A 124,455-nucleotide genomic window follows, 5' to 3' on the forward strand; every position below is an offset into this window, starting at 1 on the left:
AACGATTAGAGGGTAAAAACCTAGTTTTTGAAGGAAAAGACCTGAGCCATGTCGTTACTAATAAAACAAAGACTTTCTTTGAATTGTTTGGGATCCACGACGTGACAGAATACTGCAGTGATTCTCTAAGAAGCCATATGAATGCTCTTAAGGTGGTCAATGATACCGCAGAAAGAGAAATTGCTCTGATAAAAAAGTTTAACGAATCGGTCAGGGACAAACAACAAAAACAATTCTTGTTGGGGGTCGAGCATCACAGAAAAGTCATCACCAAGATAACAAAGGAAGGGATTGCATCGTTCAAAGTTGATTAACACATGTTTTGCCTATCATACTACCTATTAATCTTAGTATCTAGTTTTAATATTATTTTAAGTTTGTGATTTCTAGTTTTCCCAATAAAAGTAATTAACATTGAAAAATCATATTTTTTGCCTACTTTTACAACACTGATCAAAGCGTGCAACCTCTAAATATTATCCAATCTTCTTGAAATTTGGCATATATATCTTTTACATCACTGAAACTCGGGGTGTAAGCAAAGTCTGCAAAAATTTTAAATTTAATTTTTTTTCCATTACAAAATTAAACACCCTAATGTCCACCCTAATGTCCGGACAGACAAGCGAATTGCTGGGGTAGATAACTTATTGAACACCCTTTATATAACAATATCTAGTGTAAAAAAAACAGCAGTGTCATTGACAAATCTTCTAAGTCCGCCAACCCAGCAGCCACCCCACATAAGAACAGAGTCCGATGCTCCTCCTTGTCAACGGCTTGAGTATGAATTAAATTGTTATACTACAGTTGCAAGATCTTATAAGTAACTCGCATTTGCAAAACTAAATAATGGCTAAGATTGGTGCTCATCCATATCCCCCAGACCTGAGATAACGGAGGTCCTACAATGAAGCTTCACATCTGTCACATCTCCTACAATCTAAACATTAAAATAGCTTCTCCCTTGAGTGAGTTCTCTCATGTTTAGCAAGTCTTGATTTCAGACTAAAGCACTTACCACATTCAAGACATGAAAATGGCTTATCCACTGAGTGCGTTCCCTGATGTTGAGCAAGGCTTGCTTTCTGACTAAAACATTTCCCACATTGAAGACATGGAAATGGCTTCTCCCCTGTGTGAGTTCTCTGATGTGTAACTAGATGTGATTTCAGTCTAAAATATTTCCCACATTCTGCACATGGAAATGGCTTCTCCCCTGTGTGAATTCTCAAATGATCTCTAAGCCCTGATTTCATACCAAAATACTTCCCACACTCTGGACACATAAATGCCTCCTCCCCTGTGTGAGTTCTCTGATGTTTAACAAGATGTGATTTCAGTCTAAAACACTTCCCACATTCTGAGCATGAAAACGGCTTCTCTCCAGTGTGACTACTCTGATGTATAACAAGTTCTGATTTCAGTCTAAAACATTTCCCACATTCTGAACATGAAAATGGCTTCTCTCCTGTGTGAATTCTTAAATGGTTTATAAGCCCTGATTTTACACCAAAATACTTCCCACACTCAGGACACATAAATGCCTGCTCCCCTGTGTGAGTTCTCTGATGTATAACAAGATATGATTTCAGTCTAAAACATTTTCCACATTCTGAACATGAAAATGGCTTCTCCCCTGTGTGAATTTTTAGATGTTTTATAAGCATTGCTTTCACACCAAAATACTTCCCACATTCAGAACACATAAATGGCTTCTCCCCTATGTGAGTTTTCTGATGTGTAACAAGATGTGATTTCATTTTAAAACATTTCCCACATTCTGGGCATGAAAATGGCTTTTCCCTTTTGTGACTTTTTAGGTGGCTATTAAGCAGTGATTTATTACCAAAACACTTACCACAATCTGGACACATAAATGGCTTCTCTCCTGTGTGAGTTCTCTGATGTGTAACAAGATGTGATTTTAATCTAAAACATTTCCCACATTCTGAGCATGAATATGGTCTCTCCCCTGTGTGAAGTCTCTGATGTCCATCTAGAATGAATTTTTTGGTAAATGACTTTTCACATTCAGAGCATGAAAATGATTTTTTTTCTCTGTGATTTCTCTTATGCAAAGAAAGATTAGAATCATTTTTTAATGGTTTCTTACGTGGAAATATTTTTCCACGTTTTTGTTTAGCTCTTGTTTTGCCAGTCCGTGATTGACTAGATGAAGATTTCTTGTGACCAGAGGTATCGCAGGATAGATCTCCACTGTGGAGGACTGAGGGTACATTAGGAGATATAGAATAATCTTGCATGGTATTGTTATCTTCTGCTTCATGATAGGGAGATAAATGAAGATGCTTATGATAGACTCTCGTTCCGTCTTCACCTGGAAAATGAAATAAAATGTTCTTACTTTCCGAAAGCAATTGTATATATATTTTAGTAATCAATCAACCTTTATTGAGACAATAGGAAGCAAGGAAACAAAGTAAATAGAAAACACCCACTGTATGGCCCTATCTCCTCTTTTGTTTACACCACAGTCGTGCTCTATTTGTGCTTTACATATGGCGACCACTACTTTTTTCTTTTCTTATTTATACCTATTCTTTTTCCATTCTCAGCCCTGTATCCCCCTTAATTTGATGACTGGCCTAATGTTTTTTACATATATATATATATATATATATATATATATATACACAGTACAGACCAAAAGTTTGGACACACCTTCTCATTCAAAGAGTTTTCTTTATTTTCATGACTATGAAGGCATCAAAACTATGAATTAACACATGTGGAATTATATACATAACAAACAAGTGTGAAACAACTGAAAATATGTCATATTCTAGGTTCTAAGTAGCCACCTTTTGCTTTGATTACTGCTTTGCACACTCTTGGCATTCTCTTGATGAGCTTCAAGAGGTAGTCCCCTGAAATGGTCTTCCAACAGTCTTGAAGGAGTTCCCAGAGATGCTTAGCACTTGTTGGCCCTTTTGCCTTTACCCCAAACCATCTCGATTGGTTTCAGGTCCGGTGACTGTGGAGGCCAGGTCATCTGGCGCAGCACCCCATCACTCTCCTTCATGGTCAAATAGCCCTTACTTTCAAAGTTTTTTCCAATTTTTCGGCTGACTGACTGACCTTCATTTCTTAAAGTAATGATGGCCACTCGTTTTTCTTTACTTAGCTGCTTTTTTCTTGCCATAATACAAATTCTAACAGTTTATTCAGTAGGACTATCAGCTGTGTATCCACCTGACTTCTCCTCAACGCAACTGATGGTCCCAACCCCATTTATAAGGCAAGAAATCCCACTTATTAAACCTGACAAGGCACACCTGTGAAGTGAAAACTATTTCAGGGGACTACCTCTTGAAGCTCATGAAGAGAATGCCAAGAGTGTGCAAAGCAGTAATCAAAGCAAAAGGTGGCTACTTTGAAGAACCTAGAATATGACATATTTTCAGTTGTTTCACACTTGTTTGCTATGTGTATAATTCCACATGTGTTAATTCATAGTTTTGATGCCTTTAGTGTGAATCTACAATTTTCATAGTCATGAAAATAAAGAAAACTCTTTGACTGAGAAGGTGTGTCCAAACTTTTGGTCTGTACTGTATATGTATATATATATATAAATATATATATATATATATACACTGAACAAAAATATAAACGCAACACTTTCTCAAAGATCTGAAACATTTTCTATATACACAAAAGACCCATTACTCTCAAATATTGTTCACAAATCTGTCTAAATCTGTGTTAGTGAGCACTTCTCCTTTGCCGAGATAATCCAATCCACCTCACAGGTGTGGCATAACAAGGTGCTGATTAGACAGCATGAATATTGAACAGGTGTGCCTTAGACTTCCTACAATAAAAGATCACTCTGAAATGTGCAGTTTGATCACATAGCACAATGCCACAGATGGCACAACGTTTGAGGGAGCATGCAATTGGCATACTGACTGCAGGAATGTTCATTTCTCTACCATAAGCCGTCTCCAAAGGTGTTTCAGAGAATTTGGCCGTACATCCAACCGGCCTCACAATCGCAGACCACGTGTAACCACACCAGCCCAGGACCTCCACATCCAGCATGTTCACCTCCATGATCATCTGAGACCAGCCACCCGGACACCTGCAGCAACAATCGGTTTGCATAACCAAAGAATTTCTGCACAAACTATCAGAAACTGTCTCAGGGAAGCTCATCTGCATGCTCGTCGTCCTCATCGGGGTCTGGACCTGACTGCAGTTCATCGTTGTAGCCGACTTGAGTGGGCAAATGCTCACATTCGATGGCGTCTGGCACGTTGGAGAGGATTTCTGTTCACGGATGAGTCCCGATTTTCACTGTTCAGGGCAGATGGCAGATAGCATGTGTGGCTTCATGTAGGAGAGTGGTTTGCTGACGTCAACGTTGTGGATCGAGTGGCCCATGGTGGCGGTGGGGTTATGGTATGGGCAGGCACATGTTATGGACAACGAACACAGGTGCATTTTATTGATGGCATTTTGAATGCACAGAGATACCGTGACGAGATCGTGAGGCCCATTGTTGTGCCATTCATCCACGACCATCACCTCATGTTGCAGCATGATAATGCACGGCCCCATATTGCAAGGATCTTTACACAATTCCTGGAAGCTGAAAACATCCCAGTTCTTGCATGGCCAGCATACTCACCTGACATGTCACCCATTGAGCATGTTTGGGATGCTCTGGATCGGCATATAAGACAGCGTGTTCTAGTTCCTGACAATATTCTGCAAATTTGCACAGCTATTGAAGAGGAGTGGACCAACATCAACTCTATGCAACGGAGATGTGTTGTACTGCGTGAGGCAAATGGTGGCCACTCCAGATACTAACTGGTTTTATGACCCCCCCAGTAAGGTAAAACTGTGCACATTTCAGAGTGGACTTTTATTGTGGGCAATCTAAGGCACACTGTGCAATATTCATGCTGTCTAATCAGCACCTTGATATGCCACACCTGTGAGGTTAGATGGATTATCTCGGCAAAGGAGAAGTACTCACTAACACAGATTTAGACAGATTTGTGAACAATATTTGAGAGTAATGGGTCTTTTGTGTATGTAGAAATTTTTTCAGATGTTTGAATTCAGCTCATGCAAAATGGGAGCAAAACCGAAAGTGTTGTGTTTATATTTTTGTTCAGTGTATATATACACTGCTCATCTCCAGGGGTTATGGCCACCACTGCAGTACATAAGCAGTGGCTGTGCTTGTGCTCTAAAAGGAAACTAAGCCGGACGTTTTGGTGGCCCAGGATAGCAGGAGTGAGCACACACAGTCTTCTGCGCATGCACATTAGCTCCAGGGTTAATGTATATTCGTTGTGAACTCCTTAAAGGCTATGTACACCTTCAGAGACAATTTTTTTTAGGATTGCTGTCACGGTGCGGTTCACTGTGACAGTTGTGGCTGTGCAGGCTGGCTGCATGCCCTCTCGCGTACTGGCTGCAGGCTGACTCCTGTGTATGCTGGTTGCTTGGGACTGCGTGCTGGCTGCGGCCTTGTGTGTGAACTGTAGCTTGTATCGTTTGTTCAGTGCTCGTTGTTAATCCTGGTTCTGATGGGGTTAACGTTCCCTGGTCTGTTCCTGGGTGTGGCTTATCAGGTGCCCTCCTTATCACAGCTATATCTATCTGTGAGCTGTGGGGCTTGTGGTCAGTCTGTCTTGGGCCTTGCTGGGTGTAGTACCTTGCTGCTCATCCAGGGGGGTCAGTTTTGTCCTGGCCTTGCAGGGTGTAGCCCCTTGGTGCTCACCCAGGAGGTCAGTTTTGTCCTGGCCTTGCAGGGTGTAGCCCCTTGGTGCTGACCCAGGTTTTTTTTCCATCTGCCCTTTTGTGTGGTGTCAACTGGTAATGCATTGATGTTGGTGTTGTTGATGTCCATGACTTGTCTGATCTTCTGTACCTGTTCTGGTTTTGTTTTGTTGATGTTGTTATCCTTGGCCTTGCCTGATCTTCTGTACCTGTTTTGTGTCTGATACACTCTGTTCCATGTCTTGCCTAGAAGTGCTCTAACTGCGTCTGATACCTTGGCAGTGCTAAACTGCTTCTGATCCTGCCTGTTCCATGTCCAGCCTGGCAGTGCCACACTACTTCCGAGCCTGTCTGTTCCATGTCTGGCTTGCAGTGCTTTACTGCTTCTGTTCCTGTCCTGTGTATGTCCTGCCTTCGTGAGAGGGCTCCTGGGTTTTCTGGAGGGAGGATCTCTAGTCTGTGTGCAGCTCTGTCTGAGACCGCCATGCTTCTGTTCTGCATGGAGTCCAGGCATCTGCTTCTGTGCTGGTTCTGGTTTGTCTTGTTGTCTGATCCATGTCCTGAATTTGTTTGGGTTCCAGTCCTGTTGTCTGCGGTTTCCTGCAGGTAGTGGCCAAGTGTACCGGGACCTTCCTGGAGGTGTGACTAGTGAGCCCTCAGTCCATTACATCCCCACCACCACGGTTCTCTGTGAAGAACAGGCTCACTGGCTCTCCGCCCTCTGGTCTGCCAGTGCACTTGGTTCTGTGGTAGTTCTACCACTATTGCCTAACCTGCATATTGTTAATGTCATGTTCTTTTATTACATGTGTAATAAAGTACTCTGTTGATTCCTGGTCTGAATCTTGCCTGTGTCCTGTTTGCAAGATGTCCCGGAAGTCTGCCCTGGGCCTTCGGAACGTGACAATTGCATTTTACTCATTTTGGGCTAAAAGTCATTTTTTTCAATTGGTCTTTATTAAAAATATTGAGCCGTTCTGCCACAAAGATTTAACTGTTTTTCGAGCTGTGTGAATGGTACTCTCTCTTTGTGCTGGTCATCTAGTAAACCTTAGTTCTAAATTACTAAAAGGTCATAAACACTTATTTAAGCCACAGTAAGAACCGAGCTATAATGAGTGTTTATGTCAGAGAGTAGAGATAAGGAGCCCCTCAGCTGAGCTGCCTGATGGAGCGCAGAGAAAATACAGATCCTGCTAGTAGATAAACTCAAAGCTGTGCAAGAAAAACGGCTCAATAAAGACCAATTGAAAAAATTATTTTTACCTCAAAATGAGTAAAATGCAATAATAAAACAAAATTGCCACCAAAGGTGACCCTCTAGTTCAAGAAAAAAAAAAAAAAATTACATTTACTGGCATGGTGCCCTCCTTTTCATATTTTTTGTTGCAAATCCAATAAATCCAAGGCGCCTCTTCTGCCATTCAAGATGGCTGATCCACCTCACTTCCTACTTGTCTCCCTTGATGACATGCGCCATACATGTATGGCGTATGTTGTTTCTTTAAAGAGACACCCCGGGGTAATTGTAGACCTTTAAGCCCTTAGATGCCACAGTCAGTTGTAACCATGGCATCTGAGGCAGCTTTACCCAGGAGCACTACGCTCTAAAGGCCCATACTGCTTCCTCGCTCTGAGATCAGGAAAGCCGTTCATTTTGTCTAATAACCTGGATTTCTCTAAAGAGGTCCAGGCTACTACATCTGTAATTCTTATGGAGGCCTTCAGGTGGCAGGGCTTCATAAGAAAATAGAAAAACTGCCGTACAGTGCAATGTTAATTCACTGCATATTCCAGGCCCCAAGATAGCAGTTGGATGAATGGTTTCAGTATACTCTATGAATAAAAGTTCAGCATGTAGAACACATGGTATCCAAATTTCAGCCTTTCAGTGGCACCGGAATTCCCTTAACTCCTTCCTCAGTATGATACATATGTGGCCGGATATCCCAGATATTCTCACAAGGCTAACTCTAACCTGTACTGGATCATGTTGATAAATTGCAGTAGTGTAAATTAGGAATAAATTGGAAATTGTAAATAACATATACATGGAAATGCATTGGTTGATCGGAATCTGTACCAAAATAATAATCTGTATCAAAATAATGATTTTATTTCCACCTCTCAACAATAGGGTTTCTGTATATAGACTGGATGACAATAAACACAAAAGAATAACAGAGGTGGACTCTGGTGGGACATTTTGTGCTGCTGGTGACCGCAACATTCACTATGCAGCAGGAAGAAAACAACTCACCTCCTTGACTTGTAAAATGCTTATAGAAAACCAAAAAATCTCCAGGGTAAGGGCTCATGCACACGGCTGTTGCGTGGCTGTGGCCGTATTGTGGCCCACATACAGCGGGTTCGCAATACCTGGGCACAGTCCATGTGCACCTCGCATCACGGATGCGGACCCATTTACTCGGAGTGCTTCCATACTGTTTCTGTCCGTGCCTCCGCCCCGCAAAAAAATAGAGCATGTTCTATTTTTTTACTGTGCGGACAGATCATGGACCCATTCAAGTGGAATGGGTCTCGATCCGCCCCGGCCGCCGCACGGATGTTGCCCGTGCATTGGGGACCGCAAATTGCGGTCCCCAATGCACGGAACGGCCTTGTGCATGAGGCCTAAGGATAAGTGAACTGGTTCTACAAGTTCGGATTCAGAGAAATCCAAGCGAAACAGCAGGAGCTATAATTATACCTACTTGCTGCTGCACAGAAAGTAGGTTAACAGCAGCGAATGAGCGCTGCATTATTTTCACACAGAAGATTGGCAGAGATGTCTTTCTGCCTTTTAAACATGCATATGAAGCGGAGCTAAAAAATAAATAAAAAATATCTAAGCCAGCCTCACACCTGCAACTATTTCTTTCATGAAAAAAGACTGTTATCAGAGAAAAGAAGAGAACAATGTTTCTAGTTGCAAGGCCTTAGGGGGGAACCTCTGAGTGGGTACTATTTCTATTATGGAGACCGGTTTATATACGTGATGACTATTGTAGGCTAGACAATGATCCTCTGGATTTCTTGATAAAATATATGCAAATTATCATGTCTAACATCTGCCGGCATCAGATAGGATTAGGAAAACTAATTTGAATATCTTTCCCAGAAACCCAGAGGGGCATCTCCTCGCCTACAATACTGCTCACACGTACTTTCAATACTAAGAGCATCGCCTGGCCTACAATACTGCGCACATACCAGGGGCTCTCCATAATGAGAAAGAGTACCCCTTAGACAATGTATATATATTGTTGGGAAACACACATCTATGTTCTCTCACTCTCTCTCGGGACAAATTGATTTGTGTCCTAGCCGAATTTTTCAAAAAATTCCACGAACTTCCAACTGACTGAATCTTGCCTGGTTCGTTTATCTCTACCCCAGGGTAAATTCATACATTTTCCGTAACTCTTCGTGACTCCTCCCAAGCCATGCTTGCTATATAATCCCCCTCCGGTCTTTGAGAATTGAGTGTAATGCCATGAAAACCAAATCTTTGGTACAATTAGCTTGACAGTGTTTGAAATGAAAAGACATGGACACTGAACTAAATAAATTACCCCCGGCTATTACATGTTAACAGCTCATTAATAACCCAGTTAAAGTTATTGGCAGTTGATGATATTGTGCTCAAATTTTCATCCCGTGTGATGAGATCTCTTAGATACAGAGCACACAGTAAGCGCTGATCATGATGTACAAAGCATTTGGAAAGCCTTCAGATCTTTTCACACATTTCATTATGTTGCAAACTTCATGCATGATGTTGCACTTAATACCCCATAATGACAAGTATAAGTCATAGGAGGCACATATGTGTGATCTGTACCCAGCTACCCCCCTCCCTTCCACACCTTCTGCAGAGAATTAAGCCTGTGAGAGGGATACCACAGCTCCGTCGCCCATTTATACACTGTAGGACGCCTCTTACAATCCTGGTATCTAGAGAGAAAGGAGGCTTAGAGGTTAAAGGGGTTCTCCAGAATATATTTTTTATCCGGCCTTCTTATATTTTGAAAAATAATAGGGCTTTGCAGTACAATGTCTAAAAAAAATTGCTGCCAAAGGAAAATTACAGAGAGACTTGCCCTAAATAACACCAGACCCCAGAACGAACCTAATCAATTAAATGCACCAGACCTCAGACCGGACCAATACATCATTCAGACCTCAGACTAGGCAGTCTAAATAATTTCAGCCCCAAGACCAAAATAAATACCCAGAAACAGACGAATGAGGAGAAATATCTCATGTTTCAGTATTCATGTTCGTAACAACAGAAAATAATTGACTACTAAAAATAAAATTTAGGAGAACCTGTCTACTGGATAATGTACCAAAAATACCAGGAGTTAATGGGTGGTAACCTCCATCAGACAGGTTTCCCTTCAATAAAATATTATATAAAATACTGTCATAGACTATAAAAAGGAAATGAAGCAAACTGTACACAAGTAAAATAAAAGTTACTGCAACGTTTAGGTAATAACCAGGTCCTGACCAAGAAGGAGATTTTGCCAAGTCACCCTGAAGCAGCTGAATACTATCATAGTTCACGACCAGAGCATCCTTACAGATGATGGGAAATTTACATGGAACTGGGCATTTACCCTTCATCTTTATGACTAGGCCCTAATAGTGAAGGTTACAGGAGAAGTGGTAGATGAGACAGTCAAATTGACCTTCTTCGGGCACAGAAGACCACCTGTGCACTTTTTACCTTGTTTCTTGAACCCTCTAGGAGAGGTATTACTGGTCGTGAAACCCTTGATGAGACCTTGCTGATACTCTTGCTCTTTAACTATTGGATCCTCATGTTGTCTTCTGTGCCTGAAGGATGTCTGTCTGTGGAATGTGACTGAATGCTTATATCCTGTACTACTGATCTCCCCTGTGAGGTGGCACCTATCTGTGAGGACATATGGACAACGGCGGCACTCTGACCCGAGAAAGACTTTTGTTGTATACAATAACCTTGTGCCTATAGCAGCGCAATTCCCAAAGCTGAGCCTCTTTATTTTTCTGTTGCATTTTTGTGTATTGAACGTAATAACCCCGTGATGCATCTCTCCTGTTCTCCTGATAGCCCTGATTCTACTGCTAATAGGGAAGGCTGAATATTACTTGTATTTAGGACTTAACCATTGGGGAAGGGGGGCGATAAGTGGCTCCCAGTAATGAGAAATAAAATATCCAGCTGCTGTACCGTTAGGTGTTTTACTACCTGCCCATTCCTGCACTGTATTCTCCGAACAGGTCACAGAGTTATCGGGGATGAGAATTTCTACAGACACTTATCCATGATAATTGGCCCAATAATCAGTCCATATAATAAGACCATTCCTATCGCTTATCTCATTGATGAAGAAATTTACAGTCAAACAAGATTTAGGAAAGGCTCTCACCATTCGCGGACACGGATACGGGTTTTCCAGGTCCACTCGTTGTTCTACCAGAACTTTCCTGTAGGATTAAAGACATGATAAAAAGAAAAAGGAACCAGAGTTTCTATTATCCAGGTGAAGGCAAAAACCATTAGACATGAACCTAAGGGCTCATGCACACGAACGTATATTCTTTCCGTATCCGTTCTGTTTATTTTTTGCGGAGCGTATGCGGAACCATTAATTTCGATGGGTCCGCCAAAAAAACGGAAGTTACTCCATGTCCGTTCCACAAAAAAGTAGAACGTGTCCTATTATTGTCCGCATTACGGACAAGGATAGTACTGTTCTATTAGGGCCAACTGTTCCGTTTCCGCAAAATACGGAATGCACACGTACGTCATCTGTATTTTTTTTAAGATCCGTTTTTTGCGGACCGCAAAATACATACAGTCGTGTGCATGAGCCTTAAAGAGAAGAATCTCCTCAAGTGGTGATCAGACAGGATTAACATTCAGCCAAGTATTTTACACACGTCACATCTATCTAAACTCTAGACTGGGTCTCCCGGCAGTTATACGCACAGAAGTTAGTCTACTGGGCCTCGTTAATTACATTATTCCTACAAAGTACAATAGAATTCTCTTTATATTATTACTGTTTTTTGCTAGGAAGTCCATTATTTTGAATTGGAAGCCTCTGAAGAGTCCTTCCATACCCCACTGGATTCAGCTTATTAACGCGGCATTACCTATGTACAAAATAACCAGTGCAGCCAGGGGTACACCGTATCGATTTAACATGATTTGGGGTCTCTGGTTGAGTGCCAACTCAATGTCGGGGTAGTTAATAATAATGACTCAGACGTCTGTGAGTCGCTGCCCGTACGTGTGCTGTGTGTGAATGTTAGACAGTCGCAGATAAATGGTCTTCATAATTAGAAAGGCTAGGGTTATGGGCTGAAAATGGAGGTGCGTTGCTCCGAATTGATACGCAATTGACGTGTAACCCTACATTTGACTGTCATTTGTATCTCTCTTTTATGTTGTTTTTTATTGTCTTTAAACTCTAAAAATAAAGCCTATTAAAAAAAAGTATTTTACACATCAAGTACGGCATGAAATGACCTGATCTTATCCTGGAGAGGACGCTGTGCTCATCGCCTTCAGTTCTTACATTATTCAGCAACGCCACCGCTTTTACAGTGAAGAAGCCTTTAATCACTCCTGGAGACTAAACCTTATTTTCTTTTTTATTCTTGTCCTTTGTGGTGGCCGGCATCAAGATTCTATACCTGACAAGTGAGTCAATGAGGGCCATTTACTAAACTCCAGCATTTCACATGCCAATCTCAGTAAAATGGCCGCTGGGGTAAGAGAACCGCGCCTCAGTACATTTGTCACATCTGTGCTGTCTGCACCAGAAACTGAAATCTACACAAGCTCCGAACTGATATCATTTTTGGTGTTTTCTAGCATAAATTATTGTAATGCATTGGGCCTTGGTTACCTTTTCGAAAATTGACTGTATGAGCCGGAAATTATAAAATTACCACATTTTTGCGCAAAATGCCCTTTGAGAAATATTTTGCAACTTTTTTTTAGACAAAAAACGGACGTAAAGTCTTTTGTAAAATGACCTCCAATGACTCTGGATTGGTTGTATTCTTCCTAAGATGCAGCTGACTGGCATTGTGCAGTTAGTCTATTATTTACATCTCTACAGCACAAGTTTCATTTATCCACATTGAATCTCAACTGTCAAGTAGATGTCCAAAAAGGTGGAAATGTAACAATCTTTGATGATACCAGAAACCAAGTGTGGTCAACAATAATAAGAAGAAATAGATCGTACAGTATACTCCACTGCTGCTGGGGGAGGTCAGTAGAAAGCTTCATTACATCAGTCTATAGAGGATTTGTAGAAACCTCAGCTTCACCTACCTGATGATCCAGTGGGATATTTGGTTTCTCCCCTGCACAGTCCTGGGAATACTGAGGACTGGGACATCTCTCTGGTGGATTTCTCTGACTGGATCCATCTATAGGAAAAACACACAGTAACTGAATACATTGTGTATATGTGATGATCAGATGGTGGGGGAGTAATGGGAGTCATTTCCTATAGGTAGAGAACAATGTTGAGATAAAATTTAACTTAATATATACTAAAATGTGTCCACCATTGCCTAACAGCAGATGTGACAAGTAAAAAAATCAGTGCATGTATAGATGAAAGGGATGTTCTTACCAAGTCCTGTAGATCCGAACCACACATGAACCATTTCGGTGTATGCAGAGTGGGTCAGGGCTGGATTACCTCGATTTCTCGATTTGCACATATTTGGCCTCATCTATCCTTTACATCCAAGGGAGGTGGAGCACCCTTCCTGAGAAGAGCGATCCCTCTGAACTATCCCTAACAACTGGATAGGATGCTGTAGATACTGATGTACTGGGAAGACTCTAGGGCAAAGAAGCTAGTGAACCAAAAGTGTGTTTTCTTACATGTTTCAATTGGACCACAACGTCTAATCTCTTCAGGGGACTAAACTATAGAAACACCTATGACTGGCTATGTCCTAACAAATAACGTCTTATATGTGATGAGCAGATGACAGGGAATCTGACTCTCGAAACTGTTCTCATCTCTACAGTCATGGAAGGTCTCCTCTTACCCGGTGATGTGATGAACTGGTGATTCTCCATCAGGACGTCCTTGTACAGATCCTTGTGTCCCTCTAAATACTTCCACTCCTCCATGGAGAAATAGACAGCGACATCCTGACACCTTATAGGAACCTGACAACACAAGGATACAGTCATTACCAGACCCCTCCCTTGGCGTTATTGCATAATGTCCCAGCATTCCCAGCAGCGCTCACCTCTCCGCTCAGCAGCTCAGTGATCCTGGTGGTAAGTTCTAGGATCTTCTGCTCATGTATCAGGGAATGAGGTGGAGGCTCGGTGATGGGGCTCTGGGTCCTGCTCCATCCTCCTGACACACGGGGTGTCACACACTCACCAGACGACTTCCTCACTACTGTGTAATCCTGTGTATGGGGAGACGCCGATCACTACAGAGATTCTAAGAATCCTTCACCTTTCCAGTCATTTCCCTGGTTTGTTACTAGAGGTAAGAGTGATGTCACGTGAGACTCTCACCTCTCCAGTTATCAAGGAGATGATCTCCAGGGTGAGGTCTAATATCCTTGCAGCCATGTGGTCTCTGTCCTTCTCCATCCTTGGAGGGTCATTGAAGGAAAGGACCATTTTTTTTTTCTTCACCTAAGAAACCTGAGGGAAACGTGTAACATCTGGAAGAAAATCTGCAATCATTTAGCGCCATTACATCTCTATGGATACACAGGTATATAGATGCTTACTGCTGTATTAGACCGGCAGATTATGCAGGGAAGGAAGCGTTTCTTCCCAACAATCGCCTGCTCATCAGCGGAGTAGACTGCTGCTATTACATGCAGTAATCTCTTCTACTGTATGGGGAGGAGAGATAGCCAATGCCGTCACCGCCGTCACCTGTCCTCACGATTTTTAAACCTGTTGGACTGCCCGATGAACGAGGTTCGTTCATTGGGTAATCTGTGGCAGCATTACACTGCCAGATCATCGCTAACGAGCGTTACTACGAATATCTCCAGTCTAAGAACACTTTCACATGAGTGAGTTCCATGCATCGGACTCGCACTGTGCGTCAGGGAGAGCACCAATCCTGACCTCCCAGCACTGCCGGGGTCGCATAGCATTATGTAACCCTTACAGATCTGGAATATACTGAATAACACACAGCATTATGTCAGTGTTATCCAATACATTCCAGACCTCTAAGGGTTACATAGCATCATAAATCAATATAATGCTATGCGACCCCGGCAGTGCTGGGAGGTCTGGACAGGAGCTGCTGCATACTCACGCTGCGAGTGGAACTCGCTTGTCTGAAAGGGGCCTAACACAGGCTTTACACTGTAGCGGTCTACACACCTGTCTTGTTTAACCCCTTCCCGACCTTTGACGTACTGTTACGTCATGGGAACCACTGAGTTCCCGCAATTTGACGTAATAGTACGTCATAGTGATCGCGCGGGCAACGGAGCGGTGCGCGCTCACTGCAGGGGCCCGTCCGTGGTAGCCGGGCCCCTGCTGTATCCGCCGGCATCGCTGTAAAAGCCGATGCCGGCGGATTAACCCCTTCTATGCCGCGGTCCGCGCTGACCACGACATAGAAGATGTTTGTGTTGGGTGAGTGATCGCATCGAGTCCGCGCGCTGCTGTGGCGGGGACCCGATGCGACACAAGGCAGCCCAATGCCATGCAGAGGCTGCCCAATGCCTTGCACGGCATCGGGAACTGCCTTCTACGGGTGCAGAGGAGATCCAGCCTCAGGCCCGTCTCCTAGGCAACCTGTTAGTGTATGACTCAGTGTCATACACTAACAGGCAATGTATTACAATACAGATGTATTGTAATGCATTGCAGAGGGGATCAGACCACCAAAAGTGAATGTCATAAATAAAGTAAAGTAAAAAAAAAGTAAAAAATACATGTTTTTAATAAAATTAATAAAGTAATAAAATTAATAAAGTAAAAAAGTTAAAAAACGCCCCTTAAAAACTGAAAAACAAAACAAAACCCACACATATTAGGTATTGACGCGTCCGTAATGACTCTATAAATATATCACATGATCCACCCTGTCCGATAAATACCATAAAAAATAAAATAAAAAAACTGTTAAAAAAAAAGCCATTTTTGTCACATTACATCACAAAAATTGCAACAGCAAGTGATTAAAAAGGCATAAGTCCCCCAAAATAGTACCAATCAGACCTTCACCTCATCCCGCAAAAAATGAGACCCTACCTGAGAGAATCGGTCAAAAAATAAAAAAGCTATGGCTCTCAGACTATGAGACACTAAAATATGATTATTTTTTGTTTCAAAACTGCTATTATTGTGCTAAAGTGAAAGAAATTAAAAAAGTATACATATTAGGTATTGCCACGTGCGTAACGATATGATCTATAAAAAAGTCACATGATCTAATCCCTCAGTTAAACGCTGTAAAAATAAAAAATTAAAACGGTGCCAAAACATCCATTTTATTGTTACCTTGCCTCACAAAAAACGTAATATAGAGCAATAAAAAATCATATGTACCCCAAAATAGTACCAATAAAACTGTCACCTTATCCCGTAGTTTCCAAAATGTGGTCACTTTTTTGAGTTTCTACTGTAGGGGTGCATCAGGGGGGCTTCAAATGGGACATGGCATCTAAAAACCAGTTCAGCTAAATTTGCCTTCCAAAAACCATATGGCGTTCCTTTCCTTCTGCGCCCTGCCGTGTACCCGTACAGCAGTTTACGATCACATGTGGGGTATTTCTGTAAACCGCAGAATCAGAGTAATAAATATTGAGTTTTATTTGGCTGTTAACCCTTGCTTTGCTACTGGAAAAAATTGATTAAAATGTAAAATCTGCCAAAAAAGTGAAATTCTGAAATTTCATCTCCATTTTCCATCAATTCTTGTGGAACACCTAAAGGGTTAAGAAAGTTTGTAAAATCAGTTTTGTATACCTTGAGGGGTGTAGTTTCTAAAATTGTGTCATTTTTGGGTGGTTTCTATTATGTAAGCCTCACAAGGTGATTTCAGACCTGAACTGGTCTTTGAAAAGTGGGTTTTGGAAATTTTCCGAAAAATTTCAAGATTTGCTTCCATACTTCTAAGCCTTCTAACGTCCCAAAAAAAGAAAATGTATTTTTCAAAATGATCCAAACATGAAGTAGACATATGGGGAATGTAGAGTAATTACTATTTTTGAAGGTATTACTATCTATTATAAAAGTAGAGAAATTGAAATTAGGAAATTTGCTAATTTTACGATTTTTTTTGTAAATTTGGTATTTTTTTATGAATAAAAATGTTTTTTTTGTTTACTTATTTTTACCACTGTCATGAACTGTGAGGAGAAAACAAACTGTGAGGAGAAAACAATCTCAGAATGGCCTGTAAAAGTAAAAGCGTTTTAAAGTTGTCACCACATAAAGTGACACATGTCAGATTTGCAAAAAATGGCCAGGTCAGGAAGGTGAAAACAGGCCCGGGGTTGAAGGGGTTAACTAGCATTGCCAGCGCTGTAAATAGTCATCTATGGGGGAAATAACCGGTGGGTTCTGATTAACCCCTTAATGATCTGACAATTTTGGCCTTTCACCGGTCAGTTTTGTTCATCCTCACATTGCAAACACCATAAGGTTTTTGTTTGCTTAATGTGTTTCAATGGAAAAAGAAACCCTCTAAAACGTAACTTCTAATAATCTACTACTAAAATCCACAGCGTGAGGTCGAAATATATTTTTATAAAAACAAAATGATGCAATAGGGACCTTTAATGAAACAGGAAATAAGATGGAGGGGCCATGCGGTAATAATATTCAAATGCCAGGGAAAACGTTCTGGTCGTGGTAACTCGCGGTCAGATGACCCAGATCACCAGACGCCATCAGTCCACCTTGCCACCTCCCATGCTTTGTGGGACCTCCAGGACTCTTATCCTGTGGAAACATTCATGGAAGGAGTTAATCTTTTTGTGCAATTCATATACACTCACCTAAAGAATTATTAGGAACACCATACTAATACAGTGTTGGACCCCCTTTTGCCTTCAGAACTGCCTTAATTCTACGTGGCATTGATTCAACAAGGTGCTGATAGCATTCTTTAGAAATGTTGGCCCATATTGATAGGATAGCATCTTGCAGTTGATGGAGATTTGAGGGATGCACATCCAGGGCACGAAGCTCCCGTTCCACCACATCCCAAAGATGCTCTATTGGGTTGAGATCTGGTGACTGTGGGGGCCATTTTAGTACAGTGAACTCATTGTCATGTTCAAGAAACCAATTTGAAATGATTCGAGCTTTGTGACATGGTGCATTATCCTGCTGGAAGTAGCCATCAGAGGATGGATACATGTTCTCATTCTGTTTACGCCAAATTCGGACTCTACCATTTGAATGTCTCAACAGAAATCGAGACTCATCAGACCAGGCAACATAGTTCCAGTCTTCAACAGTCCAATTTTGGTGAGCTCATGCAAATTGTAGCCTCTTTTTCCTATTTGTAGTGGAGATGAGTGGTACCCGGTTGGGTCTTCTGCTGTTGTAGCCCATCCGCCTCAAGGTTGTGCGTGTTGTGGCTTCACAAATGCTTTGCTGCATACCTCGGTTGTAACGAATGGTTATTTCAGTCAACGTTGCTCTTCTATCAGCTTGAATCAGTCGGCCCATTCTCCTCTGACCTCTAGCATCCACAAGGCATTTTTGCCCACAGGACTGCCGCATACTGGATGTTTTTCCCTTTTCACACCATTCTTTGTAAACCCTAGAAATGGTTGTGCGTGAAAATCCCAGTAACTGAGCAGATTGTGAAATACTCAGACCGGCCCGTCTGGCACCAACAACCATGCCACGCTCAAAATTGCTTAAATCACCTTTCTTTCCCATTCTGACATTCAGTTTGGAGTTCAGGAGATTGTCTTGACCAGGACCACCCCCCTAAATGCATTGAAGCAACTGCCATGTGATTGGTTGACTAGATAATTACATTAATGAGAAATAGAACAGGTGTTCCTAATAATTCTTAAGGTGAGTGTATGTCTCTTTAAAGGGCGCCCGTCTTCTATTTTACTCATGTAACACAGTTCACAAATGGTACCTTTCATTGCCTAGCCTGCTCCTCTGATGGTCCAAAAACAAACTATGAAGCCATATGCAAATAAGCTCGCAAAGTGCCAAGGGGTGTTGTCTATTGCTGCAAGTTCTGGGGCCCCCAGGCGTTACTCTGCTATCACTCCTCCCATGTCTGTCTGTAAGCCGGCCTAGTATCCCCTGACGTCACTGTCCTCTGCTCATGAAATCCAGCGCCTGTGCACAAAACCGCCAGGCCGGGGCAAGCGCCATACAATACTGACTGTGGGCAGCGGCATCGATGAAGGGACTGCATCCAGGAGCAGAGGACGGTGACGTCCATCATTAAAACAAATGGGGATGAAAAATTTTCTGTTTTCAGGTCACAGGAAACAAAAACGGGATGTGAACGAGCCCTTAACCCCTCAAGTCCCAGAGGATTTTTTGTTTTCATCTTTCCTCCCTGCCTTCCCGGAACCATCATATTTTTTTTTTCATTTTTCCATTCACGTAGCCGAGTGAAGGCCTGTGTTTTGCTGGATGTAGTGGGAAGTAGTGATGAGCGGCAGGGGCAATATTCTAATTCGCAATATTTTGTGATATATTTGTCATATATTTGCAAATTCGAGATTATATTCCTGATTGCGAAAATCGGCTATGTATTATTCGCGTAATGCGCGTGAAATACAGGCGTAGGTCACTTATGCTACATTTTTCAAGCTGCTAGAAGTTTCCTGAGACGGAAGAAAATGGTTGGCACGGCAGAACATTAGAATAGCTTTATATGCAGATAGAGTGCTCCAATATATTCGCGCTTGCGAATTTTCGGCAATAGTAAGGGGTAGGCAACTTTTCTACTGGTTGCTAGGGATGTTGCTAAGCCAAGACTTCTCATTGGCCCACAAGCTAGAAGAAGGGAGGGATGATCACCTGATGTGTACTGTGTAAAAAAAAAAAAAAAAAAAGAATATTTGATTTTTCCAAATATTCCAATTTGGAATTTTTTTCCTCTTCCCACTAGTGTTGAGCGGGAATATTCGAATAGCGAATTTTAATCGCGACTATCGGCACTTCGAGAATTCTCGAATATTTAGAATATCGCGCTCAACACTAGTGGGAAGAGGAAAAAAAATCCAAATTGGGATAATTGGAAAAATTGTCTATATTCTAAATATTCGAGAATTCTCAAAGTGCCGATAGTCGCGATTAAAATTCGCTATTCGAATATTCGCGCTCAACACTAGTGGGAAGAGGGGAAAAAAATCCAAATTGGGATAATTGGAAAAAAATGCAATTGGAATTGGAAAGAAATGTCTCTACGGCGTTCCCTATCCGTTAAAACTGACCTGTTGTCTTCATTCTATGGGTCAGTACGATTACAGGGATACCACTGTACTGAAAAAAAAAAGAAAAAGTTTTAAAGAAGACGATTGTTTCTTTTGATCTCCATAGATTTTTTTTAAATATTGTAATATTTTAATAGTTCAGGCATTTTGGGAGGCGGCGATGCCCATGATCTTTATGTATTTTATTATTTAGAAAAAATGTGGGTGATTCAGTCAGCACAACCCTGTATGCAGGTGCACATCGCTATGGCGAAATACATATACAAACGCAAAATACAAATGCAATAGCACTCTGCAACCAGCATTCTGCCCTGCCTCTATGCTGGATGAGGCACCGGCGCACACCCCGGCCAAAGCGCAATAAGCCACTCACCGCGTCAAGGTCGCCTCTATTGAGTGGTCCCTAACACTAGTTCCTACCTGTTTATGGGCCATGACAGCCACACAAAGTCCAGGGAATGCAGGTGCAGCATGCACGCCAAGCACACTCTGCTTTTAACGCTGGTTGCAGAGTGCTATTGCATTTGTATTTTGCGTTTCTATATGTATTTCGCCATAGCGATGTGCACCTGCATACAGGGTTGTGCTGACTGAACCCCCCACGTTTTTTCTTTGTAGTATATATTGGAGGCGTGGCGATCTCCATGCAGTCATGCACACCTGACCTGTCAATCTGTCCTGCAGGCTGGTTTTAAAGTCAGTATAAAACGGAGTCTGCTTATATAGCACCTACCAGTAGCCATTTAGCTCCAGGAGAAGTATATGGTGGGCTCAGCGTGCATGTTGGTACTTGCATCCCTGGATCCGATGAAAGCTGTAATGGCACCGGACGGGGTTAAAAGCAGAGTGTGCTTGGCGTGCACGCTGACCTGCATTCCCTGGACTTTGTGTGGCTGTCATGGCCCATGAACAGGTGGGAACTAGTGTAGGGACCACTTTGTATTTCTATTGCATTTGAATTTTGTATTTTATTATTTCTTTTTATTTTAATTCTGGGGAAAGGGAGGGACCTAAATGATTATAGGAGGCAAGAATATGTGATCGTCAGATTAATAGAAGTAGAATCTAAGGTGGATTCACACGTCCAGATAATGGGGCAGATTACTGAGAACGGACGTTCCTGTGATTGCTCGTTCTCGACAATCTGCTCGTCTCAAGGTGCCACAGATCTCCTGATGAACAGTTCGTTCTTCGGGTTATATGATCAATAGTGCAGGGACAGAACTTATTGTTTCTGGGCAGCAGATTGTGCCGTCTAAACAGCGATCAGCTCTATGAGGAGGAGTGACCCCTCGTCCTCACACTGTGGAGGTGATCGCCATATGTAAATACTACGCTTCGCCCCCACTGAACGAGCAGCTTCTTCCCGACACTCGGCTTTAGCTCTGCGCGTGTAAATGCAACTTAAAGGGGTCTTCTGAGATCTTTTTACTGATGACCTATCCTCTGGAAAGGTTATCAGTATCCAATTTGCGGGGGTCCGACCCCCGGGAGCCGCACTGAGAGGGCCGGCTCCACATTTATGTGGGCCCCTGGGGCGATAAATCTCAGTTGGCCTGCTTGTGGCATTTTTTTACATTTACATGTCCCCCTGTGGCTCCCACTCCGTATAATGATCCCCAGAAAGTACAGGTGAAACTCGAAAAATTTGAATATCGCGCAAAGTTCATTTATTTCAGTAATTAAACTTAAAAGGTAAAACTAACATATGAGACTCATTACAGGCAAAGCGAGATATCTCAAGCCTTTATTTGTTATAATTTGGATGATTATGGCTTATAGCTTGTGAAACCCCAAAGTCACAATCTCAGGTCCCCTTTGCTCAGGGGGTACGGATTAATTAGCTGACTAGAATGTGACACTTTGAGCCAAGAATATTGAACCTTTTCACAAAATTAAAATTTTAAGTTGCATTACTGAAATAAAAGAATTTTTGCACAATATTCAAATTTTTAGAGTTTTACCTGTATAGTGACCCCCATACAGTATAATGACCACTAGTTGCTCTTCACACAGTATAATCACTCCCCCAATGCCCCTGCACACAGTATAATGACCCCCCCCGGCCCTCTATTCAGAATAATGACCCCCAGTGGCCCCCACACTGTATAATGACGTCCTGTGCCCCCCCCCCCCCATACAGAATAATGACCCTAGTGCCCCCTTAATGGGGGTCATACTGTATGGAGGGGGCACTGGGGTCATTATACTGTGTGGGGGTGCACTATACTGTGTAAGGGGCCCTCACACAGTATATTGTCCCCCCCAGTGGCCCCCTTCCACAGTATTATAACCCTGGCCCCTTCACAGTGTAATGACCCCCCCCCAGTGGCCCCCTTACCTATCATTGCTAGAGCACAGGGGAGCCGGCAGTCCTTTCATTCACTAACTGCAGCTGACCTCCCTGCGCTCCTTCTCTCCTCCGGCCCGTTATGACATCACCGCTGGGCCGGGCCTGGAGGACAGAAGGAGCTCAGGGAGATGAGCTGCGGTTAGTGAATGAAAGGACCGCCGGCTCCCCTGCACTCCAGCAATGAGCGCTTCTATCTGTATTTAAAAAAAAGCGCTCATAGCAGCCGGCCTGGGGCACCTCCTGAGAACTGGCACGGGGAGGACTGACCCCCCCCCCCCCCCGTCACTACGCAGTGGGCCCCCCCAGGAGCAGCGGGCCCAGGTATGCTGGGTGCTGACGCTGGCCCTGCCCGTCGATCAGCTGTTTGAGAAGGCAGTGGCGCTCCTGTTAGCGCCGCGGCCTTCTCTCTGCATTTCCTAGGCCAGTGACATGTTCATTAATCACGTGAATGGGGCTGAGCGCGATACCAAGCACGGCCACTATCCAATGCTCACTCACTGGAAAACCACTGCCTTCTCAAAACACCTGATTGGCAGGGGTCCCAAATATCACACCACCTCCGATCAGATACTGATGATCAATCCAGACCAATAACTGACCTGCAGATCTCACCTCCTGGGACTGAAGGACCTGCGATGATGTCACAGTCATGTGATCAGTTACGTACACAGGAGAGACGTGGCTGCAGGACCTTCGATGACCTCACATTGGTCATGTGGCAGGAAGTACTAAACAATGGAGAAACCTCCACTGCTCTGCTCCTCCCCTCATGTGACTGATCACATGACCATGACATCATCAATGGTCCTGAAGTCACTAGGATATATAGCCAGTATTGTCTAAACTCCATGAGCCCTAGGGAGGTTGTGACGTCAGTGAAGTAACGTGGGTTTGAAGAAGCGTGGGCTGTAGCAGAAGGTGATATACATAGAAGTTATTGTGTTCCTCCCTGCAGCCCATACATTTTAGCCAGGGGATACATAAAATCATGGGGCTCCATAGCAAAACTCAGAATCCCCCCCCCCCCCATAAAAAGTACATGCAGATGTCATTAGTGGTATGTGTGTATATATATAATTATATACACACACACAATAATTAGGGATAAGTGAACTTGTGTCTTGAAGTTTGGCATATAAGGTTTGGGTTATCTAAGAACTCTGTTATGGTTCCGCTACCACAAACCATAACTTATCGTCCGTGGTAGCGGAATCCATAACTGAATTCTTAGATAACCCAAACTTTGTACGCCAAACTTCAAAACACGAGTCCGCTCAACACTAATAATAATACATAGACATATACTTCAAATTCTGAGGGCAATCCAGTCCCTGCCCCTCATTGCCTTATTAGAAATAGTAATAAGTAGTGTTGGGCGAGCATGCTCCGTTGAACACCATTTTGACTCGAGCATCGCAACGCTCGGCACATCGCGGTGTTCATCAAGTCTCCTCCCTGCACGTTTGTTGGCTGCACTCACTGTAATGCCTTAGCCATGTTGGTTACTGGCATTACAGTGATTGGCTGGCCGGAACGCGTCATTGGGTGCTATATAGCACCCAATGACACGTGGTTTGGCTCAGTCTTAGTCAGGGCGAGCCGCAGCAGAAGGGACAGATAGTGTAGGGACAGGAATAGTTTTTCGTTTTTTTTTAGGCAGGGTTTAGTGTTGAAAGGTGTTAGAGACCCAAAAGTCCTTTTAAGGACTATTGTTTTAACTGGCTGTAATATATATTATTAGCGCAACCTGCGTGCAATTGTTTGGCCGCTGCTGACAGTGACACAACCTTTGCCACATCTGTTGTGTTACATTTGCGCATCCTAAATATCTGTGACATTCAGCGCAATTGTTTGGCCGCTGGTGACAGCGACATTACCTGCGCTACATCTCCTGTATAACGTTTGCGCGTCCTAAATATCTGTGACATTCAGTGTAATTTATTTGCGCATACACTTACAAAACCTGCGCTACGGTACGTGTGACAGACTTGCAAACATATATACCATTTAATATGCTCAAGGCGAGCAGTAAGGGACGGGGAAGTGGGCGTGCTGCTGATGGTGCACGCAGAGGCCGTGGCCCTGGGCGCGGAGAAACTGTGCCTGCTGCCAGAGCACAAGAAACTCACTCATCCACGATACCTAGCTTCATGCCCCAGTTTGCAGGGCGGCGCAGGACACCACTCTCGACGTCAGACCAGTGCGACCAGGTGGTCCATTGGATTGAGGCAGATAATGCTTCCAGTCGGTTAAGCACCACCCTGTCTTCCAAAAAGTCCAGTCTCAGTAGCCAAGAGTCTGGTCAACAGAATCCTCACCCTGATCCTCCTTCCACCCTCCATGGAGAGTCTTGGCAAACAAGTGATCCCACACTCGGATATTCCGAGGAGCTCTTTTCATCGTCATTCCTTGATTTGGGCCTCTCGCCAAGCCTGCTTGAAGAGGGACATGAGGAGATCTTGTGCACCGAAACCCAAACTCTTGAGCATCCACAGACAGAAGAAGATGACGGTGGGAAACGGCAATTAGTGTTTCACGAGGTGGATGATGATGATGAGACACAGTTTCCAATAAGTCAATGGCAATTAGTGTCTCAAGAGGTTGAGGATGAGACACAGCTGTCAATAACGGAGGTTCTTGTTAGGTCAACAAGTCAGGAGGATGACCAGAGTGGGGAAGTGGAAGAGGAGGTGTTGGACGATGAAATCAATGACCCAACCTGGGAAGGTGGCAAGCTGGGCGAGGAAGGCAGTACAGAGTTGGAGGGATCCGTAGCACTGCAACAGGCTGGAAGAGGCGGTGACTTGGCAAAAGTGGGAAGGCGGGCCAGACCAAACAGGCCCGCAACTGTACCCCGGAGCACCCCCTTGCGGAAATCTCCCTTGCCAAGGGGTAGGTGTTCTGCAGTCTGGCGCTTTTTTGAGGAAAGTGCGGACGATAAAAGAATTGTCATTTGCAACCTGTGCCATATAAAAATGACCAGGGCCGTGAACATTAGCAACCTCACCACCATGCATGATCCACCACATGGCATCAAAGCACACTAATAGGTGGGCCAAACGCCTGGGTCCACAATCAGTGTCTGCGGGTCACACCACTGCCTCCTCTTCCCCTGTGTTACGTCAGCCCAGCAGCAGACCCTCACCCCTAATGTTTTAGAGAGTCAACAGCAGGCCCTCGCTCATAATGTTTTAGATGGTCAGATCAGCAGCAGGCCCTCGCCCCTAATGTTTTAGATGTCAGATCAGCAGCAGGCCCTTGCTACTAATGTTTTTGAGGGTCACCAGCAGGCCATCAATCATAATTTTTCAGGGGTGTGTATGATGCCCTCCTTTATGTGTAATAAAGGGTGTTTTTGGAGTGCTGGTTCCTTGTAATTTTTGGGAGCCCTTTCACTTAGTGCATAGGCTTTATGAGTGTAGGAGTCCCACTACCTGAACTATTGTACCACAATGTGAATGAGGCCCTCCTTTATGTGGTATTCAGGTTGTATGGGAGTGCCTCTTCCTTGTAATTTTGCACTTTACAGGGAGTGCAGAATTATTAGGCAAGTTGTATTTTTGAGGATTAATTTTATTATTGAACAACAACCATGTTCTCAATGAACCCAAAAAACTCATTAATATCAAAGCTGAATATTTTTGGAAGTAGTTTTCAGTTTGTTTTTAGTTTTAGCTATTTTAGGGGGATATCTGTGTGTGCAGGTGACTATTACTGTGCATAATTATTAGGCAACTTAACAAAAAACAAATATATACCCATTTCAATTATTTATTTTTACCAGTGAAACCAATATAACATCTCAACATTCACAAATATACATTTCTGACATTCAAAAAACAAAAACAAATCAGTGACCAATATAGCCACCTTTCTTTGCAAGGACACTCAAAAGCCTGCCATCCATGGATTCTGTCAGTGTTTTGATCTGTTCACCATCAACATTGCGTGCAGCAGCAACCACAGCCTCCCAGACACTGTTCAGAGAGGTGTACTGTTTTCCCTCCTTGTAAATCTCACATTTGATGATGGACCACAGGTTCTCAATGGGGTTCAGATCAGGTGAACAAGGAGGCCATGTCATTAGATTTTCTTCTTTTATACCCTTTCTTGCCAGCCACGCTGTGGAGTACTTGGACGCGTGTGATGGAGCATTGTCCTGCATGAAAATCATGTTTTTCTTGAAGGATGCAGACTTCTTCCTGTACCACTGCTTGAAGAAGGTGTCTTCCAGAAACTGGCAGTAGGACTGGGAGTTGAGCTTGACTCCATCCTCAACCCGAAAAGGCCCCACAAGCTCATCTTTGATGATACCAGCCCAAACCAGTACTCCACCTCCACCTTGCTGGCGTCTGAGTCGGACTGGAGCTCTCTGCCCTTTACCAATCCAGCCACGGGCCCATCCATCTGGCCCATCAAGACTCACTCTCATTTCATCAGTCCATAAAACCTTAGAAAAATCAGTCTTGAGATATTTCTTGGCCCAGTCTTGACGTTTCAGCTTGTGTGTCTTGTTCAGTGGTGGTCGTCTTTCAGCCTTTCTTACCTTGGCCATGTCTCTGAGTATTGCACACCTTGTGCTTTTGGGCACTCCAGTGATGTTGCAGCTCTGAAATATGGCCAAATTGGTGGCAAGTGGCATCTTGGCAGCTGCACGCTTGACTTTTCTCAGTTCATGGGCAGTTATTTTGCGCCTTGGTTTTTCCACACGCTTCTTGCGACCCTGTTGACTATTTTGAATGAAACGCTTGATTGTTCGATGATCACGCTTCAGAAGCTTTGCAATTTTAAGAGTGCTGCATCCCTCTGCAAGATATCTCACTATTTTTGACTTTTCTGAGCCTGTCAAGTTCTTCTTTTGACCCATTTTGCCAAAGGAAAGGAAGTTGCCTAATAATTATGCACACCTAATATAGGGTGTTGATGTCATTAGACCACACCCCTTCTCATTACAGAGATGCACATCACCTAATATGCTTAATTGGTAGTAGGCTTTCGAGCCTATACAGCTTGGAGTAAGACAACATGCATAAAGAGGATGATGTGGTCAAAATACTAATTTGCCTAATAATTCTGCACGCAGTGTATATACAAGTAAATATTCAGGAAAGAATGTTTCCTAACAATTTTGTCAGTCTGTAAAAGTGACGTACTACTCGGACAACATCTTTCCCAGCAGTGACCTGGGAGGTGCTGTTCCAAACTCTGGGGAGGGACTGCCACTCTGTTCAATCAGCCTTAATGACACCCCTACAACTTATGGACTCGGGGAGCCTGGTCACACTCCTAATGGCCCGTATCCCTCATAGTTTGGTCCATGGGAAAACCTTGGGGTCACCTATATTCATGGCGATACCAAGGTTTACCCAGTGGCCCAGGTCACCTTAAAAAAAGAGGAGGGTACGGTGTCTTACCAGGTAGGGGTGGTGCAGGGGCTGATGCATAAGATAATCATTGGTCGGGATTGTCCTTTGTTCTGGGATCTTTGGGCCAGGGGGCGGTACCGCAACAACGCCCTGAATGCAAGGACATCCCTGTGCTCATTGACCCTGAGGTGGTCCCTGAATTTCTGTTCTCGGCCATGGTAGGTGATAATGAGGAGGAATCTGCCCTTGAGGAGACAGTCCCTGACTTAGAAGTATCTCGGGGAAACTTTGGGACAGCCCAACTCCGAGATGAGACTTTAAAAGGGGCCTCAAATAATGTAGGGGTAGTCAATGGTACACCTCAAGAGCCAGGGGCAGACAAAAGGTACCCTCACTTTGCCATGAATGGAAACTTGTTGTACAGTGTGAATAAAATCTGTGACAAATTAGTGGAACAGCTCGTGGTTCCCAAGCCATATAGACATATGGTAATGGACCTGGCACATGACTATGTCTTAGGAGGACACTTGGGGGCAGATAAGACCCTTGAAAGCGTTTTACAAAGGTTTTATTGGCCAGGGTGTTATAGAGAAATTAGGGATCATTGCCAGTCCTGCCCTATGTGTCAAGTAGCCTCCCCAGTTGCAAACTTCCGCAGCCCTCTAATACCATTGCCTATTATCGAGGTCCCATTTGAGACAATAGCGATGAATTTGGTAGGGCCTTTGGTGAAGTCCGCTGGCGGCACCAATATATATTAGTTGTAATGGATTATGCCACCCGATACCCTGAGGGAGTGCCCTTGAGAAAGGCCTCCTCCAAGGTTATCGCCAGAGAGCTGTTTCAGATTTTTTCCAGAACAGGGCTGCCCAGGGAGATCCTTACCGACCAGGGGACCCCGTTCATGTCAAGGGTAAATGCAGGATCTCTGTAAAGTACTGAAAGTTACCCAGTTACGCACCTCGGTTTACCGCCCACAGCTGTGAATGGCTGATCTGGGACGGCTCTTACTGGGATTAGTCATAGTGCTGGGTGGGTGATTACTCCCCAATTTCCAGGCGAGGTTTTGACTGGCCTACAAAAAACAGCCAGCAGTGTCAGGTGGGGGTGATTACATCTCTGACTGGGAGCTCTGTGGAGGGCTATGTGGGATCAGAGTCTGAGCTGGAGTTGCAGTGCCTGAAAGACTGAGGACAAAGCGAGGTCCACATACACCTCGTGGGGTTACGGTACTGTGCAAAACCATACCTGTGTTGTGCTATAGATACGGGACTTTATTGTTTCTTCAATGCTGGCTGGAGCAAGCCGGTAACTACCAATTACTGCCTTATTGTTTTGTCAAGAATAAAAGACAACCGTTGCTTTGCTTTCACCGCTAAAAGGCTGCTGTGTTCCTATCTAAAGGCTACTATTGGGGTAGACCCCTACTATATATATACAGTACAGACCAAAAGTTTGGACACACCTTCTCATTCAAAGAGTTTTCTTTATTTTCATGACTATGAAAATTGTACATTCACACTGAAGGCATCAAAACTATGAATTAACACATGTGGAATTATATTCATAACAAACAAGTGTGAAACAACTGAAAATATGTCATATTCTAGGTTCTTCAAAGTAGCCACCTTTTGCTTTGATTACTGCTTTGCACACTCTTGGCATTCTCTTGATGAGCTTTAAGAGGTAGTCCCCTGAAATGGTTTTCACTTCACAGGTGTGACTTGTCAGGTTTAATAAGTGGGATTTCTTGCCTTATAAATGGGGTTGGGACCATCAGATGCGTTGAGGAGAAGTCAGGTGGATACACAGCTGATAGTCCTACTGAATAGACTGTTAGAATTTGTATTATGGCAAGAAAAAAGCAGCTAAGTAAAGAAAAACGAGTGGCCATCATTACTTTAAGAAATAAAGGTCAGTCAGTCAGTCGAAAAATTGGGAAAACTTTGAAAGTAAGGGCTATTTGACCATGAAGGAGAGTGATGGGGTGCTGCGCCCGATAACCTGGCCTCAACAGTCACCGGACCTGAACCCAATCTAGATGGTTTGGGGTGAGCTGGACCGCAGAGTGAAGGCAAAAGGGCCAACAAGTGCTAAGCATCTCTGGGAACTCCTTCAAGACTGTTGGAAGACCATTTCAGGGGACTACCTCTTGAAGCTCATCAAGAGAATGCCAAGAGTGTGCAAAGCAGTAATCAAAGCAAAAGGTGGCTACTTTTAAGAACCTAGAATATGACATATTTTCAGTTGTTTCACACTTGTTTGTTATGTATAGATTTCCACATGTGTTAATTCATAGTTTTGATGCCTTCATAGTCATGAAAATAAAGAAAACTCTTTGTATCAGAAGGTGTGTCCAAACTTTTGGTCTGTACTGTATATATATATATATATATATATATATATCTCCCCCCTATTCTAGTGAGATCCTGAGAAGAATCCTGGGTTTTAATGCCAATTTTCCTAACTCTTTTGTATTTATGGTGGGTGATTTTAAAATGTATCTTGATAGATCCCTTGATAAATTGCATACTGGCGTACCTGCTAATGCTACTCTGCCCACATTGTTGGCCCAGCTGTTGACAGAGGTAGGATTGTGTGATCTCTGGAGACACAAACATCCTGTGGAATGACGATGCTCTTGTTACTCCTCTTTACATAACTCTCTCTCCAGAATTGACTTACCTATTTGATTCTCTTCACTGTTGTCTATAGTAAAATAAGTTACTTACCTTCCTTGTAGTATCTCTGACCATTTGCCTGTATTTCTACAAGAAGGAATAGGTGTGGCTCTTGAACCCCTTCTGGTTAAGGTTGGTGGATAAGGGTGATGGGATCTTTAGTGCTCTTAAACATTTTCTTTTATTTTTTTTATTATTAAGCAATAGTAATTCCATACAAAATAATACATCAAGATTATAGTTTCTATACCCTTAAAGGCCCCCCAAAGTCCCACCCCTTTGCGATGCGTCTCCCATCCCCGCTATAGAAAAGGAACGAAACGGGGATAGTGAAAAAATTGAAGTAGGAAGGATTAAACTTAAAGAGTTTTTCAACCACAAGATAGGTTCTGCATCCATGCCTGGATGCCATAGAAGCTTATGTGAGGGGCTTGTATATTAAGAACATCAGTATGCATAAATCTAAAAGCAGTTGACCACTGAAATGTCTATGATGAAGCCGATCGCAATTGGGAGCCGGGTGACAGAGGCTTCATCATCAGGAAAAGAGGGAGGCAGCTTGCACGTGAGGCAGCGGTGGAGCCAGCAAGTCGGTAGCGTGGCTGGGAGTCGGCAAGGTGGCAGCAGTGGGAGGTCAGGAACCAAATGTGCAGGGGTAGACCACCCACTTCACAGGAGCCTACCAGCCCGGAATGTAGCGGTGCAGGGGTGGCCATAGTAGTCAGTCAGTATGAAGTGTTGGGGGTAAAATCACCTACTCAGTGGTGTGACAGTTTTTTGTTAAGCCGCCGGGGGAGGTGAACATGGCCATTTGCGAATCTGTGGGCAGATGGTGAAGAGTGGCCAGGGTGCCAATATTGGCACCACGGCCCTGCGTCAACAAATGCAGCATCACCATAAAGTGGCCTGGGAGAACTGTGGCTCCAATGTGGTGGTCCAGCCTGCCGCAGCAACCTGCTGCATCACCCAGTGCCACACACCCGATTTCAAGCAGTCAAGGCTCCACCACCTCAGTCAAAGGAAGCTGTCTGTCCTTCCCATCATCTGCTGGTCCTGATGCTCCAGCTTCTCCTCCTCCTAGTCAGTTATTCCTTCAGCAATTGATCACCGAAGCGATTGCCAAGAGACAACACTATGCGTACACTCATCCAGCGGTGAAGAAGCTGAACGTGCTCCTGGCCAAGTTGCTGGTACTGCAGTCCCTCCCTTTCCAAGTGGTGGACTCTGCACCTTTTAGAGAACTGATGGCTTGTACCGAGCCGAGCCGAGGTGGATAGTCCTAAGCCGTCATTTCTTTGCCAAAAAGGCAGTACCAGCCCTGCACACATATGTAGAACAGAAGGTGGGCCCGTCCTTGAGCCTGTCTGTGTCTGCCAAAGTGCATGGCGGCGCTGACGTGTGGAGCTGTAACTACAGTCAAGGACAATATTTGTCCTTTACGGCCTACTGGGTAAATGTGGTTCCTGCCCAGCCAAACCAGCAACTTGGCCAGGTAACGCCGCTTCGGCTTCCATGTTCTTATTCCATTGGTCCGACAATGTCCGCCTCTGCCTCCTCATCCTCCACCTTGTCCTCAGCCTCCACTGCAGGGACAATTCACAGTACCCCACCGGTATACCACATGTGCAGGGCACGGCAGTGTCACACTGTTCTGCACCTAGTTTGCCTGGGCGAACGGAGTCACACATGGGAGGAACTGCTCCGCGTCCTTTATCAACAAATCGAATCCTGGCTTTCTTTGCGACAACTCAAAATTTGGAACCATCGTGACCGACAACGGGAAGAACATGGTGTAATTGCTGCGTCAAGGAGGGCTGAGCAATGCGTCCCTTTGCCACTCTGTGGCCTCCTCATGCTGCTGCTGCCACCTTTACACTATGTCACCTTGCCACTCTGTGGTCTCCTGATGCTGCTTCCACCTCCACACTATGTCACCTTGCCACTCTGTGGTCTCCTGATGCTGCTGCTACCTCAACACTATGTCACCTTGGCACTCAGTGGCCTCCTCATGCTGCTGCTGCCACCTCCACACTCTGTCATTGTTCCACTCTGTGGTCTCCTGATGTTGCTGCTACCTACACACTATGTAACTTTGCCACTCTATAAAACACATCAGGATATTCTCCTACCACATCTTTTAAATGTATACCAGGAATCTTTCACTGCTGACACTCTCTCCTCCTCTATGAGGCTATTGTGGTTATACTTCCTAAGCTGGGAAAATACCCAGCCTTCGAGGATTCTTATAGACCTATCTCATTGCTGATGGCGATATTAAAATCCTGGCAAAAGTCTTGGCTAATAGGATGTTGAGAATGAGTTTCCATGTAATTCATGAAGATCAAGCCTGGTAAATCAACATCCTAGTGGATGGGGTGCGGTACTCTCACTTGATGCGGTACTCTCACTTGATGCGGCTAAAGCATGATGTGATGGTAAAAATGGGGTTTGGCCCTGTATTCTTGCAATGGATGCGTCTGCCATACAATGGCCCAAGAGCTAGGATATGAGTTAATGGAGAGTTGTCCCATAGTCATAAATCTGGAAAGAGGTACTCGGCAGGGGTGCCCCCCCCCCCCCCCTTCTCTTCTCAATTGCTATACTTAAAACAAATATCATCACAAATTATTGACTTCAGGAGGGGGATGGAGGAGAGCATCTTCTTGTACGCTGAGGCTCTATGTTGGGAATCTTGCTTGTTCCATAGACCCAATTATATCTATGATATCAGTGTATATTTCACCCAGGTTCCTCAGCTGGGTGAGATAGTAGAAATCCAGAAAGATGCATTTGCTTCAGCAGAGCATAGTCTGCTGGGGCTCTTTAAGTTTTACATGGGCTGGATTTCTTTGGACTAGGAGAAAGGTTTGGTAGTGGGATTTCTCAGTCCACACCCCTCCATTACAGGTTTTTCTCCTAGCCCGAGGTGATCCCAGGTTAGGCCTGTAGGGATCATCACTGGTGAAATAAATCAGAGCTCAGAATGCCAGTCTGGGGGGATGAAGCCTGGAGAGCTGAGCTGTGTGTTTAGAGCTTGGTGACTGGCTGACCGTGAGGCTGAGTAAAGCCCAATCTTCCCTGGTATGAACAAGACTCTATAGGTGAAACAGGAACCGCCTGTGTTTTAAATAGAGACCAGATGACCTGTTATTTATTTTGTTTTATGTTATGTCATGCTGGTGCTATAAACTTCACCGCACCAAGTGACGCTATAACTTGGATGCTACTCTGTTATGCTGAAGTGACCAAATAAGGCCTCATGCACACGACCGTTTTTTTTTGCGGTCCGCAAAACGGATTTCCGTTGTTCCGTGAACGTTTTTTCTTCCGTGGGTCTTCCTTGATTTTTGGAGGATCCACGGACATGAAAAGTGAAAAAAAAAACTAAGTCAAGTTTGCATTGAAAATGATAGGAAAAACAGACACGGATCACGGACGCGGATGACTATCTTGTGTGCATCCGTGATTTTTCACGGACCCATTGACTTGAATGGGTCCGTGAACCGTTGTCCGTGAAAAAAATAGGACAGGTCATATTTTTTTCATGGACTGGAAAAACGGATCACGGACGCGGAAGCCAAACGGTGCATTTTCCGATTTTTCCACGGACCCATTGAAAGTCAATGGGTCCGCGAGAAAAAACGGAAACGGAACAACGGCCGCGGATGCACACAACGGTCGTGTGCATGAGGCCTAAAGCACAGTTTGGACTTTGAAACCTATGTCTCTGTGAAAATCTGTCATTGCCAACCCTACTGCGAGTTATGATCCCTAAAGTAGTAACCTGGAGTCATTATCGGTAGTGGGAAGAGATAATTTGATTCAGTTTTTATATGTGATACATAACTCACCGGTATGGATTCCCCTTTGTTACATCTATACGTTTCAACAGATCTTTTGTGCTATATTATCGAAGAAGCAGATTGGTAGGATTAAATATGAAACTCTACAGAGAGATAAGTCTTCAGGAGGACTGGTGCTCCCGAATCCTTTTCTATACTTTTTGCACAAGCATCTTAAAGTATGGCGCAAGATGGGTGCGGAGGGAATTAATGGTCTGGCTCGTTACTTGGGTAACAGGATATACTCCACCTATTGCTGCTTAAAGGGGTTGTCCGAGTTATGAAAAAAAAAATATAGCACTGTAAATCTGATGTAACATATATAACTAAGCTAAGCAAGTTTTAGGCAAAAAAAAATAAATCTATATTTCCTAATTTCCCCGGTTCTCTTCTGGACCTTTGTTTACCTGCAACAACAACAATCTCTGCCCCTCCCCCTGCTCTGCAAAGGGAGTGAATACAAGTGCTGCCCTGAGTAACATGTCTGCCTGCTGGGAGACTCAGCAGCATGTTCCATGTGTAGGACTACAAGTCCCAGCTGTACAATGACACTGCTGATACACACAGGATCTTCCCCCTACCTGTTTTTGTGCAATGCTCTGCAGATCTCCTCTGTCAGCACCTGTGCCCAGCATTTGTCTCCTCACTGTCTGCAGCTACTCAGTAAAGCCTTTAGCCCTGAGTCTGTGCAGCTGAAGGGGTTAATGTTTTTCCTCAAGAATCCAGGGAGAGAGCAATAAGCAGCAGCCAGCAGTGCAGGGGGGCGTGGCCAGCAAAGTGACGTCTCATGTACAGGCACATATCTGTTCTCTCAGGCTTCTGCACGAAACATCATCAGAGCAGGGAGAGAGGCTGACATCACAGGTCATGTGACCCTCAGTGAAATCTGAGAAAGCAGCAACTGGAGATAAAGTAAGTGAATTGTAAAGTCCTTTCATTTGCCTAGTAAGAAACATACAAAGAACAAACAAATAACTCAGACAACCCTTTAAGGCTTAAGTGGTGCAGTGGGCTCTCTTCCCACTCTGCAGTTTCAGGAAGGTGTGGAGGTGAACCAAATTCACACTGGGAATTTTTAAGGGCTTACAAATTTTACTCCCAAATGGAAGAATCCAGACTTGCCAGAGATGTTTAGGTTTGAGGGATTCTCGCCCTGGGAGCAGAGAGGTTTCTGACGTTTAGAACAAATATATTCTAATGGTACCCTAAAACAGTTCCAATAGTTGTAGACTGAGTTTGATTTATCATCTAGTCATTTTTAGAAGTATCTGTAATTAAGGCATGCCTTAGAGGCTCAATCCAAACTCCTAACGGTCACTTACAAATCCCACTCACTGTTGGATTTCATAGTGGTGCCCGGGGCATCTAGGGAGCTGTTTCAAAAATATATACATTTTTGCACAGTGATTTCCTAAAAGCCTTTCCCTTAAAGGTTCATGCGCAGTGGGAGAAAGATCTAGTTACCATTACTGAGGCACGGTGGGAAGAGGCCCTAGCTATAACGCCTGATCTATCAATGAGCAAAGAGGCCTGATTGTCTCAGCTATTTATTATTCATAGAGTTTATAAAACCGCAATGTTTCTTAGCAAGGGGGGGATTAGGGGGGGGGGGGACACGACTCCTGTTTTCCTAAGTGTGGAGAGGTAGAGGCGGATCTAATCCACATACTCTGGAACTGTTCTGCTCTTCAGGACTACTGGAAAGAAGTGGTGAGCCAGGTCAACTGAGTTTTTACATCTAATTTCACACATAATCCCAAAATTTGTCTGTTAGGTATTTTTGACAATAGAACGAGGAATATATCTGAAACATAATTGTCTATCAAAATTTGAGGCTATATGGGGGACCTTGGATTGACTGTCCAGGACTATCCAGTCTTTGTTTTTCTTCAGAGGGAGTCCGGATTAGTTTTATCTCTGCAAGTCCACGATGCAATGTACAACCAATTGTCGGGAAGGAAGCGTTCCTTTCCGACAGTCGGCTGTACGTTCAGTAAAGGAGACCGCTGCATTTACAAGCAGAGATCTCCTTTGCAGTATGAGGATGAGGGATGGCTATTGCGAAAGCTCGTCCTCATACAGGTGCACTGTTTCTGGGCAGCAGATTTCTGTTTAGACAGCATCATCTGCTGCCCAGAATCGATAACTGGTGTGCCTGCATGACAGGATCACCCAATGAACTAGCGTTTAGATGGGCAGATTGTAGGGAATGATCATTCACAGGAACGTTCGTTCTCGATAATCTGCCCTCATCCACCTTAAGACAGAATGATAGAGAGAGTTCTTAGTAGTACCTTTGGTATTGGCTGACCTGTCGGATCTTTGCGGTCCTGTAAAGGAATATATTGTGATAATTGCCGCCGCTCTGAGAGGGTTTATTGTTACATACATGGGTACTCTAACTTTAGTATATGGCTTATGTCTCACGGGAGAGGGGTTGTATGTTTTTTTAAGACAATTTTGTGGTACACTGATATCTTGTACCTTCTTGATTTTTCTTTGCACTTGTACAAATTTTCTATGTTTAAAAAAAACCTTGATAAAAATCTGATTGAAAAAAAGGTAAATTATAAACTTCTAAAAGAAATGTAATTAAAAAATTACACATTCAGACAGGTAAAACATGGATGCTTTTTTTATGCAGATTGTTTATAGTGAAAATATCTTTTCTGACTGATCAGTCTGTCTGAAATAGTAGATTGTCCTCCCTCGTGATCATTCTTTTTTTTTCTTTTAAACTGAGTTTATTGAGAACCTAAAATAAAATACAATCAGTTGTGATAGGCAATTCCAAGTACTATAAATCAGGACATCTTGTACAATATCTTCCATTAATACAGGATTAACTTGCAGATTTACAAACTAAATATAACCTACCCTCCTCCTCCAATTATCACTACAACCAAATAGCACATTTCTGCCATTCATGCCTCCGGATCAATAATCCCCCTCACCTCTTTTGAGAAATTGTGCGTCCGTGGCCCATCATTTAGAGGTCTCATCTCGGATATATATGATCTGCTTCTCACCCAGACTTACTTACTGGGGGGAAAGCACTTATATATGCTAAAATGGGAGAAATTGCTAGATAGGGAAATCCCGATAAACCTCTGGCAGGTGATATGGTCCAGAGCTTTTACTAGCTCATCTTGCATAACTTATAAAGAAACTCAAATAAAATTACTGATGCACCGGTATATCACACACCGGAGGTGCTGCATGCCTTAAATAGGAATATCCCTAATGTTTGCTGGAGATGCTCAGCCAACGGGGCTTCCATATATCACATATTCTGGACGTGTCCCCTGGTAATACCCTTTTTGGAGGATGGTAGCTTCTGTACTGCAGGACGTTTTAGGGCATTCAGTGAGGTTGGATCCCCTTTCATACTTGTTGAAAGTTCCACCTAGGGATATGAGGGGTCGCAACTCCGGGCTGCTCCTGCATCTTCTCACTGCAGAGAAGGGTTTGATAGCTCTCTTTTGGAAAAGAACCACTCCCCCGTCTAAGGTGGATTATTACTCCCGTATCCAGGATATTATACAGCTTTGTCGCGGGGAACTGTGGACAAGTTCCTACAGACTTGGTCCTGTTGGGATCTCCACCACGAAGAGCTCCGCTTATAACGAGGGAGAGAACTACTAGCTTCTTATTTCCTCCCCCTCTCCCCTTCCCTTCTTTGGTCTCCCCCTTATCTACAGGGTGGGCCATTTATATGGATACACCTTAAAATGGGAATGGTTGGTGATATTAACTTCCTGTTTGTGGCACATTAGTATATGTGAGGGGGGGGGGGGAGAAACTTTTCAAGATGGGTGGTGACCATGGTGGCCATTTTGAATCCAACTTTTGTTTTTTCAATAGGAAGATGGTCATGTGACACATCAAACTTATTGGGAATTTCACAAGACAAACAATGGTGTGCTTGGTTTTAACATAACTTTATTCTTTCATGAGTTATTTACAAGTTTCTGACCATTTATAAAATGTGTTCAATGTGCTGCCCATTGTGTTGGATTGTCAATGCAACCCTCTTCTCCCACTCTTCACACACTGATAGCAACACTGCATATTCTAATGTGCCACAAACAGGAAGTTAATATCACCAACCAGTCCCATTTTATTAAGGTGTATCCATATAAATGGCCCACCCTGTATACCCGTATCCAGAATAAAAAAACTGCTAAGACCAACAACCCAGCAGCCACCCCATATAAGAACAGAGCACGGAGATCCTCCTTGTTGACATGAGCATGAATTTAATTTTTTTACTAGAATTGTTAGATCTTATAAGTAGTGATGAGCGGCAGGGCCAATATTCGAATTCGCGATCAACACTACTTATAAATAACTGTCACATTTGCAAGATTGAATAGTGGGTAAGATTAGAGCTCAGCCATATCCCCCAGACCTGAGAGAACTTCTCTGGACATTGCCCATCTTTGAATATTACTGCTTCGAATGTGATAACTTGATTATCTTGTGACTTGCACATCACTAGGGAAGGAGCTACAGGATTGTACCATTTAAGGGCTATACATTTCCTAGATAAAAATAATTCTCTAAGAAATAACTTCTCATGATACGACCACTGTTTCACATAGGATACCCAGAAGACATCCTAAAAGGTTTACCCACAAGAGACCTGGCTGGAAAGGCCAACTGGAAACCAACCACCTCAAATACAGAAGCGAGAAATCGGGGAGTATTAATCATTATTGCAGCGTGTACCAGGTTCAGTTATACAGTACATCAGAAGTCATCATTAGGCACCAAGTCCTAAAATGAAGCTTAACATCTGCTACAATCGAAACATTAAACTGGCTTCTCCCCTAGGTGAGTTTTCTGATGTTTAGCAAGACTTGATACTTCACTAAAACACTTTCCACATTCAAGACATGAATATGGCTTCTCCCCTGTGTGAGTTCTCTGATGTGAAACAAGATGTGATTTCATTCTAAAACATTTCCCACATTCTGAACATGGATATGGTTTCTCTCCTGTGTGAGTTCTTAGATGTTCTTTAAGCATTGATTTCCCACCAAAACATTTTCCACATTCAGGACACATAAATGGCTTCTCCCCCACATGAGCCCTCTGATGTGTAACAAGATGTGATTTCAGTGTAAAACATTTCCCACATTCTGAGCATGAAAATGGCTTCTCCCCTGTGTGAGCTCGATGATGTCTAACAAGATTTGATTTCTGACTAAAACTTCTCCCACATTCTGAGCATGAAAATGGCTTTTCCCCTGTGTGAGTTTTCTGATGTATAACAAGATTTGATTTCAGTCTAAAACATTTCCCGCAGTCTGAGCATGAAAATGGCTTCTCTCCTGTGTGAGTTCTCTGATGTCCAACTAGAATGAATTTCTTGATAAAAGATTTTCCACATTCTGAGCACGAAAATGACCTTTTCGCTTTACGATTTTTCTCCTGCAAAGAAAGATTAGATTCCTTTTTTAACTGTTCCTCACATGGAAATATTTTGCCAATTGGTGATTGACTAGTGTGACCAGTAATATCCATGAATAGATCTCCGGTGTAAAGGACTGAGGTCACATCAGTACTTATTGAATTAGCTTGTGTGGTATTGTTGTTATCTTCTGCTTCATGATAGGGAGATAAATGGAGATGCTTATGGTATACTTTCATCCAGTCTTCACCTGGAAAATGAAAGAAAATTGTCTTACTTTCCCAAAGCAAATGTATATATTTTTTTAGTAATGAAATCAAGCTTTATTGAGACAATAGCAAGCCAGGAAACAAAGTAAATAGGAGATGTAAGGAAATGGTAATGTACAATTTTAGTACATAAATCGCATGGATTTTTATGAAAGCAATGGAAGAAATCATCATAGTTTTCAGAAGTTCTTCATCTGCAAAGCTCCCAGAATATAATCCCTTGAAGTGATGGCGACAGGTGTTTCTATCCAGAAGATACAGTACAATATGTCCCAATGTCAGGCAACAGACGTTCATGAAATTCAACAGATACCCCCCTAAGTATATATATGATAGATATAACGAGTGGAAGCAAATTCAGCATGAGCCTGTTTATACACCCACTGTATAGCCCTATAATATATTCTACAATAGTGTATAATACCTATATGCTGAATTATATTTTTACAAAATGTACGAGAAGTATCAAAAGTGGCAACCAATCTAATTCCAACTATAATTTTACAGACTCCCTTTAAAATTAAAGTAGTGATTTGACCGGTTGTTATGCACAACTACTCCCACATTTTCCTTTAAAAAAAAAAAAGTTTTGATGCATCTCTTATTTTCACCACTGCTGTGCCATTTTTGCACTTTATGCATTACGACAACCACTGCGGCTACTTTTTTTTTATTTTCTTACTTACTGTATCCCCTTAATTTATTAGTACTGGCCTATTCATAATGGCAATTTTAGGGCACATAAAACGTATCTACCGTATTTTTCGCTTTATAAGACGCACCTGATGATAAGACGCACCTAGGTTTTTGAGGAGGAAAAATATATATATATATATATATATATTTTGAACCAAAAGGTGTGCTTTTGGTGAGGTTTGAAGTAATGGGGATCTGTGGATGACGCACTGTTATGGGGGGGGATCTGTGGATGACGCACTGTTATGGGGGGGGGATCTGTGGATGATGCATTGTTATGGGGGGGGGATCTGTGGATGATGCATTGTTATGGGGGATCTGTGGATGATGCATTGTTATGGGGGATCTGTGGATGACACTGTCATGGGGGGGATCTGTGGATGACACTGTCATGGGGGGGGATCTGTGGATGACACTGTCATGGGGGGGGGATCTGTGGATGACACTGTCATGGGGGGGGGATCTGTGGATGACACTGTCATGGGGGGGGGATCTGTGGATGACACTGTCATGGGGGGGGGGATCTGTGGATGACACTGTCATGGGGGGGGATCTGTGGATGACACTGTCATGGGGGGGGATCTGTGGATGACACTGTCATGGGGGGGGGATCTGTGGATGACACTGTCATGGGGGGGGGATCTGTGGATGACACTGTCATGGGGGGGGGATCTGTGGATGACACTGTCATGGGGGGGGGATCTGTGGATGACACTGTCATGGGGGGGGATCTGTGGATGACACTGTCATGGGGGGGGGATCTGTGGATGACACTGTCATGGGGGGGGGATCTGTGGATGACACTGTCATGGGGGGGGGATCTGTGGATGACACTGTCATGGGGGGGGATCTGTGGATGACACTGTCATGGGGGGGATCTGTGGATGACACTGTCATGGGGGGGGATCTGTGGATGACACTGTCATGGGGGGGGATCTGTGGATGACACTGTCATGGGGGGGGATCTGTGGATGACACTGTCATTGGGGGGGGGGATCTGTGGATGACACTGTCATGGGGGGGGGATCTGTGGATGACACTGTCATGGGGGGGGGGATTGTGGATGACACTGTCATGGGGGGGGATCTGTGGATGACACTGTCATGGGGGGGGGATCTGTGGATGACACTGTCATGGGGGGGGGATCTGTGGATGACACTGTCATTGGGGGGGGGATCTGTGGATGACACTGTCATGGGGGGGATCTGTGGATGACACTGTCATGGGGGGGATCTGTGGATGACACTGTCATGGGGGGGGGGATCTATGGATGACACTGTCATGGGGGGGGATCTGTGGATGACACTGTCATGGGGGGGGATCTGTGGATGACACTGTCATGGGGGGGGGGATCTGTGGATGACACTGTCATGGGGGGGGGATCTGTGGATGACACTGTCATGGGGGGGGATCTGTGGATGGCGCACGGTTATGAGGGATCTGTGGATGACACTGATGTGATTAAAACCCCCATCATCCTAAAGAATACACTGATGTACTGTAGGCACTGTACATTGGTGTATTCTCAAGGATGAGGGGAGTAAGGCCTCCTGCACACGGCCATTTTTTTTCCCCGTTTACTGGCCGTTTTTTGCGTTCCGTATACGGAACCATTCATTTCAATGGTTCCGAAAAAAAAAACGGAATGTACTCCGTATGCATTTCGTTTCCGTTTTAACATAGAACATGTCCTATTATTGCCCGCAAATCACGTTCCGTGGCTCCATTCAAGTCAATGGGTCCGCAAAAAAACGGAACACATACGGAAATGCATCCGTATGTCTTCTGTTTCCGTTCCGTTTTTTTGCTGAACCATCTATTGAAAATGTTATGCCCAGCCGAATTTTATCTATGTAATTACTGTATATGCCATACGGAAAAACGGAACGGAAAAACGGAACAGAAACGGAAACACAATGGAAACAAAAAACGGAACAACGGATCCGTGAAAAACGGACCGCAAAACACTGAAAAAGCCATACGGTCGTGTGCAATAGGCCTTATAGTCAGATTAAATATAAACACTATCCAGGGACTGTTCTGTAATTGGCATGTGTTTATATTAAATATGAGTATAACCCCCCCTCATCCATAGGAATCCATCCATGTACTGCAGTATATGAGTGGATTCCTATGAATGAGGGGGGGTTATACTCATATTTAATATAAACACATGCCAATTACAGAACAGTCCCTGGACAGTGTTTATATTAAATATGACTAACCCCCCTTCATCCATAGGTTTTTACAGTGCAGTAACAATACTAGAGTGGGAGCAGGGTGTCTAGCAGGGCAGTATACAGAGCAGTGACACTCCAGCACTGCCTGCATCCATGTGTATATGTATGAGCAGAGAGCAGCAGGGCTGGCAGGCACAATGACAGAGGAGCTGGAGCGCACAGTGTGACAGGCATCCAGCACATGGACGAGACATGCACACAGGACGCTGGAGCTCAGGTCAGTGCCGGGGTGCCCGAGGGTCCCCTGGTAGCAGCTGGAGGGGACAGGGGGGGGGAGAAGTTGTCACTTACTGGAGTTGCAGGCTCCGGTCCCAGGTGCGCACCGGACGCGCGGGCTGGCGGCGGAGCACAATAATTGAAGCCGCCAGCTCGCCCATCCCTGGTGCGGTCTTGTTAAGGAAGCGCGGGCTGGAGGCAGAAGCCTTCAGTGAAGCCGCCAGCCCGCCCAATAGTTTAATGGCAGGCTCGGGAGCGGTTAGTGAGAGCTCCTGAGCCACCTAATTTGCGTTGCATTCGTTTTATAAGACGCAGTGACTTTTTCCCTCCACTTTAGAGGGGAAAAAAGTGCGTCTTATAAAAACGAAAAATACGGTAACTACAAACCCAATTCCTTAAAAAGCGAGACACTGTTTGAAATGTAAAAATAAATGTAAATAAAAACAGAATGCAACAATTTGCAATGATGATAAAACACCTATCAGACGTGGAAAGTGGGACATTTTACCATTTCATGAAAATAATTTATTCATTTAGAACTTGATGCATCTCAAAAAAGTTGGGACAGAGGCAACAAAAGATGAAGGTAATATGAAGAGTATGGTGGCTCTCTATCGCCTTTCACTATGGATAGGTGCTACTAAGCCTGATGACTCACCCAGTCAAATAAATTGATAATGTATATAGAAAGGCTGAGCACTCTCCCAATGGACCACACACAGACTATTCAAAATTATTATATTTATTACACCGATATATAGATCAAAGTAAAAACAAAATAAACATATAACAAATTACACAATAAAAATACACCTTAAAAAATACAATATGGAAATTATTTGGATAAAAAGCGTTCAGATAAAAAACATTAATGTTTCATTTGCGGTGGTATACAAAAGGTTAATATACGCAACTTGAATGAAAAAAGATAAGCTGATTGGAAGAAAAAGAATCGATATCAGTTCAATATATTCGATACTGTGAAAATAATTTTCGACCATAAGAAGATAAATGTTCGAATAAATATAAGAACAAATTTTTTCGAATAAATGTCCAGACTGAAATTCGATATAGACTTGCAGTAATTATATCGATAAAATATTATTCAGTCAATATTCCCTGTATGGCAATGCGAAAAGAAGGAACACTCACTCTTGCAAAATGCCGTCTGACTATAGCACACGATGGCGTCCCACGTGGCTAATGGAGTCAGATTGGGCGGTACCTGTTAGTGATGATTCAGCAGGAGCAGTGTGAACGGTGTAGCCCTCTGTGTAGAGATTCTTTAGTAGAAAAGTCTTTGAATGCAGCTCTGTCACTTCAAGGGTTTGGATGTTCGCTATATGCTATAAAAGTCCATCAGGGTAAAAAGAAGTCGATTAAAGTCAGAACGTCCATCAGCTGATGTGCGAGTCTTTTGAAACCAGACGCGTTTCGGGGTCTTTTCCTAGCCTCTTCCTCAGTGGACCACTGAGTGGACCCCATTACCCTGATGGACTTTTATAGCATATAGCGAACATCCAAACCCTTGAAGTGACAGAGCTGCATTCAAAGACTTTTCTACTAAAGAATCTCTACACAGAGGGCTACACCGTTCACACTGCTCCTGCTGAATCATCACTAACAGGTACCGCCCAATCTGACTCCATTAGCCACGTGGGACGCCATCGTGTGCTATAGTCAGACGGCATTTTGCAAGAGTGAGTGTTCCTTCTTTTCGCATTGCCATACAGGGAATATTGACTGAATAATATTTTATCGATATAATTACTGCAAGTCTATATCGAATTTCAGTCTGGACATTTATTCGAAAAAATTTGTTCTTATATTTATTCGAACATTTATCTTCTTATGGTCGAAAATTATTTTCACAGTATCGAATATATTGAACTGATATCGATTCTTTTTCTTCCAATCAGCTTATCTTTTTTCATTCAAGTTGCATATATTAACCTTTTGTATACCACCGCAAATGAAACATTAATGTTTTTTATCTGAACGCTTTTTATCCAAATAATTTCCATATTGTATTTTTTAAGGTGTATTTTTATTGTGTAATTTGTTATATGTTTATTTTGTTTTTACTTTGATCTATATATCGGTGTAATAAATATAATAATTTTGAATAGTCTGTGTGTGGTCCATTGGGAGAGTGCTCAGCCTTTCTATATACAGAGGCAACAAAAGGCTGAAAAAGTGAGCCTGGAAAAAAAAACAGCTGGAGGGGCAAATTGTAACTAAGGCTAGTTTTACAATAGTGCTTGAGAACTGGCTGGCTGTCCCGGCAGGGAACAGCTAGTCCGATCTCTCTTCAATCCAGTATTGCCGGAAGTTTGTAAGTCTCCGTCCAACCCTATTAACCATAATGGGGACCGGCGGAGAACCAGTCATATTCCGGCACATATGCCGAGACTTGGCTGGAAGAAAACCGCTGTGCAGCTATTTTCTTCCAGCTTATTCTTGGCCTATTTGTTGGAATGCGACGGATCTCCGCTGGTCCCCATTATAGTTGATAGGGCCGAACAGAAACTTGCAAACTTCCTGCATTAAAAGTGTGGCATGATTCTGTACTGGAAATCACTGCTTGGGTGCAGGAACACTTAAAAAAAAAAAAAACATCTATGAACACGGACGCTGTGCAAATCACAAATGCAAATTAAAGCTGTATCATGCAAAGAAGAAGCCATACGTAACATGCAGTAACTGTACGTCACTTTTGCATTAAGTTAATGAACGATCTTAAAGTTACATTGTTTTATGAAAATTGGTTAATGCATTTTCGTTATGAATTCCTTCAAGTGCCCCTTCAGTTCAAGAAAAAAAAGTTCACTTTAATCGGCAAACAAACAGAATACTTACATGGTGCCCTCCTTTTCATCTTTTTAGTTACAAATTCCAAGGCACCTTTTCTGCCATTCAAGATGGCTGCACCACGTCTCAGACTATCTGAGGCACACTGTGCATTGGTGGCCCAAGACATTTCCTACTTGTCCAGCCATGCGCTTGGATTGGCCAGCACTGTCCACGTGAGCAGTGCTTTTATGTATCAGGACAAAATGTAAAAACAATCAGGCCTTTAGAAAGTTTTACAATTAGGTAATTACAATCTCAGTGTAACAGCAGTTGCCGTCTGCCGATTTCCCCTTGCTTACTGCTGCAGTCCTGGGCTCGGTGTTTGGCGGTGAATCCACTCCACAGTCTCCCTTCAGCCCTGGGCACAGCATGCTTTCAGTTTGTTCCCTGTAACACTTCCTTAAAGGGACAACGCATGTCACTTCCTGTGACTTAGGGGGTTTAGCACATGTGACTGTGCCGACCAATCCTAGCGCTCCTGCACCTATATTAGTGGTCCATACCCCTTCCCAGGTGTCTGAGCATCAAGTTCCTTGTGTCCTGCAAAGGTTGCGGTTATCTCTGCTTGTGTTCCTGTTTACCTGTGCTTGTGTTTCTGGATTCCGCTACTTGTTTGACCCCTGCCTGCTTGCCTTGACTCTCCTGTTGCCGACCCAGAAGGCCTGACCTGTACCTGTGCCGCCTTTCCTGACCTTTTGCTTGTTCCGACTTCGCCTTTGCTTCATCCTTCAGTCCTGCACTGTTGCTCCTGGTTAGGACTTGGCCTGCTGACTACGTCTGTACCTCTGGTACCTTGCTTTGGTACCCCCTGGTTCACCTGGACCAGCTGCCTCATGTGCCAATCCTCCTCAAAAGGTAGCAACCTGGTGTTCCCCTCGGGAAAGTCTATCACCACTATCAGGGGTACTACAAAGAACGAGGGGTTCACTTAGACAATACCCTTGGTCACGTGGCACAGTAGATTCACACCCGCTGGTTCGTTATAGTACTCTCAGGACATGGACTCTGCTGGTCACCTCAATCCTGTTGTACAGGAACTGTTATAAGAGATGAGACATCATAGAGAATGACAGGACGTCCTGATGTAGTTCATACATAATGTCACTGCTGGTCTGGATGCCATCTCTCCTCCAGCTACTGCAGGGTCGCCAGTCGCTGCTATCCCTGCAATAACCATACCAGAGTCTGGATTTTAGTGCCACTGGCATGCGACTCCCTCTGCCACCAAGCTATAGTGGAGATCCTAAATCCTGTCATGGCTTCCTGAACCAGTGCGTAATCCACTTTGAGTTGCACAGGCAGAAGTTTCCTACAGAGCGGTCCAAGGTTTCCTTCATTGTGTCCCTGGCGTCTGATGAGGCCCTTGCCTGGGCAAATCCAAATTGGGAACATGGAGGTCCGGAGACTACTAAACTGAAGTCTTTCCTGGCTATCTTCTGGATGGTCTTTGAAGAGCTTGGCCACATGTCCTCCGCTTCAGCTCTACTGCAACTACGTCAAGGTTCCTTGTCTGTGGGTCAGTTCGCCATCCAGTTTCGTACACTGGCTGCAGAACTTGTATGGAACTGACTGGATTAAGGATTAATTAGCTGGTCACGACTGTCCGTCCACTCTGAATGACCGGATCACCCTGGCCACAAGAATGGATATGCAATTCAGGGAACATTCTAAGGAGGTTGCATGCACCAGAAGACCACCTTGTCTGGCTCCATCCTTCAACCCCATCTGAAGAGCCCATACAAGTAGAGCGCCTCCAATTGTCTGAACAGGAACATCTACACCGTAAGGCCTCTTTCACACGACCGTTGTGTGCACCCGTGGCCGTTGTGCCGTTTTCCGTTTTTTTTCGCGGACCCCATGACTTTCAATGGGTCCGTGGAAAAAACGGAAAATGCACCGTTTTGCAGCCGCATCCGAGATCCGTGTTTCCTGGCCGTGAAAAAAATATGACCTGTCCTATTTTTTTCACGGCCAACGGTTCACGGACCCATTCAAGTCAATGGGTCCGTGAAAGAACACGGATGCACACAAGATTGGCATCCGTGTCCGTGATCCGTGGCCGTAGGTTAGTTTTTATACAGACGGATCCGAAGATCCGTCTGCATAAAAGCTTTTTCATAGCTGAGTTCACTTCGTGAAAACTCAGAACCGACAGTATATTCTAACACAGAAGCGTTCCCATGGTGATGGGGACGCTTCTAGTTAGAATACACTACAAACTGTGTACAAGACTGCCCCCTGCTGCCTGGCAGCACCCGATCTCTTACAGGGGGCCGTGATCAGCACAATTAACCCCTTCAGGTGCGGCACCTGAATGGGTTAATTGTACTATCATATCCCCCTGTAAGAGATCAGGGCTGCCAGGCAGCAGGGGGCAGACCCTCCCCCCCTCCCCAGTTTGAATATCATTGGTGGCCAGTGCGGCCCCCCCCCCCCTCTATTGTAATAATAGGTTGGTGGCCAGTGCGGCCCCCCCCCTCCCTCTATTGTAATTATTCGTTGGTGGCACAGTGTGCGCCCCCCCCCTCCCTCTATTGTAATAATTCGTTGGTGGCACAGTGTGTGCCCCCCCCCCTCCCTCCCTCTATTGTAATAATTCGTTGGTGGCACAGTGTGCGCCCCCCATCGGCCCCCCCTCCCTCTATAGCATTAACAACATTGTTGGCCAGTGTGCGGCCTCCCATCTTCCCCCCCCCCCCCCCATCATTGGTGGCAGCGGAGTTCCGATCGGAGTCCCAGTTTAATCGCTGGGGCTCCGATCGGTAACCATGGCAACCAGGACGCTACTACAGTCCCGGTTGCCATGATTACTTAGCAATAGTACAATAGTAGAAGATTCATACTTACCTGCTGGTGGCTGCTGCTGCGATGTTCGTGTCCGGCCGGGAGCTCCACCTACTGGTAAGTGACAGGGTCTGTGTGGCGCATTGCTAAATGAACTGTCACTTACCAGTAGGAGGAGCTCCCCGCCGGACACGAACATCGCAGATCCCAGGTAAGTATGAATCTTTTACTATTGTACTATTACTAGTAACCCGCTGCCACCAATGATCGGGGGGGGGGGAGATGGGAGGCCGCACACTGGCCACCAATGTTGTTAATGCTATAGAGGGAGGGGGGGCCGATGGGGGGCGCACACTGTGCCACCAACGATTTATTACAATAGAGGGAGGAAGGGGGGGGGCGCACACTGTGCCACCAACGATTTATTACAATAGAGGGAGGGGGGGGGGGCCGCACTGGCCACCAATGATATTCAAACTGGGGAGGGGGGGTCTGCCCCCTGCTGCCTGGCAGCCCTGATCTCTTACAGGGGGATATGATAGTACAATTAACCCCTTCAGGTGCGGCACCTGAGGGGTTAATTGTGCTGATCACGGCCCCCTGTAAGAGATCGGATACTGCTAGGCAGCAGGGGGCAGTCATGTACACAGTTTGTAGTATATTCTAACTAGAAGCGTCCCCATCACCATGGGAACGCCTCTGTGTTAGAATATACTGTCGGAAATGAGGTTTCACGATCTAACTCATATCCGACAGTATATTCTAACATAGAGGCGTTCCCATGGTGATGGGGACGCTTCAAGTTAAAATATACCATCGGATTGGAGAAAACTCCGATCCGATGGTATAAAAGGGACTCCAGACTTTACATTGAAAGTCAATGGGGACGGATCCGTTTGAAATGGCACCATATTGTGTCAACGTCAAACGGATCCGTCCTCATTGACTTGCATTGTAATTCAGGACGGATCCGTTTGGCTCCGCACGGCCAGGCGGACACCAAAACGACTTTTTTTTCATGTCCGAGGATCCTCCAAAAATCAAGGAAGACCCACGGACGAAAAAACGGTCACGGATCACGGAAAAACGGGACCCCGTTTTGCGGACCGTGAAAATATACTGTCGTGTGCAATAAGCCTAAAGCAGAGAACATGTGTCTGTTTTGCTGAGGCAAGGCCCACTGTGTGAGTAATTGTCCACAGAAGCTGGGTCTCGCTCCTCAAGACTAAAGCAATGTCTGACTACATCAAGGAGAATCTTGAGAGAGAGGGTTTATCCGAAAATTTATTTTGCCAGCCAGTGGCGGGTTCTTATTTGTACAGAAAAAAGTTGGATCCTTAATGGCCCTATCGAGGTCTGAATAAGGTCACGGTCAAGAATTGATGCCCTATACAGCTAATCTCCAAACTCTGACAGGATCCGGGGAGCTAAGGTTTTCACAAAATTACACTTGCGTGGTGCATATAACCTTATCCGCATTGGAGAGGGCGAACAGTGTAAGACCGCTTTTAACACCCATGACAGTCACTACGAGTATCTCATCAAGCCCTTCGGTCTGTATAATGCTACTGCAGTATTCCAGGACATCTTCCGGGACCTGCTCTAGGTCTGCGTGATAGTGTAGCTGGACTATATACTGATCTATTCTACTGATTTGACCTCTCACTGTAGGCATGTACGTTTAATATTACAGGGGTTTAGAGAGAATCGACTTTATGCCAAACTCGAGAAATGCGTCTTTGAGAAGTCTACTTTATCATTCCTGGAATACATCATCTCTGATAATGGCTTGCAGATGGATTCTGAAAATCTGAATGCAGTAATGGGCTGGCCCTGCCGACAGGGTCTTCGCACTATAAAGCGCTTCCTAGGTTTTGCGAAGTAGAGCCCCTCCGACAGGGTGTCAGCAGTAAGTTTGTGTTGACGTCACCGATTATTTTGCCCTTCCTCTGATCAGTCAGAGCAATAACCCCCAGAAAACGGATCCTGTCTGTGGAGCATCCAACTTCACTTGTTCACCATTTGGTCAGTAATCCATCAGTATTGCTACAGCCCAAAAAAATCCAAAACAGAGATGACACGTGAATGGAATATTTGCATGTCTTCTGTGTTTTGTACCCACTCCTGATATTGGCTACGAAATCATAAGCCAATTCTGTGAGTCTCATTTTTCCATCCTTCTGACAGATCAGAAGAAGGGTCAAAAAAATGATGTCAGCCAGGCCGAAAGGCAAAATAGTGGCCCAGTCATGAAGTGGGGAGGTTGGGAACAGAATGAAGAGACCACAGAGTGGCACAATGACAGTGTGTAGGTGGCGGGAGCAGCAGCATCAGGAGGAGGCCACAGGGTGGCACAATGATAGTGTGGAGGTCGAAGCAGCATCAGGAGACCACAGAGAGGCAAGGAGACAAAGTGGGGAGGTGGGTGGCAATACCAGTACCAGCTGAAGATGGTGGGTGAAAGAAGGAGCACTTGGCATTAGATGTGTGGCATAAGGCGGGTGGCAGCATCAGAATAGTAGCTGAGACAGGTAGCCAGAAGAAACCGATCTCTTTTGTCAAAGTGTTGATGTGGCACCATGGATGATCTAGTCTGATGCATCAGGCATTGGTGGGTGGAAATCCTGGCTGATCCATCTTGACAAAGGTCAGCTTGTCCACATTTTGGGTGGACATGAGAGTTCTTCTTGGGGTAACTATGGCCCCCGCCGCACTAAACACCTGCTCTGATGCCACACTACTGGCCGGGCAGGACAGCTTTTCCAGGGCAAACTCGGCCAGTTGCAGCCACAAATCCAGTTTGGCTGCCCAGTAGTCCAGCAGATCTTAAATGACGGCTGGCAGACTGTTGTCCAAGTATGCCACCACCTGCTGGTTCAGTTCCTGCTCCAGTTCTAGCTGCTGCTGGTGAGTAGTTTCTTAACTAGGCAGGTGAAGAAAGCTGCTCATCAGCGACTCTAGACTCAAGTTGCTGCTGATGGAGCTGAAACTGCTCCTACCCCCGACCCTGCCACAGCAGCCATGGCAAAGGAACGTGAGCGCAGAGGGCCGGCCCCCCTGGTCAGACTGCGAGAGGCTGGATGATGGAGTAGATAGGCAGCGGCCAACTGATTACATAGGATGTGTCTACAGTAGTTCAGTTTGACCTCCATCTCAGCGGGTTTAAAAAAGGCCCCCATTTTGGACCGGTAGCAAGGGTCCAACAAGGTGGAGAGCCAGAAGTCATCCCTCTGCCGAATGGTGACAATTCGGCTGTCTCTAGGCAAGCAAGTGAGCATGCATCGGGCCATTTGTGCAAGTGACTCGGAGGGACTCCCTGCCTCCATCTCCACTGCATACTGCTGCGGTGTGTCTGGGTCCTCTGCCTCATCTTCCTCATCGCCCTGTAGCTCCTCTGGCTGCTCCCGCTCTCCTGTCACCTGTGTAGAAAAACCACCTATTTTGCTACACATTGCTTGTGCTCCAATGTCCTCCTCCTCCAGTTCAGCCGCCACAGGGCTCATGTGGCCGTGAGATCTAGGCGCCACGTCTCCAATCCCCTGACCAGCGGGATTTACCAGCATCTGCTCCAGGACATGAAGCAGTGGAAAGACATTGTTCATCCCGTAGTCCTGGCGACTGACAAAGTGGCCTCCTCAAAGGGCCTGAGCAAACGGCAGGTGTCCCGCATGAGCTGCCAGTGGCTGACATCGAAGTTACACAGGGAAGTTCTCTTGTCCACTTGGATCATCAAGAAATCGTTTATGGCCCTTCTCTGTTCCTATAGTCGGTCCAACATATGAAGGGTGGAATTCCAATCGGTGGAAATGTTGCATATCAGCCTATGTTGGGGGGATGCCGTTCTGCAGCTCAAGAAGGTTGTGCTTTGTGGTGTACGAGTGGCTGAAGTGCATGCAAAGTTTTCTGGCCATTTTTAGGATGTCTTGCAGATGGGTGGAAGACTTCAGGAACCGCTTGACAACCAGATTGAAAATGTGGCTCAGCCCTCCATGACGCAGCGCCGACACCATGTTGTTTTCATGTCGGTCACCATGGTTCCGATTTTGAGTTGTCACGGATAGAAAACCAGGATTTGATTTCTTGATGAATGACACGGGGCAGTTACTCCCCTGTGTGACTCAGTTCACCCAGGCAAACGAGGTGCAGAACAGCGCGACACTGCCGTGCCTTGCACATGTGGTATGCTGGAGGGGCTCTGTGAATTGTCCCTGCAGTGCAGGCTGAGGAGGCAGAGGCGGACATTGTCGCAGGACCAATGGCGTGAGAACGTGGAGGCGGAAGTGGCATCACCTGGCCAAGTTGCTGGTGTGGCTGTGCAGGAACCACATTCACCCAGTGGGCCGTAAAGGAGATGTATTGTCACTGACCGTAGTTACAGGTCCACACGTCGGCGCTGCCATGCACTTTGGCAGACACCAACAGGCTTACCTTCTGTTTTACATAGGTGTGCAGGGCTGGTACTGCCTTTTTGGCAAAGAAATGACGGCTTGGGACTCTCCACCTCAGTTGGGCACAAGCAATCAGTTCTCTGAAAGGTGCAGAGTCCACCACTTGCAAATGGATGGACTGCAACACCAGCAACTTGGCCAGGAGCACGTTCAGCTTCTGCGCCATTGGATGAGTGCACGCATACTGTTGTCTCTTGGCAATCGCTTCGGTGATTGATTGCTGACGGAATGACTGATGAGGAGGAGCAGGAGCATCAGGACCAGCAGATGATGGGAAGGACAGACACCTCCCTTCGGCTGAGGTGGTGGAGCCTTGACTGCCTGAAATCGGGTGCTTGCCACTGGCTGATGCAGCAGGCTGGATCACCACATCGAAGCCATGGTTCTCACCGGCCACTTTACGCTGCATATGTTGACGCTGGGCCGTGGTGCCAACATTGGCACCCTGGCAATGCTTAACCTTCTGCCCACAGATTCTACATATGGCCATGTTCACCTCCCCCGGCAGCTTAACAAAAACTGCCACATCGCCGAGTATGTGATTTTACCCCCAACAATCCACACTGACTGACTGCTACCGCCGCTGCTTCCGTGAACCCCTGCACCACTACTTTTCCGGCACACAGGCTCCTGCGAAGCGGGTGGTCTACCCTGGGCACGTTTGGCTCCCGACATCCCATTGCTGCCACCCTGCTGACCCCCCGACCACGCTAGCGACTTACTGAGGCCTATGCGGTAGTGAAATCCTGGCGCAGGCGTGCGTGATGTTCTAGGAGGATAGATCATCATTTTAAAGTGCAGAACCCCTTTAAGTGCTTATCATGATGTAAAAAGCATCTGGAAAGCATTCAGACCTTTTCACATTTCCTTATGTTGCGGACTTCATGCATCATTTTGCAATCAATACCCCATAATGACAAGTAGAAGTCATGAGAGGCACTTAGGCCCCTTTCACACGGGCGAGTATTCCGCGCGGATGCGATGCTTGAGGTGAACGCATTGCACCCGCACTGAATACCGACCCATTCATTTCTATGGGGCTGTTCAGATGAGCGGTGATTTTCACGCATCACTTGTGCGTTGCGTGAAAAATCGCAGCATGCTCTATATTCTGCGTTTTTCACGCAACGCAGGCCCCATAGAAGTGAATGGGGCTGCGTGAAAATCGCAAGCATCCGCAAGCAAGTGCTAGGAGACGATCGGAATGGGGACCCGATCATTATTATTTTCCCTTATAACATGGTTATAAAGGGAAAATAATAGCATTCTGAATACAGACTGCATAGTAAAACAGCGCTGGAGGGGTTAAAATAAATAAATAAATAATTAAACTCACCTTAGTCCACTTGATCGCGGCCCGGCATCTCCTTCTGTCTCCTTTGCTGAACAGGACCTGTGGTGAGCATTAATTACAGGTAAAGGACCTTTGGTGGCGTCACTCCGGTCATCACATGATCCATCACCATGGTAAAAGATCATGTGATGACCGGAGTGATGTCACCAAAGGTCCTTTACCTGTAATTAATGCTCACCACAGGTCCTGTTCAGCAAAGGAGACAGAAGGAGATGCCGGGCCGCGATCAAGTGGACTAAGGCGAGTTAAATTATTATTTATTTATTTTTAACCCCTCCAGCGCTAGTTTACTATGCAGTCTGTATTCAGAATGCTATTATTTTCCCTTATAACTATGTTATAAGGGGAAATAATACAATCTACAGAACACCGATCCCAAGCCCGAACTTCTGTGAAGAAGTTCGGGTTTGGGTACCAAACATGCGCGATTTTTCTCACGCGAGTGCAAAACGCATTACAATGTTTTGCACTCACGCAGAAAAATCGCGGGTGTTCCCGCAACGCACCCGCACATTTTCCCGCAACGCCCATGTGAACCCAGCCTTACTGTGTGATCTGTGCCCAGCTACCCCCCTCCACAAAGAATCAAGCCTGTGAGAGGGATACCACAGCTCCATCACCCATGCATACACTGTACATCTGCTACCAAAGGAAAATTACTTTACACAGAAAGACTTGCCCTGCCGCAACAGAAAAATTCCTGGCTGCAGCAGGAAAAACTCCGTACAATGTATGACCATGAGGCCTACTGTAATGTTCACAGTGGGGTTCAGTTAAATAGGCAGCAGCAGAAGAGGGGGCATTTTTTGTTACAAACTTTTTTTTAAATAAAGAGGTCCTGCTCTGAACCCGGAGATAACCTCTTCTTTACTCACTTACTCTATGAGTGGAGCATTGCAGCATTTCCTGCTGGTGATGTACTGGGCTTCTCCTCACTATGCTAGGCAGAGACTTCCATCTAGCGGTGAGACCAGTGATGTCAACGGCAGAAATCGGTGGTCTGTAGCTACAGATTACATAGCAACAGCAATGTAGAAACAAATTTTCCCCACTTTAGGGGGAAAAAAAATTCCTTCCCGACTCCAATCAGACAATCAGAATAACTCCCTGGATCAACGACCCCTCTCTAGTAGCTGTAGCCTGTAATATTATTACACTCCAGAAATACATCCAGGCCCCTCTTGGACTCTTTTAGTGAACTCACCATCACCACCTCCTCAGGCAGAGAGTTCCATAGTCTCACTGCTCTTACCGTAAAGAATCCTCTGCTATGTTTGTGTACAAACCTTCTTTCCTCCAGACGCAGAGGATGTCCCCTCGTCACAGTCATGGGGGTAAATAGATGATGGGAGTGATCTCTGTACTGACCCCTGATATATTTATACATAGTAATTAGATCTCCCCTCAGTCGTCTTTTTTCTAAAGTGAATAACCCCAATGTTAAAGCTCTTTCAGGGTACTGTAGTCCACCCATTCCAGTTATTACTTTAGTTGCCCTCCTCTGGACCCTCTCCAGCTCTGCTATGTCTGCCTTGTTCACAGGAGCCCAGAACTGTACACAGTCCTCCATGTGTGGTCTGACTAGTGATTTGTAAAGTGGTAGGACTATGTTCTCATCACGGGCATCTATGCCCCTTTTGATGCAACCCATTATCTTATTGGCCTTAGCAGCAGCTGCCTGACACTGGTTTTTACAGCTAAGTTTGCGGTTCACCAAAATTCCTAGGTCTTTTTCCATGTCAGTGTTACCCAGTGTTTTACCATTTAGTATGTACTGGTGACTTGCATTATTCCTTCCCATGTGCATAACTTTACATTTGTCAGTGTTAAACCTCATCTGCCACTTCTCTGCCCAAGCCTCCAATCTATCCAGATCCCTCTGTAGCAGTGTACTGTCCTCTGTAGTATATATATACAGTATACTGTCCTCTGTAGTATATATATACAGTATACTGTCCTCTGTAGTATATATATACAGTATACTGTCCTCTGTAGTATATATATACAGTATACTGTCCTCTGTAGTATATATATACAGTATACTGTCCTCTGTAGTATATATATACAGTATACTGTCCTCTGTAGTATATATACAGTATACTGTCCTCTGTAGTATATATACAGTATACTGTCCTCTGTAGTATATATACAGTATACTGTCCTCTGTAGTATATATACAGTATACTGTCCTCTGTAGTATATATACAGTATACTGTCCTCTGTAGTATATATACAGTTTACTGTCCTCTGTAGTATATATATACAGTATACTGTCCTCTGTAGTGTATATATATATATATATATACAGTATACTGTCCTCTGTAGTGTATATATATATATACAGTATACTGTCCTCTGTAGTATATATACAGTATACTGTCCTCTGTAGTATATATATACAGTATACTGTCCTCTGTAGTATATATATACACAGTATAGTGTCCTCTGTAGTATATATACAGTACACTGTCCTCTGTAGTATATATACAGTATACTGTCCTCTGTAGTATATATACAGTATACTGTCCTCTGTAGTATATATACAGTATACTGTCCTCTGTAGTATATATACAGTATACTGTCCTTTGTAGTATATATATACAGTTTACTGTCCTTTGTAGTATATATATACAGTTTACTGTCCTCTGTAGTATATATATACAGTATACTGTCCTCTGTAGTATATATACAGTATACTGAACTCTGTAGTATATATACAGTTTACTGTCCTCTGTAGTATATATACAGTATACTGTCCTCTGTAGTGTATATACAGTATACTGTCCTCTGTAGTGTATATACAGTGTACTGTCCTCTGTAGTATATATACAGTATACTGTCCTCTGTAGTATATATACAATATACTGTCCTCTGTAGTATATATATACAGTATACTGTCCTCTGTAGTATATATATACAGTATACTGTCCTCTGTAGTATATATACAGTATACTGTCCTCTGTAGTGTATATACAGTATACTGTCCTCTGTAGTGTATATACAGTATACTGTCCTCTGTAGTATATATATACAGTATACTGTCCTCTGTAGTATATATACAGTATACTGTCCTCTGTAGTATATATATACAGTATACTATCCTCTGTAGTGTATATATACAGTATACTATCCTCTGTAGTGTATATATACAGTATACTGTCCTTTGTAGTATATATATATACAGTATACTGTCCTCTGTAGTATATATACAGTATACTATCCTCTGTAGTATATATACTGTATACTGTCCTCTTCAGTGTTAATTACTTTACACAGTTTAGTGTCATCTGCGAAAATTGATACTTTACTATGCAAGCCTTCTACAAGATCATTAATAAATATATTGAAGAGAATAGGGCCCAATACTGACCCCTGAGGTACTCCACTAGTGACAGTGACCCAATCTGAGTGTGTACCGTTAATAACCCCCTCTGTTTTCTATCACTCAGCCAGTTACTTACCCACATACAGACGTTTTCTCCCAGTCCGAGCATTCTCATTTTATATACCAACCTTTTATGTGGTACAGTGTCAAATGGTTTGGAGAAGTCCAGATATACGACATCCATTGATTCTCCGCTGTCAAGTCTAGAACTTACCTCCTCATAGAAACTGATTAAATTAGTTTTATAGAGTGAATGAGTAAAGAAGAGGTTATATCCGAGTTCAGCCCTGAATCCGGACAACACCTTAAAATATGCCACCACTATCATACAAGCAATGGGACCTGAAACGTCCCTTTACAAGCAACAGCCAGCACCCAGAAATCTTCCTTGGGCAGGGTGGGGAGGCGGGTGCCCCCGAGTTGCCTGCTGCTGATGCTGAAGCCAGCCATACTCACTATTATCAGGCTCTGTCTCTCTCTGTGTTGCCGTCCACATTGCTGCGCTCTTCTCCTCTTTCAGCTCTGCTGACTGTCCTCCGCTCTGCTGTGCCGTGCCGTTTCCCGGTGTAAGATCTAGGGGGGCGAAAAAAAAAACTGTGAAAACATGTGCATGATCGACCATATAAGCAGTGAACCCAAAATATATTCAGTTCTTAGTGTAGACCTCCTAAATAACACCAGACCGAACGTAATCTACTAAATACACCAGACCAGACCAATACATTATGCCGACCCCAGACTCGGCAGCCTAAATAATCCCAGCCCCAACCCCAAAATAAATACCCAGGAACAGAAATGAGGAGAAATATTTCATGTTTCATATTTGTAACAACAACAAAAAAATAACTGAATACAAAAAATTCTTTTTTATGAGAACTTGTCTGCTGGATAATGTACCCCAAACTACCAGGAGTAAATGGGTGGTAATCTCCAGCAGACAGGTTTCCCTTAACTCCTTAAGGACTTGGCCATTTTTTGCAAATCTGACCGGTGTCACTTTAAGTGGTGATAACTTTAAAACGCTTTGACTTATCCAGGCCGTTCTGACATAGTTTTTTCATCACATATTGTACTTCATGACACTGGTAAAATGAAGTAAAAAAAATTCTTTTTTATTTATAAAAAAAAAATACCAAATTTACCCAAAATTCTTAAAAAATGCCAAATTTCAAGTTTCAATTTCTCTACTTCTATAATACATAGTAATACCTACAAAAATAGTTATTACTTTACATTCCCCATATATCTACTTCATGTTTGGATCAATTTGGGAATGATATTTTATTTTTGGGGGACGTTACAAGGCTTAGAAGTTTAGAAGCAAATCTTGAAATTTTTCAGAAATTAAAAAAAAAAAAACACTTTTTAGGGACCAGTTCAGGTCTGAAGTCACTTTGTGAGGCTTACATAATAGAAACTACACCCCTCAAAGTATTCAAAACTGATTTTACAAACATCGTTAACCCTTTAGGTGTTCCACAAGAATTAATGGAAAATAGAGATACAATTTCAAAATTTCACTTTTTTGTCAGATTTTAATATTTTTTTTCCCAGTTACAAAGCAAGGGTTAACAGCCAAACTAAACTCAATATTTATGGCCCTGATTCTGTAGTTTACAGAAACACCCCATACGTGGTCGAAAGGAATGCCATACGGTTTTTGGAAGGCAGATTTTGCTAGACTTTTTTTTTGACACCATGTCCCATTTGAAGCCCCCCTGATGCACCCCTAGAGTAGAAACTCCAAAAAAGTGGCCCCATTTTAGAAACTACGGGATAGGGTGGAAGTTTTGTTGGTACTAGTTTAGGGTACATATGATTTTTGGTTGCTATATTTTACACTTTTTGTGAGGCAAGGTAACATTTGATTGGCACTGTTTTGGGGTGCATATGACTTTTTGATAGCTTGCCATTACACTTTTTGTGATTAAAGGTGGCAAAAAATAGTTTATTTAGCACAGTTTTTATTTTTTACGGTGTTCATCTGAGGGGGTTAGATCATGTGATATGTTTATAGAGCCGGTCGATACGGAAGCGGCGATATCTAATATGACTACTTCCCCCCCCCCCCCCTCCCTATTTTTTTTAACTTTATTTGGGGAAAATGAAGTTTTGGTTTATTTTTACTTGAAACTTTTAATTTTTGGGGGGGGAAAACTTTATTTTTTCAACTTTTGTTTTCACTTTATTTTTTGTCCCACTTTGGGACTTCAACTTTTAGGGGTCTTATCCTTTACAATGCATTCCAATACTTCTGTATTGGAATGCATTGGCTGTATGAGTAATACACTGAGTATTACTCATACAGCTTCCGGCCTGTGAGATTCAGGGGGCTGGATCTCACAGGCTTGTCACCGGAAGGCAGCGCAGATGCCTCAGGAAGGCATCGCGCTGCCTTCCATGCCATCGGGTCGCCCCTACAGCCGCATGGGGACCCGATGGCACCGCCACCCGCAACATGAAAAGCCGCAAACTGCAGGTCACGGGACCCCCCCGCGCATTTAGCCAAGGTGCCTGCTCAATGATTTGAGCAGGCACCTTGTTCCGATCACCGCCCGGCGTACCAGGACATCAGGGCGTACCTGTACGCCCTGTGTCCGGAAGAGGTTAAAGTCTATGTACACCTTTGGAGTCAATTTTTTTTAATGATTGCATTTAACTTATTTTTGGCTAAAAATCATATTTTCAATTGGCCTTTATTAAAAATATTGAGCTGTTCAGTCACAAAGGGTTAACTGTTTTTCTATCTGTGACTGGTACTTTCGCTTTCACTTTGCTGGTCATCTAATAATAAACCTTATCTCTAAATTACTAAGAGGTCATAAACACTTATTTAACCCTTTCAGGACCGGGCCATTTTTCACCTTTCTGCCTAGGCCATTTTTAGCAAATGTGTCACTTTATGTGTTAATAACTTTAAAACGCTTTTACTTATCCAGGCCATTCTGAGACTGTTTTCTCGTCACATATTTTACTTCATGACAGTGGTAAAATTAAGGCTAAGTTCACACGAGCGTGTGTGATCCGTGGCCGTATTACGGCCCGCAAATCGCAGGCCGCAATACACGGCCATAGTTCCGTGTGAATTCCGCATCACGGATGCGGACCCATTCACTTCAAAGGGTCCACAAATCCGGAATCGTGGAACGGCCGCACGGGACGGGACCCCTCGGAAGCACTACGGAGTGCCTCCGTGGGGTTACGTCCCGTACTTCCATTCCGCAAAAAGATAGAACAAGTCCTATCTTTTAGCGGAACGGCCGGATCGCGGACCCATTAAAGTGAATGGGTCCGCGATCCGATGCGGCAGACCTACGGCCGGCGATCGTGCATTGCGGCCCGCTATTTGCGGGCCGCAGCACAGGCACGGGTCACACACGAGTTCGTGTGAACTCAGCCTAAGTCAAAAAAAATTCCATTTTATTTATCAAAAATAATTGAAAAAAAATTTACCAAATATTTGGAAAAATTAGCAAATTTCAATTTCTCTACTTTTATAACAAATAGTGATACCTCCAATGTCTACTTTATGTTTGGATAATTTTTGAAAATTACATTTTATTTTCTTGGGACGTTAGAAGGTTTAGAAGTTTAGAAGCAAATCTTAAAATTTTGCAGAACATTTCCAAACCCCAATTTTTTCAGGACCAGTTTAGTTATAAAGTCACTTTCTGGGGCTTACATATTAGAAAAACATAAAATCACTGCAAAAGGTGCACCACAATGATATGCAACTGACAACACTGGCTAATCCCTCAGGCTGATGTTAAAAGCTGAGACTTTAGCCAATGTATTCCTGTCAGGAACACAACGGAGCCCTTCTGCACCACCGTCAAGGTATCGCAGTGTGGCATGGGTCCTGCCACTAGACTACCTATGGTGTGTGAACACGGTCTGAAAGGTGCTAAGATCCAACTCACAGCCAAGCTCCCACATACCTCCATAGTGAGATCACTTAGGTAATGAGAGAAGAGAGAAGGCTGCAAGCCCCGCCTATAACAGTCCATGTGACACAGGCTACCAGGTGCACTAGAATGTCACCAGCATTGCGCAAAAGCAATGGGATTAGCCAGTGTTCTCAGTTGCATATCATTGTGGTGCACCTTTTGCAGTGATTTATGTATTAGTATATTTTCATCCACACACTATTCCATCTTGTGAAGGATGCCTTTGTGGTGCATGTGGTCCACTGCCGACACTTTATTTTAGTGATTTTTCTTACATATTAGAAATCACCCATAAATCACCCCATTTTAGAAACTACACCCCTCAAGCTATTCGAAACGGGAATTAATTGACAATGAGAATGAAATTTCAAAATTTAACTTTTTTTGCAGATTTAAAATTTGTATCTATTTTTTTCTGCAACACATCAAGGGTTAACAGCCAAAAAAAACAAAAAAACAAAACAAAATCTATTACCCTGAATCTGGAGTTTACAGAAACACCCCATATGTGCTTAAAAACTGATGTATGGGCGCACAGCAGGCTTCAGAATGGAAGGAGCCCCATATGGCTTTTGGAGAGCCGATTTAGCTGGAATGTCGCATATGAAGACACCCTGCGGTGGCCCTACAGGTAAACCCCCCCAAAAAGTGACCCCATTCTGGAAACGACACCCCTCAAGGAATATTTCAAGGTGTGTAGTAAGCACTTTGACCCATTGGGCGTTTCACAGAATTAGGAAACGCTTGGCTGTGAAAATGAAAATAATTTTTTTTTCCAGAAAAATGGACTTTAGGCCCATATATTTCACTTTCACAAGGGGAACTGGAAAAAATGCACCCCCCTACTTTATTGCCCATTTTCTCCTGATTACAGCAATACTCCATATGTGCTTGTAAACTGCTATATGGGCGTACCACAGGGGTCCGAAGGAAAGGAGCACCAAAAGGCTTCTGGAAGGCATATTGTACCGGAATAATTCACAGGCACCATCTTGCAATTGAACACACCCTGAGGTACCCCTAGAGTGGAAACCCCCAAAAAGTGACCCCATTCCAGAAACTACACCCCTCAAGGAATATTTCAAGGTGTGTAGTGAGCACTTTGACCCATCGGGCGTTTCACAGAATTGGAAAAACGCTTGGCTGTGAAAATGAAAAATTAAATTTTTTTCCAGAAAAAGTTGCTTTACACCCACATTTTTCACTTTTGCAAGGGGTAACAGGACAAAATGCACCCCACATTTTGTTCCCCATTTCCCCCTGAATATGCCAACACCCCATATTTGCTCAAAAATCGATGTATGGGCGCACGGCAGGCTTCAGAGTGGAAGGAGCACCATATGGCGTCAGGAGAGCGGATTTAGCTGGAATGGTAATTGGGAGCTATGTCGCATGTGAAGACACCCTTAGGTGGTCCTACAGTGGAAATCCCCCAAAAAAGGGAACCCATTTCTGTAACTACACCCTTCAAGGAATATTTCAAGGTGTGTAGTGAGCACTTTGAACCATCGGGCATGTCACAGAATTAGGAAACGTTTGGCTGGGAAAATTAAGAATTAAAAATTTTTCCAGAAAAAGTTGCTTTACACATTTTTCACTTTCACAAGGGGTAACAGGACAAAGTGCACCCCACATTTTGTTTCCCATTTCCCCCCGAATACGCCAACACCCCATATGTGCTAAAAAAAAAATTATGTATGGGCGCATTGCAGGGCTCTAGAGTCAAACAGCTAAATATGGATTTTGTTGACCTGAATTGGCAGACATAGATTTTAGCTGCAATGTCACATTAAATTAATTTCATGAGGTCCCCAGAAATGAAAAACCCCAAGAAGTGACCCCATTTCGGAAACAGCACCCCCGTACGGACATTTTAAGTGGTGGAAAGGGTACTTTTCACCAAACAGGTGTCTCACAGAAGACAGAAACACTAGAGAAAGGATTTCAAAGCACACATTTGTAAAAATGAAAAAATTACTAGCAGACCTCAAGGGGTTAAAGGAGAAATTGCACCCCAGTATATGTTCCCCATATGTGCTTGTAGCCTGCTGTATTGGCACACAGCAGGGCTCTAAAGGCAAAGTGCAAAATATGGTTTTTGCAGGCATGAATAAACAGACATGGATTTTAACTGCCATGTCGCATTGAATACATTTTCTAAAGATTCCCAGAAATGAAAAACCCCAAGAAGTGACCCCATTTTGGGAAGGTGCACCCCCATACGAACATTTTAAGGGGTGGAAAGGGCACGGTTGTCTCACAGAAAAAAATATGTAGTGGTTGTTGGAAAGTGGATATGCAAGGCGAGGTGGACTAAATCCAAGATATAAGGTGGTAAAACAACAGGGCACATCATGGATGAAATTAAATTAATACTCCATGGATGTGTGGTAGATTCTGAAGCACTCCTGCATGCACAGGCCAAGTTTTTCAGGGCAGGTTTCACAGTGGTAAATGGTGTCTTTCCTTATCCCCCTTTTTGGAACACACCATGCATCTTTTTTGGGTCCGTACAGTCCTTGCTGTCTGGGGGACTTGACCTGGATAATGTTGCCCTGGTACAACATGTGCACCGTAACTTCCTGAAGTACTGGGACCCTCCCCAGCCTGGCCTTGATAACCAACTCTTGGAACTGGAGGAAAGTTCCTCTGTGGCCTGCAGACTGAAATAGCACGTACGCATTGCACATTGCCATCTGTACAATGTGTACGGCCAGCTTTTTGTACCACACTTTTGTTTTTCGTGTGGCACTGTAGGGCTTCATAAGTTGATCTGCAAGATCCACCCCTCTAATGTGCCTGTTATAGTCCTGGTTTGGGGGTAGTGGTTGTGGTACCACGTACAGGGGCAGAGGAGCTGGTGTTAGTGTGAATGGTGGTCAGTACTAGGACGTCCCTCTTGTCCTTATACTTAACCAGCAGCATGTTCTCATGGAGGAGAGCCCTGCTTTCACCCATTCTCAGTGGTTGCCCTACCAGGGATCTAGGTAGGCCTCTCTGATTTTTGCGCACTGTGCCGCAAGCCACAGTACCTCTGGGAGTTAGGGACCTGAATAGGGGTATGCTGGTATAATAGTTATCCACATAGAGGTGGTAACTAGTGTTGAGCGAACTTCTGTTTTAAGTTCGGCGTCTAAAGTTCGGCTTCCGGTTAGCGGAGGATCCCGATATGGATTCCGAATTCCGTTGTGGTCTGTGGTAGCGGAATCAATAATCGGCCATTATTGATTCCGCTACCACGGACCACAACGGAATTCGGAATCCATATCGGGATTCTTCGCTAACCGGAAGCCGAACTTTAGACGCCGAACTTAAAACAGAAGTTCGCTCAACACTAGTGGTAACCTTTATCCAGCAGTGGGTGCAGTAAGTCCCACACAATCTTCCCACTAACTCCTAGGATGGGGGGGCATTCAGGGGGTTCTATTCAGGAATCTTTCCCTTCATAAATGCGGAACTTGTGGGTGTACCCGGAGCTACTCTCACAGAGTTTGTATATTTTTATGCCATACCTTGCCCGTTTGCTAGGCAGGTACTGGCGGAATCTTATCCTCCCTTTGAACAGTAATAAGGACTCACCTACACTGACATTTTTATCGGGGTTGTACACCTCACCAAACTGTGTGCTTAAGTGGTCAATGACAGGCCTAACCTTGAACATACGGTCAAATGTTGGGTCGTTTTGGGGTGGGCACTGTGCATTGTCGTTGTAGTGTAGGAATTTCCGAATTGACTCAAATCGCTTCCGGGCCATGGTCTGACTGTAAATTGGAGTCTGGTAGAAAATGTCCGAACTCCAATATTGTCTAATGGTTGTTTTTTTTTTGTTTGTTTTTTACAACGCCCATATGCAGCACAAGTCCCAAAAATGTCATCACCTCTGTTTCACTTACTGGGGTCCAACCTAGGGGTCTAGCATATGGCGAAGTAGGGTGGGTTCTGGGAAATAAATTGTTGGGCGTATAAATTTGTTTGGGCGACCATCAAATTTATAAAATCTTCTAAGAAAAAGATTTTGAAAAAAAATCTTTTTCTGTGAAGCCCGTGCAGACAATTTGGATTACAAAGTTTCCCACAAACTCTGGAATTTGGGGCTGATAATCATCAGGGGGTGGGGTCCATATTGGGTCACTCTGGGGGGCTGCCTCCGCTGCTACCCTGGGGCGCCTTCTAGAGGGTCCCTCATCAGCGGATGGTGCGTTCATGCAAAAACCTAAACTCACACTAAGGCCTCTTGCACAGTGGTCGTGCTGCAGGCCGCAATGCACGAGCACAGTCCGTGGGGCAGTCACAGCGGATCGCGGGGAATCACCACTTTAATGGGTCCACGATCCAGCCGTTCCGCAAAAAGATAGAACATGTCGTATCTTTTTGCAGAACGGAAGTACGGTTCTGTTCCGCACCATTCCGCGTCTCCGGATTTGCGGTCCGCAATACAGAAACGGGGCGCACATGTAAGGCCTCTTTCACACGAGAGTTTTTTATTTTTTCGTTTACGGGCCGTTTTTTTTGCGTTTCATTTCAATGGTTCCGCAAAAAAAAAAAAAGAAAGAAAAAAACACAACACGGAACGTACTCCGTATGCATTCCGTTCCCGTTGAAAGATAGAACATGTCCTATTATTGCCCGCAAATCACGTTCCGCGGCTCCATTCAAGTCAATGGGTCCGCAAAAAAATAAATCAATAAAAAGAAAAAAATAACAGAACACATACAGAAATGCATCCGTATCCGTTCCGTTTTTGCTGGACCATCTATTGAAAATTTTATGCCCAGCCCAATTTTTTCTATGTAATTACTGTGTATGCCATACGGAAAAACGGAACGGAACCACTACTGAAACAAAAAACTGAAAAACAGATCCGTTAAAAACAGCCTGCAAAACACTGAAAAAGCCATACGGTCGGGTGAACGAGCCGTAACTGAAATATATAACTGCAGGTCTTTTTTCACAAAAAATAAAATAAAAATGTGCAGATGCTACTGAGCACACTACTTATCAATGCTCTGCAGCACGCACGCACACAGATCATGCGTGCGTGCAAAAAACTGTAGTAAACTGTAAAAAACTGTAGTAAAAAAATTCTTGTGGCTACAAAGTTAACTTATATCTATATATATATATATATATATATATATATATATATAGAAAAACAAACAAATAAGTAGCAGCACACCACTAAATGCACTAAGGGTGGGTAAACAGGTGAATGTGTGAACAGGGTCAAATACATGACTCCCATACTTACTATTAGGCGGGGAAGAAGCTCTTAGCGCATATAATTGATCAAAAATATGTCGTGCTCATCTACCAGACGTCAAGGTGGCTTCTCATCAGATGGGACCTACTCTAACACGGAGAGTCCAGCTCCATTGTTACTCTGATTATAAGTACCTGGGGGAGGGCGGGAAGTGCCAAGTCCCACAGAGGACGCCTACTCCTCTGTAATATACATAGTCAAAAAAAGGAAGGCAATCGCAGGTGCAAGCTGCCATCTAGAAAAACAAATAAGTAGCAGGACACCACTAAATGCTCTAAGGTGGTTAAACAGGTGAATGTGTGAACAGGTAAGCTCGCACCTGCAATTATCTCTGGAGCGGCTGTTCCTTTTTTTTTGATTATGTATATATAGTAGGAGTAATAAAGATAACAGCAGCCTTGGGTATCGATGCTTGGGTACATTTATTGATGTTAAATTCACATCCGACAGTATTTATAACGTTTCGGCATACAATTGCCTTCGTCAGATACTACAGAAAAAAGGAAATTTGGAATCCTATTAGACGCCACTTCTGACAAGCATGCTCAGTGCATGCATACCCCATCTACTTTGTTCCTTTCTTCTCCCTGCGGCAGAGGTAAGTTACATCATACCCTCAGTAGTAGGTGTAAATTGCCACCTGTGTTTCATTAGCATTCCATATTCCTCCAATTCCTTAATGCATGGTTGACAGATGAGATTTAGCGCGCTCCATCGGTTTGCCCTCACAGTGTATGACCATCTTGCTTGTCTGGACTTCTTGGTTTTGATACCCCGATTACCTATACCAACATTATTTATATTAACTTGTTTCTTTGATATTTTCGCAATGTATGATGCATATGCCATAAGTTTGTACGATCACTGGTCATTATTTTTCAACTTTTATGTTGTTTATGTCTAATAGGATTCCAAATTTCCTTTTTTTCTGTAGTATCTGACGAAGGCCGAAACGTTATAATAAATACTGTCGCATGTGAATTTAACATCCATAAATGTACCCAAGCATCGATACCCAAGGCTGCTGTTATCTTTATTGCATCTATCGGGGTGGAACCCTACAGACAGTCTCTATACAGAGTGCGCTGAATACAGATTCGATATATAGTAGGAGTAGGCGTCCTCTGTGGAACTTAGCACTCCCCGCCCATCCCCAGGTGCTTATAATCAGAGTTACAATGGAGCTGGACACTCCGTGTTAGGCCCCTTTCATACGGGCAAGTATTCCGCGCGGATGCCATGCGTGAGGTGAACGCATTGCACCCGCACTGAATACGGACCCATTCAGTTCTATGGGGCCGTTCACACGAGCAGTGATTTTCACGCATCACTTGTGCGTTGCGTGAAAATCGCAGCATGCTCTATATTCTGCGTTTTTCACGCAACGCAGGCCCCATAGAAGTGAATGGGGTTGCGTGAAAATCGCAAGCATCCGCAAGCAAGTGCGGATGCGGTGCGATTTTCACGCACGGTTGCTAGGAGACGATCGGGATGGAGACCCGATCATTATTATTTTCCCTTATAACATGGTTATAAGGGAAAATAATAGCATTCTGAATACAGAATGCATAGTAAAACAGCGCTGGAGGGGTTAAAAAAAATATAATAATTTAACTCACCTTAGTCCACTTGATCGCGTAGCCGGCATCTCCTTCTGTCTCTTTTACTGAACAGGACCTGTGGTGAGCATTCATTATAGGTCAAGGACCTTTGATGACATCACTCCGGTCATCACATGGTACGTCACATGATCTTTTACCATGGTGAATCACCATGGTAAAAGATCATGTGACGTACCATGTGATGACCGGAGTGATGTCACCACAGGTCCTGTTCAGCAAAGGAGACAGAAGGAGAAGCCGGGCTACGCGATCAAGTGGACTAAGGTGAGTTAAATTATTATTATTATTTTTTTAACCCCTCCAGCGCTGTTTTACTATGCATTGTGTATTCAGAATGCTATTATTTTCCCTTATAACCATGATATAAGGGAAAATAATACAATCTACAGAACACCGATCCCAAGCCCGAACTTCTGTGAAGAAGTTTGGGTACCAAATATGCGCGATTTTTCTCACGCGAGTGCAAAACGCATTACAATGTTTTGCACTCGCGCGGAAAAATTGCGGGTGTTCCCGCAACACACCCGCACATTTTCCCGCAACGCCCGTGTGAAAGAGGCCTAATAGTAAGTATCGTAGTCATGTATTTGACCCTGTTCACACATTCACCTGTTTTTCTACACAGTTGCTATGGTAGCTTGCACCTGCAATTATCTCTGGAGGTGCTGTTCATTTTTTTGATTATGTATGTGTATATATATATATATAATCCAAATAAATGTATTTAACACATGTTGGATATATATATATATATATATATATATATATATATATAGACTTTGTAGAATCAGGGCAGCACACCTAGTAACAAACCGATGGGTGCCAGCGGTGTGAACACCTTACCAAGGTGTACAATATAAAACAAGGAAAGACACCGCAGCACATCTGTTGGTGAAAAATAGTGGATCTTTATTCACCCTTGCGACGTTTCAGTCCACTTGCTGGGACTATTTATATAAAGCCCTAACAACTTTTTTTCTTCTTTTAAACACAAATAATCCTCAGGTGCTGATCAGGCAGGTACGCACTGAACAGCACTTGGCGGTCACAGCTCGCACGCAGAAAAAGTGGTGCAGAGCTAGAAAATGGTAAAAAATAAAATAAAAAGACCAAAAAAAAGTGCACGGAACAAATAGCGCCCGTAAAAAAAGGACGGGGGGAGGGCTGGGGGGGGACGCGAAGGGACAGGGACGGAGGGTGGTTTAGGGAGCTGGAACAACTGCAAACAGGGGCGGACTGAGCGGTCGGGCTCTTCGGAGGGCCTGCAGTCAATCATTTTTTTTATATTCTTTTTTAATTCCTCAGGTGGTGGTGGGGGAAGGACAGCGATACAGATGCCTGTGCTGCGGCAGGGGAGGGAGAGGCGTCTATCAGAGGCCGGCTCAGGCGGCGTAATGACGTCATTATCATCGCGGCGCCTGAGCCGGGCAGCACACAGCGGGGGACACAGGCCGGAAGAGGCCTGCATCGCATCGCTGCTGATGGAGGTAAGTATTAGTGTTTTGTGTTTTTTTTTTTGGGGGGAGCTGGCACTATGGGGGCATGTGGCACATTAAGGGGGGTGGACACCATGGGGGAGAGGAGCACTATGGGGGCATCTGGGGGCTCTAAAGGGGCTTTTTTTTATTGGCACATTATGGGGGGCACTATAAGAGAGAGCGGCACTATAGGGGCATTATCTGGGGGCACTATGGGGAAGTGGGGGCTCTAAAGGGGTCTTTTTTTATTGGCACATTATGGGGGGCACTATGGCATCTGGTGGCACTAAGGGGGCATCTTTTACTGGCACATTATGGGAGGCACTATAGGGGAGAGCGGCACTATGGGGCATTTTTTGGGAACACTATTGGGGCATCTGGTGGCACTAAGAAGGGGCATTTTTTACGGACACATTATGGGGGACACTATGGGGAAGGGGGAGATGAGCACTATGAGGGCATTTACTGGGGCACTATATAGGGGTATTTTATACTGGCATACATTATGCGGACATTAGCTCAACTGCGGGCACTAAGCGAGGGTATTTCATGTACTGTCATATTATAAGGAGAATTATTACTACTAGGAGGTATTATGCGGAGCTTTACTACTACTGGGGGGCTATGAGGAACATGATCACTAGTAAGGGCACTATGGGGGCATTATTACTACCAAGTGTGCTCTGGCAGATAATTATTTCTATTGGTGGGATTTTGGGGAGCACTGTTACTCTGGGGGGCACCCTGGCATAGTATCAGCTTAGCACAATTATTTTTGGGGGACATTATCTTTATACTATTAGTGTCTAGAGCACTGTGTGCCAATAATTGTTGAAGGGGGCACTATCTGTGTGGTAGTATTATTTCCAGGGGGACTGTTTCTGCAGTATAGTATTGGGGGCACAGCGGGCACAGCATTGGGGGCACTATCTGTGTGGTAGTATTATTTCCAGGGGGACTGTTTCTGCAGTATAGTATTGGAGGTGGCCGGAAAGGGTGTTCAGAAGACGTGAAGATGATGGAAATGTGGGAAACTAATGTCTGTTTGTCAATCTCTGCAGAGACGGGAGATGGCTGAAAAATCATCATGGTGGTCTGGTGGAGAAGATGAGGAAAGAGAACGTCTACATCAGAGGTGACATTACTGGATGTAAGAGGTATGGGGCGCTATGTAGGAGAGTAGATGCTCTGGCTCCTCTCCCCCTGCCATTTGCAGAAGGAGGATTCAGAGCTGGGTGAGGACGGCCAAGGGGTGCAGCAGGCCACGGGCGGGTGGCAGATGGTGGGGGAACCACGGTCCTTGAGCAGGATCTGGGGAGGGAGATGGGCGTGGCTGGAGGCGGAACATGTGTGTGACTGGAGGCGGAACATGGGTGGGGCCTGGAAGGGGGCTCTTGATTTATTTTGCCCGGGGGGCCATGAGGGTTCTCAGTCCGCCCCTGACTGCAAATGAAAAAAAAAATCTGTGCAGCTATTCCAGATGTTCTTCTTCTTTTCAGCAGGAAAGGGGTTAAATCGCAGTGGTATGCACCACAAGTCCCAGCAAGCCAACAAGCAGCACAGAGAAGACAGAACCTCTCTGCACGCAGTCACCAGCTAGAATGGCTGCATGCAGGGAAGTTCTGCCTCTTCCTGTGCAGCTATAGCGCTGCCATTGGCTGGAGCGTTGTTCCAGCTAATAGCAGCACTGGCAGGGGACCCAAAACACTGGTGTCCCCTGCCTCACCTCGGAGATGACCGGTTCTGACTTGTTCAGCCCCTGCCACCTAACCCTGACCTCCTCCCGACCCTCCCCGATACCTCTGACAGCTTTCTGCGCTGCGATGTGCCGCTCTCATTGATCGGCCAATCGCAGCACTTGGAGCTGCAGGGGGGCGGTGCATCACCATGCTGCCCTTACTTGGCATGGCTGCCTTCTGATAAGAGCAGTCATGGTGCCCCCCCTGCTCGTTCCCCAGAGCCCCGTGGACATTGGTGCCGTACATGTACGGTGCTGGGCGTTAAGGGGTTAAGCCACATTCTTATCAGTAAGATAAGAATTGAGCTGTAATGAGTGTTGATAAGTAGTGTTGAGCGAACTTGTGTTCGGGTTATCGCGTTATGGATTCTAAATTCCGTTATGATCCGTGGTAGCGGAATCCATAACGCGATTCTTCGATAACCCGAACTTTAGACGCCAAACTTAAAACACAAGTTCGCTCAACACTATTGATAAGGTCAGAGAGTAGAGATAAGGAGTCTCTCTGCTCCTCAGATGACTGAAAGGAAAAAAAATCCATAGGTAGCTAGTAGAGCATGTGAGCTCTGTACAGCTCAAAATAAGTATAATGCAATAATAATAAAAATGTCCCCAAAGGTGTACATAGCCTTTATATATAATATTATATAAAATACTGTCATACACTATAAAATGGAAGTGTAGTGAGCTGCATCCAAGTAAAATAAGTTACTGCAACTTTTAGGTAATAACCAGGTCCTGACCAAAAAAGTCAAATGGTATCATAGTTCAGGCTCAGACCAAATGCAGGCAGAATAGTCCTTGCAGATGATGGGACATTTACATGGAACTGGCCATTTACCCTCCATCTTTATGACTAAGCCCTAATAGTGAAGGTTACAGGAGAAGTGGTAGATGAGACATTTAGTCACAGTCCACAAACGGATCTTCTTCGGGCACAGAAGACCACACAAGGTTCCAATACGCAAAAAGTAATTGTGTTAAGCAGCATATGTGGATCCGGTGTGCAGCTATGCCTAAAGGTGTTATCTAAGTGCCCCCCGACCCAGGTTTTCACCCCCTAACTCCTCTACAAGGATCTGGACTTTGCTGCAGGGGAACCACCAGGCCACTAACTCAAGAGCCATCGGTGCCAAGCATCAAGGGATCAGGCAAAACCATAGCCAGGTACAGACAGCTTGTGCAATGTGATAAAAGGTCGAGGTCAGGGTGGCCAGTCTAGGATGAGAACCGAGATAATGCAGAGGTCTTGTCTGGCAGCAGAGGGTCAAATCCAGTCCCTTGTGGACTAGAACCTATTGCTTAGGCACCTTCCCAAAGGAAATGTGCCTTAATTACTCCAAGCTGGCTAGTTACTGACTGATGAAGAATAGAGTGTCCCTTTAAGGCCCACACAGGCGCGATGTGTGAGTTGAACACATTGCACCCGCACTGAATCCGGACCCATTGATTTCTATGGGGCTGTTCACATGAGCGGTGATTTTCACGCATCACTTGTGCGTTGCGTGAAAATCGCAGCATGCTCTATATTGAGCGATTTTCACACACCGCTGCTAGGAGACGATCGGAATGGGGATCGATCGGAATCCACTTGATCGCGCAGCCGGCTTCTCTTCTGTCTTCTTCTTTGCTGTTCACAGGAATAGGACCTGTGATGATGTCACTGCGCTCATCAAATGGTCCATCACATGATCTTTTACCATGGTGATGGATCATGTGATGGACCATGTGATGAGCGCAGTGATGTCATCACAGGTCCTATTCCTGTAAACAGCAAAGAAGAAGACAAAAGAGAAGCCGGGCTGCGCGATCAAGTGGATTAAGGTGAGTTAAAAAAAAAATTTAACCCCTCCAGCCCGCTATCCCTAGCGGCGCCCAGGGTTAATAGTAAGTGCAGGGAGATCCCTGGGCGCCGCTCTCCATGTCTGTATACTTATTATTATTTTTTTTTTTATCGTAATGAAAGGTCCTCTTTAACATGATTGTTTATCTTTATCTCACTGTGGTTTTGTAGTAAAAAGATCCCAGAGAGGCACGGAGCATTATCAATCATGTTACTGCTCCGTGTCTCTGCTGTCCGGAGTGGGGCTTGGCTGTCTTTGACGCAGCGGATTCCACGCACGGCAACCGCTCGTGTGAAAGAGCCCTTACTTCCCCTAATCGTTTACTTTTCTTTATGTTTTGTCTTGTCCTTTGTCATGGCTGTTCGTATTGAATCTTTGGGATTTGTTCTGCTGTATAAGCTGATTCTGCGATTCTTCCCATCCCGGAGATCCTCCGGATAGCGCTGAATATGCTCTAATGTACCATCTTTATTCTCTTTTTGGATGGTTGAAAATATGTACGTTTGAAATAATAAAAATTTACAGTTAAAAAATAAAAAAGGAGTCAATGTGCCGTCATGTGTGCCGTCTCCTGCATCTGAAGTAGTGCCTCCTGTACGACTCTTAAAGGGGTATTCCCATCTCAGACAATAGGGGCATACCTATTTGTCTGATAGGTGCGGGTCCCACCACTGGGACCCGCACCTACAACGAGAACGAATCGGGGGAGCGCTGTGGCTGGAGGACCCCGGGGTCCGTCCACAACCAAGCGCTGCTCCCATAGAAGTAAATGGGAGCGCACCGCGCATGCGCGGCCCATGCTCCCATTCATTTCTATGGGTCAGACTGCAATAGCACTCGGCTATTTTCGGCGGCCCCATAGAAATGAATGGAGGGCGCAGTGCGCCCTCCGTTCATTTCCCAGCTCCGTTCTCATTGTAGGTGCGGGTCCCAGCGGCGCTACCTGCACCTATCAGACGATGGGGGCATATCCTAGCGATGTGCCCCCATTGTCTGAGATGGGAATACCCCTTTAACAATAATCATGCAAAGAAAATGAATATTCAATCAGATAAGAAAATGTACATGCCGCAATCAACCGCTACTTGTCTCCTGAGAGAATCACTATTTCTGGGCAGCAGACCCATGTTTATCATACAGGACGATCTGCGCGCCTCCGAAAGACACAATCACCCGATGAGCAGGTATCTTTACAGTTATCGGGGATGAGAGTTTCTACTCACATTTATTTCTGATAATTGACCCAATGATCAGTCCATATAATAAGACCATTCCTATCGCTTATCTCATGAATGAAGAAATCTACAGACAAAGCTCTCACCATTCACGGATACGGGTTTTCCAGGTCCACTCGTCGTTCTACCAGAAATCTCCTGTTGAGACATGAAAAAGGAACCGGAGTTTATCTCATATCCAGGTTAAAAGAAAAACGTTAGAAGTCATGAACCTAAGGGCTCGTGTACACGACCGCTGGATGTTTTGTGGTTGGCAAATTGCATTATTTTGTGGCCCGCGGGACCATTCATTTCAATGGGGCTGCAAGAAACGCAAATGACTCCGTGTGCATTCCGTGTCCCCGTGGCCGTTCCGCAAAAATTAGAACATGTCTTATTAGTGTCCGCATTACGGAATTGAAGTGAATGGGTCCGCATCCGAGCCGCCAAAACTGCGGCTCGGATGCGGACTAAAACAACGGCTGTGTGCATGAGGCCTAAGTCTTCCGTTTTTTTTTTTTTTTATCACGCGTGTGAAAAACGCATCAAAACTGATTGCACCCGCACTGGGCACAACTGCAGATGAAACGGATTGAACTTTCTTGCGAAATCTTGTGAGTTTCACTGAACGCCTCCTAACGATCGTGTGAAAGGGGTCTTACAGTAAAAAAAATTACTTTTATTGACACTAGAGACTGAACCTTTTTCGCTCTTGGCCTTTGTGGTGGCCGGCATCAAGATTCTCTACCTGACGAGTGAGTCAATGAGGGCCATTTACTAAACTCCGGCATTTCACACGCCAGTCGCAGTAAAATGGCCGCCAGGGTAAGAGATCTGCGCATCTTAATAACTTTGTCACATCTGTGCTGTCTGCACCAGAAACTAAAATCTACACAAGCTCCGAACTGGAGCAGATTTCAGATATCATCTTTGGCGCTTTGTGGTATAAATTATTGTAATACGCAAAAAATGCCCTTTGAGAAAAATTGCTACTTTTTTTTTTTAAGCCCAAAAAACTGACGCAGTCTTTTTTTAAACTAACTCCCAATGACTCTGGATTTGTCAGTATTCTTCCTTAGATGCAGCTGACTGGCATTGTGCTGTTAGTCTATGATTTACATTAGGGATGAGCGAATCGACGTCGGATGAAACATCCTAAGTCGATTCGCATAAAACTTTGTTCTAATACTGTACGGAGCTCCGTACAGTATTAGAATGTATTGGCTCCGATGAGCCGAAGTTATTGCTTCGCGAAGAAAACCAATTCCCGAACTCAGGTTCGGTTCCAAGGTACCACTTAAAAACCAAGTTCGGGAAATGGTTTTTTACAGTACAAATTAATTTATGAAGTTATTGCATGAAGTCTCGCGAGACTTCGCGGAGCAATAACTTCGGCTCATCGGAGCCAATACATTCTAATACTGTACGGAGCTCCTGCTCCGTACAGTATTAAAACAAAATTTTATGCGAATTGACTTTGGATGTTTCATCCCAAGTCGATTCGCTCATCCCTAATTTACATCTCTACAGTACAAATTTAATTTATCCACATTGAATCTCAATTGCCAAGTAGATGTCCAAAAGGTGGAAATTTTTGACACCAGAAACCATATATGGTCAACAATAATAAGATGCAATGGAGCCTACAGTATACGCCACTGCTGCTGGGGGAGGTCAGTAGAAAGCTCCATTACATCAGTCTATAGAGGATTTGTAGAAACCTCAGCTTCACCTACCTGATTATCCAGTCGGATATTTGGTTTCTCCTCTGGACAGTCCTGGGAATACTGAGGACTGGGACATCTCTCTGGTGGATTTCTCTGACTGGATCCATCTATAGGAAATACACACAGTGACTGAATACATTGTCTATATGATGATCAGATGATGGGGAAGTAATGGGTGTAATTGGGAGTAGAAAACAATGTTGGGATAAAACCTAATATATACTAAAATGTATGCACCAGGGGAGTTGCTAGGTTAAAACATTCGCGGCCTGGGCGCCTGATGTTCTGTCCCAGGCCCCGAATGTTCTGCCTGCCTGCTAGATACAACTGTATTGCTGTCCTGAAGACGTCAATACAATTGCATCTAATGCACTGGAAGACCTGAAGGTCTGTGATGACATCAGAGGTCATGTGACCAATAAAACAGGCAGTGGTTGAGGACCTGCGATGATGTCACCCTCATGTGACCAGTACAGGAGAGGACGGCAGTGAAGAGGAGAAGTAGTAAAGAAGAAGCTATGGTGAGGTCTTTACATGAGGAGAGGAAAGTGAAGGGAGAGGCAGAGCAATGCTGGGAGTTGTGGTTATTTAACTGGGAATGTACAGTACAGACCAAAAGTTTGGACACACCTTCTCATTCAAAGAGTTTTCTTTATTTTCATGACTATGAAGGCATCAAACTATGAATTAACACATGTGGAATTATATACATAACAAACAAGTGTGAAACAACTGAAAATATGTCATATTCTAGGTTCTTCAAAGTAGCCACCTTTTGCTTTGATTACTGCTTTGCACACTCTTGGCATTCTCTTGATGAGCTTCAAGAGGTAGTCCCCTGAAATGGTCTTCCAATAGTCTTGAAGGAGTTCCCAGAGATGCTTAGCACTTGTTGGCCCTTTTGCCTTCACTCTTCGGTCCAGCTCACCCCAAACCATCTCGATTGGGTTCAGGTCCGGTGACTGTGGAGGCCAGGTCATCTGGCGCAGCACCCCATCACTCTCCTTCATGGTCAAATAGCCCTTACTTTCAAAGTTTTCCCAATTTTTCGGCTGACTGACTGACCGTTATTTCTTAAAGTAATGATGGCCACTCGTTTTTCTTTACTTAGCTTCTTTTTTCTTGCCATAATACAAATTCTAACAGCCTATTCAGTAGGACTATCAGCTGTGTATCCACCTGACTTCTCCTCAACACCACTGATGGTCCCAACCCCATTTATAAGGCAAGAAATCCCACTTATTAAACCTGACAGGGCACACCTGTGAAGTGAAAACCATTTCAGGGGACTACATCTTGAAGCTCATCAAGAGAATGCCAAGAGTGTGCAAAGCAGTAATCAAAGCAAAAGGTGGCTACTTTGAAGAACCTAGAATATGACATATTTTCAGTTGTTTCACACTTGGTTGTTATGTATATAATTCCACATGTGTTAATTCATAGTTTTGATGCCTTCAGTGTGAATCTACAATTTTCATAGTCATGAAAATAAAGAAAACTCTTTGAATGAGAAGGTGTGTCCAAACTTTTGGTCTGTACTGTATGTTAGGGCTGAAGGGAGAGATGTTATTTACATGGGACTGTGTGTTGGAGGTGGCTGAGGAAGGGGGTGATGTTGTTTACATGGGACTGTATTTTGGAGGGGGCTGTAGATAGAGAGGGGTGTTATTTACATGGGACTGTATGGTGGAGGGAGGAATATAACTACAGGGGACATTAATAATACTTGGGGCACTTAAAGGGAACCGGTCACCTGGATTTTGTGTATAGAGCTGAGGACATGGGTTGCTAGATGGCCGTTAGGAAATCCGCAATACCCAGTCCCCATAGCTCTGTGTGCTTTTATTGTGTAAAAAAAAAATATTTGATACATATGCAAATTAACTTGAGATAAGTCCTGTCCCTGACTCATCTCACATACAGGACTCATCTCAGGTTAATTTGCATATGTATCAAATAGTTTTTTTTAACTCAATAAAAGCACACAGAGCTATGGGGACTGGATATTGCGGATGTGCTAGCGGCCATCTAGCAACCCATGTCCTCAGCTCTATACACAAAATCCCGGTGACAGGTTCCCTTTAAGGGTGAGCATTATAACAATAGGGGGCAGTATAAATACTGGGGGCACTGTAGGGGTATTATAAATCCAGGGGACATTAGGCGTTCTTATTACTACTGGGGGCATAAGGAGGGACTTAAAGATCCGTCTTATTTCTACTAAGAGCGTTATGGGGGCCTTATTACTACTGAGGGGTCTGTAGATACTTTTATTACCATTGGGGGAACATTAGGGGGCCTTATTTCTACTGGAGACTCTGTGAGGGCATTATGAATAATGGGGGCACTGTAGGGGGCAGTATTACTAATAGTGGCATTCTAGAAGAGAATTACTAACTATTGGTGGGACTTTGAGGAGCCCGATTACTATAGGTGTGTGTGTGGGGGGGGGGGGTACTACCTGTATGACACTATTATTTCTTCAGGACAGTATTTGGAGGTATTGGGGGAGCACAGCGAGCAGCAGGATAACACTGTGAGGACTCCAGGTTGGGGGAGGATGATAGAAAAGTGAGGAAGCTAAGATGTCTGTGTGTCACACTCTGCAGAGACGAGAAGCGGCTGAAAGAAGTTGTCCGGACAGAATGGAGAAGATGATGGCAGAGAAGATCTACATCAGAGGAGACGTCACCTGGGAGGCCCTGGATGTGAGAGGTACGTGCTGCTGTATAGCAAGTACAGCAAAATGCAGTGTGCTGAGGGGAGAATTGGGCCATATTCGTTGGGGCTTGGGCCCCGGATCTTTTGAGACCCTAGCAACGACCCTGGTGTCCACCACTTAAAAGGTTCTAACCCACATTGCTAGAGGTTCCTTGGTCAACTCCTGTAGATCCAGCCCATACATGAACCAATCAATTTATGCAGAGTGGGTCAAGGCAGGATTAGGTTGCTTCCCCTAGTTGTACCTATTTGGCCTATACTTTACATCCAGGGAGGTGGTGCACCCTCACTGATAAGAGCGATGCCTCTGGGCTGTCCCTAACATCTGGCTAGGATGCTGTAGATATAATCCTAGGCAGGTGGTAGACTAGTGTACTGGGAAGACACTAGGGCCAAGAAGCTAGTGAACCAAAGATGTGTGTACACGTTTCAATTGGAAAATAACATCTAATTTCTTCAGAGGACTACACTATAGAAACACCTATGACTGGCTATGTCCTAACAAACAATGTCTTATATGTGATAATCAGATGATGGGGAATCTGACTCTGAAACCTGTTCTCTCCTCCACAGTCATGGAAGGTCTCCTCTTACCCGGTGATGTGAAGGACTGGTGATTCTCCATCATGACGTCCTTGTACAGATCCTTGTGTTCTTCTAAATACTCCCACTCCTCCATGGAGAAATAGACAGCGACATCCTGACACCTTATAGGAACCTGACAACACAAGGATACAGTCATTACCAGACCCCTCCCTTGGCATTATTGTATAAGTGTCCCAGCATTCCCAGCAGCGCTCACCTCTCCGCTCAGCAGCTCAGTGATCCTGGTGGTAAGTTCTAGGATCTTCTGCTCATGTATCAGGGAATGAGGTGGAGGCTCGGTGATGGGGCTCTGGGTCCTGCTCCATCCTCCTGACACACGGGGTGTCACACACTCCCCAGACGACTTCTTCACTACTGTGTAATCCTGTGTATAGGGAGACGCCGATCACTACAGAGATTCTAAGAATCCTTCACCTTTCCAGACATTTCCCTGGTTTATTACTAGAGATAAAAGTGATGTCATGTGAGACTCTCACCTCTCCAGTTATCAAGGAGACGATCTCCAGGGTGAGGTCTAATATCCTTGCAGCCATGTGGTTTCTGTCCTTCGCCATCCTTGGTGGTTCATTGATGGAAAGGACCATCATCTTTAAAAAGTTGAGTCCTGTACGTAAGAAACCTGAGGGAAACAAGGAGGGTAGAAGATCTCCAAACAATCAGCCCTGTTACACTTCTCTGGACACACAGGTATATAGATCCTTACACTATAGCGGTCTACACACCTATATTATATAACTACGGATACACAGATAACTAGCGTTACCAGCGCTGTAAATAGTCATCTATGGGGAAAATAACCGGTGGGTTCTGATTAACCCCTTAATGATCTGACAATTTTGGTCACAAAAGGCCACATGATAAGTTATTGAGACACTGACATTTTTGTGGGGGTATATCCAGCACTGGTGTGGGCTTTTGTTTCAGTAAATTGTATGAGATGAGGAAATCACCATTGCTGCTTCCACTTAAATGCCCGACTTTCATGATATAATATCACTGGAGCGGGAACTTTGTACGATTTACTTAAATTTCACCCGAAAGCCAAATATCCCAAACTTTTTGTGGCATTCTAGCTTATATTTCATAGCAAAAACAGATCATTTTCTCTCTGTTTTCTGGTCCTCTGTCAGAACAAAAATACAGGAAACAAACCAGTCATGTGAACGAGCCCTAAAACAATATGATAATTTTATAGTTTGGGCTGTTTGGTGATATTATTTAGTATGGTTTATTTTTTCAGTGTTTTTAAGACAATGTTTTATCTGTGTTATTTGCACCAGTGGTAACAAGATTGTAGCTCAGCAGATAAGAAGAAAAACAGCTAATGGGTTGAGTGTAATTGGGGGGGAATCTTTCAAAACTGTTCTCCCCTCTACAGTCATGGAAGGTCTCCTCTTACCCGGTGATGTGAGGGACTGGTGATTCTCCATCATGGCGTCCTTGTACAGATTCTTGTGTCCTTCTAAATACTCCCACTCCTCCATGGAGAAATAGACAGCGACATCCTGACACCTTATAGGAACCTGACAACACAAGTCCTGGGTCCTACTCCATCCTACTGACACACGGGGTGTCACACACTCACCAGACGACTTCTTCACTACTGTGTAATCCTGTGTATGGGGAGACGCCGATCACTACAGAGATTCTAAGAATCCTTCACCTTTCCAGTCATTTCCCTGGTTTATTACTAGAGATAAGAGTGATGTCATGTGAGACTCTCACCTCTCCAGTTATCAAGGAGATGATCTCCAGGGTGAGGTCTAATATCCTTGCAGCCATGTGGTCTCTGTCCTTCTCCAACTTTGGTGGGTCACTGATGGAAAGGACCATTGTCTTTAAAAAGCAGAGAGTCCTGAGAGCAAAATTACATATGGAAGAAGAAGATCTCCAAACAATCAGCCCCATTACACCTCTATAGACACACAGGTATATAGATCCTTACCCTATAGCGGTCTACACACCTGTATTATATAACTACAGACATCTAGCGTTAACAGCTCTGTAAATAGTCATCTATGGGGAAAATAACCGGTGGGTTCTGATTAACCCCTTAATGATCTGACAATTTGGGGATTTCACCTGTCAGTTTTGTTCATCCTTTTTTTTTTTGTGGGGGGGGGGGGGGGGGGGGGGTTGTGGATGTCGCCGTATGACCGTTTGTTTTTTTACAGGACAATTTTGGGGTAGATATAACTTGACTAACTATTATTTTTTTAGAGGGATAGAAAGCTAAAAAAAAACACGCAATTTCACAATTCCTTTACGGTGTATTATCTTATTCTATATATATTTCACTGAGAGTAAATGATACACTTTACAGGATTGTGTTTCACTGAAAAAAAAAAAAAGCTGTAAAACATAACTTCGAATAATCTACTACTGAAACCCACGGCGTGAATTCAAAATATATTTTGGCAACCCTGATGCCTTCCACAGGCATCGGAGCCTGCCAGCTACGGAAGCCCAGGAGATCCAGCCTGATTGCTGGGTCTCCTAGGCAACTGTTAGTGTCTTACTGTGTAAGACGCTGACAATTCAATTCAGTACAATACATAATGTATTGTACTGAATTAAAACAGGGATCAAAGCCTGAAAAAGGTCCCACAGTGGGACAAATATTAAGAGTAAAAAAAAAAGTTAGTTTTTTTATAATAAAAAAATTTAAGTTTCAAGTAAAAAGAAAAAAGTTTCCTTTTCCCAAAATAAAGTACATTTTTTAAAAATTAAAAATAGGGAAAATAAGAAAAGTAGACATACAGTACAGACCAAAAGTTTGGAGACACCTTCTCATTCAAAGAGTTTTCTTTATTTTCATGACTATGAAGGCATCAAAACTATGAATTAACACATGTGGAATTATATACATAACAAACAAGTGTGAAACAACTGAAAATATGTCATATTCTAGGTTCTTCAAAGTAGCCACCTTTTGCTTTGATTACTGCTTTGCACACTCTTGGCATTCTCTTGATGAGCTTCAAGAGGTAGTCCCCTGAAATGGTTTTCACTTCACAGGTGTGCCCTGTCAGGTTTAATAAGTGGGATTTCTTGCCTTATAAATGGGGTTGGGACCATCAGTGGCGTTGAGGAGAAGTCAGGTGGATACACAGCTGATAGTCCTACTGAATATTCTGTTAGAATTTGTATTATGGCAAGAAAAAAGCAGCTAAGTAAAGAAAAACGAGTGGCCATCATTACTTTAAGAAATGAAGGTCAGTCAGTCAGTCAGCCAAAAAATTGGGAAAACTTTGAAAGTAAGGGCTATTTGACCATGAAGGAGAGTGATGGGGTGCTGCGCCAGATGACCTGGCCTTCACAGTCACCGGACCTGAACCCAATCGAGATGGTTTGGGGTGAGCTGGACCGCAGAGTGGAGGCAAAAGGGCCAACAAGTGCTAAGCATCTCTTGGAACTCCTTCAAGACTGTTGGAAGACCATTTCAGGGGACTACCTCTTGAGGCTCATCAAGAGAATGCCAAGAGTGTGCAAAGCAGTAATCAAAGCAAAAGGTGGCTACTTTGAAGAACCTAGAATATGACATATTTTCAGTTGTTTCACACTTGTTTGTTATGTATATAATTCCACATGTGTTAATTCATAGTTTTGATGCCTTCTTAGTCATGAAAATAAAGAAAACTCTTTGAATGAGAAGGTGTGTCCAGACTTTTGGTCTGTACTGTATCTGTATCGACCGGCTCCATCAAAATATCACATGACCTAACCCCTCAGCCTCAGATGAACACCGTAAAAAATATGGCTCTTAGAATATGGAGACCCTAAAACATGATTTTTTTTTTTGTTTAAAAAATGTTGTTATTGTGTAAAAGTTGAATAAAAAAAGTTTAAATATTAGGTATTGCCACGTCTGTAAGAACCTGCTGTATAAAAATATCACATGAACTAACCCCTAAGGTGAACACCGTAAAAAAATTAAAAAAAGTGTTTAAAAAAGGCCATTTTTGGTCACCTTACATCACAAAAAGTGTAATACCAAGCGATCAAAAAGTCATATGCACCCTAAAAAAGTACCAATCAAACCGTCATCTCATAACGAAAAAAATGAGCCCCTACATTAGACAGTTGACCAAAAATTTTAAAAAACTATGGCTTTCAGAATAAGGAGACACTAAGAAATATTTTTTTTCAGATTTTGGTATTTTCGCGTCCGTAACAACCTGCTCTATAAAAATACCACATGATCTAACCTGTCAGATGAACATTGTAAATAAAAAATAATAAAAACTGTGCCAAAACAGCTATTTTTTGTTACCTTGCCTCACAAAAAATGTACAGCAGTTTACAACCACATATGGGGTGTTTATGTAAACTATAGAATCAGGGTAATAAATATTGAGTTGTGTTTGGCTGTTAACCCTTGCTTTGTCAGTGGAAAAAAATTGATTAAAATGGAAAATCTGGCAAAAAAGTAAAATTCTAAAATTTCATCTACATTTTCCTTTAATTCTTGTGAAACACCTAAAGGGTTAGCAAAGTTTGTAAAATCAGTTTTGAATACCTTGAGGGCTGTAGTTTCCAAAATGGGGTCACTTTTTTGGAGTTTCTACTCTAGGGGTGCATCAGGGGGTCTTCAAATGTGACATGGCAACTTAAAATTATTCCAGTGAAATCTGCCTTACGAAAACCATATGGCGTTCCTTTTCTTCTGCACCCTGCCGTGTGCCCGTACAGCAGTTTACGACCACGTGTGGGGTGTTTCTGTAAACTACAGAATCAAGGCAATAAATATTGAGTTTTGTTTGGCTGTTAACCCTTGCTTTGTTACTGGAAAAAATTGAAAATCTGCCAAAGAAGTGAAATTCTGAAATTTCATCTACAGTTGTGTTCAAAATTATTCAACCCCCAATGCTGTAAAGGGTTTTAGGGAATTTAGTGTACATTTGTAATTGTGTTCAGAATGAAATCTTACAAGGACTTTTTAAAGAACCAAATGCAACTAAAATGACATCAATTGTTTTTGTAATACAGTATTAAATTATTTTTTTGTGATTTCTTCATTTACACAATTATTCAACCCCTTAAAGACTACCACTCTTAAGAACAGAGGTTCATTCAAGTGTTTTCGATCAGGTATTGAAAACACCTGTGGATGTCAAGGAGCAGCAATCAAGCATAATAAGCACCAATTAGGCAGATTTAAAAGGACTGTGATACTCAGCTCCTTCTAGACATTTACTGGTGTGTTTACAAACATGGTGAAGTCAAGAGAATGGTCCAGGAAGACAAGAGAAGAGGTGACTTCTCTTCACAGGAAGGGCAATGGCTATAAGAAGATTGCAAAGATGTTAAACATACCAAGAGACACCATAGGTAGCATCATTCGCAAATTCAAGGCAAAGGGCACTGTTGAAACGCTACCTGGTCGTGGCAGAAAGAAGATGCTGACTTCGACTGCTGTGCGCTACCTGAAGCGCAAAGTGGAGAAAAGTCCCTGTGTGACTGCTGAGGAATTGAAAAAAGATTTGTCAGATGTGGGTACTGAAGTTTCAGCTCAGACAATAAGGGGCACACTGCGTAATGAAGGCCTCCATGCCAGAACTCCCAGGCGCACCCCCTTGCTGTCTCCAATGAGTAAGAAGAGTCGACTGCAGTATGCCAAAAGTCATGTGGACAAACCACAAAAGTGTTCTGTGGACTGATGAAACAAAATGAGAACTGTGGGCCCATGGATCAACGCTATGTTTGGAGGAGGAAGAACAAGGCCTATGAAGAAAAGAACACCTTGCCTACTGTGAAGCATGGCGGGGGGTCAATCATGCTTTGGGGCTGTTTTGCTTCTACAGGTACAGGGAAGCTTCAGCGTGTGCAAGGTACCATGAATTCTCTTCAGTACCAGGAGATATTGGATGAAAATGTGATGCAGTCCGTCACAAACCTGAGGCTTGGGAGACGTTGGACCTTTCAACAGGACAATGATCCCAAGCATACCTCCAAGTCCACTAGAGCATGGTTGCAGATTAAAGGCTAGAACATTCTGAAGTGGCCATCGCAGTCACCAGACTTAAATCCGATTGAGAACTTCTGGTGGGACTTAAAGAAAGCAGTTGCAGCGCGCAAGCCTAAGAATGTGACTGAACTGGAGGCTTTTGCCCATGAAGAATGGGCGAAGATACCCGTAGATCGCTGCAAGACACTTGTGTCAAGCTATGCTTCACGTTTAAAAGCTGTTATAACTGGAAAAGGATGTTGTACTAAGTACTAAGATTGAATGTCACTTGGGGGCTGAATAAAACTGATAATGATGTGAGCACAGAAAAGACATTTGTGGTTATTTCATTATAAATGTTATGTTATATTTGTCTGACTTACAAGATGACTGAAATGATCAAAATCAATGTCAAACTGGGGCCAAAACACTCAATTTCAGTGGGGGTTGAATAATTTTGAACACAACTGTACATTTTCCTTTAATTCTTGTGGAAGACCTAAAGGGTTAACAAATTTGTAAAATCAGTTTTGAATACCTTGAGGGGTGTAGTTTCTAAAATGGGGCTTTTTATAGGTGGTTTCTATTATGTAAGCCTCACAAAGTGACTTCAGACCTGAACTGGTCCTTAAAAAGTGTGTTTTGGAAATTTTCTGAAAAATTTTAAGATTTGCTTCTAAACTTCTAACGTCCCAAAAAAAGAAAATGTAATTTACAAAATGATCCAAACATGAAGTAGACATATGTGAAATGTAAAGTAATATCTATTTTAGGAGGTATCACTATCTGTTTTAAAAGTAGAGAATTAGAAATTTTTGAAAATTGCTAATTTTTCAAAATTTTGGGTAAATTTTTACTCAAATTTACCACTGTCATGAAGTACAATATGTGACGAGAAAACTCAGAAGTCTCAGAATGGCTTGGATAAGTAAAAGCGTTTTAAAGTTATCACCACATAAAGTGACACATGTCAGATTTGCAAAATTAGGCTGGGTCCTGAAGGTGGAAAATGGCTGTGTCCTGAAAGGGTTAATGAAACAGGAACTAAAATGGAGGGGGTCACGCGGTAATAATATTCAAATACCAGTGAAAACCTTTTGGTCGTGGTTACTCGCGGTCAGATGATCCAGATACATATCGCCATCAGTCCACCTTGCCACCTCCCTTCATTTGTGGGACCTCTAGGACTCTGATCCTGTGGAAACATTTATGGAAGGAGTTAATCTGTTTAAGTAATCCAAATATGTCTCTTTAAAGGGGTTCTCTGGGAAGAAGATAAAATGACTGAAAATACTTAAATATTACTTTATTATAAATATATTCCCAAATACCTTTCATTTAGATATAATGGTTCGTTTTGTCTGGGGAGCAATCATCAGGGAAATAAAATGGCCGCCGTCCTATTAGTACCCACGGAACCTGTCCTAATCACACAGGAGTACAAGTTACTTCAAAGAGCTGCCTCATCCTCCTCTCTGCTTGTCAGGGATTATGATCCTGAATACAGCTGATAAGATCTTCAGATGAATCTCTGTGGGAATAGAGTTCATGAAGAGACATGAAGTACTACTGTGAAGGGGGCACAGTGTGGGCATAACTACTGTGAAGGGAGCACAGTGTGGGCTTAACTATGGTGAAGAGGGCACATTGTGGGCATTACTACTGTGAAGGGGGAAAAATGCCGGCATAACTACTGTAAAAGACGCACAATGTGGGCATTGCTACTGTGAAGGCGGCACAATGTGGGCATTAATACTGAGGGGAACAATGTGGGCATAAGTACTTTGAAGGGAGCACATCTGGGCATAACTACTGAGAAGGGGGAAAAATGCCGGCATAACTACTGTAAAAGACGCACCATGTGGGCATTGCTACTGTGAAGTTGGCACAACATGGGCATTACTACTGAGGGGCACAATGTGGGCATAACTACTGAAAAGGGGGCACAATATGGGCATTACTGTTGTGAAGGGGCAAAATGTGGGCGTTACTACTGTGAAAGGGGCACAATATAGGCATTACTACTGTGAAGGGATCACAATGTGGGCATTACTACTGTAAAGGCACAATCAGGGCATAAATATTGTGAAGGGCACAATGTGGTCATAACTACTGTGAAGGGGGCACAGTGTGGGCATTACTGCGGTAAAGAAAGCACATTGTGGGCATTACTACTGTGAAGGGCACAATGTGGCCATACCTACTGTGAGAGGTGCACAATGTGAACACTGCTACAGTGAAGTGGGCACAATGTGGTCATAACTATTGTAGGGGGACACAGTGTGGGCATAACTACTGTGAAGGGGACATATTGTGGGCATTACTACTGTAAAGGTGCACAATGTGTGCATAACTACTGTGAAGTGGGCATAACCACTGTGAAGACGGCACAGGGTGGGCATAACTACTGTGAAGGGTCACAGTGTGGGCATTACTATGAAGGGGCACAGTGTGGGCATAACTACTGTTAAGGGGGCACAGTGTGGTCATAACTACTGTGAAGGGACACATTGTGGGCATTACTACTGTGAAGGCAGTGCAATGTGGGCATAACTACTGTGAAGGGGGCATAACTAATGTGAAGGGCGCACAATGTTGGCACAACTACTGTGAAGGGGGCACAATGTGGCCATTACTACCGTGAAGGAGGCAAAATGTGGGCATTACTACTGTGAAAGGGGCACAATGTGGGCATAACTACTGTGAAAGAGGCACAATGTGGGCATAACTACTGTGAAGGGCGCACAATGTGGGCATTACTACTGTGAAGGGGGCACATCTGGGTATAACTACCGTGAAGAGGACACTGTGTGGGCATAACTAGTGTGAAGGGTGCACAATGTGGGCATTATAATTTTGTGCTGGCACAAAGGGGTAATGATTAGTATGTAGGGGCATTAAGGGAACTAGGTGTGTATAGTTATGCTTTGGGCGGAGTTAGAGGCATGCCCAAAATTGCGCCCTTTGTGTTTTTTAAAAGTTGGGAGGAATGTAAGATGTTGTCCCGACCGACCACACACTGACTCCATATCCTAGTGATATCACAACATTGTGTGATGGAAGACCCCTCTAATCCAGGAGAACAGCCCCTCTTACAGGGGTCTGGGGGTCTCCTAATATTCCAGGGGGAGAGCAGACATGTCTGAGGAGAACTCCCCTCCTGACCTCCAGACTGTGTGAGCAGAGACTCTCTATGGCCGGTGCTGCCCCCTGCTGGCTGGACCTGCTATATGTCACCTATAGAACCGCTCCATTCTAATAAACCCAGAACCAAGTCCAATAACTGACCTGCAGATCTCACCTCCTGGGGCTGCAGGACCTGCGATGACGTCACACTGGTCACATGACAGGAAGTGCTACACAGTGAAAGACCTCCACTGCTTTACTCCTCCCCTCATGTGACTGATCACATGATCATGACATCATCAAAGGTCCTGAAGTCCCGATGGTATGCAGACTAGTTTAGTGCTCTCATTAAGGGCTCATGCACACGAACGTATGTATTTTGCGGTCCAGCTGGCCCCTAATAGAACAGTACTATCCTTGTCCATAATGCAGCCAATAATAGGACATGTTCTATTTTTTTGCAAAATGGAAATACGGACAAACGGAAACTGAATACACACGAGTAACTTCGGGGTCTTTTTTGCGGAGCCATTGAAATGAATGGTTCCGCATACTGTCTTCAAAAAAATGGAACGGACACGGAAAGAAAATACGTTCATGTGCATAAGGCCTAAGAGAAACAAAATAAGAGTATTGCCAGCTTGATAAAACAAAAATAGAAGTAATGAAGTTACATAGCGAGCTTTCGAGACATCACCAGTCCCTTCATCAGGCGTACTACCAGAATATATGAAGAAACGGCAATATACAGTACAGACTAAAAGTTTGGACACACCTTCTCATTCAAAGAGTTTTCTTTATTTTCATGACTATGAAGGCATCAAAACTATGAATTAACGCATGTGGAATTATATACATAACAAACAAGTGTGAAACGACTGAAAATATGTCATATTCTAGGTTCTTCAAAGTAGCCACCTTTTGCTTTGATTACTGCTTTGCACACTCTTGGCATTCTCTTGATGAGCTTCAAGAGGTAGTCCCCTGAAATGGTCTTCCAACAGTCTTGAAGGAGTTCCCAGAGATGCTTAGCACTTGTTGGCCCTTTTGCCTTCACTCTGCGGTCCAGCTCACCCCAAACCATCTCGATTGGGTTCAGGTCCGGTGACTGTGGAGGCCAGGTCATCTGGCGCAGCACCCCATCACTCTCCTTCATGGCCAAATAGCCCTTACTTTCAAAGTTTTCCCAATTTTTCGGCTGACTGACTGACCTTCATTTCTTAACCACTTCAGCCCCCAGTGCTTAAACACCCTGAAAGACCAGGCCACTTTTTACACTTCTGACCTACACTACTTTCACCGTTTATTGCTCGGTCATGCAACTTACCACCCAAATGAATTTTACCTCCTTTTCTTCTCACTAATAGAGCTTTCATTTGGTGGTATTTCATTGCTGCTGACATTTTTACTTTTTTTGTTATTAATCGAAATTTAACGATTTTTTTGCAAAAAAATGACATTTTTCACTTTCAGTTGTAAAATTTTGCAAAAAAAACGACATCCATATAGAAATTTTGCTCTAAATTTATAGTTATACATGTCTTTGATAAAAAAAAAATGTTTGGGTAAAAAAAAAATGGTTTGGGTAAAAGTTATAGCGTTTACAAACTATGGTACAAAAATGTGAATTTCCGCTTTTTGAAGCAGCTCTGACTTTCTGAGCACCTGTCATGTTTCCTGAGGTTCTACAATGCCCAGACAGTACAAACACCCCACAAATGACCCCATTTCTGAAAGTACACACCCTAAGGTATTCGCTGATGGGCATAGTGAGTTCATAGAACTTTTTATTTTTTGTCACAAGTTAGCGGAAAATTATGATTTTTTTTTTTTTTTCTTACAAAGTCTCATATTCCACTAACTTGTGACAAAAAATAAAAAGTTCTATGAACTCACTATGCCCATCAGCGAATACCTTGGGGTCTCTTCTTTCCAAAATGGGGTCACTTGTGGGGTAGTTATACTTCCCTGGCATTCTAGGGGCCCAAATGTGTGGTAAGGAGTTTGAAATCAAATTCTGTAAAAAATGACCTGTGAAATCCGAAAGGTGCTCTTTGGAATATGGGCCCCTTTGCCCACCTAGGCTGCAAAAAAGTGTCACACATCTGGTATCTCCATACTCAGGAGAAGGTGGGGAATGTGTTTTGGGGTGTCATTTTATATATACCCATGCTGGGTGAGAGAAATATCTTGGCAAAAGACAACTTTTCCCATTTTTTTATACAAAGTTGTCATTTGACCAAGATATTTATCTCACCCAGCATGGGTATATGTAAAAAGACACCCCAAAACACATTCCTCAACTTCTCCTGAGTACGGGGATACCAGATGTGTGACACTTTTTTGCAGCCTAGGTGGGCAAAGGGGCCCATATTCCAAAGAGCACCTTTCGGATTTCACTCCTCATTTTTTCCTGAATTTGATTTCAAACTCCTTACCACACATTTGGGCCCCTAGAATACCAGGGCAGTATAACTACCCCACAAGTGACCCCATTTTGGAAATTTGGAAATTTTTTTTTTTTTGGCACAAGTTAGCGGAAATTGATATTTTTAATTTTTTTCTCACAAAGTCTCCCGTTCCGCTAACTTGGGACAAAAATTTCAATCTTTCATGGACTCAATATGCCCCTCACGGAATACCTGGGGGTGTCTTCTTTCCGAAATGGGGTCACATGTGGGGTATTTATACTGCCCTGGCATTCTAGGGGCCCTAAAGCGTGAGAAGAAGTCTGGAATATAAATGTCGAAAAAATTTTACGCATTTGGATTCCGTGAGGGGTATGGTGAGTTCATGTGAGATTTTATTTTTTGACACAAGTTAGTGGAATATGAGACTTTGTAAGAAAAAAAAAAAAAAATTCTGCTAACTTGGGCCAAAAAAATATCTGAATGGAGCCTTACAGAGGGGTGATCAATGACAGGGGGGTGATCAATGACAGGGGGGTGATCAATGACAGGGGGGTGATCAATGACAGCGGGGTGATCAATGACAGCGGGGTGATCAGGGAGTCTATATGGGGTGATCACCACAGTCATTGATCACGCCCCTGTAAGGCTTCATTCAGACGTCCGGATGCGTTTTGCGGATCCGATCCATCTATCAGTGCATCCGTAAAAATCATGCGGACATCTGAATGGAGCTTTACAGGGGGGTAATCAATGACAGGGGGGTGATCAGGGAGTCTATATGGGGTGATCACCACAGTCATTGATCACTCCCCTGTAAGGCTTCATTCAGACGTCCGGATGCGTTTTGCGGATCCGATCCATCTATCAGTGCATCCGTAAAAATCATGCGGACATCTGAATGGAGCTTTACAGGGGGGTAATCAATGACAGGGGGGTGATCAGGGAGTCTATATGGGGTGATCACCACAGTCATTGATCATGCCCCTGTAAGGCTTCATTCAGACGTCCGGATGCGTTTTGCGGATCGGATCCATCTATCAGTGCATCCGTAAAAATCATGCGGACATCTGAATGGAGCTTTACAGGGGGGTGATCAATGACAGGGGGGTGATCAGGGAGTCTATATGGGGTGATCACCACAGTCATTGATCATGCCCCTGTAAGGCTTCATTCAGACGTCCGGATGCGTTTTGCGGATCGGATCCATCTATCAGTGCATCCGTAAAAATCATGCGGACATCTGAATGGAGCTTTACAGGGGGGTGATCAATGACAGGGGGGTGATCAGGGAGTCTATATGGGGTGATCACCACAGTCATTGATCACGCCCCTGTAAGGCTTCATTCAGACGTCCGGATGCGTTTTGCGGATCCGATCTATCCATCAGTGGATCCGTAAAAATCATGCGGACGTCTGAATGGAGCTTTACAGGGGGTTGATCAATGACAGGGGTGTAATCAATGACAGGGGGGGTGATCAGAGAGTCTATATGGGGTGATAACCACAGTCATTGATCACGCCCCTGTAAGGCTTCATTCAGACGTCCGGATGCGTTTTGCGGATCCGATCCATCTATCAGTGGATCCGTAAAAATCATGCGGACATCTGAATGGAGCTTTACAGGGGGGTAATCAATGACAGGGGGGTGATCAATGACAGGGGGGTGATCAGGGAGTCTATATGGGGTGATCAGGGGTGATCAGGGGTGATCAGGGGCTAATAAGGGGTTAATAAGTGACGGGGGGGGGGGGGGTGTAGTGTAGTGTAGTGGTGCTTGGTGGGACTTTACTGAGCTACCTGTGTCCTCTGGTGGTCGATCCAAACAAATGGGACCACCAGAGGACCAGGTAGCAGGTATATTAGACGCTGTTATCAAAACAGCGTCTAATATACCTGTTAGGGGTTAAAAAAAACACATCTCCAGCCTGCCAGCGAACGATCGCCGCTGGCAGGCTGGAGATCAACTCTCTTACCTTCCGTTCCTGTGAGCGCGCGCGCCTGTGTGCGCGCGTTCACAGGAAATCTCGCCCATCGCGAGATGACGCATATATGCGTGACTCTGCGCAGGGCTGCCACCTCCGGAACGCGATCCTGCGTTAGGCGGTCCGGAGGTGGTTAAAGTAATGATGGCCACTCGTTTTTCTTTACTTAGCTGCTTTTTGCCATAATACAAATTCTAACAGTCTATTCAGTAGGACTATCAGCTGTGTATCCACCTGACTTCTCCTCAACGCAACTGATGGTCCCAACCCCATTTATAAGGCAAGAAATCCCACTTATTAAACCTGACAGGGCACACCTGTGAAGTGAAAACTATTTCAGGGGACTACCTCTTGAAGCTCATCAAGAGAATGCCAAGAGTGTGCAAAGCAGTAATCAAAGCAAAAGGTGGCTACTTTGAAGAACCTAGAATATGACATATTTTCAGTTGTTTCACACTTGTTTGTTATGTATATAATTCCACATGTGTTAATTCATAGTTTTGATGCCTGAAAAGTCATGAAAATAAAGAAAACTCTTTGAATGAGAAGGTGTGTCCAAACTTTTGGTCTGTACTGTATATACAATAAGAACAGAGACATGGGGGAATGAATGGACATTTGAAAAATAATAGAATATCAAAGATCTTGAGAATGAGGGAAGTAGCTTCTTCTTTTTATTGTGTGGCGGTGGGACCTCATCCTTCCATTGAGTTTCTGTCCTGTTTCTCCAACGTAGAGGCCTCCAAGAGGACATTTAGTGCAGAGAATCAGATAAACAACATTAGATGTAGAACATGTGAATGTCCCAGGGATCTGATAGTCCTGCTGTGTGTTGAGGATCCGGATCTTATCTGTTGTCATTATATGGGAACAGGTTCTGCATCTTCTTATATTACAGGGATGGGTTCCTTTTTCTGTGGTACATGGCCTTGAACTTGAGCTGATCAGAATATTCCTTAGATTTGGAGGTTGTCGGTAAGCTAGTAAGGGGGGATCTGGGAAGATTGTTTTTAGTCGATCATCCTTATGTAGGACATGATGTCATTTTTTAGCAGTTTTCCTCAGGACCTCTAGCTGTGGGTTGTAGGTCACAACCAGAGGTACGCGCTGGTTCTTTTCATTGTATTGGAGAAGTTGACTTCTGGGGATCTTGGTGGCTCTTGTGATATGATCTTCAATTGAAGCAGGATGATAGCCCTGGTGTAAAAATGTCCTTTTCAGATGCCTTTCCACACTATTAATTTATTTATTTTGTCCGCATATGGGTCTATTGACAATAATATGTATATGTTTTTATATCTAAGAAAATATACAGAATCTTTTTGTCGTATAAACCCAGTAATATTTGGGGTCCGGCTTTAATTTTGGCCATATTGCTTAGCACAATGACAGTGCTGTGTGCACGAGTGAGCTACAGAAGTGTTGTGCGGCTGTTGTCCCTTGCTATTATGTTATATCATTGTAATGTCATGATGATGATTATTTTTTAACATTATACTAAATAAAATTATATTTTTAATGATTCAGGTGTTTTTGCACTCCAATTCTTATAGTGGTTTGTTTGTCTGCAGCATATCATGCCTACACGGATGTCTTTAACAAAAAAGAGTCTGAGATGTTACCACCACACAGGCTATATGACTGCCCGATTGATTTGGTTCCTGGTTCCTTGCCTCCTTGTGGACACATCTATCCCCTGTCACCAGTGGAGAGAGGCCATTTCTGAGAATATCAAGGAAAATCTTGAAATCTTTGACTACGGCTGGCACAGGGTTCTTCTTTGTGAAGAAAAAAAGATGGCACCCTACGCCCATGCATTGATTGTAGTGGGCTCAACAAGATCACCATAAAGAACAAATATCCTCTTCCTCTGATTCCCTCAGGGGAGCAAAGATCTTCTCCAAATGAGACCTACGTGGGGCCTATAACTTGATCAGGATCTGTCAAGGGGATGAGTGGAAGACTGCTTTTAACACCCGAGATGGTCACTATGAGTACTTGGTGATGTCCTTTGGGCTAAGAAATGCCCCAGCAGTCTTACAAGAGTTCATGAATTACAATTACAATTTTAAAGTGGCCTCGTCCTTCTGGTTTGAAAGCAATCCAGGATTCCTGGACTAACTATTACCGCCAGTTCGTGCCTTATTTTTTGTCCTTGACAGCTCCCCATCTCATCATTGACCCGCAAAGGAGCAAACCCCCAAGGATTAGACAGCTGAGGCTGAATAAGCCTTTTAAGCTCTGAAGAAGGACTTCTCTTTGGCCCCTGTGCTCCATTGTCCTGATGCTACTAAGCAATTTTTTCTTTAGTTGGATGCATCGTCTATTGGAGCTGGGGCGGTGCTTCACAAAGATCTTCCTCTGGCAAGATGACAACCTGTGGCTTCTTCTCCAGGGCCGTCTCCACTCCTGAGCGCAACTACTCAATTAAGGACAGAGAGTTGTTGGCCATCAAGATGGCACTGGAGGAATGGCGTTACCGTCAGGAGGGAGCAGCTTATCCTGTGGTGATCTATACCAACCACAAGAATCTTAACTATCTGCAGTGTGCATAAAGACTTAATCCTCATCAAGCCAGATGGTCCTTGTTCTTTGCCCGCTTTGATTTCAATCTCCACTTCCGTGCAGCAGAAAAAAACATCAAAGCAGATGATCTTTCCAGGTCATTTGATTCTACCGATCAGGAGGAGGAACCTCAACACATCATTGATCCGGCTAAGATTGCTATCTGTCCTCTTAAGAACAGACAGATCCCAGGAAAGACTTTCTACTCTTAGGAGACAGGTCCTACACTGGGGTTACTCCTCAAAAGTCGCAGGTCATGCTGGTCAACAAAAGACCTTCCAATTCTTGGCTCAATGGTACTGGTGGCACAGAATAAGAAGCCTAAACAACGTCCTGCTGGTCCCCTGCTTACTCTTTCTGTTCCCGAGGCTCCCTGGCAGCAAATATACATAGATTTTATCAAAGATTTGCCTGTTTCTTCTGGCTGTTATGTCATTTGGGTAGTCGTTAACCTCTTTTCCAAAATGGCGCATTTTGTCCCTCTGCCAAGTCTTCCTTCAGCTCCTCAACTGGCCAAAAGATTCATCTAGCAAATTTTCCATCTTCATGGTTTTCCTCATTGTATTGTCTCCTATAGAGGTGTTCAATTCACTTCTAGGTTCTGGAGGGCTCTATGCAAGCTGTTGAACATGTCTCTGGACTTCTCATTGGCATATCATCCTCAGTCTAATGGCCAAGTGGAGCAGGTGAACCAGATCCTTACAAATTTCCTGCATCATTTTGGTAATCTCCATCATGATAACTGGGTCGAGCTCTTGCCCATGGCAGAATTTTCCTATAATAATCATGTAGGCAAAGCCTCCCAGAAATCATCGTTCTTTATTGTTTATGGCCAGCAACCCAATATACAACTTCCAGTACAGTCTACTTCAGGTCTTCCTGCGGTTGATGAGATCACAGAAGATTTTTCGAAGATTTGGAAGGAGACCAAGACTGCCTTAAAGGAAGCATCCGCAAGAATGAAGATCTTTGCAGATAGGAGGCCCAGGAGTCCTCCTCAATTTCATCCCAAAGATAAGGTCTGGCTGTCTTCTAAATACATCCGTCTTAAGGTACCCTTCTACAAATTAGGTCCACACTTTATTGGTCCATTTGAAGTTTTAGAGAGAATTAATGATGCGGCCTACAAGGTGAAGTTGCCTGCGTCTCTCCGGATACCGAATTCATTCCATGTCTCTCTGCTGAAGCCTGTCGTCCTCAATCGTTTCGTCAAAAAACCTGCCTCTACTCCTACTCCGGTCAGTGAGGAGAATGTCTACGAGGTCAAAAGTATTCTGGGCATGAAGAAGAGTTTCTCGTGGACTGCAAAAGGATTTGGTCCTCTTCTTCTGAATTTTTTTTTGTCTAGGGTCAGGCCTGAGAAGAGGCAGAAGAGGGGGGTACTGTTAGCCCAACTACCCATACATGCCATTCTGTCCCCACACATAGGTACAGGCGCCAGGCTTCTTCACTCCTTCCCACTGTTGTACTCCGTGCTGACAGGCACGGGCAGCAGGGTTCTTAGCTGTGGTTTGCATTCCTGCCACCAGCATTTTCCTCCTGGCTCTGAGCAGAGCTTGTACTCTGGCTCAGAGTTCCTGGTGTGTATTTAGGGTGTGTGCAGGCGTGTCTCTCCTCATTTTGTGAGGCTGCCTGTGCATACCCTCTATATTCCCCTGCCTATAGCTAGTCTGCAGGAGGTATTTAAAGGTGCGTCCTTCTACAGTAAGGCACCTGAGCAACTTGGGTTCTTGGCTTGTCTAGTTTCCAGTTTGAGCGAAGGTGTTATGTTGGTTCTTGTCATTCTGTGTATCGGACTTCAGATGAAATTTTACAGACTTTGTCTGATTGCTGCCTGGCCTGACCCTGATCTACATTTATGGACTTTGCCTGACTGACGCCTGCCCTGACTTCTTACTTTGTACCCTGACTACGCTTTGTCTGATCAGCCTCTGGCCTCCCAGCATCCACTGGGTGTATTGTGCCACCTGGAGGTCAGTCCAGTGGGTTTACACTCTGGTCCCAATTCCCTTGTGTTCCAATTCCCCTCTGAAGTAGAGCCTGGTACACCCCTCAGGAAAGTCTCTCATCACCATCAGAGGTATTGTGTGAAGAACAAGGGGTGTGCTTAGACATCGCCCTCAGAGGGAGTTGGTCTCTAGAGATGAGCGAATCGAAGCTGATGAAGTGGAATTCGATCCGAATTTCAGGAAAAATTTGATTCACAACGAATGCAAATTTCGTCGCGCTTCGTGGTAACGAATCGCAATTTTTCCTAAAATGGTGGCTACACATGTGAGGACTGAAAACATGGGGCAAGGAACTCTGGGAAGGCGGGATCCCCCAGATTGACATGCATGCATACAGCCATTCAGCAGCCAGCCAGCCCTGTGATGTCACAGCCCTATAAATACACCGGCCATCTCAGAGTCAGACATTTTCCAGCATTCAGAGTGCAGGAACAGACATGAGAAGGCGTTAGGAACAGCAATAGGAAAAACCTCATTGTGGAAAAAAAAAATGAAAAAACGATTTATAAGTGCACGGAAAGGATAGAGAGGAATCATTTCACAGCATCTTAGTGCAGGGAGAGACGTCAGAAGGCGCTAGGGACAGTGCCAGAAAAGCGATTTACAAGTGCAGGGAAAGGATAGGGAGGAATCATTTCACAGCATCTTAGTGCAGGGAGAGACGTCTGAAGTCGCTTGGGACAGTGCTAGAAAAACCTCATTGTGAAAAAAAAAAGCGATTTACCTAGTGCAAGGAAACATTTGGGGATCCAAATAGCCATTATACAGCTCTGGGATTCTAGCAATTTGTTCTTGTTATTGGGGTGCAAGTGCTATGTTGAAAAGCCTTTAGTGGTTTATATCTGTCGAAAAAGAAAAATATATACGCATTTCGCTTCTGCAGTTATTTGTGTTGAAAGAGTTTAGTGGCCTATTTCAGTACATAAAGGAAAAATATGTACGCATTTCACTTCTGCAGTTATATGTGGTGAAAGGGTTCAGTGTCCTATTTCAGTACAAAAAGGAAAAAAATATACGCACTTCACTTCTGCAGTTATAGAAACATAGAATGTGTCGGCAGATAAGAACCATTTGGCCTATCTAGTCTGCCCAATATACTGAGTACTATGAATAGCCCCTGGCCCTATCTTATATGAAGGATGGCCTTATGCCTATCCCATGCATGCTTAAACTCCTTCATTGTATTTGCAGCTACCACTTCTGCAGGAAGGCTATTCCATGCATCCACTACTCTCTCAGTAAAGTAATACTTCCTGATATTACTTTTAAACCTTTGCCCCTCTAATTTAAAACTATGTCCTCTTGTAGCAGTTTTTCTTCTTTTAAATATTCTCTCCTCTTTTACCTTGTTGATTCCCTTTATGTATTTAGCAGTTTCTATCATATCCCCTCTGTCTCGTCTTTCTTCCAAGCTATACATGTTAAGGTCCTTTAATCTTTCCTGGTAAGTTTTATCCTTCAATCCATGTACCAGTTTAGTAGCTCTTCTCTGAACTCTCTCCAAAGTATCAATATCCTTCTGGAGATATGGTCTCCAGTACTGCGCACAATACTCCAAATGAGGTCTCACTAGTGCTCTGTAGAGCGGCATGAGCGCCTCCCTCTTTCTACTGGTAATGCCTCTCCCTATACACCCAAGCATTCTGCTAGCATTTCCTGCTGCTTTATGACATGGTCTGCCTACCTTTAAGTCTTCTGAAATAATGACCCCTAAATCCCTTTCCTCAGATACTGAGGTTAGGACTGTATCACTGATTTTATATTCTGCTCTTGGGTTTTTATGTCCCAGGTGCATTATCTTGCACTTATCAACATAAAATTTTGGTTGCCATATTTTTGACCATTCCTCTAGTTTTTTTAAATCCTTTTCCATTTGGTGTATCCCTCCAGGAACATCAACCCTGTTACAAATCTTTGTGTCATCAGCAAAAAGACACACCTTACCATCGAGGACTTCTGCAATATGTGGTAAAAGGGTTCAGTGTCCTATTTCAGTACAAAAAGGAAAAAAAATATACGCACTTCACTTCTGCAGTTATATGTGGTGAAAGGGTTCAGTGCCCTATTTCAGTACAGAAAGAAAAACATATATGCACTTCACTGGTGCATTTATTTGTGGCAAAAGCATCATCATTATGTTCACAGGAGGGTATGCATAAAATAGATCTGGAGTCCATCTGATGGAAAACACATCCACATATGTTGGGATATCCTCTGGATATCCCAACATATGTGGCTCCATTTTCCTGCAATGACCTGATTTCTGCTCAAAAAATACAGCCGGACATTTTCCTGACCCTGCACAACCTCTTTAATAAACTTGTCACATCTATGCTGTCTGCACCAGAAACTGAAATCTACACAAACTATCAAAACTGGAGTACATTTCAAATATAATTTGTTTTTTTGTGACAAAAATGATTGTAATGCGTTGGGCCTTGGTTGCCTTTTTGAAAAGTGGCAATAGGAGCCAGAAATGTAAAAAAAAAATTTTTTGTGCACAATGCCCTTTGAGACAAATTTTGCAACTTTGTTTTAGCCCAAAAACTGACGTAAAGACTTTTTTTTTTAAATGACCCCCAATAACTCTAGATTCTTGTTAGTATTCTTCCTTAGATGCAGCTGACTGGCATTGTGCTGTTAGTCTATGATTCACATCTCTACAGCACAACTTTCATTTATCCACATTGAATTTCAATTTTTAAGAAGAAACCATGTGTGGCCAACAATAATAGGAAGAAATAGTGGGACAGTATACTCCGCTGCTGATGGGGGAGGTCAGTAGAAAGCTTCATTACATTGGTTTCTCCTCTGGACAGTGCTGGCAATACAGAGGACTGGGACATCTCTCTGGTGGATTTTCTCTGACTGGATCCATCTATAGGAAATACACACAGTGACTGAATACATTGTCTATATGTGATGATCAGATGATGGGGGAATCTGACTCTTAAAACTGTTCTCTCCTCTACAATCATGGAAGGGCTCCTCTTACCCGGTGATGTGATGGACTGGTGATTCTCCATCATGGCGTCCTTGTACAGATCCTTGTGTTCTTCTAAATACTCCCACTCCTCCATGGAGAAATAGACAGCGACATCCTGACACCTTATAGGAACCTGACAACACAAGGACACAGTCATTACCAGACCCCTCCCTTGGCGTTATTGTATAATGTCGCAGCATTCCCAGCAGCGCTCACCTCTCCGCTCAGCAGCTCAGTGATCCTGGTGGTAAGTTCTAGGATCTTCTGCTCATGTATCAGGGAATGAGGTGGAGGCTCGGTGATGGGGCTCTGGGTCCTGCTCCATCCTCCTGACACACGGGGTGTCACACACTCACCAGACGACTTCTTCACTACTGTATAATCCTGTGTATGGGAAGACGCCGATCACTACAGAGATTCTAAGAATCCTTCACCTTTCCCGTCATTTCCCTGGTTTATTACTAGAGATAAGAGTGATGTCATGTGAGACTCTCACCTCTCCAGTTATCAAGGAGATGATCTCCAGGGTGAGGTCTAATATCTTTGCAGCCATCTGGTTCCTGTCCTTCTCCATCCTTGGTTTGTCATTGATGGAAAGGACCATCGTCTTTCAAAAGAAGAGAGTTCTGAACCTAAGAAACCAGAGGGGAAACAAGGTAAGAACATTTCACATGAAGTAATGAGTCTCACAAATTAAGAATTATAATGGACCAATGATAGAGCACAATGCAGGTGACGGCTATTGAGATGTCCTATATATAGCAGATTGTTGATCATAATATGATATATCAGTCACCCGTCCGCCCTGCTCTATAGTGAAAACAGCGTTACACAGGACACATTGCAGTGTACCACATATAGGGTTGCCACCTCTCCGGTATTTCACCGGCCAAGCCGGTATTTTGTTCTCTGGCCAAGCCTGTATTTATTTGTACTGGCAATGATAATTACCAGTATTTTCTGTGGCCTGGATCTGGCTAGATCACACAGTGGGCCTCCCGTCCCAGTCCCTTAACCCCATGAGGACCTCTGACGTATATTTCCGTCATAAGTCCGGCCCCTAAACATGGCGCCCACTAGCACGTGCAGCGGGCGCCATAGCTGCCGGGTTTCTGCTATTTTAAATAGTAGAGACCCGCGGCACATGTATGCGATCAGCCATAAGGCTGATCACATACATTTTACCCTTCAGATGCCATGTTCAAATGTGACCATGGCATCTGATCAGTCCGGAAACGGAAGTCACGTGGTTCCGCTCCGGTAACAGCGTTCCCCGGCTGAGATCGGGGAACCTGTTACTTCCTTGAAATAGCCCGAAGCCTCAAGCAGGCTTCGGTGCCTATTTCAGAAATATACCAATACAGGCAACTAGGTGGAGGCATTGTATTGTTATATTCCAAATGAAGTGTTCAATGATGGCTCTATAGCCATCAATGAACACAATGGGCAATCTAATGATTGTCAGTTATTGTCACAGTGACTTAAAAAAAGTATCACCCCCCTTTCCTAAAAATAAAAATACTTATTAAAACAAAATAAATAAACTTCATGGGTATCACCGTGTGCGAAAATGGCCATACAATTAAAATATAACAATATTAATGGCATACGGCAAATGGCGTAATGGTAAAAAAAAAAAGCTAATTAGCCATTTTTTGTCACTTCAACTACACAATAATTTTTTTTTAAAAGTGATCAAAAAGTGCACACACTTCAAATTGGTATCAGTGAAAAGAACAGACCGTCCCGCAAAAAATGAGCCCTTACACAGCCCTGTACACATGACTACAAAAAAGTTATAGGGGTCAGAATATGGTATTAAAAAATGAAAAAAAATAATCCTCAAAGGTTAAAAATTTCAGTATTAACCTCTTAAGGACACATGACCGGTACGTCATGATGTCCTGGTACTTAAGGACACATGACGTACCGGTACGTCATGAATGGTTCCGATCACTGCCGCTCGGCGGGCGGTGAGCGGAACCCGGTGCCTGCTTAAATCATTGAGCAGGCACCTGGGGCAAATGCGCCGGGGGGTCCTGTGACCCCCCCATGTCGGCGATCGCAGAAAACCGCAGGTCAATTCAGACCTGCGGTTTTCTGCGTTTCCGGGATATTCGGGTCTCTGAAGACCCGATAACCCGGAACAGGATGGTGATGGTGGTGTGATTTCACTCCACCAATCACCATCCAGCGATCCTGAGTGGTGATGGTGACATCACCACTCAGGATCGCTTTCTGATTGGTCTGTGGGCGGTCCGGCGGCAGATTCAAAAGAGGCAGGCGCTCCTCTCCTCCTCCTTTTGTGTTCCGGAGCCAGAGGAGAGAGGAGCTGCCTGCACGTGTGTCTGCCATCGCTGCCAGCACCCCCAGGACCCGATCTCTGCCCCCAGGACCCGATCTGTGCCCCAGCACCCCCCATCAGGTACATAGGGACAGCACAGGGAAAGTTTGGTTTAGGCAGGGAAAAAAAAGGGAAAGTTAGTTTCTGAACTTTGATTGCATCACCCTAAGTTAGGGTGTCTGGGGTCCACAGCACAGCTGTGTGACCCTAGACCCCCCAGGGGTGCTGCCACTTCCCCTAGACCCCCCAGGGGTGCTGCGGTCTACTTGGTGCAGGTTGCCATGTACAACTCTTTTGTACTATCCCGAAGCGCTGGCAGCACAGGGACATTCCTCCAGTTCTATGAGGCAGTCCTCATGGCCCTGATCTTTTTGGACCGGGAAAGAGCAGGCCGGAGTACCTCGGGAACTGTAGGTGCCCGGATCGTCCCTGGCCAACACTTTCCAGGTGTGGTCCCCCATACTGGAAAGAAGGGACGAACCCAAAAAAGGTGCAGAGTGTGTCACAGGAGGGGGATACGGAAGGACACCACTACTCAATGTGACACGTGCCCCGATCATCCGGGCCTCTGCATTGACGGTTGCTTCAGGGAGTATCACACTTCCATGGAGTACTAAATTTATATCCCAATTTAGCACTGACATCGGATAAAAAAACTGGTTCTCAGACTTGAGACACCCAAAAAAACGAAAATAATTTATTAAAAGTAGACATATTAGGTATTGCCGCGTCGGTAATAATCTCCTCTATAAAAATACCCCATGACCTAACCCCCCAGATTAACACGGTCAAGGGAAAAAAAAAAAGTGCAAAAAAAGATTTTTTTTTGTCACCTTACATAACAAAAAGTTTATTAGCAAGCGATCATAAAGTCATATAGCCCCCAAAATAGTGCCAATAAAACCGTCCGCTCGTCCCGCAAAAAATGAGCCCCCACATAAGATAATCAGATAAAAAAATAAAAATAAAATGACACCTAGACTTTAGAGATACAAAAATTTTTTTTTTGTATCAATAAGGATAATATAGTCTAAAACCTAAATAAATGTAAAAAAAGTAGACTTATTAGGTATCGCCGCGTTCGTAAGAATCTCCTCGATAAAAATACCCCATGATCCAACCCCCCAGATTAACACGGTCAAAAAAAAAAAAGTGCAAAAAAAGATTTTTTTTTGTCACCAAACATAACAAAAAATTTAATAGCAAGCGATAAAAAAGTCATATAGCCCTTAAAATAGTGCCAATAAAACCGTCCGCTCGTCCCGCAAAAAATGAGCCCCCACATAAGATAATCGGATAAAAAATAAATAAAAAAATGACACCTAGACTTTAGAGATACAAAAATTTTATTTTTGTATCAAAAAGGATAATATAGTCAAAAACCTAAATAATTGTAAAAAAAAAGTAGACTTATTAGGTATCGCCGCGTCCGTAAGAATCTCCTCTATAAAAATATCCCATGACCTAACCCCCCAGATTAACACGGTTAAAAAAAATAAAAAAAAACGGTGCCAAAAACGCAATTTTTGGCGCTTTTCCATTTCAATCCGTTTTTTCCGGTAACAAAACAAGGGTTAACAACCAAACAAAAGTTAATATTTATTACCCTGATACTGCAGTTTACAGAAAAGCCACATTTGTGGTCGTAAACTGCTGTATCAGTAAAGGGGGGGGCCGCAAAAGGAAAGGACCGACATGGTTTCTGGAAGGCCGATTTTGATGGCCTTTTTTATTGACACCATGTCCCTTTTGAAGCCCCCCTGATGCCCCCCTAGAGTAAAAACTCCCTAAAAGTGACCCCATCTAAGAAACTACACCCCTCAAGGTATTCAAAACTGATTATACAAACTTTATTAACCCTTTAGGTGTTCCTCAACAGTTAATGGCAAATGGAGATGAAATTTCAGAATTTCAATTTTTGGTAACCTTGCCTCACAAAAATGTAATATAGAGCAACCAAAAATCATATGTACCCTAAAAATAGTCCCCCAAAAAATGCCACCTTATCCCGTAGTTTCCAAAATGGGGTCACTTTTAGGGAGTTTCTACTCCATGGGTGCATCAGGGGGGTTGAAACAGGACACGGTGTAAATAAACCGGTCCATAAAAATCAGCCCTCCAAAAACCAAACGGCGCACCTTTCACTCTACGCCCCGCTGTGTGGCCGTACAGTAGTTTACGGCCACATATTGGGTGTTTCTGTAAACGGCAGAGTCAGGGCAATAAAGATACAGTCTTGTTTGGCTGTTAACCCTTGCTTTGTTAGTGGAAAAAATGGGTTAAAATGGAAAATTTGGCAAAAAAATGAAATTTTCAAATTTCATCCCCATTTGCCAATAACTCTTGTGCAACACCTAAAGGGTTAACGATGTATGTAAAATCAGTTTTGAATACCTTGAGGGGTGTACTTTCTTAGATGGGGTCACTTTTAGGGAGTTTCTACTCCAGGGGTGCATCAGGGGGGTTGAAACAGGACACGGTGTAAATAAACGGTCCATAAAAATAAGCCCTCCAAAAACCAAACGGCGCACCTTTCACTCTACGCCCCGCTGTGTGGCCGTACAGTAGTTTACGGCCACATATTGGGTGTTTCTGTAAACGGCAGAGTCAGGGCAATAAAGATACAGTCTTGTTTGGCTGTTAACCCTTGCTTTGTTAGTGGAAAAAATGGGTTAAAATGGAAAATTTGACAAAAAAATGAAATTTTCAAATTTCATCCCCATTTGCCAATAACTCTTGTGCAACACCTAAAGGGTTAACGATGTATGTAAAATCAGTTTTGAATACCTTGAGGGGTGTACTTTCTTAGATGGGGTCACTTTTAGGGAGTTTCTACTCCAGGGGTGCATCAGGGGGGTTGAAACAGGACACGGTGTAAATAAACGGTCCATAAAAATCAGCCCTCCAAAAACCAAACGGCGCACCTTTCACTCTACGCCCCGCTGTGTGGCCGTACAGTAGTTTACGGCCACATATTGGGTGTTTCTGTAAACGGCAGAGTCAGGGCAATAAAGATACAGTCTTGTTTGGCTGTTAACCCTTGCTTTGTTAGTGGAAAAAATGGGTTAAAATGGAAAATTTGACAAAAAAATGAAATTCTCTAATTTCATCCCCATTTGCCAATAACTCTTGTGCAACACCTAAAGGGTTAACAACGTATGTGGTTTCTATTATGTAAGCCTCGCAAAGTGACTTCAGACCTCAACTGGTCCCTAAAAATTGAGTTTTTGTAAATTTCTGAAAAATTTCAAGATTTGCTTCTAAACTTCTAAGCCTTATAACATCCCCAAAAAATAAAATATCATTCCCAAAACAATTCAAACATGAAGTAGACATATGGGGAATGTAAAGTCATCACAATTTTTGGGGGTATTACTATGTATTACAGAAGTAGAGAAACTGAAACTTTGAAATTTGCTAATTTTTCCAATTTTTTGGTAAATTAGGTATTATTTTGTGCAAAAAATAAAAAAATTTTGACTTCATTTTACCAGTGTCATGAAGTACAATATGTGACGAAAAAACAATCTCAGAACGGCCTGGATAAGTCAAAGCGTTTTAAAGTTATCAGCACTTAAAGTGAATCTGGTCAGATTTTCAAAAAATGGCCTGGTCCTTAAGGTGAAATAAGGCTGTGTCCTTAAGGGGTTAAAACGCAAGAAAAATTATACAAGTGTGCTATCGTTGTAACTGTATTGACCTGGAGAATAAAGATAGCAGGTCAATTTTACCACATAGTGTACAGTGTAAAAAAAAAAAAAAAAAACTTTTATTGGGATAAAAAAAGAATTGCATTTTTTCCCAATTCTTCCCCATTTGGAATTTTTTCCCCACTTCCTACTACATGGTATGCAGCCGTAAATGGTGCCATTAGAAAGTACAACTTGTCCCACCAAGAATAAGCCCTCTAAGGCTATGTGAATAGAAAAATAAAAAAGTTAGGACTATGGGAAGACAGGGAGTGAAAAACGAAAACACAAAAATGGAAAATCTCAGGGTCCTCAAGGGGTTAAAGAAAGCTGGTTATTTACATATCTGTCGGGGCCCAGGGAGTGCAGGGTAAGGACCTCAGGGCTGCAGCATTACACATCAGCAGGCACGCTGAGCCAATGAGGAGCCGCCTCTACACACATGCCTGCTGATGTTGATTGATGCTGCCGAGCAGGTCTGCGCTCAGGATGAAGCCGAGGTCAGGAAGAAAAGACCTGTGCCTGCTATCAGCGGTGCTCCCCCTACCCTCCTCAGTGCCTCCTGACTGCATCAATCCTGCAGCCACCAAGTATGAAGGTAAGTGACCAATTTGTGTTTGGGGTGTGTGCATATGTGCCTATATATCTATCTATCTATACGGTATATACACACGTGTGTGTATATGTGCCTATATATATATCTGTGTATGCATGTGTGTATATGTGCCTATATATCTATGTATGCATGTGTGTATATGTGCCTATATATATATATATCTATGTAGGCATGTGTGTATATGTGCCTATAGGTATGTGTGTGTATATGTACCTATATATATATATATATATAGTGAGGATTCTCTCTGGTAGGCAGGGTAAGCGGATGCAGAACAGAGGCAAAAGAAACAGTTCAGTGTTTATTCACACAGGAGAAAAAAAACAAAGCAACATTGACAGTCTTAGTGTTTGTTCACACAAAGGAAAGTCCAAAGTACAAAAACAGTCACCTTGTTAGCAGTTTCTTTCAGCATCCACAACAGGCTTTAGGGGGCCTGTGTCACGGATGAAGTTAGCAGATAGCTGGAACATATAATTAAACGAGCGACTGGCTTGATCCCAAACTAAGGAGCTTATAAGTGATCCCTATAAAAGACCTAGGAGCTCTCCCTGACTGCTATGCACATGCAAGGGTCTGTATGGTAGACGATTGCATGCCCAAGTGCCTAATACTGTGTGACACCTGAAAACCCTATAAAAGTGAGGGGACACCACTACCGGCTCCCTGCACTTAATACGGACGGAGTCAGGGTCACCTAGAATCAAGCCAGCAAGGAAACACAATAAAGTAAAAGACTTATCTGTACAAACAGCAGAAGCAGCCTCCAGCAGTGAACACCTCATCCAGGAAGTAGTATAAACCGCAAAGTGAGGCAGTATGGGATGGATTATAAAGGAAGACGATTAGTCGAAATAAGGAAAGGAGATGAGAAAGTGAAACCAAAACAAAGAACATCATACAAGAGGTAGAGAAAAACGTCTGCCAGATCTTCTCACAGAACTGGCGGTGACAGTACCCCTCCCTCTACGAGTGGACTCCAGACACTCAGAGCCCACCTTCTCAGGATGAGACCTATGGAAAGCCCTGATGAGACGAGTGGCCTTAATGTCCGCCACTGGGACCCACATCCTCTCCTCAGGACCATAACCCTCCCAATGAACGAGGTACTGAAGAGAACCCCGGATAATGCGAGAATCCACAATCCTAGAGACCTGAAATTCAAGATTACCATCAACAATAATCGGAGGAGGCGGCAAAGAGGAGGGTACAGTGGGTTTGACATAAGGTTTTAATAGGGACTTGTGAAAAACATTATGGATCTTCCAAGTCTGAGGAAGATCAAGAAGGAAGGCAACGGGATTGATGAGGGACAAGATCTTGTAAGGCCCAATAAACTTAGGACCCAACTTCCAGGAGGGAACCTTCAGTTTGATATTCTTTGTAGACAACCACACCAGATCACCAACATTCAGGTCCGGACCAGGCACACATCTCTTATCCGCCACACGCTTATATCTCTCACTCATCCTCTTCAGATTACCCTGAATCTTTTGCCAAATAAATGACAAAGACGAGGAAAATCTCTCCTCATCAGGTACACCAGAAGACCCCTCTCCAGAGAATGTCCCAAACTGCGGATGAAACCCATATGCACCAAAAAATGGTGACTTATCAGTGGACTCCTGGCGACGGTTATTTAAAGCAAACTCAGCAAGGGACAAAAAAGAATACCAATCCTCCTGATTCTCCGCCACAAAACAGCGCAGATATGTCTCCAGATTCTGATTGACGCGTTTGGTCTGACCATTCGACTGCGGGTGAAAAGCAGAAGAGAACAACAACCGAACCCCCAAGCGAGAACAGAAGGCCTTCCAGAATCTGGAAACAAATTGCGTGCCCCTATCAGAAACGATGTCTGAAGGAATGCCATGCAATTTAACAATATGATCAACAAACGCTTGCGCCAGCGTCTTAGCATTGGGTAACCCAGGAAAGGGAATGAAATGTGCCATTTTGCTAAAACAGCCCACTACCACCAGAATCACAGTCTTCCCCGAGGAACGAGGCAGGTCCGTAACGAAGTCCATGGACAGATGCGTCCAAGGACGGGAAGGAATGGATAACGGGAGGAGAGAACCCGATGGCCGTGAATGAGGGACCTTGGCACGAGCGCAGGTCTCGCAGGCTGCCACAAAACCCTCAACTATCTTACAAAGAGCCGGCCACCAGAATCTCTGAGCAATGAGATCCACTGTGGCTCTACTCCCCGGGTGCCCAGCAAGGACAGTATCGTGGTGCTCCTTAAAAACCTTGTGTCGTAAATCGAGAGGCACAAACCTCCCAGGAGGACAAAGATCAGGAGCCTCTGCCTGGGCTGCCTGAACCTCTGCCTCCAAATCAGGATAAAGAGCAGAGACGACCACACCTTCAGCCAAAATGGGACCTGGGTCTTCAAAGTTCCCCCCTCCCGGAAAACAATGTGACAGGGTATCCGCCTTCACATTTTTAACCCCAGGGCGGAACGTAACAACAAAATTAAACCTAGAAAAGAACAAAGACCATCTGGCCTGTCTCGGGTTCAGACGCTTGGCCGTTTCCAAGTAGGCCACATTCTTATGGTCGGTAAACACGGTAATAGGGTGTCTGGCTCCCTCTAACCAATGGTGACATTCCTCAAAAGCTAATTTAATGGCCAACAACTCCCTATCTCCCACATTGTAATTTCTCTCTGCAGAGGATAGTTTCCTTGAGAAAAAGGCACACGGTCGCCATTTGGCAGGAGAGGGACCCTGAGATAAGACCGCACCCACACCCACCTCAGAAGCATCCACCTCAACAATAAAAGGTAGAGAGACATCAGGTTGTACCAAAATGGGAGTGGAAAGCAAAACTCTCTTTAATACTAGAAAAGGCTTTAAGCGCATCTACCGACCACGAGGAAAAATCCACCCCCTTTTTAGTCATATCAGTGAGTGGCTTAACAACAGAGGAATAATTCAAAATTAACTTTCTGTAATAATTGGCAAAACCCAAAAACCGCATCAGCGCCTTCTGATTCTCAGGAAGCTCTCAATCAAGCACAGCGCGGACCTTCTCAGGGTCCATCCGAAAACCAGAAGCGGAGAGAAGAAAACCAAGAAATTGAATCTCCGCAACACACATTTTTCCAGTTTAGCGTATAATTTATTCTCCCGCAGAATCAGCAAGACCTGACGTAGGTGGTCCCGATGAGTCTTGAAATCAGGAGAAAAAGTCAAAATGTCATCTAGATACACCAGTACAAATTTCCCCATTAAATGATAAAAAATGCTGTTCACAAAATGTTGGAAGACGGCCGGAGCATTCATCAAACCAAAGGGCATAACCAAATTGTCGAAATAACCCTCAGGGGTATCGAAGGCCGTCTTCCATTCGTCCCCTTCCCTGACCCTGACTAGGTTGTATGCCCCTGTTAAATCCAACTTAGAAAAAACTTTAGCCCCAACAATCTGGTTAAACAGGTCCGGGATCAGAGGAAGCGGATATGGGTCACGAATCGTGATACGGTTCAGCTCCCTGAAATCCAGACAAGGTCTTAAAGAAGCATCTTTTTTCTTAACAAAAAAAAAAAACAGCGGCAACAGGTGACTTTGAGGGTCCGATGTGTCCCTTTCTCAGGCTCTCAGAGATATAAGTACGCATAGCGACTCTTTCAGGTTGGGAGAGATTGTATAGTCGTGATTTTGGCAGCTTGGCCCCTGGGATGAGATTAATAGGGCAGTCGTACTCCCGGTGAGGGGGCAACTCCTGGACACCACTCTCGGAAAACACATCCAAAAATTCAGAGAGAAAAGATGGCACAGTCTTGGTAGAAACCTCTGAAAGAGACGCCGTGAGGCAATTCTCTCTGCAAAACTCACTCCAACCATTTATTTGCTTTGCTTGCCAATCAATGGTGGGGTTATGTTTAGTGAGCCAGGGTAGCCCCAACACTAGAGGAGTAGGTAATCCGCTTAAGACGAAACATGACATATCCTCAACATGAGCGTCACCCACAGTCAAACGGATATTGTGAACTATGCCCTTTAACGATCTTTGAGAAAGTGGAGCGGAATCGATAGCAAAAACAGGTATATCCTTTTCCAAAGTGCATACCTGGAAAGCATGCGTTGTTGCAAATTGATTATCAATGAGATTGACAGCTGCTCCACTATCTACAAAATTCTCACAATGCTCTTGCTGTTTAGCGCCACCCTGGCAGGTAGGAGAAAACAGGAACTACAAGCAAACGGCAAACCTTCAATTTCCGCATCAACCTTGCCAATAGTAGCAAATGGAAAGTTTTTAGAGGGTTTTTTTTTTTTTTTTATTACCCTCAGAAAACGTCATGAATCTCCTAGAGGGGCAAACCTTAGCCAAATGATTTATACCCCCACAACAGAAACAAACCCTCCTCTAAGAGCTGAATCCTCTACTATCAGAGGCAAGCAAACCCAGCTGCATGGCCTCCTCCTCAGAGGGGATTGAGACAGACTGAGACCCCTGTGCACTGAATGAGACAGCCCCATTGTCCTTGGGCTGAATATGACAGGAAAGAGTAGTCTCCTCTCTCTCTTTAAGACGCCTGTCAATACGAACAGCTAGAGACATGGCTGACTCTAACGACGCTGGTCTCTCATGAAAAGCGAATGCATCTTTCAATCTTTCCGAAAGACCATGGCAAAATTGACTTCGGAGTGCAGCATCATTCCAACCAGTATCAGCTGCCCATCTCCGAAATTCTGAACAATATATCTCTGCGGACTGTTTACCCTGGCATAATAGACGCAGTTTAGATTCAGCCAGAGCAATACGATCCGGGTCATCATAAATCTGCCCCAGGGCTACAAAAAATTCATTCACCGATTGGAGGGGCCGTGCCCCCACCGGCAGCGGAAAAGCCCAAGACTGAGCGTTATCCCTGAGCAGCGATATGATGATCCCCACCCTCTGCTCCTCATCACCAGAGGAATGGGTAAGTAGGCGAAAATGGAGTTTGCAAGCCTCTCTAAAGGGAACAAAATTCTCACTAACCCCGGAGAACGTATCCGGGAGCGAGATCTTAGGCTCCGAACAAACTCCATGAACGCCAGCAGAACCGGTCACCTGAAACTGAGACACAGTTTTACGGAGATCTGCTACCTCCAGCGAAAGACCTTGCATGCGGTCAATCAAGGCTGAAACCGGATCCATGCTTAAGACGGTTATGGCAGTTTATAATGTCACGGATGAAGTTAGCAGATAGCTGGAACATATAACTAAATGAGTGACTGGCTTGATCCCAAACTAAGGAGCTTATAGGTGAGCCCTATAAAACCCTAAAAGCTCTCCCTGACTGCTATGCACATGCAAGGGTCTGTATGGTAGACGATTGCATGCCCGCGTGCCTAATACTGTGTGACACCTGAAAACCCTATAATAGTGAGGGGACACGACCACCGGCTCCCTGCACTTAATAAGGACGGATTCAGGGTCACCTAGAATCAAGCCAGCAAGGAAACACAATAAAGTAAAAGACTTATCTGTACAAACAGCAGAAGCAGCCTCCAGCAGTGAACACCTCACAAGATTTGCCCACTCTTCTTTGCAAAAACGCTCCAAATCTGTCAGATTGCGAGGGCATCTCCTGGGCACAGCCCTCTTCAGATTACCCTACAGATTTTCAATCGGATTCAGGTTTGGGCTCTGGCTGGGCAATTCCAAAACTTTAATCTTCTTCTGGTGAAGCCATTCCTTTGTTGATTTGGATGTATGCTTTTGGTCGTTGTCATGCTGAAAGATGAAGTTCCTCTTCATGTTCAGCTTTCTAGCAGAAGCCTGAAGGTTTTGTGCCAATATTGACTGGTATTTGGAACTGTTCATAATTCCCTCTAGCTTAACTAAGGCCCCAGTTCAGCTGAAGAAAACCAGCCTCTTGGCATGATGCTGCCACCACCATGCTTCCCTGTGGGTACGATGATGAGCAGTGTTGTTTTTGGGTCAAACCTATCTTTTGGAATTATGGCCAAAAAGTTCAACCTTGGTTTCATCAGACCATAACACCTTTTCCCACATGCTTTTGGGAGACTTCAGGTGTGTTTTTGCAAAATGTAGCCTGGCTTGGATGTTTTTCTTCATAAAAAAAATGCTTTCGTCTTGTCACTCTACCCCATAGCCCAGACATATGAAGAATACGAGAGACTGTTGTCACATGTACCACACAGCCAATACTTGCCAGATATTCCTGCAGCTCCTTTAATGTTGCTGTAGGCCTCTTGGTCGCCTCCCAGACCAGTTTTCTTCTCGTCTTTTCATCAATTTTGGAGGGACGTTCAGGTCTTGGTAATGTCACTGTTGTGCCATATTTTCTCCACTTGATGATGACTGTCTTCACTGTGTTCCATGGTATATCTAATGCCTTGGAAATTCTTTTGTACCCTTCTCCTGATCAGTGGCGTAGCTAGTTAATGACTGGGCCCCACAGCAAATTTTTCAATGGGGACCCCCTCCCCCAGTAATTTTTTCGAAACCCCTTCCTTTCAGGTCGCCCCCATTCCTGTGGCTAGAAAGATCGCTCTCTAAGACCAGGCCCGGCAGCTGTTCCATCCATTTCCTATACTGTCTATACTGTCACTGTATATCATTTCATTGTGTAATACTGTTAAAGGGGCCCTGACAAAAGTTTTAGTCCTCCTCCTCCTGGATGGGCCCCTTTTGGGTCAGGGCCCCAAAGCAGCTGCTTCCCCTATAGCTACGCCCCTGCTCCTGACTGATACCTTCTAACAATGAGATCCCTCTGATGCTTTGGAAGCTCTCTGTGGACCATGGCTTCTGCTGTAGGATGCGACTAAGAAAATTTCAGGAAAGACCAACTAGAGCAGCTGAACTTTATTTGGGGTTAATCAGAGGCACTTTACATGATGGCCGGTGTATGCTGACTCCGATCTAACAGGATTGTGAATGTGATTGCTTAATTCTGAACACCGCTACATCCCCAGTTATAAGAGGGTGTGCACACTTATGCAACCACATTATTTTTTTTGTTTTGGTTTTCTTCCCTCCACCTAAAAGATTTCAGATTGTTTTTCAATTGAGTTGTACAGTTTATAGGTCACATTAAAGGTTGAAAAAGTTCTGAAATGATTTATCTTTGTCCCATTTTTTTTACATAACAGAAACCTGACATTTTAACAGGGGTGTGTAGACTTTTTATATCCACTGTATGTGGTGTTTATTTTTTTATTTTTTTACTTTCTGTGAGGGGCACAATGTGGGCATATTACTGGGGGGCACAATGTGGGCATATTACTGGGGGGCACAATGTGGGCATATTACTGGGGGGCACAATGTGGGCATATTACTGGGGGCACAATGTGGGCATATTACTGGGGGGGGGGGCACAATGTGGGCATATTACAGGGGGCACAATGTGTGCATATTACTGGGGGGCACAATGTGGGCATATTACTGGGGCACAATATGGTCATATTACTAGGGGGCACAATGTGGGCATATTACTGGGGGGCACAATGTGGGCATATTACTGGGGGGCACAATGTGGGCATATTACTGGGAGGCACAATGTGAGCATATTACTGGGAGGCACAATGTGGGCATATTACGGGGGGGAACAATGTGGGCATATTACTGGGGGGCACAATGTGGGCATATTACTGGGGGGCACAATGTGGGCATATTACTGGGGGGCACAATGTGGGCATATTACGGGGGGGGGGGCACAATGTGGGCATATTACTGGGGGCACAATGTGGGCATATTACTGGGGGCACAATGTGTGCATATTACTGGGGGGCACAATGTGGGCATATTACTGGGGCACAATATGGTCATATTACTAGGGGGCACAATGTGGGCATATTACTGGGGGGCACAATGTGGGCATATTACTGGGGGGCACAATGTGGGCATATTACTGGGAGGCACAATGTGAGCATATTACTGGGAGGCACAATGTGGGCATATTACGGGGGGGCACAATGTGGGAATATTACTGGGGGGCACAATGTGGGCATATTACTGGGGGGCACAATGTGGGCATTTTACTGGGAGGCACAATGTGGGCATATTACGGGGGGGCACAATGTGGGCATATTACTGGGGGGCACAATGTGGGCATATTACTGGGGGCACAATGTGGGCATATTACTGGGGGCACAATGTGTGCATATTACTGGGGGGCACAATGTGGGCATATTACTGGGGGCACAATGTGGGCATATTACTAGGGGGCACAATGTGGGCATATTACTGGGGGCACAATGTGGGCATATTACTGGGGGCACAATGTGGGCATAAATATTGTGCGGTGGCATGAAGGGGGAATAATTACTATGTGGGGGCCCTAAGGGGACTAGATGGGATTAGGTGTATAGCTATTAGGGATGAGAAAATTGACTTCAGATTAAACATCCGAAGTCGATTTGGATAAAACTTTGTTCCAATACTGTACGGAGCAGGAGCGCCGTACAGTACTAGAATGTATTGGCTCCGATGAGCTGAAGTAATTACTTCACGAAGTCTCGAGTCGCGAGACTTTGCGTAATCCCTTCATAAATTGATTTCTACGGTAAAAAAACATTTCCCGAACTCGGGTTCGGTTCCAAGGTACCGCAAAGTTTTATGTGAATCAACTTTGGATGTTTCATCCGAAGTCGATTCGCTCATCCCTAATAGTTATGTTTTGGGCGGAGTTAGAGGGGTAGCCTAGTGCGGAAACAAATTGCGCGCCTCACAATTTGTCTCTCTTCATTTGTGTAGAAGTTGGGAGGTATGTGATGATGTCACATGACAGGAAAGAGCTAAACAGTGAAAACACTTTACTGCTTCACTCCTCCCCTCAGGTGACTGATCACATGACTGTGACATCATCAAAGGTCCTGAAGTCACTAGGCTATATAACATCGGTGAATTCTAAGTGACTCCAGGACCTTTGATGATAAGTTATGGTCATGTGATCAGTCACTTAAGAGGAGGAGTAACGAATAGAGGTTTTTTCCACTGTTTTAACACTTCCTGTCACGTGACCAATGTGATGTCATTTAAGGTCTTGCAGTCCTATTTACATCTTTCCCCAGTGTGTAACTGATCACATGACTGTGACGTCATCGCAGGTCCTGCAGCCCCAGGAGGTGAGATCTGCAGGTCAGTTATTGGTCTTGGTTCTGGGTTTATTAGAATAGAGCGGTTCTATAGGTGACATATAGCAGGTCCAGCCAGCAGGGGGCAGCACCGGCCATAGAGAGTCTCTGCTCACACAGTCTGGAGGTGAGTTCTTCTCATGTCTTCTCTCTCCCACAATAGATTCCGTTACCAGGTACTATAAGTTATCGTCCGTGGTAGCGGAATCCATAACAGAATTCGTAGATAACCCCAACCTTGTACGCCCGACTTGAAAACAGAAGTTCGCTCAACACTAGTCGTGAGACATGTAATGCTAGTCTATGGTGTCTTGGATGGATTTTTTTGGACTGTCGTGTTGCATGCAGCAGTGCGACACCATAGTGTAGCATTACAAAATAGGTCTCATGACACGTGTTGTGTTTTTATATTTACATTCCTTTCTGGTTTTAACCCCTTCCCGACCAATGACGTAATGGTACGTCATAGCGAGAAGTGACTTCCGGCAATTTGACGTACTAGATACATCATAGTGATCGGGCGGGCACGGGAGTGGTACGCGCCCGATCAGTGCAGGGGCCCCTACTGTATCCACCAGCATCACTGTAAAAGCCAATGCCAGCGGACTAACCCTTTCTATGCTGCGGTCAGTGCTGACCGCAGCATAGAAGGAGTTTGCGGTCAGTCAGGGTCTCCATCGGGTGACGGGGATCCGATGGGTGAGAAGGCAGCCTTAGGCCTCTTGCACACGACCATATGGCTTTTTCTGTATTCTGCGGTCCGTTTTAGGCCTATTGCACACGACCGTATGGCTTTTTCAGTGTTTTGTGGTCCGTTTTTCACGGATTCGTTGTTCCGTTTTTTGTTTCTGTTGTTTTTCCGTTCCGTTTTTCCGTATGGCATATACAGTATAAAGTAATTACATAGATAAAATTGGGCTGGGCATAACATTTTCAATAGATGGTTCAGCAAAAAACGAAACGGAAACGGAAGACATACGGATGCATTTCCGTATGTGTTCCGTTTTTTTGGCGGACCCATTGACTTGAATGGAGTCACGGAACGTGATTTGCGGGCAATAATAGGACATGTTCTATGTTAAAACGGAACGGAAAAACGGAAATACGGAAACGGAATGCATACGGAGTACATTCCTTTTTTTTTGCGGAACCATTGAAATGAATGGTTCCGTATACGGACCGTATACGGAACGCAAAAAACGGCCAGTAAACTGGAAAAAGAAAACGGCCGTGTGCAGGAGGCCTTAAACGGATCCGTCTTTCCGTTTCAGTAGTGTTTCCGCTTATGTTCCGTTTTGCCGTTTTTTGTTTCCGTTTGTGATCCGTTTTTTGCAGATCGCAAACCTAAAGGGAAGCATACAATAATGTTTAAACAGTAAGTACATAAAAAAATTGGGCTGGCCATAAAATTTTCAATAGATGGTTCCGCAAAAACGGAACGGATGCGGGAGACATACGGATGCATTCCATATGCATTCCGTTTTTTTTTGCGGACCCGTTGACTTGAATGGAGCCACGGAACGTGATTTGCGCTCAATAATAGGACATGTTCTATCTTTGAACGGAAATACGGAAACGGAATGCATACGAAGTACCTTCCGTTGTTTTATGCGGACCTATTGAAGTGAATGGTTCCGCATACGGACCGCAAATGGACCCCGCAAAAAACGGAACGGAAAAAAAACCTTTGTGTGCAAGAGGTCTCGGGACTTGCCTTGTATGGAAGCCTAGGAGAGCCGACCCCTGGCTGGGTCTCCTAGGCAACCTGTGTATTGCAGATGTATTGTAATACATTGCAGAGGGGATCAGACCCCCAAAAGTCCCCGAGTCTGACAAAAATAAAGAAACCATTTTTAATCACCTTACAACACAAAAAAGTGCAATACGATCAAAAAGTCGTATGTACCTCAAAATAATCCCGCAAAAAAATGAGGTCAATCGGTCAAAAAAATAATAAAAAAATGTGTCTTTCAGAAAATGGAGACACTAAAACATGATTTTTTTTGTTTCGAAAATTCTTTTATTGTGTAAAACTTAAATTAAAAAAGTATACATATTAGGTATTGCCGCGTTCGTAATGACCTGCTCTATACAAATATCACCATCTACCCCCTCAGGTGAACGCCGTAAAAAAAAAAAAGCCTAAAATGTTTTTGGGTCACTTTTAGAGATGAGCGAATTTCATATTTTGAAATTCGTTCACGCTTCGTTTGGTGGTAAAAGCAGAATTTGCGTTATGGATTCCGTTACCACGGACCATAACGCAATTCTATGACGGAATGCATAATTATTATTCATTCCGTCATAGTAGAAGTCTATGGGCTGCAAAAATGGATCCGTCCCGTTTCCATTATGCAGGGGAGTCCTCTCCTGATCCGTATTCCTCTCCTGCATAATGGAAACAGGACGGATCTGTTATGCAGCCCATAGACTTCTATTATTACAGAATGAATAAGGCATTCCGTTATGCATTCCGTCATAGAATTGCGTTATGGTCCGTGGTAACGGAATCCATCACGCGATTCTGCTTTTACCACCAAACGAAGCGCGAACAAATTTCTCAACCTGAAATTCGCTCCTCTCTAGTCACTTTGCCCCATAAAGTGTAATATTGAATGATCGAAAAATCATATGTACCCAAGCATGGTACCGATAAAAACGTTAACTCTTCCTGCAAAAAACAAGCCCCTGCACAATCGGCAGAAAATTTAAAAAAAAATGACGTTCAGAAAATGGAGACTCAAAAACATAATATTTTTTCACAAACACTTTATTATTTAGAACTGAAACAAACAAAAAAGTTGACATATTTGGTATTGTTGCGTCCGTAACAACCTGCTCTATAGCGCATGATCTACTCTGTCAGATGAACATTGTAAAAAAAACAAAAAATAAAAACGTTGCCAGAACAAGCATTTTTTGGTTAACTTGCCTCACAAAAAGTGTAATATAGAGTAGGGTTATCGAACTTTCAATACCCAATCGATACTTTTAACTACCAGGATTTGTATTTTATCGATACTAGGCTGCCCTACTGCACAGCCCAGTATTACCGCACATGAGCGCGCTGCTGTCAGCGCGCTCAAGTTCCTTCAGCAGCACAGGGAAGAAGGAAGCAGTCTCTCCCTCCCCCCCTGTGCTGCTGCTGCCACCAATCAAAGTGCAGAGGGGCTGTGGCCACTGCGCCACCAATGATAACTAACGTTTAATACATTACAAATACAGGGGGCAGAAACACATCGCCGGCACCCGACCTCTGACAGGAAGCTGCGATCCGCAACGTGTTTCTGCCGCCGGCTGTATTTGTATTAAATGTTAGTTATCATTGGTGGCGCAGTGTGCCCCCCCCAGTATTAAAATCATTGGTGGTAGTGGCCACAGGATCCCCTCCCCTCCTCTTCATTGGTGGTACACTGGCAGCTTCTGATCGGAGCCCCAGCAGTGTAATCCTGGGGCTCCGATCGGTTACCAGGACGCTACTGAAGCCCTGGCTGCCATGGTAACATCCCTGCTGCTGTGAGCACAGGGCAGCAGGGAGAGTTTGAAGTCCTATTCACCCTAAGGCCCCTTTCACATGGGCGAGTATTCCACGCGGATGCGATGTGTGAGGTGAACGTATTGCACCCGCACTGAATACCGACCCATTCATTTCTATGGGGCTGTGCACATGAGCGGTGATTTTCACGCATTCTTTACTTTACTTCTTTAATGATGAACTACCGGCTAGGACCTGTGGTGACATCAGATCACATGCTCCAATCACATGGTCCATCACCACGGTGATGGACCATGTCATTGGAGCATGTGATCTGACGTCACCAAAGGTCCTTTAGCCTACAGCTCATCATTAAAGAAGTAAAGAAGAGACCGGGAACTACACGAACAAGAGGAGAAGGTGAGTTAATTTTTTTATTTTTTTTTAACCCTCAATTGATCACCTACTATGCATTCTGTATTCAGAATGCTATTATTTTCCCTTATAACCATGTTATAAGGGAAAATAATAACATCTACACAACACCTAACCCAAGCCCGAACTTCTGTGAAGAAGTTCGGGTTTGGGTTCCAAACATGCGCGATTTTTCTCACGCGAGTGCAAAACGCATTACAATGTTTTGCACTCGCGCGGAAAAATCGTGGGTGTTCCCGCAACGCACCCACACATTTTCCCACAATGCCCATGTGAAAGAGGCCTAATAGAGCTGTATTAGGGTGAATAGGACAGGGGATTAAAAGATCCCAGGTTCTAGCCCCTAAGGGGGGAAATAGTTATTAAATAAAAAGTTAAAATAAACAAAATAAAAACACACCAAAATATTAAGTATAAATCACCACCTTTCCCAATTTTACATATAAAATATATAAACAATAAATAAATAAATATTACATATCGCCATGTCCGAAAAGTCCAAACTATTAAAATATTTAAAAAATCTCCTATGCGGTGAACGCCGTAAAAGAAAAAAGAAAAACCGCACGATTCGCCATTTTTTTTAGTCACCTTGTCCCCCCCCAAAAAATAGGATAGGACTCTTCGATTATGGGCCGGACATTCCATAAAATGCGGAGTGCATGCAGCGTGCTATCGAATGGTATCGAGTATTGTAATACTTTTTTATGGTATCGAAACAGAGTCAAAAGTTTGGTATCGAAACAACCCTAATATAGAGTGATCAAAAATCATATGTACCCCAAAATAATACCAATAAAACTGTCCCCTTATCCCGTAGTTTCCAAAATGGGATCACTTTTTGGGAGTTTCTACTAGGGTTGTCAGACAATACCAAAATTTTGATTCAAATTCGATACCATGAATCAATACCATTTGATACCATGCAAAAAAAAAAAGCCGCGTGAATTCTGCATTTTAGGGAACGTCCGGCCCATAATAGAACCGGGGACAAGGTGACTAAAAAATGGCAAATCGCATGTTTTTCCTTTTTTTACTGTTACCGCATTCACCGCATAGGAGATATTTTTTTAATAGTTCCGACTTTTTTCGACGTGGCGACACCTACTATGTTTATTTTTGTTATTGTAACAATGGAAAAATGGGCGAGCACTCATACACTTGGCAACCAAATTGACATATGCAGAAAATATTTATTGTTAAATCCCCATAATCAGTAGTTGACCACTGAGGAAGGGAGAGCGAATCTACCCGAAACGCGTATTGGTGAAACAAGTGATGTACCTGCATTGAGAAGCCTCCGATAATACTGTATGGCCATACAGAGAAAGAAAAAATGTTTGCAGTAAAGGAACAACTATAGTTTATGTGATTGTAGTTTTTGTATGTCATTGCTATAATACACTGTTTTTATTATTTTTATTACTTGAATTTTATGGGGATTTAACAATAAATATTTTCTGCATATGTCAATTTGGTTGCCAAGTGTATGAGTGCTCGCCCATTTTTCCATTGTTACATTTATTTTTTAACAGAGGGCGGGGTGATTCCCTCTATATGAGCTGGCAGCACCACCCTGTAACTACTAAGGAGTGAGCCACTAAAACCCACTACTATTTTTGTTATTGTTTATATATTTTATATGTAAAATTGGGAAAGGGGGCGATTTAGACTTTTAATATTTTGGTTTATTTTTTTTTTTTACCTTTTTTGTTTTACTTTTTATTTAATAACTATTAGACCCTTTGGGGGGCTAGAACACTTGTCCTATTAACCCTAATAGAGATCTCCGATCAGAAGCTGCCACTGCCACCAATGAAGATACTGAGGGGAGGGGGGCTGTGGCTACTGCACCACCAATACATAAAATTAACCCCTAAATACAAAAGTAGGTGGCGGATGCCGGCTCTATCACACAGCTGGCACCTGGCCTCAAAGACAGGGCGCAACGATCCGCCGAACCACGTCAATTAACCCCTCAGGTGTGGGTTAATTATATGCATTGGTGGCGCAGTGTTAACAGCCCTTGCCCTCAGTGTCATCTTCTCAGTGGCCAGCGGCAGCCGTGTTACAGTAAGGAGGGACTCCTTCTCCACTGTGCCGGCTGATGAGAACCATGGTGGACTGTCCTGCCCGATACCCCTGATGAAGCCAGTCTAACTGGTGAAACATGCTGGTACTGGCATTGAGCATTCACAGCAATCCAGTGGGGTTAACTGACTATGCTAAATACAGATAGCAGCAAGAGGTTTCTGGCAGGTCGTGCACACCCGTCACCCTCACTAACGGCAAAGCCATTCATCAAAGACCAGTGCTTGCTAATTTAAATCTTGAGTATACTCTCACAGTGGTCATCACGCACTGTTATTTAGTATGTTTACAATAAAGATTTTATTTTAGAATTAATTAGTTGGTTTCTGGGGCAAGTAGGGCTTTGTAGCCAAGATGGCAGTTTTGATGGATAAAAACATGGATAAAAACATGTGCTGTCCCCTTAGTAGTGCCCCCTCACAATAGTGCTGTCCCCTTAGTGCCCCCTCACAATAGTGCTGTCCCCTTAGTGCCCCCTCACAATAGTGCTGTCCCCTTAGTGCCCCCTCACAATAGTGCTGTCCCCTTAGTGCCCCCTCACAATAGTTCTGCCCTTTAGTGCCCCCTCACAATAGTGTTGTCCCCTTAGTAGTGCCCCTCACAATAGTGCTGTCCCCTTAGTAGTGCCCCTCACAATAGAGCTGTCCCCTTAGTAGTGCCCCCTCACAATAGTGCTGTCCCCTTAGTGCCCCCTCACAATAGTGCTGTCCCCTTAGTGCCCCCTCACAATAGTGCTGTCCCCTTAGTGCCCCCTCACAATAGAGCTGTCCCCTTAGTGCCCCCTCACAATAGTGCTGTCCCCTTAGTGCCCCCTCACAATAGTGCTGTCCCCTTAGTGCCCCCTCACAATAGTGCTGTCCCCTTAGTGCCCCCTCACAATAGTGCTGCCCTTTAGTGCCCCCTCACAATAGTGCTGCCCTTTAGTGCCCCCTCACAATAGTGCTGCCCTTTAGTGCCCCCTCACAATAGTGCTGCCCTTTAGTGCCCCCTCACAATAGTGCTGCCCTTTAGTGCCCCCTCACAATAGTTCTGCCCTTTAGTGCCCCCTCACAATAGTGTTGTCCCCTTAGTAGTGCCCCTCACAATAGTGCTGTCCCCTTAGTAGTGCCCCTCACAATAGAGCTGTCCCCTTAGTAGTGCCCCCTCACAATAGTGCTGTCCCCTTAGTGCCCCCTCACAATAGTGCTGTCCCCTTAGTGCCCCCTCACAATAGTGCTGTCCCCTTAGTGCCCCCTCACAATAGAGCTGTCCCCTTAGTGCCCCCTCACAATAGTGCTGTCCCCTTAGTGCCCCCTCACAATAGTGCTGTCCCCTTAGTGCCCCCTCACAATAGTGCTGTCCCCTTAGTGCCCCCTCACAATAGTGCTGCCCTTTAGTGCCCCCTCACAATAGTGCTGCCCTTTAGTG

General features: G+C 44.0%; 1 protein-coding gene across 1 annotated transcript; it reads right to left on the reverse strand.

Annotated features, from left to right (window-relative positions):
* Positions 1–528: 528 nt before the first annotated feature.
* LOC120999685 (zinc finger protein OZF-like) lies at positions 529–101,833 on the reverse strand. Its single transcript, XM_040430702.1, has 5 exons — positions 101,517–101,833; positions 81,674–81,797; positions 13,106–13,203; positions 11,184–11,241; positions 529–2,341 (listed from the first exon to the last, which is right to left on the reverse strand). The coding sequence occupies exons 2-5, from the start codon at positions 81,756–81,758 to the stop codon at positions 951–953; spliced, it is 1,632 nt and encodes a 543-aa protein (XP_040286636.1). The 5' UTR covers positions 81,759–81,797; positions 101,517–101,833; the 3' UTR covers positions 529–950.
* Positions 101,834–124,455: the final 22,622 nt, after the last annotated feature.

This window comes from Bufo bufo, chromosome 4 (assembly GCF_905171765.1).
Source record: "Bufo bufo chromosome 4, aBufBuf1.1, whole genome shotgun sequence".
Classification (NCBI taxonomy): domain Eukaryota; kingdom Metazoa; phylum Chordata; class Amphibia; order Anura; family Bufonidae; genus Bufo; species Bufo bufo.

Coding starts and splice junctions, on each gene's coding strand:
- LOC120999685 (XM_040430702.1), bottom strand. CDS start 81,758: ATGGAGGAGTGGGAGTATTTAGAAGGACACAAGAATCTGTACAAGGAC. Junction 13,204..81,673: donor CCAGTCCCTCACATCACCGG/GTAAGAGGAGAC, acceptor TTTTTCCTATAG/ATGGATCCAGTCAGAGAAAT. Junction 11,242..13,105: donor ATATCCCACTGGATCATCAG/GTAGGTGAAGCT, acceptor TTAATCCTACAG/GAAAGTTCTGGTAGAACAAC.